The sequence below is a fragment of the Mytilus galloprovincialis genome, chromosome 2, assembly GCF_965363235.1.
Source record: "Mytilus galloprovincialis chromosome 2, xbMytGall1.hap1.1, whole genome shotgun sequence".
NCBI classification, from domain to species: domain Eukaryota; kingdom Metazoa; phylum Mollusca; class Bivalvia; order Mytilida; family Mytilidae; genus Mytilus; species Mytilus galloprovincialis.
In genome coordinates this window covers 108558045-108702223 of record NC_134839.1, presented here as the reverse complement: position 1 = coordinate 108702223, position 144179 = coordinate 108558045, and the positions used below count along the sequence as shown (strand labels likewise).

The 144179-nt window shown below is 31.5% G+C and overlaps 3 protein-coding genes and 4 long non-coding RNA genes across 19 annotated transcripts; 2 read left to right on the top strand and 5 right to left on the bottom strand.

Annotated features, from left to right (window-relative positions):
- Positions 1-7784: 7784 nt before the first annotated feature.
- On the bottom strand, positions 7785-9968 carry LOC143062494 (uncharacterized). The gene is made up of 3 exons (XR_012974789.1): positions 9754-9968; positions 9058-9216; positions 7785-8047 (listed from the first exon to the last, which is right to left on the bottom strand). It is a non-coding gene; the product is annotated as an uncharacterized LOC143062494 (long non-coding RNA).
- Positions 9969-19315: 9347 nt separating this feature from the next.
- LOC143062493 (uncharacterized) lies at positions 19316-21125 on the bottom strand. The gene is made up of 3 exons (XR_012974788.1): positions 20727-21125; positions 20014-20172; positions 19316-19468 (listed from the first exon to the last, which is right to left on the bottom strand). It is a non-coding gene; the product is annotated as an uncharacterized LOC143062493 (long non-coding RNA).
- A 10124-nt stretch (positions 21126-31249) lies between these two features.
- LOC143065333 (uncharacterized) lies at positions 31250-32832 on the bottom strand. The gene is made up of 2 exons (XR_012975446.1): positions 32396-32832; positions 31250-31712 (listed from the first exon to the last, which is right to left on the bottom strand). It is a non-coding gene; the product is annotated as an uncharacterized LOC143065333 (long non-coding RNA).
- A 448-nt stretch (positions 32833-33280) lies between these two features.
- On the bottom strand, positions 33281-36853 carry LOC143065331 (uncharacterized). Its single transcript, XM_076238859.1, has 3 exons — positions 36622-36853; positions 34616-34777; positions 33281-33558 (listed from the first exon to the last, which is right to left on the bottom strand). Exons 1-3 carry the CDS (start codon positions 36803-36805, stop codon positions 33419-33421), a joined length of 486 nt encoding a protein of 161 aa, XP_076094974.1. The 5' UTR covers positions 36806-36853; the 3' UTR covers positions 33281-33418.
- Positions 36854-64881: 28028 nt separating this feature from the next.
- Positions 64882-70292, top strand: LOC143065330 (uncharacterized). 3 transcript variants are annotated; one of them, XR_012975445.1, is made up of 6 exons: positions 64882-65167; positions 65310-65332; positions 65927-65997; positions 68001-68924; positions 69217-69340; positions 69808-70292. It is a non-coding gene; the product is annotated as an uncharacterized LOC143065330 (long non-coding RNA). The 3 variants fall into 3 exon arrangements; XR_012975444.1 differs by lacking the exon at positions 65927-65997 and having other exon boundaries at positions 64884-65167; XR_012975443.1 differs by lacking the exons at positions 65310-65332; positions 65927-65997 and having other exon boundaries at positions 64885-65167.
- A 13055-nt stretch (positions 70293-83347) lies between these two features.
- On the bottom strand, positions 83348-110144 carry LOC143065326 (polyribonucleotide 5'-hydroxyl-kinase Clp1-like). 2 transcript variants are annotated; one of them, XM_076238845.1, is made up of 13 exons: positions 109990-110144; positions 96924-96995; positions 94934-95047; positions 94035-94160; positions 93524-93637; positions 92721-92748; positions 91483-91653; positions 90460-90549; positions 89806-89906; positions 89237-89387; positions 88468-88548; positions 87930-88023; positions 83348-84420 (listed from the first exon to the last, which is right to left on the bottom strand). In XM_076238845.1, the coding sequence occupies exons 1-13, from the start codon at positions 110008-110010 to the stop codon at positions 84306-84308; spliced, it is 1278 nt and encodes a 425-aa protein (XP_076094960.1). In that variant the 5' UTR covers positions 110011-110144; the 3' UTR covers positions 83348-84305. The 2 variants fall into 2 exon arrangements, with proteins under 2 accessions (XP_076094960.1, XP_076094961.1); XM_076238846.1 differs by lacking the exon at positions 83348-84420 and adding an exon at positions 86895-86931.
- A 103-nt stretch (positions 110145-110247) lies between these two features.
- LOC143065329 (dnaJ homolog subfamily B member 6-like) lies at positions 110248-143940 on the top strand. Of its 10 annotated transcripts, none has more exons than XM_076238855.1 (8): positions 110248-110394; positions 123788-123903; positions 126139-126248; positions 130519-130692; positions 131443-131497; positions 133656-133835; positions 139073-139186; positions 141470-143940. In XM_076238855.1, exons 2-8 carry the CDS (start codon positions 123839-123841, stop codon positions 141564-141566), a joined length of 795 nt encoding a protein of 264 aa, XP_076094970.1. In that variant the 5' UTR covers positions 110248-110394; positions 123788-123838; the 3' UTR covers positions 141567-143940. The 10 variants fall into 10 exon arrangements, with proteins under 10 accessions (XP_076094970.1, XP_076094963.1, XP_076094973.1 ...); XM_076238848.1 differs by having other exon boundaries at positions 131404-131497; XM_076238853.1 differs by having other exon boundaries at positions 110292-110491; positions 131404-131497.
- Positions 143941-144179: the final 239 nt, after the last annotated feature.

Genomic DNA, 144179 nt, shown 5'->3' with positions numbered 1-144179 from the left:
CGGCAAGATGTTGTTAGACTGAAAAGCTAGTTGTTGCACTGTCCATTTGGAATAGGTACATATTTGATATTTATTTGAAATATGGTTATAGAATATCTTACTAAGTTTGTTTTAGTAAAAGATTGCTAATCCCAGCAAAAGAGGAATAAGATTAACATAGCAACAACCCAAAAAAACACAAACAATTTTTGCCATTTACATTTTAATTTTTAGGTTAACAGTCAATTCTGATATTTTGTATTTTTGGCTATTTTTGTTCAAACTTTTAAATGATAACAAGTATTATAAAATTTGTAGAGAGCTCATTGACATTTTAATCTGCAACTGATTTGTGAATAGTTCCCTTGCACTTTGTTATCATGAACGTGGTGAAACATAAACAAATGTCGGTTTCATACTAAAGTTATATGTATTAACCCTAGAACACTTTATCAAATTTTATTTTTTTGATTGAATCTTTTTGGTTTCTCATCAAAGAAAATATTTAACATTGTCATTTGCACGAGATCATGACAGGCACTTACAGAATGTGGCGGGGTTAAACTAGTTTGTTGCCGCCAAATCCCCCCTAACCGGGGATAGTTGTGTAACTGTACAAAATAAGAACAAACTATAAAATTCAGTCGAAAAGGGTTAAACTCATAATATTGATACAAAGCAGAAAGATATCTAACAAAATTACAGAGTGGACGAGGTATGGTATTTATATATGCCCACAATAAAAAAAAAAGACGCTATAAATACTGAGATTATTCACAGTTAATGACAGCTAGTTCAAAGTCAAAAGCAACTAATAAAAACAAAATCATGCAACTTACACTATAATATCAATCAGTACATATCCAACATTCACTTGATTTAGTTTGAAGACGTCATTAACAGTCAGAGAAAAACATGACTTGTGCAATGCCAAGATACAGGTGTCGACAGAATGTGCCGCGATATGTATATACAAATAATGTTTTGTTTGATTAAAATTAACTGATTAACAAAATAATTATTAGTTCCAATAAAAACGATGTTAATAGATTTAATTACATATCAAAATAAAAACTTTTTTCAAGTACTAAGTACTAGATTTCCTTTTGGTCACACTACATTCGTTTTCGTTAGAGTCGGCATTCGATGCAACATTGTAAATAAAAACATGTCAAATTGGCAATTTTTTCTCATAATGCCTTCAAACTATCATAAAGGCTAATACCACGTCTTCTTATATCTATAAACCCGTCTATCCTATTTTATGCTATAAATAGATTACTTTGTTAAATACAAATCCCAGACATCAGAATTGCCAACTTGTAATTTTTTTGTGCATGAGTTTTTACTTTTTTTTTAAAAACTTCTTTTATATTTCATCTTGTAATGTGTTCATTCGGTTATGAGTACAATCTCAAATACTAGTTTGTATATATGTTACAGTTAATTTGTATAATCAGTGATTATGTAGAATCCCTGATTTTTCAGGGATTATGTAGAATCACTAAAATCATTAGTGATTATACAGATTCCCTGAAAATTACCAGTGATTTCACATAATCACTGACAATTTTAATTAGTATTCTACAAATTCCCTAATATGATTTCAGTGATTATCAATAATTAAAAGCTCCAAAGATGATGAAACAAATTAACATAGACAAATTATCATTTTTTTCTTATTCCTTGAAAGTTTAAGTAAACATGCAGTTTTCATTCCTGATCTACTATTTGATTCTTAAGTGATGATTTTTTTCCTTTATATTTTATCCAAGTGTTGAACCTCATTATGCTACTAACAAATAAGCTCGGCACAGGTACAGGTGTTGCTTGGGTTGAATAAAACGTATGCTCAAAAGTTAATGCAAATTGCAGAGGAAAAACAACATATATCTCAAACCAATTCCACAAGTGGTTTCAGGAAAGGGAGATCCTTGCCATACAGCAATGGACTCCTGCTCGGATCTTTAATACAAGAAATCAGTTTGAGGTTGCTGATTTCCCTTCATTGGTACCTTCAGATGTTTGTGCTGAAAACTCGATTTCTCTGAGACGTGCCGTAAAATATGATTGGATATGGAGAAGAAGGTTTTTTAAATGTTGATATTGTGGTAAAAACAAATATGAATTTAATAGATATACATGTAAAAAAAACAGGACAAATGTGTAATAGTCGATGCCATCCAAATCTAGTTTGTAAATAAAATGTTTATTTTTAAAATATTGTGCATAAAATTAACATTTATCAAAAAGATTGTACGCGTAAAAATAGTTTTGATGACAATTTCAGTTTAATTCATATCTCAACCTAAAAACAATTGCTAAAACAATACGATACAAAAAATAATCATTATGCCATTTAATCATGTTAATATTTTAATACTAACTTCATCAACCTGCCCTTTCGGCTCGCTTGATATTATTAATACTGATACAGTAAATATCAAAAAGTGCTCGCTTGATATTATTGCTGATAAAGTCAGTATTAAAAACAAAACATCAATTATTCAATATATATTGTGCTTATCATTTAATTATATTGTGCTTATCATTTAATTATGCCATTTAATCATTTTAATATTTTAATACTAACTTCATCAACCCGCCCTTGTATTGTGGGCTCGCTTGATATTATTAATACTGATACAGTAAATATCAAAAAGGGCTCGCTTGATATTATTGCTGATAAAGTCAGTATTAAAAACAAAACATCAATTATTCAATATATATTTTGCTAATCATTTAATTATATTGTGCTTATCATTTAATTATATTGTGTTTATCGTTTCAATATTTTTGTGTCTTTCATATTAATATATTATGTCTAACGTTATACATTACTAAGGGTATTAGTCTGATATGAGCCAGTCCATGAGAAAAGGTACACAAACGAAAATTTTACGAAATTCTAAAAAGTGTGCATAATTATTGGTAGTAGACTTGTGATTTATAAAACACATTTACTTTTCCTCATATCTATAAGCTGTGAGCTACACGCACCTGCAAGTGTCGAGACCCCCCTTTAGTTTTATCAAGATTTTTAATGACTTATTTCATATATTTCAATCATTTTCAAAGTACAGTTTAAATGGCTTGATTTGCCAATTGATAATGTTAACCCCGGTAGCAGTGGGGATAAGTATCTCGCTAGCGATGCAGATATCAACGCAATCAGACCGGGCAACGGTACGAGTCCCGTGCAACGACGGTTGATTTATATAATATTAAATAACTTAACTTAACTTAACTTCGGTTGATTTATATAATATTAAATAACTTAACTTAACTTTCAATTTCTAAAACACAAGAGGTCATAGTTTTTGTATTTTCCCTCATGTTTTAATATTGTCTTACTTTCCTTAAACCGGTAAAACTGAAGAAAATTATTGACTTTTGTCTCTCTAGTGTCGTAAAATTTTAAGTTTCTGGTCGGTATAGCATAAGTCCGGGGAACAAATGATTTTACACTTGCTCAAATACCAAAACATTCAGATATTTCTACGTCTTTTACAAATTCGGGATAGAATTGACAATCTTATGAATGTTTACATTAATGTAATATATATATAGATTTTAAATATATAAATACATACAGGAACAAATTTACTGTCAAATTTTAGAAAGACACCTTATGAGTACTAAACAAACAACCCAATAATTAACAAAAATAAAAAAATTAAAAAGTTGGATAAATGGGAAGACACCGTTATATATTTTAGTATCATTTCAGTTATTCTGTATAATCCCCGACGTTTTTTCTAGTGATTATACATAATCCCTGAAAATTGTAGTGATTATATATAATCCCTAAACTAACCAGCGATTAACCATAATCCCTGAAAATTTTAGGGATTCTACATAATCCCTGATTATACAAATTCACTGTAACATAAACATGCTGTCCCTATATTCTTATTTGGAGAATTTTTATCATAAAACAATGAATTATTATAAAATGATTGTCTGAGCCTAACAGCAGTTTATTTTATCTTGTTTGATACATCATATATACTATAAGTGATTATACCGGTTAAGAGTTCAGAAATCACACAGACAAGTTTGCATACATCATTTTAACTGTTTACATTTCAAGGACTACGATACAAGAATTTTAAAAGAAACTAAACAATCGTTGTAGAAAAAGATTAATTAAAAGTCCAAGCTTTTTCAATAAGTCAGTCAATACATGCAAGGAGAGTGTATACAACCTCCTTGATACTAGTGTATACTATTATTAGTTTTATGTAATACATTTTTAAAAATTAAAGTGTTGCCCAGTTCGAATTAATATAACTGAACATAACATTTCCGAGTAACTTAAATCCATTCCAGTGAATCAGAGATAAAAGTTGTGTAACAGAAAAAAAATGAACATTCGAGAAAAATTTAGCTTGATCTATGATGCTATTTTCTTGAATTATAGCGGGTTGATTTCCCTCTGTATAATCCAAAGCTTTAAATAAGCTCCAATGTATTTGGATCATCTTGATATTAACTGAAGACTGTTATTGTAGTCTTCCGTCGGCTGTGATTTTCACATCAGAATACTTGCAGTTTCTGAATAAAATTTAGAATGGAAATGGGGAATATGCCAAAGAGATAACAACCCGCACAAAGAGTAGACAACAACCCGACCAAATAGTAGACAACAACCCGACCAAATAGTAGACAACAATCCGACCAAAGAGCAGACAATAGTTAGCCGATGGTCACCAATGGGTATTCAATGCAGCCAGAAAATCTCGCACCCGGATGTGATCCTCAACTGCCCCCTAAATAAAATTGTGTACTACTTCAATGAAAATGGACGTAAGTTCCAAAACATATAAATGAACTAAAACTAAAAACCATACAAGACTAACTAAGTCCAGAGGCTCCTAACTTGGGATAGGCGCAAAATGCGTCGAGGTTAAACTGCTTTGTGAGATCTCAAGCTATATGTCTTTACTAGTTGCTACAATAAACACCCATTCAAACAAAGGTCTGTCTCTATGTTGATGTCTTTCAGAAATAGACTTTGATTGATAATAGAACAAACAATCCTTCTATAGTATAAACTATCTGACTTACCGATCTTATCACGACAAACTCTTATTAGAATTTAAACAGTACTTACTTTATCCAATTGTACATAAATAAAACAAAATATTCAGTTCTTAATGAGATCAATTGATATAGGTCTTCAATGGGGTGCACAGAATATAGATTAATGGACCAATACTGCAGAAAAATGAACAAAAAAAAACATTACCAATCCAAACTTTTCTGATTGAGTTCTATTAATATATCCTCCAGAACTAGAAATTAATGAAACAGCAGAGGCTTCCCTACACCTCATTTGTAGACTTATACCTCGAATTTGACATAAGCAGTCATCTCAGTATCAAAATCTATGTTCAACGAGACGATTTGAATTTTGAAATTATCAATTTCCTCCACCTTAGTAGTAATATCCCAACTTCACCTGTATATTCGATACACATTCCAAACCTTTCCAAGAGCTTGAAGATGAAACGCAGAGGGTATGTCAAAGAACGTCTCGTCCTTTTTCTAAAAAAAGTTCGTCGGAACATACCAAGATTTTGTTGGTAAATTTGCCGTATCAACTTTACAAATAATACATGATGGTCTTGAAGTACAGATTTTAAGTACTGACGTTGTTCATCATCTTAATTACGTGTTAAAGTGTTCTTTTATTTGTATTTGTAAATTATTAACTTTTTTGGAATTTTGGTCCTCAATGCTCTTCAACTTTAAACTTGTTTGGGTTTCTAACTATTTTGATCTGAGCGTCACTGATGAGTCTTATGTGGACGAAACGCGCGTCAGGCGTATTAAATTATAAGCCTGGTACCTTTGATAACTATTAAACTTTACTGTTTAGTCCATTTTTGGTAATATCCTTTTGGCGTGGCTGGGAATTATGCATCCCACCAATGTGATGTACTATGGTAATTTTTTTATTCTTGTTATCCAGTTTTGCTTATGTGCCATTTTGTTTCTTTGTTGACATGTTTGTTTGTTTTATAATGATTAAGAATATAACACATTGCTGATTGCTGTAACCCTTTTTAACATTTTTGCCTACTATGTCAGTTTCTTTTTGTTGTTCTCACATTGCTGTCAATATAATGGAATGTTATGCGACTGTCATACAAGCGAGAGGTTTAGCTAGCTAAACCAGGTATACTCTACCATTTTCTATATGAGGAAATGTATGTACCAAGGCAGGAATACGACAGTTGTATTCTATTCGTTTGATATGTTTGAACTCTTCATTTAGGCATTCGATACTCTATTTGAAATTTCCTTTGTTATTTTACTTTTATGCAATGTTTTTGCCGTTACGCTGAATTTTATGTCGTCCCATTCAAATTAAAAATTTATGGTTTTCCATTCCACATAAACGTTGTGATGTAAACATTTCAGTAGGATGACATTGAGCTATTCTGTCCATTGTAGAATGCTTATGTACACTGAAGTCACCAATTCCTCTATCAAATGTTCGTAAATTTACCTCACCATTCATTTGATTCTATAATTATTGGAAGTGTGATGATATTTTTATCATATTTATATTTTTATTAGCATAGCATGCAAGCAACTACTGAATAAACCTGATGGGACGGCTAGATTAATGGTAATAGATTCGCATGTTGGGGATGCATGCATAACAGGAGACACACCCGATCTCTCATCAATATTTTGGAGTTCATGCGATCCCAAAATTTTGGAACCATGATTTATATCTGCTTAACTGACAAATTTATGACATTTTAATATGGGTAAAATACTGTCAGCTCTAATAAAATCTATATGATGATTCATAATAACATAATAGATCATAATAGTACATTAGGATATAGAAACATTGCCATTACTCGACTTCTCCGGTTGCGGAGGAAAAATCATCGCCAAGATGGGGCATCCGTTTAACTGTGCGGGATGTGAGGTAGATAACGCTGTTTAATATTTTAATCGATAAAGCAATAATGAAATAGTCTTTGAATCAGCATGGTTGATAATCAAAAGTCTAAAGAAGATATGAGGCATAATGTCAATGAGACAGTAATTCAAATACACGAATTAACCGAAAGACATAAAAAAAAAAAAAGAAGCCAGTTTGGTTAAATTTTGTCAAAATATAATGAGAAAAATCGCTGATGAATTATTCATTTGCAAGTGAGTAATTCAACCACATGGAATACGGATTCGTGTAACCTCCAATTTAACCCCTTAGCTGGAGCTGGATTACGCATGGATTAAGCGGGTTCATTTATTAAAATAGAATGTCAACATTGAGAGTGAAACAAGGGTAGGGTAAAACCATTTGAATGACTGATTTGATAATAAAAAAAATTAATGTACCGGTAAAAACAACGAATAACATATATTTTAAATTAAGATATAAAATCGAACAATTGACCAAACAAATCCAACTGCACGAGTTCGTTATCTATATCTATATTTATACCGGGTTGTATGACCATTGAAAGTCTTCGGAGGTTATCGCAATGGTTAATTAGATGGCGTCTATACTAAAAAACGCACGAAAAGGTGATACATATTATCGAGCCCATGCGTTGTAAATTATGTAATTCAGTCTTTTTGTAATATGGAAATACGTTTTAGTATGTTATAAATCAAATATTAGAATTCGAGTCAAATCAGTGAATATGAATTTGACACCTGATGTCCCTTAAAAAGAATGAACTGGCATATGCTAATTAAGCTTAAGTAAAAAAAATATTGCTGGGTATTTTAAAGATGTTCATAAAGGCCAATTTAACAAGTAATCAGTGAAATGCATTATTATTATTATTTTATTATCAGTTATAGAGTTCAAAGTTGTACCCAATTACTGCTCATTGGTCCTAATAACACTTTCAGTCTATATATACTGCTTTAATGCAATATCTTGTTATCGATCATCCAATTATTAATAAAACACCGGAAACAATGCCACCAACTGCAGCAATAATACAGAACGCAAACGAAAAATGAAGATTACTGGTCTGTACACCCTTTTGAGTAGCCTACACTATAACTCCAATAAGGGCAAAAGCGCCTACAAAATAAAACAAACCTTTATTTAATATAAAATAGCCTCATAGTAGTTTATCGTGTGTTTTCTATGTTGTGATGTTATGCTATTGTTTCAGAAAAAGGGAGAAGGTTTGGTACCATTAAAACGTTTAATCCCGCTGCAAATGTTTGCACCTGTCCTAAGTCAGGAATCTGATGTACAGTAGTTGTCGTTTGTTTATGTAATTTACACGTGTTTCTCGTTTCTCGTTTTTATATAGATTAGACTGTTGGTTTTCCCGTTTGAATGGTTTTACACTAGTAATTTTGGGTTACTTTATAGCTTGTTCTTCGGTGTGAGCCAAGGCTCCGTGTTGAAGGCCGTACATTGACCTATAATGGTTTACTTTTATTAATTGTTATTTGGATGGAGAGTTGTCTCATTGGCGCTCACACAACATCCTCCTATATCTACTAATTTTACATATATGATGAGATATAAAAAAAATGGTAAGACAGGAAACTTTCTTAATCGCATATATCCTCATGAAAAACAAGATGTCATTACTACAGTTATTATTTATGTATTTTTTATACGAAATTTCCAAAAATAAATAAGTTGTGTTATTGTTATTATTTTCCATTGCATCATGCTTACCGCTATCTTTTGTTTCAAAGTGTTTGTTTACTCCATTAAGAAAGTGAAAATTAGACAGATATTATGTTTTAAATGTATAAACAGTTTTCTTCTTACCATCACTTATATAATTTGTTCTTGGTGACGAGGTGAGAGAAAATAAAATAGCTAATGGGTAAACACCAGTAAGGCAAAAATCATAATTTTAGCAAACTCAGACGTCATTTAGAAATACAACTGCCAAAATTTTGACAGAGAGATAATTGAGTTAATTTGCAGTTACATGTTTGCTGCATATTTAAGCTGACTAAATACAAATTATGAAAGTTACTTTAAGTTTAATCACCATAAACACACCAATCAATAGTATGATAATTATTTTTATTTCTATCAATTAGATTTTTTCTAAATAATACCTGCTACAATACAACAAACTGCTCCTGCCTTCTTCAGAATATCCTTATCCTTCATCACAAATAACTGAATTGCTACAAGGATAACAGCAGCCAACAAGATGATGAATGCTAATGTTTCTAACGCCTGGGTTCCTTTAAAACTGGGACAACCAAATTTTTCTACGATAATTAATATAAATTGGTATTATTAATGTAAAATATTAACTTAGTACAATGAGAAATTCTCACATGACTACAAAACATGTTAAATACACCTTAAAGTATTTCTTGTAGTTTTAAGTGTAAGTTAAAATCTTACTTTCAACTTCTATGCTTGATTTCATATATTAATTTAAACAACCTAATAAATTTATTGTTTTACAGCATATCATGTTGATTAAATGGAGATTTACAGTAATTGTAAAGAAGAAAATACTCATACTAAACAAAAACAAAATAACACACAAGGTCTTCAACATAAGATACAAAACTCAAAAAATAGAAAAGCAATGAAAAAGTGCAAATGTCACTGCGGATATGGAGAATGCAAGACTTGATTTTGGTCAAAGTAATCCATCTGAGTACATTCTTTTTTTTTTGTATTTTGATTCACAGATATTTTAAAAAGTAAATAAACAAAAAAATGAAGCAAGTCAGCAGCTGCAAATTGGTTATTTAAATGCATTCATTAAATTTTATCAACATCAATTTACATACCACATTCAATTTGTGCACATTCCGTTGTTCCGGATGTTATTGGAAGACACATTTGCCATCAACCAAAATGAGAATCTACAGTTCCCATTTTGATATGCATCCAATACGGGGTGGCAAAACTGGTAAGTTGCAACACAAACGAAACAATGGCAAGTATGAAGCCAGCTATAGTAGTAGGTTTAGCATCCCCGAATATCCCCATCTTGATTTCTGTGTTTTCTTTGTCACAATGTAACAATATCAATAAGCAGGCACACATTTATACTGCGTTTGTTGCTACAATAAACAGTCATTTAACACGAAGGAACTTGATAACAGAAGTAAAATCTAGTTTTGGTTGATAATGAAACCACCTTTAAATGTATAAAGTATTTGATTCGACAAATCTTATCATTAGCATACGCCTCTCTATGCAATATACCAAATCAAACCAGCAATACACATTGTTGTTTATAAGGCAAACATGATCCCGTACGATTGTATCGTATGTAGTATTTTATGATGAGAAGGTATGTGGTATGTTATGGCTGTATGTTACAAATACTGTCATACCAATATGTGTAGGAATGATACGGTGGTATTGAATTGGGTATCTTATGTAGGTATAGTACAATACAGATACTACCTAGAACAATGTAGTGGTATGGTATTGGGGGTAGGGACAAATACTGCCATACATGCCAGGTATATATGAATGATACGGTGGTATGGTATGTGGAATATTGTAGTGTTTGGTACACATGCTACTATACATTGGTATGAAAGAATGAAACGGTGCTACGGTATGTTTAATTTTGTAGTGTATGGTACAAACACTGCCATACCAGGTATCTAAGAATGATACTGTGGTATGTTATGTAGAATATTGTAGTGTATGATATAAAAAATGCATTACAAGGTTTATAAGAATGATACGGTGGTATAGTTGCCACCATTTATCTATCCACCAGAACTAGAAATTAAAGAAACACCAGACACGGCTTCCTTTGCCTGACGATTTTAATTTTAAAATTTTCCCCGCATTAGTAGTAATATACCAACTTCGTCTGAATATGGAATATGCACTTCTCAAATCATTAGGTATTCTTGAGCGTCGGCTTCTACTCAAACTTTGTTAAACGTCACCAGTGTCTGAGCAGAATATTGATGAACCAGGGTATGTCAAAGAACAACTCGTTCACTTTCAACATAATTTCATCGGATAAATATTCTATATCAACTTCACCAATGATACACGATGGTTTTGAAGTATAGATAACGTGTTATAGTATTTGTATTTGTAAATTACTAGTAATACTTTTACCGTTTAGTCTATTTTTGGTAATGTTCATTGGACGTGGCTGGGTACTTGTCCATCCCCTCATTGTGTTATTTTCTATGGTAAATTTTTGTATTCTTGTCTTTCGTTTTTGCTTATGTTTTTTATGTACATGCTTTTTTGTTTTTGTTTACATATTTGTATGTTTTTATAGTGATTAAGATTTGAATACAATGTTGACTGCTGTATACCTAATTTTGACATTTTGTTTTAGCCGTATTTTGCACAATTTTTTTGTAATTTTGGGTCCTCAATGCTCTTCAAATTTGTACTTGTTTGGCTTTATAACTATTTTGGTCTGAGTGTCACTGATGAGTCTTATGTATTAAATTAATCCTGTTACCTTTGATAACGTTTTACCAGCTATTATTTCTATTGTTTTGTTCACACATCGTTGTCAATATAATGGAATTTTATGTGAATATGATGCAAGGAAGAAGGTTAGCTAGCTATTAATCCTGATTTAATTCACCATTTTCTTACTCATATGAAGTGGAATTCACACAAGACATACAATAAAAGACAAAAAAGAAAAACATCTTCTTAGATTCGTTCATTTTATATATTGATGACGTCTTTCACACTTCAGTAAGTGTTTGCAAAAATGATTCAGTAGGATATTAAAAACTGCCAAAAAAACCCAACATGTTGGCTAGTATAAACACGATCCATAGATTTTTGGTGAGTTGTGAAAATTTTATTAATGTGGTGCCGTAGGCATATGTATTGGATGTACCGATCCCTTAGAGCTGTTATAAAATATTCAGGAAACACAAATTTTCATTGAATTACATGCAAAAATTGTTTGGATGTTTGCTCAAACATTGTTACAAAGATTGACACAGGACGACAATAGGTAGGCAGTCCGTTTACATTATAACAAGATTTGATTGGTTGATTGATTGAAGTGATCACAGTTTTTTGTTGGTTTTCAGTGACTTTTTATAGGAATGAAAAAGATGAACTTTCATCTTGTTAAAAACAAATGCATCAATTTTTTAATGAAAGCAAAAAATCTGAGTTTGATATATTGACTTACTTTTTCTAATATACGAGTATTACACAACTATTTGTGTCTACCAGATAACTTACGTGTTTTGGTACTAAAACTGATCTCTAAAAAGAAGCTGTTTAAACGAGTTTAATATACTAGAATAACACACGAAGGATTTTCGTTCTTTGTTTCATTTCAGCATGTCTGTTGTTTCGTTGTTTTCCTCTCATAGTTGATGTGTTTTCCTCGGTTTATGTTTGTTACCTGGATTTGTTTTCTCTCAATTGATTTATGACTTTTGTACAGCGGTACACTACTGTTGTCTGTATTCGTCTGGTCGTTTAAGGATTTTTTGTCACATTTGTGCAATTAAGGTACCCCTGAAATCCTAAGACTGATGTGCTTAATTAATTTAGCTCACATTGAAATGCATCTGAATCACAGTTAGAGTACATAAACTTTGCGTGTTGAATTATACTCATCATATATAACAGGAAACTTGTTGTGCTGTGGTCCTTTTTTGTATTCTTGTGTTTCTTTTTGCGTATGTGCTTTGAATATATACCATTTTGCTTTTATGTTTGTTTTTGTAGTGATAGATTTATACAATGTTCACAGCTTTACCCTTATTATGACATTTTTGCCTATAATGTATGTTTGTTTTGTTCACACATTGTTGTCACTATAATGGAATTAAATGAGAATGTCATACAAGTGATAGGTTAAGGTGGTATGGGAGTCTAAAATAAAAATGATAGAATTTGTTCATACTTTGCCAAAACGTAGTATCTATTGATATATGTTGAAAAATATAATAAAAATGATAGGTCACCGTGCATTTTCTCAAGCTACAGGACGTGGCAAAATGACACATTTTGTATGGATTATACAGGGAAAAACACCATTTTGTGATTAGAAACTAAACAAAATGATAGAATTGTTAAATACTTAAGGAAAAGATAGCTTTCAGACAATGCTTTGAGAATATCAAAAGAAAAGATAGGGTCACCGTACGTTTTTTCCGGCGAAAATACAAAATAGGAAAATTTCATGTAGAATCCTTCAGAAAATGCACTGTTTGAGAGTTACCTCCCCTTGAAATGTCAATTTAAAAAAAAACTAAAAACAATCAAAACTAATAAACATTTGCAATTATATTAATATTTGTAAGTTATATTCTTATAAATTGGTTCTTTTAAATGAAAATCACATTAAATATCTGCATTTCTGCATCCCATTTTGCTAACTTGATAGAAAATATGGACCTTTGGTTCTCTGTTTTTTACAATCCAAGATGGAGGAAGACACCCATACCACCTTAAACTAGCTTTAACCCCATGTTTAATCCACCATTTTTTATATTAGAAAATGCCTGTATCAAATAAAGGCAATAGTAGTAAACCGGTGTTCAAAATTCACAGATCGATTACGAGAAAACATAACAAAATATACGTGAGGAATATGACAGTTGTTATTCTTTCCTTTAATGTGTTTGAGCTTTTGTTTTTGCCATTTGATTATGGACTTTCCGTTTTGGATTTTCCTCTATACTTTTATTGAAACAATTTGTTTTTACTTGATAATGCCTTTTCATATGTTGCATAGCCTGGAAAATACCGACATTTTTGCTTCCAACGTTTAGCCTTCTGTCAAACTATAGAACAGCAAGTGATTCAAATTTTAAATATGCTCAATCACAATTCAGATACAGCATGGCCAAGTGATGGCAATTCTACTTACTATAGGGGATGCTATTGCCGCTGCCAAATTGAAGTATATGATAAGAATTTTCTTTGAAGTATGACATCAATGATACAGTAAGCGAGGAACAAATACTTTACTATGCAAATGATGCATTTAGGTCCGACTTTGAAACCGTTATATTTTAAAAGATCATTTTGCGAGTGTCAATGAAGTTTTTAACGACAAACAATAGGACACAAACACAATATAGAAAACAGGCATAGCTTCCACCGAATCATTTGAAACATTTACCTCGAATTTGACACAAGAGGCCTTTTTCAGTACCAAAATCTATGATAAACGAGACAATTTCAATTTTGAAATTATCAATTTCCACCACCTTAGTAGCAATATACTAACTTCACCTGCATATGAGATATACATTTACCAACTCATTCGTTATCCGAGAGATTTCATATGCTACCCCGATTTTATAAAACGTGACCAATGTCTCAGCAGAAATCTGATGAATCATGGTAATGCCAAAAAACGTCTTGACTTGTTTTTTCTAAAAAAAAAGGTTGAACAGAAAATACCAAAACCATCTTGATAAATATTCCGTATCTATTTCACATATAAAACATGATGGTCTTGAAGTATAAATTCTAGGTAATGACGTTAATTATCATCTTTATTACGTTTTAAAGTATTCTTTAATTAGTATTTTTAAATTACTAAACTTCACTGTTTAGTCCATTAATTTTGGTAATATCCACTTGGAGAGCTGGGTACTTATGCATCCCGACAATGTGTTTGTGTGCAGTTTTTGTTGTTTGTTGTATTCTTGTCATTCCTTTTTGATTTTCTTTGTGTACATATTTGTTTGATTAAGCTTTTAATACAATTTTTACTGGTATACCCCTATTTTGTTTTTAAATTCTTACCTATTATTTCTGTGTATTTTGCTTACATATTGTTGTCAATAAAATGGAATTATATGCGACTGCATACAAGTGAGAGGTTTAACTGGCTTTAAAACCAGGTTTAATCAACAGTTTTCTATATGACGAAATGTCTAGACCACGACAGATGTTTTCCATTCGTTTGATGTATTTGGGATCTTGATTTTGTTATTTGATAAGGGATTTTAATTTTTCTTTGAATTAAGTAGATATAGAAAAATGTGGTAATGAGAAAACTCTCCATCCAAATAACAATTCAGGAAAGTAAACCATTATAGGTCAATATACGACCTTAAACACGGAGCCTTGGCTCACACCGAACAACAAGCTATAAAGGACCACAAAACTACTAGACGTGTAAAATCATTCAAACGGGAGAACCAACGGTCTAATCTATATAAAAAACGAGATACGAGAAACACGTATAAATTATATAAACAAGCGACAATTACAGTACATCAGATTCCTGACTTAGGACAGGTGCAAACATTTGCAGCGGGATTAAACGTTTTAATGGTACCAAACCTGCTCTCTTTTTCTGAAACAATATTATAACATCACAACATAGATAAACGCACGATAAAATATCAATTGGAAGGCTTAACTCAATAAAACAAAAACGTAAATTAACACATGTCATGTTTGTTGTTTTTACTTTTGAAGACTTTTTTCAACCGTGACGCTGTATTTTACGTCATTCGCTTGAAATACAAAATTATGGTTTTCCCAAAACATTTGAAAGAGTTGCAGTATATAAGTAGTACAATTGAACATTGTTTCAAATATAAAATTTGTACTCGAAACAGGATATAAATGCTCAACAACCCTTCGAATTCTACCTGTTTCTAAACTTCGAAAAAGTGCATTTTATACTTAAACACGTGCAATGTTCTATATAAATTTCGACAAACTATATTGCTATTTTCATTTAGTTATATAGAACCTTGATCATTTTTGGTCTATATACATCTTACGCCCGCCTTATTCTTTGCGAACATTTGCCCAAAGCTTTCATACTTGTGAGAAGTTGGAGTATTTGACATCATTGTTAGATGTCATTTCCATTGCAATTTTGTGATGTGAATTTTTCAGTATGAGTTTTGTGAAAATGCTATCGTAAATGCCTCTAAACTGTAATCAATACACGTCCTAAATCAAAATGTTCGAAAATCTACTTCGCCGTTATTTTGATTCTATAATTGTTCGAAGAGTTATGAGATTTTTATTAGAATTGCACTCTGTGTTTATCGGAGTGATCGGAGAAAACCACCGACCTTCGATAGTAAAACTGACAATCTTAGTAAATTAAGATTGCAGTCGAGTGCAGCTTCACGAGCGGGGTTCGAACTCACAACTTCAGTGTTGACTGGCTAGTGATTACAGTGGTAACTACTTATAAAAAAGAAGATGTGGTATGATTGCCAATGAGACAACTGTCCACAAGAGATTAAAATGACACAGACATTAACAACTAGACTTAGACCACTCGGTCACCGAGGCCTCTTTAATGAGTACGATGATTCATGATAACATAATGGTTGACTGAAGTATATAAATATGACTGTGTGATTTATGAATTCGCAGCCACGTACGTTCAGAATGTTACGATAAATCGGAATCCTGTAGTGAGAGTTCCACGCCCTTGGTACACTCAAAATCCCTTTATAAAAAGGGGCGAAATATATCAGAGGGACATTCAAACTCATCAATAAAAAAACACCAAAAAACTGGCAACGTCATGGTTAATAAAGAAAAAGGCAAACAGAAAAAAACAATAGTACACAAAACACAACATGAAAAAACAAAAGACTAAGTAACAGAAACCCAACCAAAAACTAGGGGTGATCTCAGGTGCTCCATAAGGATAAGCAGATCCTGCACCACATGTGACAACCGTCGTCTCGCTTATGTTAGAACAAACCCAGTTACAAGTCTAACAATGCGGAATAAATATAGAGCATTGCATTGGTTCACTTTTGTATTAAATACTAATCCATGGTTTGTTCACGTTTTTACACTATCAAGCTGTACAAACTAACCGTGTTAAAGAATTGGTTACTGAGATATCTACTGTACGGAAAAAGACATCCAGAGCTGGCGTCGTTAAGGTTGTATGAGATACAATGTGTATATAAAAACTTGCCAAAATAATGATATAAAAATTACGCACTAACTTGCTGTTGGAAAACAGAGCTATGGATTATAGACAAACTATTAATCCATAAAATCTATCAATGCTAGAAGTTTTCATATCAAAGTTATACCTTCTTAATCAGTGACTCATATTATAGTAAGTCGTTATTTCGTTTGAAATTCATGACAAAAAACATCAACTAACTTGATCTTGATGGTAAGGATTACTTTGTAATTCACAGAGCACTAACTTCATACCAACTACCTTTCACTTGAGAGCAATTTGTTAAAATATTTTACCAGTTGACTAGTTTGCGGGAGAAGAATTTAAACCGCAATTTGGTAAACTGTTTTAACCATTGCGTTTGATAAGCGCAGTAAAAGGAAAATTAATGTCAGCACTCAATGTGAAACAAAGATATAAACAATTTAAATGACTGATTCGATAAAATAAAAATCTTATACCGGTAAAACGATGATTAACATATACTTTTAATATGAAATCAAACAGCCAAGAAAAAAAACAATTGCACGAGCTCGCTATCTATTTCAATTACATTAATGTTTATATAAACGTCGACAGATGTAAGAGGTCACATCGTAGGATTAGAATCTGACAGTCAATTTATAGGTGTCTTCCTCCTATTCCCACATTTTAGAAATTACCATACCTTCTATTCCCACATGCATATACCGGTAGACGTTTTGATGAATGATTTGTTATTATAATAATCAAGGTTAATAAAAAAATCACCTAACATTTACTTGTAATTTTTAAAAGATAAACATATTTCTTACCCTGTTTTAGTATATTAGTTTAAAAGTAATAAAAAAAATGCACTGGTTTTTTTTGTAAAATGTTTTTCTTTTCTTTTTAAAGAATTGCTCTAAAACAAAGAATAATAGTAGTAATTTAAATATAAGTTAACAAATCATTGAATTTGTAAACCTAAAAAAATGTCATCCGAACACATAAATCGATGAAAGATTAGATAATATAAAAACAAACAATGCAAGATTTCCATGTACAACAAACACAAAAAACGATAATGAAATTAACATAGAGGGACGTTCTACCAAAGGGGGCCTTTTCTTGCTCAGGTGGATTTTTGTTAATCTTCAGTACTCAAAGGAATCTGACACATAAGCAGCACCAGATATCATAAACTAGTATGGTAAAGGTAGCTTTTACTCCTGTCCAAGCCTATTTTTCAAACTTTACACATTTCACGCAATGGTTGACAGCGCAGTTTATCCACTGGTATACAGTTTACCTCCATCCAAGATCGAACTAGTATACACAAGGTTCCTGACTTTACTTAAAGATATATGTCACAGACACCAACTACAACTTCAGCCTACCAGTATCTTCCTAGACTATGAAGTCAACGCAAACCACTGTCTTTTTCCACTACACACAATGCATCTTGAGAAAAGTAATAGGAACAGGGATTCAGGTTTCATACAAGAAAGACAACAACATTCATCAACTAGTACGCCTTGTCGCTGTTCGTCCACTTGTAACTACTGCTGATGATGAAGATGTGTGGTGTAATGCCCTATCCGACATAGATCAAATTGATACTAACATCAACTACAAGCCCTTTACAGAATTTGTCACAAAATACATAGGATCATTACACAACACAGGCTCTGGGGACTTCACATCTTCCAAAGGGAGGGCAAAGCAAGCTAATGAAACATTCCTTCACCCACATTCAATTATCTTAAAACTCATAAAACTACTGAAACACGGAGAAGCTACGCCCTGACCATGTTCCAGTATGCAGCTGATTGGACGAGAATAGTCCAAAAAACGAAAGTATGTCGAAATCAACAAGAGATTAGAAGAGCATATGGAAAAATACCTCAACCAGGAAGTAACAACAGTACAATTAGGTTATGCAGCTTCCCACGCTATGCATGTTGAAAAGATTAATAAAGTTTTATAGACTTTAATACAGCAAAGTTTTAATGTGTGTGCTCAATGGGTAGTACTGTTAACTTGTAGTGTTTGTTTCATATGATTATAATGCTGGCTTGACTCTACTGTTTAATTTGTGTTATAAAAAAAATTAAATGATTTACTATATTTGTTTCCATTTCTTTCATATTTATTTAAATTAGAAACACAGAGTTCATACACATAGAAAAATAACACCAAAAACACTGGTCAATTAAAAGATGATTAAACAATGTTTATACAGTAAAATACTTTGTTTTCACAAGTTTCCCCCTACTTCCACATGAAATTTTAACTTTTCTTATCAGATTTGAAAAAAAGTGGGAATAGGAGGAATGAACCGGTGCGCCCCTTCGAACGAACGAATTGTTGTATGCTAATTAAGGTAAAGATGTTATTTCAACACTAATGTTGCAAGTAATCAGTGAATTATTATTTTTTTATTTTAAGTTATAGAGTTCATTGAACTTAATAACACTATCAGTGTATTGATAAATATGACTTCAATGTAATATTTTATCATTATTTAATTACTAATAAAACACCGGCAACAATGCCACAAGCCGAAGAAATAATACAGAACGCAAACGAAAAATGAAGATCACTTGTCTGTATACTACTCTCAGTAGCAAATACTATACCTCCAATAAGGGCGAAAGCACCTACAAAAATAAAACAAACCTTGATTCAATGTAAAAAAGGGCACAAAATATTTAAACATTTTAATTTCACATATATTTTGAGATAGGAAATTGTTTGAAAGGCAGGAATCTCTCTTAATCAAATATACCATATGTCATTACGATCATTATTTTTCACCTATTTTTTATGCTTTTCGTTTCAAATCATATATTTGTTGTGCTAGTGTTGTTATGGTCCGTTTCATCGTGCATAGCGATATCTTTTGTTCCAAACCCTTGCTCCCTGCAAAAAGGGACAATCAGAAAGATTTTTTTTTATCAATTTAAGGTTTGTTTTTGGTATTTAAAGCAGTTCTTTCTAACCTTCACTTATATTATTTGTTCCTAATGACGATTTCAGTGACCAAAAAATAACTGATGGGTAAACACCAGTTAGTCAAAAGATACAGGTTAACTCTTAATAAAAAATATGATAATAACTTGAAGTTGTTCGCCATAAACACATCACTCAATAGCTGTGATAATTAAATTCATTTCTATCAATTATGCTTTTTTTTTTTAAATACCTGCTACAATACAACATACTGCTCCTGTCATCTTCAGGATATCTTCATCTTTCATCACAAATAACTGAACTGCTACAAGGACAACAGCAGCCAACAAGATGATGAACGCCAATGTTTCTAACGCTTGTGTTCCTTTCAAACTGATACAACTAAATTTTCCTACGATAATGAAAATAAATTGGTGTTATTAATTTAAAATCTTAATTTACTGGTATTCAAAGAGAAATTCTCGCATGACTACAAATATCACAAATTCACATTGTGGTAGTGCTCGTAACTTAAATTGTAAGTTAAAATTTTACTTTAACTTATGTGCTTGAATTCAAATTATTTTATAAAATACGACTTAATAAATTTATTGTACCACAGCATATCATATTGATTTAAAGGAGATTTACAGTAATTGTAAAGAAGGAAATAGCCCTACAAAACAAAACCAAGATCTCAAAACAAAAGACACATAAGGTCTTCAACATTTGACAGGTGTCTAAAAAAGATGCAACACTCGGTGAGTAAAAAATAAATGAACAAATATAACAGAAGACATGCAGAATGCAAGTTTTTGATTTTGGTCACAAATAACTCATCTGTTACATCATAATATTCTCTTTGTAGTATAATGATGCACAGATATTGTAAAAAGTTAAAAAAAAAAATTAAAACATGTCAGTCTTTGAAAACTGTTTTTTTTAAAACAACATCAACTTACATACCACATTCAATTTGTTCACATTCCGTTGTTCCAGATCTTGTTGGAAGACACATTTGCCATAAACCAACATGATACTCTGCATCTCCCATTTTACGGTAAATCCAATAAGAGGTCGCAAAACCAATTAATTGCAACACAAACGAAACAATAGCAACTACGAAGCCAACTATAGTAATGGGTTTTGCATCCCATAATATCCCCATCTTGATCTCTGTGATTTCTCTGCCACAATGTCACAAAATTGATAAGTAGATACAAATCTATACTGCGTTTGTTACAACCAAGAACAGTCATGTCATTTAACACGAGGAAACTTGATAATTGAAGTAAAACTTAGTTTTGATTGATAATGAAAACACCTTTCAATGTACAAATGATTTCATTCGACAAATCTTATCAGTAGCATACGCCTATCAAAGCAATATACCAAAGCAAACCACAACTAACACGTACACTCAAATAGACAACGCATCCATCTTAAATCTAAATTAAGTCTATAGTTGGGTTTTTTTTTGTTAAATATTTTCCTGAACCTTTGATTTGATTCTGTTATAGCTATCAAAGATATGGAAATAAACTTTATAACCAAAGAGATATACAATGCTGTTTTTGAGGCAAATATGGTCTCGTACGATTGCATCATATGTAATTTGTTATAATGAGAAGGTGTGTGGTATGTTATGGCTGTATGTCACAAATACTGTGTACCAATATGTGTAGAAATGATCCAATGGTATGGTATAGGGTATCTAATATTGGTATAGTACAGTACAATTAGTGACATACCCTTGTAATCCAGAAATATACCTTGGTATGGTATTGGGGTAGGTACAAAACTGCAATACCTTTGTATGAAATAATGATACGGTGGTATAGTTGTCACTATCAATATCAACTCCAGAACTAGAAAATAAAGAAACAACAGACACGGCTTCATCTGCCTCGTTTGTTTTATCAATACCCCGAATATGACATAGGCGCTTATCTCAGTACAAGAATCAATTTCAAACGAGACAATTTTGAATTTTAAATCATCAATTTTCCCCACCTTAGTAGTGATATATCAATTTCACCTACATATGAGATATACATTTTCCAACTTAATCGGTATTCAAACGCATGTAGCTACTACTCAAACTTTGTTAAACGTCACTAGTATCTGAGCAGAAACACACTTCAAACTGAAAATATAGAGAATTTCCGATAGGTGAAACACTTTTGGCTAGGACTACATCACCTTAAAATCTTCGTTACTGCCCTTCACGCCAATGGCGTAGAAGGGCAATAAGGAGCTAAGGCATCACCTTAAATATAAATAACATCTATTGATGACCAAAAAACAAAAACGTTGGACAGAAAGTCACCTGACAAAAAAAGTCACAATTCAGTTTTGACATTATTTTATCTTAGAGTAAGAAAATCCTTATTAGAAAAGATTTGTTTTAACTATATAGGTAAAGCAACTTTTTAATAAAATTGTATTTAATAAATATCAAAAATGATCAAATACTAAGTTGTTAAGAAAACAAAATCTCAATTAAAGTGGCTTGGTACTTTTTGGAAGATGACTTTGTAGCCAGTGACTTTTTTGTCATATGACTTTCTGTCCGTTTACTTAAAAAAATGTGTTTGTTATATTATGATTATGTTTCTGTATGTGTTACATTTTAATGTTTTGTTTCTATTGTGTCGTTGTTCTCCTCTTATATTTGATGCGTTTCCCTTCAGTTTTAGTTTGTAACTCGGATTTGTTTCTTTCTCAGTCGATTTATGAGTTTCGATAAGCGGTATAGTACTGTTGCCTTTGTTTATGAAAAATAAAACTGTAAAAAGAGAATTGGACAATCTTTTATGTTTATGAAAAAGAATATAACATGACATCTTTGTTTTATATACAAGGAAGTCACTGTGTAGCAACAAAAATATCACATCCGTTTTTGTTTATCTAGAAAGTATGTCGTAAAACTAATGCACACAACAAAAACCTTCAGTTACCAGGAGAATGATTACTAACTGGTTGATATTTATATAAAAACTTATGCAGTTTATAAAAAGAGGAAGGTGATCGTTTCTTCCGGAAACCTGACTACGTAGCTAGTGTGATAGAATTGTTTGTTGGAAATTTGTGATGAAGAAGAAATTATCCGAAACAGCACTCCTTACAGGTTTCAAGTCTTAGATGCATGATTTCTTTGTATTAGTTAGTAGCTTTTAACTAGCTGCCAGTAGCTGCGAGAACACTCAGATCAATACGTAGGTTTTTTTTGTGATACAAGGACCCGGCCACGTCCACTCTGTGATTTTATTAGATGTATTTCTATTTGTATCCATCTGATGCGTAAAGCCTTTGTCAACTCATTTTTATAGTTCGTTCTTATGATGCATTGTTACACCATTGTTCCAGGTTAGAGGAGGGTTGGGATCCCGCTTACATGTTTAACCCGCCACATTCTGTATGTATTTGCCTGTCCTAAGTCAAGATCTTATAATTCAGTGGTTGTCGTTTGTTGATGTGTTACATATTTGGTCTTCGTTCATTTGTATGCCCAATCTATGGGCATTATGTTTTCTGGTCTGTGCGTCCGTCCGTATGTTCGTCCGTCCGTCTGTCCCGATTCAGGTTAAAGTTTTTTGTCGAGGTAGTTTTTGATAAGTTGAAGTCCAATCAACTTAGTAAACATGTTTCCTATGATATGATCTTTCTAATTTTGATGCTTAATTAGAGATTTTATCCCATTTTCACGGTCCATTGAACATTGAAAATGATAGTACGGATGGGCATCCATGTACTTGGGAAACATGCTTGTTTATTACATAAATAAGCCGTAAGTATATATTTATCTCTTTCTACAGCTAAATAAACAAATCAGTCCAATTTATTTTTTCATGGTTTAAAATTCATAAAACGAAAATTCCGCGAATTGATGTTATTGTCTAGGCATGGCAACGAAACATGGAGACGTCACAAGTATGTTTCCGTAAACAAAAAATCAAATGTAAATACTGGGCGTTTTAAAGCTTCTTGTACGCCTCAGAACGAATAAAATTACATTGAAAGAAAACATATAAGTGAAAATTGCGATTAAATAAAAAAATATTGAATTATATAATATTACTTATATTATCAAAATTGGGTAAAACGGAACAGCCAAAACAGTATCGTATGTATAGGGCTTTCACGGTTAACAAAATTACCGAATTTTTCCTATTAGAATCGAAATAATTCATGGCAGCCGTAGATTATGTTTTAAGTGAACACAACTTTCATTGAATGACATGCAAACTGACGTTAGTTCAAACATTGTTACTACGATTGACACAGGAAGACAATAGGTAGGAAGTCTGTTTACATTATAACAAAATTTGATTGGTTGATCGATTGAAGTGATCACAGTGTTTTGTTGGAATTCAGTTCAAGTTAAAGACTTTTATAGGAATGACAAAGATGAATTTTCATCTTGTTAAATACAAATGCATCCATATTTTTTAATGAAAGCAAATAATCTGATTTGATATCTATTGCTACCATTGTTATTAATACACGAGTATTAACTAACTTTTTGTGTCAACCAGACAAAACATTTTAGTACTGAAACTGATCTCGAAGAAGCTGTATAAACGGTTTTATATACTAGAGTAACACACGAATGACAGAATATTATCTATGTTTTAATTTTCTAATGGTCGTACAAGTGTAACCTAACAATTTAACGGGATTCCTAGATATTGGTATTCGCCTAACCTTTAAAATGTTAATTGGTGGGTCTTTTGCAGGCGTTTTTGTATTTCTGTAATAAAATGCAAAATAGAAATATTATCCAGATACAGTTCAACGATTTCTAAATGCAAAAAAATCAAAATAATCCTCTAACTCTTTGTCTGTTACATCGCTGTGTATTACTATTTTCTGCTAGTTTATTAGCCAAATGTTGCATTCCATTTGTTGACGTGGTCAAGCATGTTACAATTTTGAAAGAATTTTTCGTAACCCGGCTGATCCAATGGAAACTTAAGAAAGGTTAACCTGCATACCATAGAATATCGCAGCAGTTTTTGTTTTACCTTAATTGTTGAAGGAATTCCACCCTACAATTTGTATCTATCAGAGAGTCCTATTGTTCTTCCCTATTTCCCCCAATTTTGATCCACTAAGCAGCGTTCATGTTTAGTTAAAGGATTTTTAAAACTCTTGTTTTATATCTTAGACAGTTTGTCGGCATGAAATAATATTTATTTTTCTTGGGCACTTCTTCGATTGGAGAAAAATAGGAAATTACTAGTACACTTTAGGCAACATTTGCTCGTCCATTTCTTAACTTGATAATTAAAAGTAAGAATTGCCTCCCGGTACCTTTTTTGTTTGTTTGTATAAAGTAAATCACTGGTAATATTCAACTTTCTTTACTAGAATTTTATAATCATCCGATAAAACAAAACTATACTTTATACTTTTTTCAATGTTTTAACATATACATTTACATTTAGAATATTTTGCAGATATTGTCATCAAAAAGAAATATAGTTTTAGAGGACGGGAATATGATTACTTATACTTCTTTTTTGTTCGGAAATATTAGTATATAGTTCTCATTCTGGCCTCAGATTTTTTTTGTGGTTGTGCTCTGTAAAGAACAATAGAAAAAAAGTGATATATTAACGGTTCACACGACAGTGAAACAGTGTTAAAATATGACAAAGGCTATAGGGTAAGGGGGAAACTTTGAGATGATCTGCATGAAGGATATGAGGATTTACTCTGCTGAATATATAAACTGTAATGTATGAAAAATTGTATCACAAGCCCAGTAGTCAGCACTTCGGTGTTGACATGAATATTAATTATATATGGTCATTTTTATAGGTTTTCTGTTTACAAGACTTTGAATTTTTCGAAAAACTAAGGATTTTCTTACCCCAGGAGTAGATTACATTAGACGTATTTGGCACAACCTTTTGGAATTTTTGGTCCTCATTGCTCTTCGGCTTTGTATTTGGTTGGCTTTTTTTTTTAACTATTTTGGTCTGGGCGTCGCTGGTGGGTCTTGTGTGGACGGGGCGCGCGTCTAGCGTATAAAATTATAATCCTGGTACTTTTGATAACTATTTACTTTGTAGTCTTCCATCTATTTGTATATGATGGAAACACAATACTTTGATGACTTGGTTCCTGATAAAGTGTTGTCATATCTCTCTTAGTCGAAACTGTCGAAAGTGTCTAAGAAAAAAACATAGCTACAAACAAAGCATATATCCCATTGAACTAGAGATACAGGATACAACAGATACAGTTCAGTCGGCCTCATATCTTGACTTATATCTAGAAATTGACAATGAGGGTCGATTGAAAACAAAACTTTACGACAAAAGAAATGATTTCAGCTTTCCAATTGTGAACTTTTCATTTCTAAGTAGCAACATTACAGAAAAAAATGATATATTAACGGTTCACACGACAGTAAAACAGTGTTAAGATATGACAAAGGCTATAGGGTAAGGGGGGAAACTTTGAGATGATCTGCATGAAGGATATGTGGATTTACTCTGCTGAATATAAACTGTAATGTATGAAACATTGGTTACTTTGTAGTCTTCCATCTATTTGTATATGATAGAAACACAATACTTTGATGACTTGGTTCCTGGTAAATTGTTGTCATATCTTTCTTAGTCGAAACTGTCGAAAGTGTCTAAGAAAAAAAAAACATAGCTACAAACAAAGCATATATCCCATTGAACTAGAGATAAAGGATACAACAGATACAGTTAAGTCGGTCTCATATCTTGACTTATATCTAGAATTCTAACATGACGTCCTTCAAACGCTTTGAGTACACACCCGTGGTAAAATATGAATATAATTCATGGGCTGTTCCCATTGTACCCCCACGTCATATATTTTTTTTTTTATGAATGAGGAAACCCGACGTCATAGAACGATGACATAAGACTATAAGCATTTTACGGAAAAATACACGTTTGTGAAACCGAAAATCATCACAACAAGGAAACGTTAACAAACGATGCTAAAATGTGGTATAAGCCATTTTGTTTTATACATATTAGACAGATAAGTAAATTATCATTTAAATTCATCCAAAACTATTTAAATACATTATTTTAAGTAGTTAAAACATGTCACTAATTCAGTTTGCTCCGTTCTTTTACGTCCATTTAATAGTGCGTTTATTCATGAGAACGGCAAATATTTGCCTCCACCTAGAGCGCTTTGATCCAAAAGAATTGCCGTATTTGTCCTATTAGAATCGAAATAATTCATGGGGGCTTGAATATATCTAAATTTTACCACGGGTTATCCCTTTATGCCGATATTTTACCCCTCGCTAACGCTCAGGGTAAACTATTTGTCATAAAGGGCCAACCCGTGGTAAAATCACGATATATTCAAGCCCCCATGAATTATTTCTTAAATTGACAATGAGGGTTGATTGAAAACAAAACTTTACGACAAAAGAGATGGTTTCAGCTTTCCAATTGTGAACTTTCCATTTCTAAGTAGCAACATTCCAGCAGCACCTGCATACGGTGTATATATCTCCAAATTGATACGATATTCCCGTGCTTGCATTTCCTATTATGATTTTCTTGATAGAGGGTTGTTGCTCACATCTTGAGGAAGCTATTAAATCAAGAGTTCCAAATGGTGAAGTTGAAATCATCTCTTCGTAAATTTTACGGACACCATCACGAGTTGGTTGACCGTTATGGAATAACCGTTTCACAAATGATATCGGATATGTTCCTTATGTCGTAACTACAATCCCCTTCCCTTTCATGAATGTGACCTACCGAATTAAGACTTTTTATCGGATTTTTTATAACATAAGCAACTAGACGGGTGCCACATGTGGAGCAGGATCTGCTTATCCTTCGGGAGCACCTGAGATCACCCCTAGTTTTTGGTTGGGTTCGTTTTGTTTATTCTTTAGTTTTCTGTGTTGGGTCGTGTGTACTATTGTTTATCTGTTTGTCCTTTTCATTTTTAGCCATGGCGTTGTCAGTTTATTTTCGATTTATGAGTTTGACTGTCCCTCTGGTATCTTTCGTTCCTCCTTTAAGTGTCGCAAGAACCATTTTATCAACCGCCTATTAAATTTTTCAGACATTTGGAATGTCACTTTCCAAAACTTTTAAGTTTTTTTTTATTGGTTTGTGATTGATTTCTTGGGTGTGTATGTGCTGTATGTTGTCATTTTTGCAAAAAGAATTATAAAATTGAAGATTTTGTTAACCGTTAAATCAGGTCCAACCCACCATTTTTCTTAAAATGTCCTGAACAAAGTCTGGAATATGGTAGCTGTTAACAAATAGTTCGTTTCTATGTATGTTGGCGTTTGTTTATGTTGCACTTCAGTGTTCCTGTTGTTCTCTTGCTTTCCTCTTATAGGTTGAACTTTGTTAATACAGCTGTCGCTCATACCACGCCTCATTTGAGGAGATATATAATATTCATAGATAATTTGATTTGTTTGACATACTGGTTCACCGACATAATCACATGTTTCATCTCGTAGAGACATAACTTTGGACTGGTAACAGTATAAAAAAAACACATACTATTGCGATGAAAAACGAAGTTCATGGCATATCAATATTGAAAATTTGCCTATGTTTTGACATTTGAATAACATAGTAGCGCATATTTTTCCATTCTATGATATCATTTTTCACGAAACTTCAGAGTAAGTGTTGAACCCCAAACGGAGTTCCTGTCTTTATTTTCAGAAATGCAACCAATTGTTGATGTCATTTCCGCGATTTAAGTTTGAAACTCGGATTTGTTTTTTCCCAACCGATTTATGGCCCTGACACACCTATATAATTCATACACTTTCATCAAACCAATTGCAACGACTTCTTATAACCACAGAAGGGTATGAAAGGCTTTTGCCAACAGGATATAAAATCGAAAATCCTCGATTGCTCTTGTTAATCATCCCATTCAACTAAAGGCTCAACATGTTATGGGGAGGACTTGACTTCCTAGATAATTACAAACTTAACGAGTTATTATTGAAAAAGCTGAAATATCGAATTTCGCAAATTATCACTTGGCAGACGTCAAGGTTCATAATGGATGCATTTGAGGACTACGGGGAATTGAGGGAAAAGGGTTAAGTGCGAACTAGATGAAGCTATATTTGACATTTCTCTGAAAGAAATAAAAGCTATTCGGTCACGTACTCAAAATGTCATGTAAAATCTACGTGCAATGAACATACTAGTTTCTTACCCTTTCAAATAAACTGAGGCTGTGGATACCGTATCCTCTCTTCATGCAAAATATGTTGTAGTTTCTGGAGCCTATCGCAATATTGTTTTTGTATGCAAAAAACATTATGTCTACCTAACACTCTCGAATATACAACAGAACTTGAAATCCAACATATACACCTATATATATCACCGAAGAAGAGATTTTAGAAAATCCCTCATAATTTCCTTTCCTTTGTTATCCACACTAAAAGAACGAGGACAATAGTCTGTCTTAATAAACAGATATAATTAATAGAATCACATAAAGTAAAACAATCACTAACAATCAATGTCCAAATTGGTGTGCTTGTTGGCTTGAAACTCAACAGACAGTCAATTTATAAAATTGATCTTGATTTTGCACTCAAGTAAATGGGAAACAACGCAGTAGTATGTTTTGTTTTTTTTTTTTTTTTTCAGTAGTATGTACTAGCTTTCACAATTTTTAGATCTGTTCTTAGTGTATTTTATGTGGGGATGTATAGTCTAATGTGTTTTTTTTTAGATGATGTTGTATCAGGCATTTCCATCTGAACTTTTATAGTTTGTTATTACCTTGTACTGTAACACCAATGTCCAAGGTTCGGGAGAGGTATGGCGCCAACAAGTTTGTTTAACACTGCACGCTTTGCATATATATGTCCCAAATAAGGAGCCTGTTATTGTCGTTTGTTGGTGTACAGTTTTTTTCATTGATTTGTTCATGTATCATGTTTTTAGTTTTCTTGCGTCCATTGCTTTACATTGATCATGTCGGGCCTTACGATAGTATATAGTGGAAAACTTCTATTTCATTTGGTCTCTGGTGGAGATTTTACTCATTGGCAATTATGTCTGTTGTTCTTGTGTTTAGTACTTTATTCCTGTCACATGGTGTTGAGATTTTTTAAACATTGCCATAAGCGGAAGGTTGGCTAGAAATACAACAAATTCAACTGACCACCTTTTCTTAAACGTTACTGTACCGAGTCAGGAATATGACTACTGTATCATAAAGGCAACAGTAGTATACTGTATCAACTTTTCCATTTCTATGTATGTAAGCGGTTTTTTTTTTGTTGCTTTTCAATTATTTTTGGTTCCGTTGTTTTCCCTTGGTTTTAGTTTGTAACCCAGATTTGTTTTTCTCTCTTTTTATGACTTTTGAATAGCGGGATACTACAGTTGTATTTATATTCCACAGCTTCTGATCATAATACAATTTCAATCTTAGAATTTGCTTCATTTATGATTGTCACGAAAATTCCCCGTAATCAGTATGTAACCTCTTTGAATGTCGTTTCAGACTATATCTTGTGAGTATCTTAATAAAATAAGCCCGTTAGTTTTCTCGTTTGAATTGCTTTACATTGTCAATTTGGTGTCTTTTATATCTGAATATGCGGGATGGACTTTGCTCATTATTGAAGGCCGTACGGTGACCTATAGTTACTAATTTCTGTGTGATTTTGGTCTCTTGTAAAAAGTTGTCTTATTGGCAATCATACCATATCTTCTTTTTTTGTATACTTGAATGGCCTTCAGTTAGACGATCGACTTCATTTTTGGTTTTTTTTCTTGTCGTTGTGTTTCGTGTCTATCTGATAAGTCAAACCTTTTCAAACTTATTCTCCCAGTTTGTTCTTTATGTTAAACCACTGTACAGGGATAGAGAGGGTTGATCGTAGCAATGTGTTTAACCCCGGACCAATGAATAGTGTAGGAAGTAAAATCACAAAAAAATTAAAAGGACAGACACTAATCAAATGGCAAAATCAAAAACTCAAACACATTAAACGAATGGATTACAACCGTCATATTGGAACAGGCATTTTCTTGTGCAGGAAATGGTATATTAAACATGTGCCTGTGCCAAGTTAGTAGCCAGTAAATCAGTGGTTGTTGTTTATTTATCTGTTACATATTTGTTTTTCGTTCATTTTTGGTACATTAGTAAAGCCGTTAGTTTTCTCGTTTGAACTGTTTTCCATTGTCATTTCGGGGCCTCTAATAGCTGACTTTGCAGTATGGGCTTTTCTCATTTCTGAGAGCGGTACTGTGACCTCTAGTTGTTAATTTCTGTGTCATTTTGTTCTCTTGTAGAGAGGTGTCTCATTGGCAAACATACGACATCTTCTTTTTCATATAATAGATAATAATGTCAACATTGTATCAAATCTTAATCACTAAAAAACAAAAACAAATATGTAACACAGAAGCACAAAATGACAGATAGACCAAGCATATTTGCAAAAAATAAAGACAATAATACACAATTTACCATAATACATTAATACAATGATGGGATGTTTAAGTACAGAGCCACGTCATATATATATCAGTGAAACATAAAAAGGCATATAGACTAAGCATATTAGCAAAACTGAATGATAAGGAGACAAAAATATTTTACTATACCACAAAAACGGGATGTAGAAGTACAGAGCCACATCATATGTATCAATTAATCACTAAAAGAAATATAAACAAAACTCGTTAGCAAAAATGTGCAGTTGTTGTTTTTTTCTGTCGTTATTAATTTTGATTGATGTTATACGCTTCAATCAGATCAATTTAGTTGCTCATTGTTTTTGTAATCCGGGGGCCTTCTAATTACACTACGATATACGTTTTTTTCAAGTGACACAGAGCCTGCTGGAAACCGCAGGGTTGATTGGTAGTTTACTTGCAAATTATTAAATTTTAACAACGAAATGATGTTTAAAAAGCAATTCTAAAATGACGTGCTTCTTTAGCTTTGTAAACAACACTGTGATAAAATTCTCGATAAAATATACTTAGCGCAGACTCAGAGATATACATAATAATGGCTGATACAATATACTTCCCACGTAAATCTACATGTATTGGAACCTATTTACAGACCCTCTGCCGATTTTTTTGTTTTAAAAAGGGCAATTAAAAAAAGACAAAATAACTTTTTTTCTTATTCTTATGCATAATAAAAAGAAGTAATGCACAAGAGCTCGGAGAAATCAACAAAATATAAATTAATTAAAATTCCGCGAAAGTCTATTAATCTTTTTGGCGCATTTAAGTCATTTCAAAACATGACGTCATACAAATGAAACCGCTAAAGTTGAAAGTTTTCTGTTGCGTGAACCAAGCTACATATTTATAAAGATATTTGAGCTTTATCTAGCAGGGAGTAAAAAAAGAACAGCCACATACACAGCATACCCACCCTCGCTTCAGTTTTTTAATGACCGTATTTGTCCTATTAGAATCGAAATAATTCATGGAAGCCATATATTGTTGGAAATTTACACATGGCCTGGGCCGTGATATTCGTTAATTTTATCCCTCGCTAACGCTCAGGATAAAATTCGAATATCACGGCCCAGGCCATGTGTAAATTTCCAACAATATATGGCTTCCATGAATTATTTCTTAAACAATAGTATACCGCTGTTCGAAACAAATCCGGGTTACAAAATAAAACTGAGGGAAACGCGTCAATCATAAGAAAACTACAACACAATAGAAACAAAATATTGAAAAGTAACACACACAGAAACGAACTATAATATAACAATGGCCACTTTTCTGATCATTTTAAGAAAACAAAATGGTGGGTTGAACCTGGGTTTGTGGCATGCCAAACCTCCCGCTTTAAAATACATTAAGATCAAGATAAAAAGTTAGTAGTAAATAGGTAAACAAATAACGATTTCTATTTGTTCCGTTTGTTAATAAAGTATTGATTATTTTGTCAGTTTTATGGGCTTTTCCTTTTTGAATATACCTATAATATAAAGATAATGTGGTATGATTGCCAATGAGACAACTTTCCACTGTTCAAATGAGGTGGATGTCAGTGATTATAGTTAACCGTTTGACCTTCAAGGCATGAATAAATATGAAACAGCTCAATTGAGAAACCAAGAGCCTAAATTATACCAAAATAATTTACGAGGAACAAATATATCAATCAAGATACACCCAACATCCAATGGATTGGATGTACAGACGTAATTTACAGTCTGTGAAAAATATTCATATCGACAGAATGTAGTACCGTTATATTACATATTTGTATAATAACAATATTTTTTTATGGTTTCAATCTCCTGATAAAAAAATCAAAAATGTTACAAAAATTGTACAGCAAAACAATCTGTATCTATGGAAAAAATAAGTAAAGGTGTTTTTTTTTTTTATTAATTTGTGGTAACAAAATCCCTGACTTAAGTATTTAGTAGTAATGTTTGGATTTTGCTCATAGATATTGCATAGTGATTTAGTTCGGTATTTCATTAATACTTTTTTTTTTAATAAGATTGACACTTAAATGAACGATTTGTTCCGAAGTCAAAATTCATATTAACAAAATATGCTGATTAGTCCAGTAAATTTCTTGACCTTATCACCAATTTATATGTACTTATATGACCTTAATACAGTATCAAATAGCCAGTATTATCCAATTATTAATAGAACACCGGCAACTATTCCACCAACTGCAGCGATGACACAAAACGCAAACGAAAAATGAAGTGTACTTATTTGTAAACCTTTTTGAGTAGCATATACTATAACTCCAATGATGGCAAAAGCACCTGCAAAAATAAAACAAGCCTTTGTTCAACATAAAAAAGGAATTATGTAAATGTATATATACTTCCTTATCTTTTCATTTTACAAATAGGACAAAGTGTTGAGTCGACAAAATCATTTTTTTTTAATGCAACATTATGAAAGATTTTCATTACTATTCTTCTGTTCCAATGCAATGTTCATCTTTCATTTTTAAATGCGAGGTTCATGGATAAAACCATGACAACATTCTTTTGTGTAACTGTTGTGTTTTACAATTTTTTGGTGTTTACAAGTTATGTAATACATGTATATAGAGAGAGGGAAAGGGAGAGGGTTGAGATCTCCTAAACATGTTAACCCCATCGCATTTTTGCGTCTGTCCCAAGTCAGGAGTCTCTTGCCTTTGTTAGTCTTGTATTATTTTTAATTTTAGTTTCTTGTGTATAATTTGGAGTTTAGTATGACATCCATTATCACTGAACTAGTACATAACGTCACGGTACCTAAAATGCATCTGTTAAGCAAAAATAGCAGCGGAAATCTTACAAGATTTCCTAGAGACTAAACAATTTGTTTTTTTTTTATGATTTGATACTTTGCACGTCTTTCGACATAGGTAAAAATATTTAAATATACACAAAACATGCACAGTATTTATTATAGGATTAAACGCCTTTTTAAAAGAATTTATTGGAGTATAAACTGGACCAATTCACTCACAAGGACTTTTATGATTTGTTTGTGAGTGACTTGGTCCAGAATATACACCTATGAATTCCTTTAAAAAGGCGTTTAATCCTTATAATTCTTTTAAATTGGAGATAGGGAATATATTTTTCACACTCGTTACTTCTATTACACGTAAATTGTATATTTATGTCACTGTATATGCCTGGTGCATGAATATATTTGTTGGTTAACGCAAAAATATGTACTCAATGAAATTTTCTATCTGATAAGAATTAAACTGCAAAAACTCTTTTAAAATTTTTACGGGAACCTGTTTGATATCCAGTAATGGCGGACAAATAGCGATTAGGTGTATAGTTTGAAAAGTATACTTGTTCTTAACAATACCTGCTACAATACAACAAACTGCTCCTGCTTTCTTCAGGATATCTTTATCCTTCATCACAAATAACTGAACTGCTACAAGGACAACAGCAGCCAACAAGATGATAAACGCTAATGTTTCTAACGCCTGGGTTCCTTTCAATGCATTGGGACAACCAAATACTCCTACGTTTATAAATTATAATTAGTATAACTATTATTAATTATTCACTTAGTACAAACATAACTTTATCTGGAGTAGACATATGATAAATTTCCCCTTCTGTATTTCTTGTACGAAAGATTCAACAAATACAATGTTGTTTATTTGACACAAATGTCACCTTTGAATTGTTCCAGTTGGCACCAAAACATAGACTATTTCCCAGTATAATTTTTCCACAGTTATGGTTAAGTGTTAGTAAAAATGTTAGAAATGCGAAACTTGATTTTCATAAAAATTATTATCTCAAAAAAAGATCAAATTCGGACAGATCCGATACGTAAATGTTTATAAATTGGTTATCAAAGGTACCAGGATAACAATTTAGTACGCCAGACGCGTGTTTCGTCTAAGTTAAAGACTCATCAGTGACGCACAGATCAAATTAGTTATAAAGCCAAACCAAAAAAGTAAAAGAGCATTGTGGACCCAAAATTCCAAAAAGGTGTGACAAATACGGCTAAGGTAATCTATGTCTGGAATAAAAAAACCTAAGTTTTTCAAAAAAATTAAAGTTTTGTAACAGGAAATTTATAATATAATATGACAACACCAAAGTGGTAACTACTGGGCTATTAATTTGACACAAACATAATACTTGAATATATCCCGATCACAAACAAATTATTAGTATTATGAGGGTAAATATAAGATATTATGAGTTTTCATTATTAGAATTAAAAATCAAAATATAACTTTGGACAAAACATTTATTTAAAAGATTTTTTTTAATACCATACATGATGCATGAAATTATTTGTAATACAACATTACATACACTTTAAAAGAGGATAAAACGCATATATAAATGACACAAGTACCAAACAAAATGAAAATAGACAAAAAATAAAATAAGTTTCACAAAAATAGACAAGGGTCTAAATCTAAACTAAATGTAAAGCTCGAAATAGACTCGAATCTGAAAAAAATAAAATCACAAAAATACTGAACTTAGAGGAAAATCAATTCGGAAAGTCCACAATCACATGGCAAAATCAAATAATAAAACGCATAAAAAACGAATGGACAAGAACTGTCATATTCCTGACTTGGAACAGGCATTTTCAAATGTAGAAAATGGTGGATTAAACCTGGTTTTATTGCGCTAAACCTCTCACTTTGATGACAGTCTCATCAAATTCCGTTATATTTACATTGATGCTTTAACTAAACAGACACATTAAATAAAATAGTCAAAATATGGGTACATCAGTCATCATCGTATGACAATTCTAAAAGGAACAATTTAACAGAACACAAAAACATCTATCTACAAACACATTTATTGATTTGTGTGTCTGACGTCAGAAAATTGTATACGTCACATAGATTTGTCGTTCAATGTGCATACAAACAATTTTAAAATTTACATAGGCAATGTTAGCATATAGGGTTAAAAATTAAAAGTATGTAAGAATAAATTTCAGAAATAGACCGAGATTGAACACAGTGAAAACATAACATTATACGAATTCGCTTTTGTATCAAATAACCCATCTTTTAGAAATGATAATTAACCTGTTGTCAAGACGAATAAAACATGTGAAACACCTGCATCGTCCGAGATAACCCCCAATATTGGACGGGATTTGTTTTGCTTAGTCTTAAGTTCTATTTTTTTTTGTTTCCCATGTCGTAGTCATTATATTTTCGAGTTTGAGGCCCTTTTGGTATCTTTTGCGTTCTCATTTCTATATAGTGAAATACAAATATTTAAAAAAGTAAAATATAAAACATGTCAACGGTGTGGTTACTAAAGTGCATTTATGAAATTTATTTAATAATTAAACAATTTCAATAAACATACCACAGCCACTAATACATGTCGTCGATTGACATGCTTGCCATAAACCACTATGAACTGCTCCACCTTCTGTTTTGACATATGTCCAAAATGGGGTCGCAAAGCCGATTAATTGGAAAACAGACGAAACAATAGCACTTAGAAAGCCAGCTACAGTTATAGGTTTTGCATCCCCGAATATCCCCATATTAAGCCCTGTGATGTCTTTGCCACAATGTAGATATTTGTTAGTGGACCTTAATTTATACTATATTAGTTGCTTTAATAATCAATCATTCGTTATGCACGGATAATAGGAGAAAATTTAGACTTTGGATGATGATAGAAACACCTATAAATGTACAGAGTATTTGATTCGGCAAATCTTATCAGAAACATACGCCCATCAATACAACATACTAAAGTAAACCACAAATTACAGATAAATAAATTAAAATCATATTTGCATTAATTCAATCAAAGTTGCTATGCATTTTATTGAACGTTTGAGTTTTCTTGTAAGGGTTAATGGAGGTAGGAAAATAAAAGGTTTTTTACTAGCCATCCTGTACAACGAGGTATAGTACGGTTTAATGGTGTATAATGTGTTATGGTGAAATAGTATGGTACAGATAGAACCATACATTGATGTGTAAGAATGTTATAATAGGTTTTGAGTATCTTGTGTTTGAAAAGCTTAAAAAATCCTGGTATTTCAGAAGGATTCAGTGGTGTGTTATGTGGAATTGTATAAATCCAGCCATATTCTTGTACGTAAGATGGATTCTTCATCTTGCCAAGTTTTTGAACTTATTCTCCAAATAAATTGAATCGTGTCAATCTAAAAACTCACATTTAGGTGCGTTTATTCTTTTAAGGTCACTGTTTGTATTTAAAAATAATTGCAGTTTAAATTCCTGGTTGTTAGCTTTTTTGCTGAAGTTATGACAGAAATGCGCACCGGACAAACATACTATATGTTATTTTTATTTAAGAAAATGACATTAAAATGAAAGGTGTTGAGATCCATCATAAACTTGACTCATCTGTCTTTCTCATAAATATTACAATCTCTAAACTATTTTTATACCGCCCGATTTGTTCAAGTCCAGTGATCAACAACATTCAACTTGACCCTTCATGTATAGAACAAAAACAATCAAGTACATTGCTTTTGAAAGGACGATTAGTTAAACTATAAATAGATTTTATCATTCCGCGATGGCCTCTGAATAATATTTATGGCATTTTGTTGATTTGAATACTTGTTATTATGATTTTTATAATACTTCCCTCGCATTGTTTAACTAAGATTTATCTTTCGGGGAAAACGTTACATTTTTTCAAAAGTCGGTATGAAAAGCCCTGCATGTTAATTGTGAGCTTGAAAAAAAAACCATATCAGTATATACAAAATTAAAGAGAATGGTAGGTGAATGTAATGAAAATTGGGATATAGCAGCCAAAAACTCTGTAAACATAGAGCACAGACATAGCACGCAACTGACTTAAAAATTCAGACCAACATACAAATAGTTAATCTAACAAAGACGCCAAAATATGCATAAATACCGAGTCACACCAAAAGACATATCACCAAAATGAACAGAATACCATAAATAATATACAATTATAGCCTTTTTATGAGGTCGATACAAGGATGTATTGACCCGTAAGGATATAGATACTCTGTATTTACCTCACAAATAGGCTATACTTATTATATTATTAATTTTCCGACCATATTTATATCAAAATAGTCATTTGATTTTGTTGGAATTTTATAGATATCATATTGTCTCCTAGACAATAACAACATATTAATTATTATTTCATTTACCTTTTTTACTAATCAAATTAGTTAAAATATACGAATTAATAATATAGAGGAATATCGGGAAAACTGTAAAGCAGATACAAAGATTCACAATTTCAGTACTTTTAAAATACATGTATCTATTTCTGGAGACCATCATGTATTTTTGTGAAGTAGACACTATAATTTTTCATTAGGTCTTGTTTTCGATCTGTGAGTTTGGCTGTACCTCTGGTATCTTTGCCGTTTTGCGTTCATTATCACTGGACTAGTATATATTTGTTTAGGGGCCAGCTGAAGGACTCCTCCGGGTGCGGGAATTTCTCGCTACATTGAAGACCTGTTGGTGACCCTCTGCTGTTGTTTTTTATTTGGTCGGGTTGTTGTCTCTTTGACACATTCCCCATATCCATTCTCAATTTTATTTGACAAGACACTTTAGCTCATTATCTTTTATTCAGACACCGATGACGACCGAAAAAGTATGAATAGCAGCTGCAAGCTCTTCAATATCATATGATTTGAAAATTTTATACTCCATACAATCATGTTAGCATATTGCTGCTAATGTGCAAAAGGTTTCTAATTTCAAAACTTAAATCTTCTCATTTGTCATAGATTCTGACACTAAGATGTACAGTGTAGTCAAATTCGAGGTATATGTATGAAACGAGGAAGCTGTATCTGTGGTTTCATTGATATCTAGTTCTTGAGGTTACATTGATTAGACCCAATCAGAAAAGTTTGGATTGTTTATAGAAAAACTCCATCAATATACTTTTAAGCCTTTTGTTTGACCGTCCATGAATCGAACACCATACCTACGACACTAAAGAGATATAAACCTGAACACATAGATATAAATCATGAACATATACAGTGAGATCATGATTTTGCTTGCAATGTTATATAATAGAGGAACGAAAGATAACAGAGGGACAGTCAAACTCATAAATCGAAAATAAACAGACAACGCCATGGCTAAAAATAAAAAAAGACAAACAGACAAACAACAGTACACACGACACAACATAGAAAACTTCGCCGCAGTTGACAATGTTTTTTTCGGGGTATAAATCTGCTCTATCACGTGCACCCTCTCAGCTATGTGTTATTATATATATTATGGCACTAACATGCATTAATAGTGTGTTAAAGGTTTCAACAGATTTCTTTTTTAAATAACATAAATTCTTCAGTCAATCCTACCATAACTCAGAGGAAGAGGATACAATTACATAACTTTTCTTTAAATCTATATATTGATAACGAATTACTGTACCAATCAACTGATTTTTATTTTCAGAAGAGTCGGTATTGAAAAATTCAAGCAGCTACTTACTTAATTTTCTTTCAATCGGATGAACAGGAACCCAACCCAATTTTCCTATGATGGATGGGCTAGTTATGTATTTATCTACCCAAAGAAAAAAATCCACCTAAATCGCTTTTAATCAAAATAGCTTTTCAATAAGTTGTTTAATTCAGGTGTCTGTAGCTTATCAACGATCAATACTTGGACATCGATTAAAGACAGATTAAGGTAAGCAAGAAAAAGGGAGTCACATACGCTCCAAAAGGATCGAGACCAGGTGTGTCGTATTGGAAAGTATTTCATATACATTATTGATCATGCGAATACGTATTTAGTCAAAATATCATAATTAGGAATCGGACACTATTAGGAAAATTACAGAGTTTGGATGTCTATCTGGCATCTTTCGCATCTCTTTTGTGAATCGGCACTGAGATATGTACTCCTGTTGCTAAATGGGAAGTTAAAAATGGGAAAGTTGATATTATCACGTTTCTCAGTGATTATAGTTTGAAGTCAGCCATCTATGTCTGTATCTCTGAAAATTAATATATGAAGCAGTCCTTCTTCTTTTGACTTATTCCTTATCGCACGTTATATCTGATATTTTAGACCTTATTGAATTGGGGGTATTGTGAGTGAAAGTATATAAACAGCATATCTGTAAGTAAAATTAAAGAACTTTTCTTAGAGGTGTGATTCTTTAATTCAACGAAGACTAAATGCCAATTTTGCCGAGTAAGCCACTGCAGAAATGCTTACGTCAATTCATTTATTGAAGACAAGAGACATGACAGTATACTTATTAATAAAATCAATATTCATATTTTTACAGTTAATTAGGCCAATGTGGTCTGTCTGAAATGAAAATTATTACTCTTACACGTAATTAGACATACTATCGTCAGTTTATCAAAACCATTGCTATTGTACAAGCTTTTGCAGCTCATTTTCAGTGCTTGCAAAAAAACAAAATGATATCTGATAAAAGAAAAAAATGTATTGTCATTAAATGTGAACAAGAGTGGAGAAAGATACTAGAGGAACAGTCAAACTCATAATCGGAAATAAACTGACAACGCCATGACTAAAAATGAAAAAAAAAACAGACAAATAATAGTAAACAAGAAACAACATAGAAAACTAAAGACTGAGCAACATGAACTCGACCAAACACTGGGGGTGATATCGGGTGCTCCGGAAGGGTAAGCAGATCCTGCTGCACCTGTGGCACCAATGCATCATATGAAACTGACAACAAGAACTTCAATTCGAGAATTTCCTTTTCTTTAAAAATACTGAACTCAGAGGAAAACCTAAAAGGAAAGTCCATAATTACATGGCAAAATCAAATGATAAAACACATAAAAAACGAATGGACAAGAACTGTCATAATCCTGACTTGGTACAGGCATTTTCAAATGTAGAAGATGGTGAATTAAACCTGGTTTTAAAGCGCTAAACCTCTCACTTTGATGACAGTCTCATCAAATTCCGTTATATTTACAATGATGCGTGAACTTAACAGACATAATAAATTAAATAGTCAATATATGGGTACAGCAGTCATCATCGTGTAACAATTTTAAAAGGAACAATTTACCAGAACACAAAAACTATCTACAAACACATTCATTGATTTGCGTGTCTGACGTCAGAAAATTGTATACGTCACATATATTTGTCGTTCAAGGTACATAAAAACAACTAAAAATTTCACATGGGCAATGTTAGCATACAGGGTTAAAAAATCAAAAGTATGTAAGAATTAATTTCAGAAATACAAAACACACCAGCAAGAAATGTAAGATAATACAAACACATTGATGGGATGTTTAAGTACCGAGCCACGTTAAAATGGATATCACATAAGACAATCCAATAATAACAGTAATATTAATAATAGAACAAAGACAAATGAAAGAACAATATAACACGTTGTTAAGATAATTAACAACATCAGTACGAAGAATCTATACATCGAGACCATCATGTATTATTTTTAAAGTTGATACTGAATATTGATCAACAAAGTCTTGGTACCTTCCGATGAATTTTTTTAGAAAAAGGACGAGACGTTCTTTGACATACCCCTGGTTCATCAACTTTCTACTGACACTGATGACGTTTTACAAAGTCTGAGTAGGAGCTGCAAGCTCTTGAATATCAAATAAATTGGGAAATATATATCGCATATGCAGGTGAAGTTGGTATATTGCTACTAAGGTGGGGGAAATTTATAATTTCAAAATTAAAATCGTCTCGTTTGTCATAGATTCTGGTACTGGGATGACTGTGTAAAGGATATAATCAAATAGTATAATCCATATAAGTTTGAAATGATATTCTGATTGACCGTAAGTTTCATAATGTTGTAGATATCAATTACAGTTATTTTCAATTAGGTATTGGCAATTCACTTGGAAACTCAACATATACTCTCACGACACTTACCAAAGAGGAAGTGCTGGATAATCATAGGTCTGTGCTATGTTCCTTTGGGATTTCAACCAAAGATGAAGAACTTGATTTTCCATCACTGTATTGGATACCTAAACTACATAAGTGTCCTTACAAACAACAGTATATTGCTGGGTCTACCAAGTGCTCATTGAAACCTCTTTCTAAATTATTAACATATAATTTATCAGCAATCAAAGCCAAGCTTCAAAGTTATTGTGAAACTGCATATTCTAGAGGTAGCATGAATCAGATGTGGATACTAAAAAAATACAAATATCTTTAAGAGTACATACAATCTATCTCTCTTTCGTCTTGCAATAGTATTAAAACATTTGACTTTTCTACACTTTACACAAGTATTCCACATTTCATACTAAAAGACAAATTGTAAGAGATGACTTTGCTTTGTTTCATAAAAAAGAATAATCAACGTAGAAACAAGTATCTTGTTTTAGGGAGGGATTAATCTTACTTTGTAAAGGATCATTCTGATTCAAACAAAAAAATCTTTGAATCTAACACTATCAAGATGCTTGATTTCTTGATTGACAACAGATTTGTTACTTTCGGAGGACGTGTTTTTCAACAGAATGTCGGCATTTCAATGGGAACCAATTATGACCCCTCTTGCCGACTTGTTTCTTTATTATAATGAGGCTGACTTCCTACAGGAATTTCTTAGGAAGAAAGATAAGAAGTCAGCAATATCCTTTAACTTTACTTTACGCTTAGTAGATGATGTTCTCTCACTAAATAACTCAAAATTTGGTGACTATGTTGAACGCATCTATCCACTCGAACTAGAGACTAAGGATACCACAGATACAGTTAAGTCGGCCTCATATCTCGAATCACATCTAGAAATTGACAAAGAGGATCGGTAAAAAACAAATCTTAACGACAAAACGACAAAAGAGTTGATTTCAGCTTCCCAATTGTGAACTTTCCATTTCTAAGTAGCAACATTCCAGCAGCACCTGCATACGGGTTGTATATCTCCCAATTGATACGATATTCCCGTGCCCGTATTTCCTCTCATGATTATCTTGATAGAGGGTTACTGCTCACAAGGAAGCTATTAAACCAAGAGTTCAAAATGGTAAAATTGAAATCATTCCTTCGTAAATTTAACGGACACCATCACACGTTTTTGACCGTTATGGAATTACCGTTTCACAGATGATATCGGATATGTTCCTTACGTCGTAACTACAATCCCCTTCCTTTCATGAATGTGATCTACCTAATGAAGACTATTTACTAGACTTGTTATAACATGAGCAACACGGCGGGTGCCACATGTGGAGCAGGATCTGCTTATCCTTCCGGAGCACCTGAGATCACCCCCAGTTTTTGGTGGGGTTTGTGTTGCTTATTTTTTTAGTTTTATATGTTGTGTCATATGTACTATTGTTTGTTTGTTTGTCTTTTTTCATTTTTAGCCATGACGTTGTCAGTTTATTTTCGATTAATGAGTTTGACTGTCCCTCTGGTATCTTTCGTCCCTCTTCCATTCATTTGATGTGTGTGAGCCTTTGCTTTTGCCATTTTTGACTTTCCATTTTGAATTTTCCTTGGAACTAAATATTTGTGTTAATCTATTTTTGAATATCTTTCGACTATATTGTTATTTGCTGACTATATCATTACCTGTGAAATACAAAATAACTGTAAAAAATATATTACAACTATGGAATACAGTTATTGCTTAATTTGTCGCTGAAAATCTTTTTTCCTGATATGATTTATTAATTTGTTCTTGGACATACAGAATTCTACATTTTGGCCTTTTTTATATAAGAATTTTAAGTTAACTGTTGTTTTAGTTTCTTATTTTTGTAAATAATATTATTTTGATGTGGTGAAGGTTTTGCTCTTTTCCTTCACGTCTTGTTAATAATTTAATCGTTATGAGTACTTTTCTTTATCATATATAGTGCATCTATTACATAATAAACCTTTGGTTAACATTATATCATCTCCAAAATGTGTCCAAGATTCGATGAAAGATTTGAGATATTTTTGAAGGACACATTTTAGGATTGACGCCCTTGAACTTTGAACTTGGAAATCGTTTATCATTATCAGCATAACACAACATCTACAAATTATCACATACTGATGACAATCTGTACAATGCGTGTTTCATCTTGAATGTTAACACATTTATCCGCCATATCCCTAATCAGCATTCAAATTGTATTTGAATTGTGAAAGATTTTTCTAAGTCATTTCAAAGTTATTCGGAAAATAAAAATTGTAAAGAAGTCATTTTTCGTTTCCTTTCTCAATTTTATTTTTCGTCACTGATATTAGACATTTGCCACGATAGAATTGAAAAAAGATTGAGCGATCAAAAAATAAAAATGAAGGCTTGCTATGAAAACCTGAATGAATAGGACTTCTGAATTTAAAAGAAAAATTCACATCATATTTAACACTTTTCATTTAGAAATTTAAATTAGAAATTCAAATATAAACAGCTATGTATTAGCTAGCATTGTATTTGCGAGAATGACTATTATAAAAAAAAATGGTTAGCATTTGGAAATGTTGATATGCGGGCTTTGTAACTATATAAATTTGAAGAATTTTTAACTGGATTTCACGAGCAAATAGTATTCAGCAAAATATTATTCCCCAATTCATTCACATATGCAACTTGAATTATAAAGTCATCAATCCATGCACACATTGGATTCATAGATAAGCAATCTAAATAGTACAATACTATGTAATCTAAGAACTGAAAAGGTATTGAAAAACAACTTTAATCCGAGTATGATTAGAACTTACCCAACTCCCTCGAATGTAGCATACAAATTAATGTAAGAATAAAAGTAGATTTTCGAGTCTTTATTCCAAGAGAAAACATATTAAGCAACAACAACAAAGGACATTGCAATATCATTAAAAGGCTCTACAATTAAATAGATTTTTGCAATTTCATCCGATAATAAATTTATATTTTGCTAGGCATCAAACTCCTGATTATTTTAAAACATTTCAATATAGCAAATCCGCAACTTGTGACCCTATGTACATCCAAAATTTCATGAAAAAACCTCTTGCAATGAGTATTCTAAGACATTTCAAATGTATATATATAATAAAACAAGGAGCAACACGTTGCAATACCTAGTAACACCTATCTCCTTCAAAGTATTGATTCTTAAAGTTCAGGTGAGCAATTGACATAATATGTTGGCATTCAAATTGAATATCATTTTCATGAATTTGTGTTGTCAATAATTTAAAAAAGAAAATACTGGCATAATCTTTGTAAGATTTTATACATTAGAAACTATATCTGTTTCATTGAATCATTATTCAGATTATTGATTTATTCTATTTCTTTTTATTATTCTCTCATATAAACATTCTTTTCTTTTTTTAATGGTATTTCTAGCGCATATTTTTGCCAGCTTTACCCGAAATATTTTGTAATCCTTTTGTTAATTGAAATGTATCCTCAGATAAGCCATAATATAAAATCAAAGTCTGCATCGTGTTAGGGGGCACATAATTTGACAAGGGTTGTTACCGAGCGAAACAACGCATAAACTGAAAAATGATATGTAACACAATGTAAAGGAAAACATTTAAGTAACAACATAACTTTAAAACTACAATCTCCTTCCCTTTCATAAATGTGACCTACCGAATACGACTATTTACCGGATTTGTTATCTCATAAGCAACACGACGGGTGCCACATGTGGAGCAGGATCTGCTTACCCTTCCGGAGCAACTGAGATCACCCCTAGTAGAGGCTAGTTTTTGGTGGGTTCGTGTTGTTTATTCTTTAGTTTTCTATATTGTGTCATGTGTACTATTATTTGTCTGTTTGTCATTTTCATTTTTAGCCATGGCGTCGTCAGTTTATTTTTGATTTATCAGTTTGACTGTCCCTCTGGTATCGTTCGTCCCTCTTTTAAACTAAGGTAGTTTGATAAGTTGAATTTTTATGGGTTTTTTTTAAATAATGATAGACACAAGTCACAGTTCACAAGTAGACTAGTGAAACATAAGACGAATATTCCATGTATCTGATTGGTTCAGTTACTGGGACTGTTTTTTTTAAATGGCAATAGCTTCAGATCATTAATAGTTATCAAAGGTAACATGATTATATTTTAATACGCCGGACGCACGTTTTGTCTACATAAGACTCATCACGGAAATGATGAAATAAGTACAAAGTTGAAGAACATTGAGGACCAAAAAATCCAAAAAGTTGTGCCAAATATGACTAAGGTAATCTATTCCTGGGATAAGAAAACCATTTGTTTTTCGAAAAAGTTATAGTTTTGAGAACAGGAAATTTATAAAAATGACCATATAATTGATCTTCATGTCAACACCAAAGTGCTGACTACTGCTAATAGTTATCAAAGGTACCATGATTATAATTTAACTAGAACACACCCGCGAAATCGCGGGCATATACAGCTTGTGAACTGTTGTAGGATGATTTTTTGTAAAAGATATTATGTATGGAGAATTTCATAAAAGGTATCAAAAGCCCTCTCCCTTTTTCCAAAGTCCGATATTTGTTTCCTTTCTGTTAAATTCAATTATTTTCGTGTGTCTGGCCTCAGACCACAATTATTCTTCTCCTTTGCTACAATGCTTCTTTTGGTAAAAGTAAAATCAAATTAAAAATTTGCACCGTTTCAAACATGAAATAAATGTAACTGCTTATATATAGACCATTATTAGTCTAATAAAATATGCTTCTAGGACAATCCATCAGTGCTTTTTCTTTTGAGAGCCTTATCAACATGCCAATGGTAGGATATGAATCATGTATAAATGACTAAGACCGACTAAGGCTAATTTGAGGGGTGGTCAGAGGGGTCCTGATCCCGAAATCCCGAGATGCAGAATTTCAAGAAATTCATATCCCGAAATCCCGAAATCGAAAAATATATCCCCGGATCCCGTAAGGATCAATCCCCAAATCCCGGGCTTAAAAACACCCGATCCCGAAACCCCGAAATAGGTCCTGCCTCCATCTACATTCTACCTTACTTTCATTTTTGCCAAATCACTATTTTCCCTTTCAACAATAAATTTGTATGCCCCATTTATGGCCATTATGTTTTCTAGTCTGTGCATCCGTGCGGTCGTTTGTTCGTTCGTTCGTTCGTTCGTTCGTTCGTTCGTTCGTTCGTTCGTTCGTCCGTCCGTCCGTCCGTCCGTCTGTCCCGCTTCAGGTTAAAGTTTTTGATTGAGGTAGTTTAAGATGAAGTTGAGCATGTTTTACTTATTTTAATATATATGCAAGTGGTATGACCCCTTAAATAGTAAACATTTCAAAGAAAACAGTAGACAGAATCAGGGATTTTCTATACTAACATAGAAAGTCCCTGACAGAATACAGAGAGTCTCTATATATTAAAGTAGTATAATCGTAGTTTACATGTAGATAAACGCGAAAAATAAGTTGTCCTTTACAAAGAGGTATAATAGTTATGGTTCTTGCGATCTAAACACCATGATAATGAGAACGCTCTGATTGGCTTATTTATTATTCATTTTTGTTATCTATCATACGATTGATTGTATTTGTGAATGTTTTAAACCGGAAGTCTTATCTATGACTAAAAGTCAGTCCGATGACGGAATCATATCCGGACTCCTTTTTTGTCGTTTTTCTCCCAAAATAACTCAATCTGAATAATCATAAGAATGGATGACAAATGCGACTATGCATGTTACCTATAGGACACAGAGGCATGAGGATTGATTTATTGTGGAAGGAAGAGAAGCGACACACAAAATGAGGTCTTCTCGTTTAATAGTATAGATACGCCAGACGTGCGTTTTGTCTACATAAGACCCATTATCAAAAGAAGGTGATTTATGACGATGACTATGACTGCGTCTACTTCGTAATTTTTCATAAAGAAGGTGATTTATAATAATAACTTTAACTGCGTCTACTTCTGAAGTACTCATAAAATTCACCAAGCTACAGAAAAGACTAGAGATAATACCTAAATGCCGTCAATTTCATCATTGCGACCATATATATCGCAGTTCCCTGAATCAAGCAGTCTTCATTTTGTCTACAAGTGGTGCAAGATGAGAGTTGTTAATGCTGTGGTATATTTTTCCAAAGATACGATCCTGCTTAGAAAGAATTGAATGATTAGACTGATAAGAATACAAGTAAGCAATGCCATACAATGAGAATTGTTGATGAGTGGATGGGTTGGTGTGTATCATTCTTTTTTTTTTTATTATTTACCTGTATATATTTTGAGAAACCATTTTTCAAAAGTGAATATTTTCTAAGGGTTGTTAAATATTTCACGGTGGTGTCTTGTCATGGCTTTGTTTGGACTTGTTTCTTTTCTTTTTGGCCTTGAATGTTTGTCCTTAATATTTTATTAACTATGTATTTGCATTAAGGTATCGCAGATCAAATTTATTCGTTCATAGTGTGTAAGTTTACGTTTTTTTTAATGATTTAAGCCTTCCAATTGATATTTTATCGTATGTTTTTCTATGTTGTGATGTTATACTACTGTTTCAGAAAAGGGAGAATGTTTGGTACCATTAAAACGTTTAATCCCGCTGCAAATGTTTGCACTTGTCCTAAGTCAGGAATCTGATGTACAGTAGTGGTTGTTTTGATGTAATCTATACGTGTTTCTCGTTTCTCGATTTTTTGTATAGATTGGACCGTTGGTTTCTCGTTTGAATGGTTTTACACTAGTAATTTTGGGGCCTTTTATAGCTCGTTGTTCGGTGTGAGCCAAGGCTCCGTGTTTAAGGCCGTACATTGACCTATAATGGTTTACTTTTATAAATTGTTATTTGGATGGAGAGTTGTCCAATTTGGCACTCATACCACATCTTCCTATATCTATTTATGAGATAGTTCATAAGGTTGTAGTTGGTAGGTATCAATTTTGAGAAATCAAAGAAAGTTTATGCAGACCTTTCAACCATTACGCAAACGATTATTTTGCAAACCTGAATCATCTGGCGTTTAGTCCATTTCAATCATGAGATAAAATGTTAGCGTTTAACATTTGTAGACGTGTATTAAATATATTTTGTTGTTTCTCTTAAACTACTAATTTTTTTTGTAATTTTTTTTTATTTTATCTGAAAAAAAAAACCCCAGGCATTGTGATTCATAAATACATACATAATTCATGACCCATTGGTGACCTTCGGCTGTTGTCTGCTCTATGGTCGGGATGTTGTCGCTTTGCCACATTCCTAATTTCCTTTCTCAATTTCATAATATTAAATTTGTCAATTACACTCTAAAATTAAAAAGTTAGATATGCTAATTGTATATTATATATATATATATGATAATTATCTATTCGATCATACTGATCATGTATCACTCTGGATTAAAATGCCTGAATATGTTGATAAAGTAAATGATGGCATCAGCCTTCTCTTATAGCCACATGCATCACTGGCTATAAAATGATAATTAACATAAGAGGTACTAGGAGATGCCACTAGAAATCATTAACAGATAAGGGTCAGACATGACATGTTGGACAGAATCACAAAATAAATGACAACATAAGTCAAGGGGAGATAGTTCAAATACAATCAATCAAAAACAAGTATATCAATATATACCGTATATAACAATATCAATAAACATCATAGATATCACTTTTATGATGCACACAAATCACTGTCCAGTTTTGATGTACATAAAAATGTTATTAATTCTACATGAATTATTATAAAGCCTTCAGTGAGTACAAAATAGAATGATCTCTCCTCACATGAGAACTAATTTTTTAATCAAGTCCCATATACTATCAAATTTTGCTTTAGGGGATCTGTAAAGGGGGGTAGATATTTTTTCTATTTGGTAGGAAATTTTAATCATAGCTATCGCACCTGTAAGAGTCGGTAATGAATTCAATAACTAACTTGATACGTGTATCTTCGTTACGAATGTATGAGATTTAAAGATTTTTTTTTCACAGTAACTGTGTAGTCCGTCTTTGAGAGCTGGTAAACTTGATGTTCAAAGTTTTAAAAGAGGTTTCCTTGATCACATGATAGACCTAGCAATATAATAATGTTTGTAAACATTAATGTAATGAAGGTTTAAAGAAAGGTATAGGACGATACAAGTTTTCATCAGTGGTTAAATCTATGTTGTTGTGGGCTTCATCTGTGAGAACAACATTATAGTTGTCATGGAGATGTGACAGGTGCTTAACAACATATGAGTGTGTATATGAGTGATTATAAGTAGATGTAGCATGTGTATTTATATATCAATTTAGGTGTTTCGGTATTCAAGAGCTGGCAGCTCCTACTCAGACTCGCAAAACGTCACCAGTGTTTGGGGCAGAAAATTGATGTTCCAGGGGTATGTCAAAGAACGTCTTGTCCTTTTTCTAAAAAATCAAAAAAAATCATCGGAAGGTACCAAGACCTTGTTGATGAGCATTCCGTTTCAACATCAGAAATAGTACATGATTGTCTTAAAGTATAGATTCTGCGCACTGACGGTGTTTATCGTCTTTATACATTTTTATACAGTATACTTTTAGTTCACGCATCATTGTAAATATAACGGAATTTGATGACACTGTCGTTTTAGCGCTATGAAACCAGGTTTAATCCACCATTTTCTACATTTGAAAATGCCTGTACCAAGTCAGGAATATGACAGTTGTTGTCCATTCGTTTTTTATGTGTTTTGTCATTTGATTTTTGGCATGATTAGGGACTTTCCGATTTGATTTTCCTCTGAGTTCAGTATTTTTGTGATTTTACTTTTTATTTGTCGGTATCAATATCACTTATACTGTTAAGTCTGGTTTTTTTTTGTGATATCCATTGACGTGACTGTGTACTTTTGCATCCTGTCATACTTTGAACGACACAATTATTTATATCTACCTGTGGGGCGTCAAACGCACAATTCTACGTCAGAGTAAATCTAACCATGTGCGTGTCAGGGTAAGGATTCGGTCCCAGTACTTAAAATCTTTCAATCCTTTATCTTAGGATTTTACAGAGATAAAATAAAATCGTTTAATAAAATAGCAAAATAAGGTTCCCCATGGCCATGTTATTACGGTGGATCTCAAGATCGTCCAGAACAGAGAGATTTAAAACTTTTTGAAAAAGGACCAAAATATAGTCCTCCATCTAAGATAGATTGGAAACTGTGTCAGGTCACCAAAGATGCTCTTTCCTCGTTTTGTAAAAATTAGTGTAAACGGGAAAATTCTGATAAAAAATCTCTTGATTCTGATTTGTTGTAGATAATAGAATATTACATTTTTAAAATAATTTAAAAATAAATAATAGTGTACATAATACGCTTATTTACAGAATAAGAAATAAATTCAACATGTTTCAAAGCGGTATATGTTTGTACCGGCCGACAAAGCAGTCAGCAATGTGTTGATGGTAAGTCCTAAATACTACACAGACGTTCTTTTAAATTCATCAACATTCAAGTCCATGCGCTCCAAAGAGAGTCATATAGCAAACAAACATAGCATAACCACATCACAGCTAAAGGCTTCTTCTGAACATTTGACGGTCCCTATTATGTATTGGTTACCTAAACTACAAAAAAAACTTATTGCGCCCCTTTAATATCAGACTTGTTTTTGTACAGTTATAAATCACAGTTTATGATCAAACTTAATTGATAAATTCAACAACACTAACCGTTATCTTGATAATTTTTTTTTCGTTAAATAATCAAGAATTTACCTAAAGAAACTTACTTTAAATCAATCAAATTTAAACGGTAATAAATGCCTTTCCTAAATTTAGATATTTTGGTTTTACACGGGAAACTCCACACTAAAATTTACGACAAAAGATACGATTTGTCGTCTCCTATGGTTAATTTTCCCCTTTTGGATGGTGATGTTCCTTTGGTATATAACTTACGGTGTTTATATTCCAAAACTCGTTCGCTATGCCCGTGTCTGTTTTTTTTATTTTAACGAACGTAATCTATGTATTACGGATAAATTATTAAGCCAGGGGTTTCGTTGCCACAGATTACTTAAAACCTTTACTAAATTCTTCCATATATATAAAGATTTGGTTTTGAATTTGCGTTGCCTCTGTAGATAACATATTTCAAATAGAATAGCACATTCTCATTTTTACGGACATGTTGTTTAGCTTGCCCAGAAATTTAGAAACGATCCTGGTAAAGTTATTGATCCTTGAAATATACTTATTCTAAAAGTGCTCCACGAAACCTTTTTCTAAATTATTAATATCTATTTTATCAGCAATCAAAGCCGGGCTTCAAAGTTATTGTGAAACTGCCGATTCTAGCGGTGGCGTGAATCAGATGTGGATACTAAAATATTTCAAAGATCTTTTAGAGTACATATAATCTAACTCTCTCTTTGTTTCATAAAAATGAATGGCCAACGTAGATACAAGTATCTTGTCTTAGAGAGGGACAAATTCTTCTTTGTAAAGGATCACTCTGATTCAAACAAAAAATTCTCTGAATCTGACATTATCAAGATGCTTGATTTCTTGATTGACAACATATTTGTTACGTTCGGAGGACGTGTTTTTCAACAGACTGTCGGCATTCCAATGGGAACCAATTGTGCCCCTCTTCTTGCCGACTTGTTTCTTTATTATTATAAGGCTGACTTCATACAGGAACTTCTTAGGAAAAAAATAAGAAGTCAGCAATATCCTTTAACTTTACTTTCCGCTATTTAGATAGTTGATGTTCTCTCACTAAATAATTCAAAATTTGGTGACTATGTTGAACGCATCTATCCAATCAAACTAGAGATAGACAGATACAGTTAAGTCGGCCTCAAATCTCGACTTAAATCTAGAAATTGACAATGAGGGTCGGTTGAAAACAAAACTTTACGACAAAAGAGATGATTTCAGCTTTCCAATTGTGAACTTTTCATTTCTGTGTAGCAACATTCCAGCCGCACCTGCATACGGGGTATAAATCTCCCAATTGGAACGATATTCCCATGCTTGTATTTCCTATCATGATTTTCATGATTTTCTTGATAGAGGGTTGCTACTCACAAGTAAGCTATTGAACCAAGAGTTCAAAATGGTGAAGTTGAAATCATTCCTTCATAAATTTTACGGACACCATCACGAGTTTGTTGACCGTTATAGAATAACCGTTTCACAGATGATATCAGATATGTTTCTTACGTCGAAACTATAATCCCCTTTCCTTACATGAATGTGACCTACCGAACTAGACTATTTACCGGATTTGTTATAACATGAGCACAACACGATGGGTGCCACATGTAGAGAAGGATCTGCTTACCCTTCCGGAGAACCTGAGATCAGTCAAACTTATAAATCAAAAATAAACTGACAACGCCTGGTTAAAAATGAAAGAAGACAAACAGACAAACAATAGAACACATGACAACATAGAAAACTAAAGAACAAGCAACACAAACCCCTCCATAAACTAGGTGTGATCTCAGGTGCTCCAGAAGGGTAAGCAAATCCTGCTCGACATGTAGCACTCGTCGTGTTGCTTATGTTATAACAAATCCGGTAAATAGTCAAATTCGGTAAGTCACAAGATGATAACACAATGTTGAATGCTGTACCCTTATTGTGGACATTTGTATCTACTGTATCTGTTTGTTATGTTCACACATCGTTGTTAATATAATGGAATTAGATGCGATTGTCATGCTAGGAATCAGAGCTTTGCATGACGAAGATGTGTTCCTTGATTTAAAATAACTCGGCTGATGATACCATCGAAGACTATCAATCTGCCAGTAGAGACATTGACTTAGTGGTACTAATATCATAAACGATACCAATTTTGTTGCACGAGATGCGCATTTTGGCAATCAATGTCTCGTCAGTGATGCTCGATGCCATTTTGTATCAACGACTTCAAAGACATTAAAACCTCATTTGGAAGGAGTATCTACGTCTATAACTTTAAATGAAGCAATTTGCGTGGCATAATACACGATTGACTCCATCTGTTTGTGTGTTTTTAACTGACGAATGAAAACTCGAAGAAGTTCGATGGGGTTGTACAGTTACTTTTTTTTATTTTCACATACGGTGTAATTGGAAATGTTCAGGTTACCAGTAATAACGTGGCAAGCCGAATTATATAGGAACATTCCTAAGGTGCTCTTAGGAGGTATAGACATGAAGTCGTCAATATTGTGTAGTGTGCGAGGCTTATTGTTATTGTCATTAATGTAATGATCAGAATGTAACGTGATTTTAACACAACACAATTATGATATCTAAATAACATATCTTTCATTTGTCTTAATGAACATGAAACATTCCTGTGTATTATGCTTGATACAGTAGATTTTGATTTTGCTTGACATTAGATGATTATGGAGATATTAATCATGTCAGGTGTTAAGGGGACGCTTGAAATCGACACAACCCGTGTCATTGTTTAATTGAAGGCAATTGATAAACGTTATATATTAAAGAAGAAAGAACTTTGCGTCTCAATTGTTGTGAATGATGTGCAAATTCTCACGTGCAAATTCTCTGCTACGTCACATCTGTGATTCTGCTTTGTATCAATCCAATGAGTCGAAATATGTCATTTCTAACTGATTTTTATTGTTTGTTCATATGTTGTTATATTACACCAATAACCCCAGGTGAAGAGGAGGGTTTACCGCCGACAAACATGTTTAACCCCGGCTGGCTCTTTTTTTGTCAGAAGCTTTAATTGAGTAATTGTCGTTTATTGCTGGTTCTCATGATTGTTTTTTGTTTTGTTTATAAATAAGGAGATGTGGTATGATTACCAATGAAATGTAAACTCCGAGGAAAAATCAAAACGGAAAGTCCCTAATCAAATGGCAAAATCAAATGATAAAACACATCATACGAATGGACAACAACTGTCATATTCCTGACTTGGTACAGGCATTTTCAAATGTAGAAAATGGTTGATTGGATTTGGTTTTATAGCGCTAAACCTCTCACTTGCATGACAGTCGCATCATATAGTCAAAATATGGTTACAGCAGTCATCCCTGTGTTACAATCTAAAAAAACATTTACAAAAAAGCACAAAAAGCATCTATCAAATTAAAAAACACATTCATTGTTTTGCGGGTTTGGATTCAGAAAATGTTAACGTCACATAGAAAGAAATTTTGTCGTTTAATATATATTCAAAACAATTATTATTTAACATGGAGAATGGTTGTGTGCAATGTTAAAAATCAAAAGTTATATGTTAAAATTAATTTCAGAAACAGACCGAGATATCAAATATTTCAGAAGTTCTTTAGAATTTTAAAGAATCCATATATGGTTAATACCCCTACGCGTGTAAAATAATTTTTACTCTTCATCAACATCCATGTGAAGTTAATGTAACCAATTATAGGCAAACGAACGGCCTTCAACTATGAGAAAAATCCTTACTGTATAGTCGGGTGTAAGAAGTCCCAACATAAGGTATGAAACAATTCAATTAAAAAAAAATAAACAGCCTAACTTATAACAAAACAATTTACAAAAAACAGATATGACACACATGAACCAAACGACAACTACTGAACTGCAGGCTCCTTACTGGCACAAAACAATATTTAGCGGGGTAAAACATGTTTGAAGATCCCAACCGTCCTTTCCCTGATGTTTTTTTGTTTTTGTTATGCCGTTACACAACTGTCCCCGGTTAGGGAAGGTTTTCTCATGGTTAAATGCCTTATGGTTGCCTTCACGAACTTCATTCGAACTTTATAGTTTCATCATTTGCAATCACGCCACATGTTTTTTTTATATTCTGTTTTAAAATTAACTGTATCACACTCAGAGAATTGTCTACTGATCTGATAATATCCTTCAGCCTTTATTTTTTTATTGTTAATTGTCAAAATCCGAATAATATTTACGGCAATTGTTAAGACGGTTAACGGATGCAGTAGAATGTGTCTATGTGCCTGTAGTTTATATCCTTATATTATGACAGTTATAATTTTCAGCCTGTGAGAGATGTCTCATTGACAATCATACCACATCTTCATTTTTTTATAATTAGTAAGCGTCTTCTGTTAGGTATACAATACCTTCCATACGATATCACCCTAAGTAAAAATGTCGCATTATATAAATTTTACTCTGAAAAATAACAAAAATATCAAACTCCGAAGAAATTCAAAACAAAATGTCCCTTACCCAGTAGCAAAATCAAAAGCTTTGAAAATGTTTCCTTATTCACACCATAATGTCAAATCAAAGTTTGAAATGTATATGCATCTTTTCGGGGGTCCAAGAGGGGACAAAGTCTTTACCGAGAAAAACGACACGCGCATTGAAATAATAATATGTAACAAGGTATAAACAGAAAATTAAAGTGACAATACCCGTTTTAAATAAACTTATGCAATACAAAATGGTTAATAGTTCTGAATAAAGGCAACAGTAGTATACCGCTGTTCAAAAGACATAAATCGATTGTGGGAAAACCAAATCATAGCAAAAAACAAAAACCGAAGGAAACACAACAACTATAAGAGAAAAACAACGAAACAACAAAAACACTAAAGTGCAACAAAAACAAACGCCAATGCATCATACATAGAAACGACCTATTAGATAACAATTGCAATATTCCTGACTTATTACAAGACATTTTAAGAAAAAAAATGTTGGGTTGAACCTAGTTTGATTGCTCCTTTTATTATTTACTTGTATCTTTCGTCTTATTGCTCAAAGAAAGCCCAAATGCTTTGAAAAGTTTAATTCCATATTGTCATGCATAAGGTTACACGAAACGGATCTTGTCAAAGGTAATGTGTGATATATATGCTGCATAACAGTCTAAATGGCAGACTGGTCATAATGATATTTGTAAATATTTTGGAGAGATAATTTCAGTCTTATCCTTCGTAAATAAATTAAGTATCACCATTTTTTAAGAAGACGATAATAAGACTACTGAGTTAGATATAAGACGGAGTTTACATGTGTCTGGTGAGTCCAGGGACTGGGCGTATTGTAGCGATCAAACAGAGAAGAACAGAACACTAAGTGTATGTAGTGATACTATACATTACCATCAGATATCCGTGTAAAAGAACCTATAAAATTAATTTTGACAAAAAAAAAAAAAAATTTACAGTCAAAAGATACCATCATACGTGAACAAAAATTTCGCATACTGCATTTGTTATCGACTCTTTTCTGACCCTGACATTGTGTCAAATTTGTCGTAAATCATCTATGCTGAGTGGTAAAACACCAAATTACAAAAGTGTCAGAAAAACATATCAGTGTAATTACAATGCACAAATAATCTGCTATATTCACCCTTCACTATTAAAATATTATCAAAGGTACCAGGATTATAATTTAATATGCCAGACGCGCGTTTCGTCTCCATAAGACTCATCAGTGACGCTCAAGTAAAAATAGTTTTGATGCCAAAGAAGTACAAGGTTGAAAGCATTGCGGACCCAAAATTCGAAAAAGTTGTGCTAAATACGGCTTAGGTAATCTGTTCCTGGGATAAGAAAATCCTTATTTTTTTAAAAATTCAAGTTTTGTCAACAGGAAATGACCATATAATTGATATTCATAACCTCTAACACTTACTACCATATTTTAACATTAAAGCATTCAAATATTCTTTATCGCACTTTATAGTTTATACCAACTGTCCTATATAGTATAACCTTTCTATAAAGGTATAGTCACTTATAATGATAAACACTTGTTGTGATACTGACTGGCCATTGTTTAACAGTTAATTGGTTTCCTGTGTGTGTTTTATCTGAACTTGAATGAAACAATAAGTGTTTATGAAGTTGGGGTAATAATTAATTGTGTCCTTCTTTTTAGAATATGACTACAAACATATATGTAGAAAACTTCCCGTTCTCTGTAATCCCTATCTATAGCAACAAGTTGGTGCTTTGTAAAATATCAATTCCATATAACATCTCTGTTCTACAGTTCATTTAGGGAAATAAGTTTTATCTTATGTTACCATTTCAATCATGTTGTGTTAGTTACTCTATAAAATAATATTTTTGTATAGGACTAAAGACTGCAAAATTATAGTTTGCTTACATTGAAAAATTATTGTAAATTTACTTCCCTTATGAATTTTAATCTTTTAAATACTTGTATCTTGATATTGGTTGTAGTTTTCATTAGAGCCTTTATTAGCATAACCTTGATCTTTTAAATCTTTGAAGTATTATGTATTGCAAGTGTACGGAAGCCGGTTATTGTCAGGGTGAAGTTTTATTTTTAAGTCGTTTTAACGACTTAGCTAAAAGGTAAAATCACAAAAATACTGAACTTAGAGGAAAATGTGTGCTGTGTCATGTGTACTATTGTTTGTCTGTTTGTCGTTTTCATTTTTAGCCATGGCGTTGTCAGTTTATTTTCGATTTATGAGTTTGACTGTCCCTCTGGTATCTTCCGTCCCTCTTTTGTCTCATTGGCAATCATACCACATCTTCTTTTGTATAGTTAACTTGTTTTAACAACCATTCTATAAAGGGATATCCACTATGATGATAAAAACTTGTGGACTGGACATTGTTTAACATATAATTGGTTTCCTGTGTGTTATATCTGAACGTGAATGTAAGAACAACTGTTTATGAGGGTTGGTTGACATTTCTTAGTAATAAAATGTGTCCTTGTTTTTAGGAATGGTCAATACGTTTTATTATATGTTACCATTCTAAACATGCTATGTAAGCTGCTATATAAAACAATATTAAATCAATGTAAAAAATAAAATCGTTTTACGACTAATACGACTAAAAGCTACTCGGTAAACCTCTCTCTTCCCCAGTTACCCAGTCTCATACAAAAACAATTTCATATCTTTCTTACATGAAAAAAATATTTGTAAATTGACTTCCCTTATGAAATTTAATCTTTCAAATAACTTTTTAACTGGTATAATTTTTATAAAAGATTATGAATAGCACCTACATTATCTATTTCTTGGTCTTTTAAATATGAAGTATTATGGATTGCAATTCACTCATCGTAGATACCTGGATTTTAAAAAAAATATCGCGCCAGACGCACCTTTCGTCTACAAAAGACTCATCAGTGACGCTCGAATATAAAAAGTTTAAAGGGCCAGATTAAGTACGAAGTTGAAGAGCATTGACCAAAAATTCATAAAAGTGAGGTTGGAAAGCCTTAGTACTTCATTGTATAATTAATTAAATAACTAAGTGTTATATTATAGTTCGTTTCTGTGTGTGTTACGTTTTAGTTGTGTGTTTCTGTTGTGTCAAAGTTCTCCTCTTATATTTGATGTGTTTCCCTCAGTTTTAGTTTGTAACCCGCATTTGTTTTGTTTTTTCAATCGATTTAGGAATTTCAAACATCGGTTTACTACTGTTGCCTTTATTTACTACTTCAAAAATGAAAGTGCTTCTTGTATAGTGACTTTGTATTCAGTATCAAACAGTGCAATATCTTTCACTTTATAGACGCCAAATGTTTTACATGTCTTCAAACATTAATTGGCCGGATACGAAAATATAAGTATCACCTTTCTTAAATTTAATCAGGCAATTGATCACGTAGAACTTAAAATAAATTCATATTCCGATTTTCGCAAAATGTTGTTTACCGTATCTTCACTTACGAAAGTATAGTAAAATTGCATGGTACAACTCATATGATACCTTGCATAAAATTGAGAATGGAAATGCTATGTGTGTTTCAAATTATAGTTTTTGCTTGAGTGCACAATAAATCCATCCAACTGAATGTTAATAAACAGAAATTTAGTTAATTTCTAGCGATTAAGGTTATATAAGATACACCTTTTTCAGTCAACGTAGAGTACTTATTTTAGTGGCAGTAACTGGATACCACAAATGTATAATTATTAATACGGATTTAAAAGTTAAAGGGTACTAGCTGTCAAATTCATGAATACTAAATTCTCATATTTGATTTATAACAGTGTAAAACATTTATTCAAATTTGAAAAAGTGTAAACTTATAAATTTGTAGGACATGGACCCAAAAATATGTAACTTCGATTCGTGTGTATTTTAATCTAGATGGCATCTAATTAATTATAGAGTTGACATCCGAAAACCTCTGATGGTCATTAAGCGATGTAAAAATAAAAACAGATATAAGTAGAGAGAGAGAGAGAGAGAGAGAGAGGGACATTTTTCAAGGTCTGTATAATTTCGTATTATAAAATCATTATAGATAGAAATTTATGTCAATCATTGTTTTTACCTTATAAGAATGATGTTTTGTGGATCGAATCAGTCAATCAAATGATTTAACTTTGTTTCACTTTCACTGTTGACATTCTTTTTAAATAGCTAAACACGCACGATTCGTGCGTTATCCATCTCTAGCTAAGGGGTTAAATTGAATACGGCTTCAATGAGGTCGAATTATTAACTTACATATCAACTTGTTTACCTGTCCACTCATTGGCATGGCAAAATGTTATGATAATTAATTTCATTAGCGTATGAATAGATATGAATTTACGAGAACGACATATCCGAATAATCCAGTTGAGCCATTAATTATTTCTTGAATTAAGAATATGAATGAACTTATCCTAGAGTGGGAAAACAGGTCTTGAAATCTTCAAAATTTATAAAAAATGCAAACAAAGGTTTTATTATTAAGCGGTCTTTGCATCTTTTGTCGCTCGTCTGTCCCTTCGACGAAACTTTGACAAAGTAAGGGTATATTTCTTCTGTGGTCCGGTTACGATGATCTCAACATGTTTTCATTGCCGGTTGACAATTATAATTAGCCAATACATTTTTGATATATTGTCCGAAAATGCTTTTGAACCTAACGTCATATGACTTTGCAAATTTAACCATACGTTCTATCAATAATATAGTATACACAATTTGATATAGTATACACACTTTGATATAGTTTACACAATTTGATATAGTATACACAATTTGATATAGGATACACAATAAAACTATAGTATACACAATAAAACTGTGACTATAAGCTAAAGAAGTGTTGCGAATCATAGATACCTCAAAGATTTGTTCACACTGAAAGTAAATTAGAGGAATTTTTGTTATCTGTTGAGAGGCATTCTGATCATATAATGTACGGAGTGTCTATTCGTCCGGCTAGCCGGACAAATAGTTAAAAATCTCTATTCGTCCGGCCATCCGTCTGCGGATGCGCAAATCTTCAATATCAATATGTGACGCGGAAAGTGTCCTGGATGAGGTGTCGGATAACACACGCGGTGTCGGATAACACACGCGCGTATGCAATGGACGTCAGTTTTGAGAATTGGAGATCGTGATTTATATTTAAAGATGTCATAGAGAAAACCAGAGAGAATGTTATTGCTTTAAACAAATGTCTATAGGAGTGATTCCAGAAAAATAACGTATACATGTTAACTGTGAGGAATAAGCCTGAAATTAAAGTGAAATTGATGATTTACCCCCATTTACCTTATGGAGGCAAAACGCATTCGTAAAAAATACTATATCAAACTTACTTAGATGCATTATTTTCAAGTTATACTACAACGGAGATCTATGAACATACTGATATGCCTGGACTGGGAATAAGACACCAGGGTTGGGGTATCCCCCCTTTTGTCTGTTGTATCTAATATACATGTTTTTCTAAAATAAATCTTATCGAAAACACAATCCTACTTTTGGGGACAGGTTACACGTACCTTTCCTTTTCTCTAATGTCCTATGAATTAAAAATCGAAGAACAATTTAAATAAAAAATCGTGCGTAATCATATGAGGACCTTATTTAAACCAAACTTCACAGAAACAATAAATTCAGGATCTTTTGGAATCGTAGATGAAGCCAACAATGATTGGTCCGACTATTTACCTTACAGGAAGTTCATAGGCAGAACAACAAAAGAGACAATCACCCCGCCCCCACCTACAATACCCAAATTCCTTTAGAATATTAGAATAAAAAAATCTGAATCAAATGTAATAGATTATATTTTTTATTAGAATGAGTTCTGTATAAAAAGATGTTAGTCAATATATTTTAAAACAACTCGTGCTTTATTTCAAAACTTCAAAACACGATGTTATATCTTCATCATTATATTTTTGGCCGGATAAATAGCGAAAACCCGTAAAAATGCTATTTGTCCGGCTTGCCGCTGCCTATAATGTAACCAGGTAACGCAATTCTTCAAAAATTGAAACATACACTTTTATAAGCGGATTTTTTTGTATGTACTTGCCTTCATTATAAACGCTCGTAGTTAAGATTTGAAGGACAAGAAATACCGAAACATGATTGATCCCTATTTTTGACATTTTTACTTATTATGTATCTGTTAGGTTCAGGCAATACAATGGAATTTGATTCGACTGATTTGATTACAAGTGAGAGGTTAGGCTAGCAATAAAACCAGGTTCAATCCACATAAGAAAATGCCTGTGCGAAGTCGCAGGAATATGACAGTTGCTATCCATTCGTTTGATGTGTTTGAGCTTTTGATTTTGCTTTTTGATTCTGGACTTTCCGTTTTGAATTTTCAACAGAGTTTAGTATTTTGTGTGATTTTACCTTTATGCGAAGTGCTGTATGACAAAATCCGGACCTGAAAATAATAACCGATGTGATTTGCACGGATGCAATTAATAACGTTTTGTCTTTCTAATTTTTTTCTCTGATGTTGTTGAAATCATTGTTTTGTAGAAATCTCCTTATTTATAGTTGGACAATGCAAGAAATGTATGTTACACATCATGCAGTTACCGAGTCAAACATCCCATAACTTTTTTTACAAAGAAAAATCGAAAATTACTAACAACGTTTTAATACTTTATCAACTCATAAAACTGGAAAAAGTGGCTTTGCATGTCAACAAAAATGTCAAAGTGGTCGAAGGAAAAGATACAAATGATGGTGCTTTTCATACAATGTATAAGCTCCCCATATTGTTAAAACACTCAATTCATGTTGCCTTCTGAATATCCATAATCCACCGGAGCACATGTTCACACGTTCGATTGTTATGTCGGAGTTCATGCTGATTTTTTTCCTGAAGTTTGTTTGTTTAATGCTGTATTTAATTATTTGATTTTTTTTTAATTCTGTGTTTGTCTTAACTTTAACTATGGTCTCTGGCATGGATATTACAATTTTAAGCTACTGCACCTTACTGCTGTACCTGCTGTACCCATATTTTAACTATTTCATTTATTATGTCTGTTTAGTTCACGCATCATTGTAAATATAACGAAATTTGATGAGACTGTCATCAAAGTGAAAGGTTGAGCGCTTTAAAACCAAGTTTAATCCACCATTTTCTACATTTGAAAATGCCTGCACCAAGTCAGGAATATGACAGTTCTTGTTCATTCGTTTTTGTTGTGTTTTGTCATTTGATTTTGCTATGTGATTATGGACTTTCCGACTGGATTTTCCTCTGAGTTCAGTATTTTTGTGATTTTACTTTTTACTCGCCGACAATTGACAAAATGTTTGGTTTTTTTTTCTACATGTTGAATATTATATTGGAAGGGGACATAAATATGGTGAAAAAGCGTATTCATATAGTTATATTAACACTCCTTTACTTTATTCCTATCGGTTTCACTCTTCATGGAAAATATTCATTATAAACAGCCATAGTGCAACATAATTATATAAACGTTGTCATTGGTAACGTTACAAATATTCTTTGCAACCAAGAAAGTAACGGTAAACATAACGCATTCCTTATATGGACGTTAGAATATCTAAATATTTCCATCATTTAGAAGAAAAAACACAAATGTCAGTTTAAAATTTATGAGTATAGCATTGTTTATTTGCTTTTTTTTTTTAATAATTTCTCAATCACATTGTTAGAATAGAAATACTTTATATTTAATTGTATTCCTGTTAGCACCTGTTTACAAATCAGTTGGCGAATTTCCCGTCAGTAATGATCTTACTTTTTTCGAAGAGACATTCCTCTTTGCCAAATGTAATCTTCTCCACAACCATTAAATTTTCATAGAGTAATTTGTGGATTCATAGTTTATTGTAGCTATAAATTGTAATTTTCGCATCGAATTTTGTTAATTCATTTGTATACAATGTTCTTCTTTTGCAAATCGAAAAGAATTTATTGTCAAAAATAGTTTGAAAAATGAAAATATTAGAAAAAATCCTTTCCGCAACGGTTAAAATGTTCAATGTATGGCCTATTTTGTGCGAATATATCTTTTATATATGTGGTTATAAAATTGAAAATTATGAGCTTGTTTTCAAGTAAGACAATAAAGCATGTCTCAATATTTACAACCGATTTTTGAGTTCACATTTAATTAGTAAAATATCACCGGACTAAATATGACAGCTTCTCCATCAACGATGCAAAAACATGTTCTACATCGAGGGTCTCCACATATCTAGTGTTTCAAAAATTCCTTAGTAAGATATCTACGTATATACATTTAAAATGATGAAGGTACCAGATGTTGATACACAATATGATAAGATGTTTGACAACAAAATCTTAAATGTTGCAACTAAAAGAGGGGCGAAAAATACCAGAGGCACATCGACAATAAACTGATCAATTGAAATTGAAAAAAGTGGAGGCACCCTGGTTGACGGACTCCCATATGACCGAAACAAAAGTTAATTGTACAGTTCCGTTTCCACATTTGACCTTTAAAGTCTGGTGATCGATTACAACAAAAAAGTAGAAGTAACTCTTGAATCTTTAAAAGAGGATTTTGCTTTATATTTCTAACGCACGTTCGATCGATGTTTGTCATGTGACTGCAGTATTGGATTTCATTCAGTTGATACATACTCAAAACATGTAGTGATGTAGGAACAAATAAGTGTTTAAATAATCCACCATGTTAAAACAGTTCATTGATTGGGACGATGTGTGAATCATACACTAGATAATAATAGTTTAAATTATATATTTAGACTGGATTTTCCTACGTGAAGTTTCTTGTTATTACATATGATCAGATAGTAAGTAATGTTTTCATCTCCTTAGTTTGTACATCATTTTTTGTTTAAAACACAGGTGTGTGATAAGGTATATATATAAAACAAACAATACGTTTAAAGTCGGATGATCTCTAAATGTCATTTTTATGTCGTTTATTTTTAGATTACAAGACACACACTTATCACGTAAGTATTATCTTACTCTCTGCTTATTTTATATGTAGTATAATCTACTATTTCAGAGAAAACGAAAATTGTTGATAAAATATAACAAAAGTCGAAGGATAAAACGTCATTGAAACAAATCAATTCTATATCTTATTTATCGAACTCTGCTTGTATATAATGAATGCCTGAGGAGAAGTAGACGTACGGGTTTTCAGAACTTTCCCGTAGCCGTTAATCCTATGTTTCTTTGTGAAAGGGGCATTACCCACGAGATATTAAAAAAAATAAAATAAAATATGTCAATCTTTAATGGAATGAGATAATGAAATGATAATTCGTTTTAAGTAGCCAGTTTGGTTCAAGTTTGTCAAAATAAGGTAAGAAACTTCGATGATGAATTGTTCACTTCCAAGTGAATAATTAGGAAACGGATTAATATAAGCTAACAACTAGTTTCTGGATCCTATTAATTATTCACTTGTATTATTATGTAAATGCCTATTTGTGTACATTACTTTACCTGAAGTTAATTAATAAAATGTGTTAACACTAAGTGAATAATTTTGACATCTTTGAATCCATATTTATGTGACCTTCAATTTAACCCCTTAGCTGGAGATAGGTTACGCATGCACCGTTCGTGTTTAGCCATCAAAAGGAAAATAATCGAAAGAGAAACAAAGGTAAACCATTTTGTTGACTAATTCGAACCACAAAAAAACACATTCTCATGCAGGTAAAAACGAAGTTTAAATTATTTATTCAACCTATAAAATAAAATCAAACAGAACTGGAAAATCCAATTACACGTGACGGAATTAATTCATATTTATGTAAATGTTTATATAGGGTAATGTGACCGTCTGCAGTCTTTAAAGGTCATCTCGGTGGTTGATTAGATGGCGAATAGAGTAAAGTGCACACGGAGTGCTGATATATATTATCGAGTCTATGCATTTTTAATTGTTTATTTCAGATTTATTGTAATTTGGATAAACGTTTTAGTTTTTTATAAATTAAAAATGAGACTTTGAGTCAAATCGGTAAACACGAATTTGACAACACATCTCCTTTTAAACGACCACTTGAATTCTTCGAAATACAATGTTTTTTCTACAACGTGTCATAAGTCAGTATTTGGTCTACAATTAATCTTTCAGTACTAGTTCATTTACTACTTTCAAAATACTTTTGTAATAAAATATATAAAAATAGTGGAATTAACTATTTTTGGAGTGTAAATTATTCTTTGAATGTTTAATATAGATTACGTGATTTTGATGTTCCTAAGTTTTGACTTTTCAACTCTCTTTACAATACACATTCATACAATCTTATCAAACAAAAGTTTAGCTATTTAATTTAATGTTCGTTTGGTACTTCTGAATGCAAATATATTTGCTGCAACTCATTTTAAGTCATTTTCTCTCATGAGAAAGAATAATACTCTAGGTATACTTACTGGCTGTGTACTAAGATGATTGAAACTGTTTATTTTCTACTTGATAATATTAATGTAGATTTCACAGTTAATGACCAAAATCATATTTTCAAACTAAGCAAAATTGTATGTGAATCGAAATCAGAGAGAAATTTAATCTTCATTTTTCTCTGTTTATGATACAACATCTCTTGAAGACATGCAGGAAACAAAATGTGTTTGTATTATCAGAAATAAATTCTTGAAGGTTGGCAATCGGTTAAAAAACATTTTTGTTAAATACATTTATAAGAATTTATGATTTAAACAAGTGTGTATAGTATGACATAATCAGACCCTCAGAGTATTCAAACATAAAGCTGTGATGATGTGCGCTAAGCAAGGTTAACAATCTCTTCTGCACCCAATGTTTCCATCCAGACATTATTCAAATGTTTTAAGTATAAATAATTTTATTTACTTAGCTCACTGACTTTCTTTCTTCTATTTTGTTTCAGGCCTATCTCTATTCCTCCTACTATTCCGCCAATCCCTAAACAAAGCTTACTTCCATAAGCAACACGACGTGGCTCGATATGTTAACCTCCCGTCATTATATTATTGTGCTGTGGTCATGTTCTGTATTCTGGTCATTCATTTTTGCTTATATGCTTTGTCTAAAGATTTTCTATATGCCATTTGATTATTCTTTGTTGACTTAGTTGTTTATTTAGAAGTGATAAAGATACTTACAAAATGCTGACTGCTCTTCGGTTATTGACCCCTTTTTATACATTGATAGAACAAGAAAAAGTTAATTTAAAAAATACGATAGTTGGATATATCAGGGCGACATGACTAAAATAACAATCCATAGAGACTGAATACAAAAGCTGAGCATAACGAGTCCTATGAAAATAGGGATGAAAGCAGATGTTCAATACGAAGAATTCGTTCTTGCTGCACCAGTTTAGCCCGCCGTTTTTCTTAAATTTTGTTTTGGTAACAAGAATCAAAAACATATTTTAACATTTAAATTTTTTTTATTCTTTTTAACACTTCAATTCGGTTAATATCGTTCGTCATTCCCTTCTGCGTTATCGAAATAAAATCAAACGAGCATTGAGATAAAACCGACTATAAATATAGAACTTATTTGCAAAACATCAAGTTGCAAATAATTCATGCATCTTCATGCCAATCATAAAGCTGATAATATTGAAAGAATTTTTGACACGAGATTAAAAGAAAATGTTCTCATTGCAGGTTATTTAAAGGAAGTTGAAACTGACTATGGAGCTTGGTGGTATAGACTTGAATATCAGCACAAGTATCATGGAAAACAGCAGTAATATAACGAATGGAACAACTAGAGTGGATTATTATGGTGTAAAAATTACCGCTGTGTTTAGTGTGTGGTTAATACTGATTATTATATTTGCCGTCATAGGAAATATGATGGTCATGTTAGCGATCATACGGGATAAAGACGTGCAGCGGAAGGATAACGGCACCAACTTATTTCTTTTCAATCTTGCATTATCTGATGTGATGACAGCAATATGTGTTGCTCCTGTTTCGCTTTATACTCTTATTCACGAGGGATGGCATTTTGGAACTTTATTTTGTAACTTGAATCTTATTCTTAACGTGATATTTTTGTTTACTTCTATTCATAGTTTGATGTATATGAGTATTCATAAATATTTATCTGTAAAACGATTATCAGAATGTGATAAAAGACCTGTCAACCGAAGTGTTTGTTATGGTATGATTGCAGGATCATGGATATGGGGAGTGTTTTTTGCCCTCCTCACAACATTTGTTTTAACTGAAGCTGAATATAAAGTTAAAACAACACAATGTGGTCCGAAATATCCGATTTTTGAAACTAAATCTGTAGTCCTGTCTTTGGGCAATTTATTATTAAACATAGTGCTTCCATTTATAGTTATGCTCGTTATGTACTTGAAGATATTCTATATAATAAGAGGTACTGCAGACTTTAGACGTCAGTCTTCCCGCCGTGATTCTAGCTTAAAAAGGACGGATGGTGAGAAAGCTGCAATAAATACCCTTATTATTGTCTTAGCGTGTTTCATAATATGTTGGCTTCCATACTTGTTCTACACCAACTATGTATTCTTCACTCCGGATAGGGATTCTATTCCAGCCTTTCTAAATCCATTGGTAAGTTAAATCAAAATAACTTTTTCTATTCTATTTCACGGTAGATGTTGATAGAAGTATTATCAGGGTGTCAATTAAGGACAACACTTTATCTAGAATATAATCATTCATAGAAATGTGTCGTAAGTAAGTAAGTAAGTTCGTATTCCACAGAGAAACGTTAAAAAAAATAATAAATATTACAGATAGATAAGTCATGAATAAAGGAAATGTTGTGTATTCAATTCCCTTTGATTGGTTAGTAACAAGTTTAACGATTTTTATATTCTTTCATTTTCATTTCTTGTTTCAGGCTTATTATTTTGGATTTACAAACAGCGCCTGCAATCCCGTTATTTATGCATTTCGGTTTCCTGATTTTAAAAGAGGCTACTTAGAAATTCTGCAAAAGTTTTCCTGCTCTAGTCGGAGTAGAGGTAAGTTTTACAGCCAAGATTAGATTCAACGATAAAAATTATTTTCTTTATAAAGTAAACTATAGAAACAGAAGGATTTGTAACAGATAACAATAAGAAATAGGACAATCTACTTATATAATATAAATTACAAAAATACCAACTAATGTATGGAAAAAATAATCCACAGTTTCTATACTTTTCCACAAAAGTATACTTAACTCAGTAAGTCATGATATAAATGTTTTGTGACAAGAGCTACTTGCCTTTAAATTGTTTTAAAATGTATAATGTCAGGTGGTGTTGACCTATTTAATGTAATATATACATTAAGTACACACAATGAACGAAGTATTTGGTGTTTTAGTTTATAACAATGATACTCTTATCTGATGACAGATCTAAATTAAACTGTATCTTGTTCTATAGAGATATTTAAATACCATTATTTATATAGTAGTAATTAATCTGTTTCTCTTAATTTTTAGCATTTGAATGCGTACAGAAGACAGATGCCAATCTCAAAGAGAGAATTGACCTAATAGAAAATAACGCAGACAAAACAAATATATAAAAGGATAATATACAATAATGGAGACCTTAGGGAATTATGTCATTGATTAGTGTGATCCTTGATAAAGTGAAATACTTTGTTGTAGTTGTGTAACAATAATATTCTACTACATTGGTTATATTTGCCTCCTAGATGGTATCTCGGGATATAGATTCTATACAGGAGGAGTCTTTAGTTGTGTTTTACGCTTTTACGCTTTGATACATAAAAATTCCCATACGGAAAGGCGTTCTTTATTTGTTCGATACTTTGTAAAGGAAAAAGGAAAAAAACCCACCAAACTCCAAGGAAAACTAAAAATGAAAAGTCCTTTTTCAAACGGCAAAATTAGCTAGCTAAACCTCTCACTGTAAATTCCATTATATTGAAAACAATGTGTGTATAAAACAAACTGACCTATTTGGTACAATTGTCAAAAATTGAGATCAGCAGTCAACATTGTGATATAATCTTAATTACTATAAATGCAAATAACCTTTTTCAACAAAGAAAAACAAAAAGGTATAAAGACATCCTATAGACAAAGTTTATAAGTAAAAATGAAAGAAAAAGATGCAAAAATGATCTTAGCACAATATCACAATGTCCGGATGTATTAATACTGAGCCATCACGCCAAAAGTATATTATTAAAGGTGGACAACACAGTAAAGGATAATAATGTACAAAGTCAATAAAAAGAATACTATAATATGTAATTGAGACGATTAACAACGTCAGTACCTAGAATCTATACTTAAAGAACATCATATGTATTATTTGTGAAGTTGATAAAAAATATTTTTCAACAAGGTCTTGGTATTTTCCGACGATGTTTTTAGAAAAAGGACGACTAGTTCTTTGACATTACCCTAGTTCATCAAGTTTTTGCTGGTGAAGTTTTCTAAATTCTGAGCAGCAGATGTTTGATCTTGAATACCGATTGAGTTGGGAGATGTGAATGCACCATTTCAATAACTTCGAAATTCCACAACCCTCATCCCGATGAACTCACTTTGCAGACATTGCCTTTAACGTTTATTGTAAAATATATCTGAGATTAGCTCGCTCGGCTAATCCTGAAGATTCACTGTAAGATACTTTGTGATTAAAAAAATTAAAGTCACAAAACTACAAATCAAATCATATCAAATACTTTTATTGGTGTAAATTTCAATACAGGATTGATATTAGCTAACATTTACAAAATGCAAATACAAAAATAAAAAAAAAAATCAAATATACAGAGACATATTTTCTCAATGATAAGAGTCACATATTTTTATATCTGTATTGCGTGAAGGTGTTATTCATACTATATTATAAGTTCAAGCTAATACAATAAGCTTTAATAATACAACAGTTCTTAACAACATTATGTTTGCTTTAAATAAATGTTCGAATCATACTTATCACTTATTCCAGCTACACATACAGTACTAATGTCAGTATCATTACTTTTTAAAATGAAACTAAATTTATCTTGTTCAGGCATATTAACAAAAGATGGAACTATATCACTTAAATTACAAAAGAGTATATTTCTGTGTCCTCAATGCTCTTTACATTTGTACTTCTTTGGCTTTTAACTATTTTGATACGAGCGTCACTGATGAGTCTTATGTAGACGAAACGCGCGTCTGGCGTATTAAATTATGATCCTGGTACCTTTAATAACTATCTATTAGATTCTAACGCTTCAAATGTCATGGTGGTGATGAAATTCATCTTCAATTCCATCCTTGCAAGGTAGACAAATTCTCTGTTCTAAAGGTGTTCCAGTATATCTACCGACTTCTATTAGTAATTTGCTATTAATAAATACTGAACTCCGATGAAAATTCAAAACGGAAAGTCCTTTAAAATCAAAAGATACAACACATCAAAGGAATGGATAACAACTGTCATATTCCGGACTTGGGACATGCATTTTCTTATGTAGAAAATGTTGGATTGAACCTGGTATTATAGCTAGCTAAACCACTCACTTGTATGATAGTCGAATCAAATTCTATTGTATGACAACAATGCGTTAACAAAACAAATGACATATCAGGTAAAAAGGTCAAAATTAGGGGTACAGCAGTCAACATTGTGTTATAGTTTTAATCACTAAAAAACAAATATGTAACAAAGAAGCACAAAATGGCATGAGTTATTACGCCGATGTGCAATAATTACCAGTTGACATTAATAAACAAAAAAGCATATTTAACAAAAAACGAATTCCAAGGTAAATTCAAAAAGGAGAAGTGCATAAAGCCTTACAAAACCAAACACTTGACTATATCTACAAATGGAACAATTGGAAAACAACTGTCATATTTCTGAATAAAATATGGTTTAAGCCTGGTTTTATATCTTGCTTATAGATATAGGAAGATGTGGTGTGAATGCCAATGAGACAACTCTCCATCCAAATAACAAATTTATAAAAGTAAACCATTTTAGGTCAATGTACGGCCTTCAACACGAAGATTTGGCTCACACCGAACAAAAAGCTATAAAGGGCTCCAAAATTACTAGTGTAAAACCATTCAAACGGGAAAACCAACGGTCTAATAAACGGTATAACCCATATAAAATTGAGAATGGAAATGGGGAATATGTCAAAGAGACAACAACCCGACCATAGAGCAGATAATAGCCGAAGGCCACCAATGGGTCTTCAATGCAGCGAGAAGCTTCCGCACCCGGAGGCGTCCTTCAGCTGGCCCCTAAACAAATATGTATACTAGTTCAGGGATAATGGACGTCATACTAAACTCACGATTCGACCACAGAAGGAAGTTATATGATAACACTTGGCTACCGACGATGGGGTTTTTGCTCATTGTTGGATTTCGCATGATGAACTATAGATGTTTATATCTGTGGTCTTTGATGGATAAATGTCTAAATGACAATCAGACCACATCTTCTAATTCTTTCTATTTTTTGTCATATTTCACGGATATGATAACATTTGTTAGTTGAAAACATCAAGTACGTAATCACGGCCTGCTACCGTAAATTATTAACCTATATATCTATAAACCTGTTAGCATGTGAAAGTAATATTCAGGACTATAATTCACGTAGTAAGCCAAACGCGCGTTTCGTCTACATAACACTCATCAGTGACGCTCATATCAAAATATTAATAAAGCCAAACAAGTACAAAGTTAAAGTGCATTGAGGTACGGGGCGCCGAATAGGACTCTTGTGGTTTTGTACTCGAAATTCAATTTTGTACGGACAAAAATGAGATTTGTTCAACAAAACTGAGTTCAGTTTAACAAAATTTGTTGCATACTACAAATTTAAATTTTGTCATACAAAACTGTCTTTCAGTGGACAAAAGTTAGTTTTGTCATGACAAAATTTATTTTTGTAACACAGACTTTACTTTTGTTACCTAATTTGAAAATTGGGCGACAAAAGTCAATTTTGTATGCAAATTAGTTTAGTTTGTATTCTTTGAACTAATTTGCATACAAAACTGAGATTTTGTCACAAAATTAAATTTTGTGTTTATTTTTGTGTAGACAAAATTGAGTTTTGTCAAACAGAAGTGAAAATTTAGCACAAAGGTCAATTTTGTGTCACAAAAGTCATTCTTGTCACAAAAGTCACACAAGTCAATTTTGTCTACACAAAAATAAACACAAAATTCGTTTTAGTCATGACAAAATTGACTTTTGTGTTGATTTAATTAATTTTTTTGACACAAATTGAATTTTGTCATTACAAAGTTCAATTTTGTGTAGACAAAATTGAGTTTTGTTAAACAGAAGTGAAAATTTAACACCAAAGTCAATTTTGTGTCACTAAAGTCAATTTTGTATGCAAATAAGTTTATACTTGCATACCTATTTGACAAAATTGAATTTCGTCATGAAAAAATTAATTTTGTCATGAAAAAATTAATTTTGTCTTGACAAAAATGAATTTTGTCATCACAAAATTGAAGTCCTCGTAAAACAAGTCTGTATCACATAGTTTTGTAAGAAAAATTATTTTGTCATGACAGAATTGAATTTTGTACAAAACCACAAGAGTCCAATTCGGCGCCCCGTATGAGGATCCAAAATTCCAAAACGTTGTGCCAAATACGGCTAAGGTAATCTATGTCTGGGATAAGAAAATTCTTAGTTTTTTGAAAAATTCAAAGTTTTGTTAACAGGAAATTTATAAAAATGACCACATTATTGATATTACATAATACATACTTAAACAAATGCATAACATATCAGAAATATCAATTTCAAAAGCTTTCAATTAAGATTATCAAACAGATTTGTTTAATGTAACAAATGCACATGTTATATCAAATAATTATAGAATATTATGTTATGCAACAGTGCAATTAGACTGAATCGTATGAAGCAATGTGGTAAAACACGTATAAGATAAGATATATCTACTACCGAATAAAAATACTTTGAAAATTACCCTAGTTATTCAATCCAAACGTTTTGCAATAAACATTTCCCGACCATTCGCGAAAGATAAAAAAAACCGTCATTATAATCTTTTTTAATCAGCTTGCACATCATTTTTAACTTCGAGAAATTTAGTGTTCACGGCTAGAACGGTAATCTTCAAAATAGTTATTCTACTTATTATTAAATTATGGAAATTCAGATATAGGGTAAGGGAGTTTTTACGGTGATAGACTGCAAATAAGTCATGCGAGTGGGCAATATATTTTGTTTCGCCAGGTCTACATCTAGTAATTAAAGTATCATTCATGAATTATTAATTAAATTCCTCAATTACATGTGAATTATATGCTGCCGATTTTAAGCTCACACATAAGAAAAACAAAAATCGTTAATTAAATGCAGACAATATTCAATGTAAATAGGTCATGAAACTAAGACAAGTCATAACAATGCAATGCTTTATAAACGTATAACGAATTCCTGGAAGTCATGTAACGTATTCCTGGAAGTTAAAATCAACATGACTCACCGACAAAAAGTTTATTGGAGAGACCAATTAAAAATCATACGTAATAATGAGGTGTAGCACTTGGAAACATTTCCTTTGTGTAAAATTCTGTTAATGAAGTAAATAGAAAATGAGTTTATTTACAACCACTGCTAGTTGAGTTTTTATAATATAAATCAACTGTTTACACAACTTTGAATTTTTGAAATAAGGCTTTTCTATCTCAGGAGCAGATAACCTTAAATCTGTATTTGGCAAAACCTTTAAGAATGTTTAGTCCTCAATGCTCTTCAACTTGGTACTTTTTTGACATTTTTAAGTTTTTCAGATTCATTGATGAGTCTTTTATAAACGAAATACGCGTCTGGCGCAAATACAAAATTTTAAAATAAGTATCTATGACACTGCATTACTTCTTTTCCTGTGTTTGATAGTCATAATAAGATTATTCGTCGCATATCAAGTACCCAACCAATAGATATCGATATGGGAGATGAAATGCTGATCTTTTTTCAAAAATACTGGTTTTTCTAACATTCAACTCCTATGATAAAATAACAACAGATAGAAACACTTCAATATCTATACGTTTGTTAATACCATTTGGTTATACATGTATAATTATTATGCTGTTTCAATTCAATTTTTCATGTAAATAAAATACATTAAATCAGGTTTCTGAGTTGTAACACTGTTTGAGAAAAACCAGATTTATTATCAAAATGCACGCCATTTATGTTAGGATGGCACATTACGTAACCTACGTTACAACCTAACATCAATATTAACAGTTGCTTAGTTTTTATTTCCATGAAAACATTTATCAATCAAACTTGTGAAAACAAAACATTTTTGACATGTATTGTTTGAACGAGGCTTTACAGAAGGAATTGTTCATCATTGCTGTAAATATGCATGTTAACGTTTGCATGCATATATGCAATATTACGTACCGGTATATCATATTATAAATGACATACTATGACGACAAACCATGATCTTCCCGTAGTCTTCTCTTCTTTTGCAAGACGTTTTCTATCATCGAGAGTCATGTTACTCTGGTCAGTTAGAATGGTTCATCAATTGGTATGTTGTTTATATGATAATTTGCTCTATCTGACCGTGATATCTGCTGCTTAATATAAACCTATAGAAAGACCGGGTGTTGAAATATAGGCGAAAGATACTAAATGTTTATTTAAACTCATAAATCGAAAAAAAAAACCATGGCAGAAAAGGAAAATGCCTAAAAAAAACAAAAAAAAAACAAAAATAAATAAAACACAACACAGACAACTATAGACATATCTACAAGAACCCTACGAATACTGGGTTTAATATCAGATGCTTCGGAAAGGTGAGCAGATATTGCATCACAGTGTCTTATTACTCATGTAAGTAAAAAGCCGGTCATAAGTCAAAATCGATAGGTCATAAATCAGAGAAAAGAGGAGGCCGGGATTTTGGTTACGACGATTGGAAAAAAGTAAAAACACAAAAATACTGAACTCCGAGGAAAATTCAAAAAAGAAAATCAAAAATCAAAAGGCAAAATCAAAAGTCCAAGCACATCAAACGAATGGATAACAACTGTCATATTCCTGACTTGGTACAGGCATTTTCTAATGTAGAAAATGGTGGATTGAACCTGGTTTTATAGCTAGCTAAACCTCTCACTTGTATGACAGTCGCATCAAATTCCATTACATTGTCAACGATGCATGAACAAAACAAACATACTCAAAGAGTAAAAATGTCAAAAATAGGGGTACAACAGTCAATATTGTGCTATCATCTTAATATCACTACATAAACAACAATTGTAACAAAGTAGCACAAAAAGGCATACGTCAAATTCAACATTCTCATTTTGCTTTTCCTATACGGCTGAATTTATCTATTAAAGTCTACCCATAAATGAAAGAAGGTTTTCATTACTGGTGTAAAATTGTGCGTTTGAAATTCGCACAGGTAGACATAAAAATAATTTTGTCGTATGACGGCATACATAAATGCAGACTCACGTAAAGTAGATATAACAAAAAACAGACTTACAGTAAAAATAATAAATAAAATAATGGTGTGGTTCAAAGTATGACGGGATACATAAGTACAGTTTCACGTCAAATACGGCTGAATTTATCTATGTAAAGTCTACCCATAAATGATAGAAGGTTTTCATTACTGGTGTAAAATTGCGCGTTTGAAATTCGTACAGGTAGACATAAAAATAATTTTGTCGTATGACGGCATACATAAATGCAGACTCACGTAAAGTAGATATAACAAAAACCAGATTTAACAGTAAAAGTAATAATAATAACTAAAACAATGGTGTGGTTCAAAGTATGACGGGATACATAAGTACAGTTTCACGTAACCCGAATAATTCAGTCGTTATATTCCGCTTACTACATTAACCTCGCAAGTAGGAGAGATCGATTACGGGGAGGGACTGAATTATTCGGGTTAAGTTTCACGTCAAATGTATATCATAAAAAACAGACTAAACAGAAAAAGTAGTCTTATTGAATAAAATAGTTTTGTCATTCATAGTATGTCAAGATCCTTAAGTAAAAGTAATATCAATAAATGAAATAATTTTGCCGTTCAAAGTATGTGGTTTTACATAACCACAGAGTCACTTCAAATGAATATCTAAAAAAGACATATAAAAGAATACTATAATACGTAATTAAGATGATAACAAACGTCAGTACGCAAAATCTATACTTCAAGACCATCTTGTATTATTTGTGAAGTTGATACGGAATATTTATCAACAAGTTCTGGGTATCTTCCGATGAACTTTTTTAGAAAAAGGACGAGACGTTCTTTGACATATCCCTGGTTCATCAATTTTCTGCTCAGACACTGGTGACGTTTACAAAGTCTGAATAGGAGCTTATAAAAAAATTAGAACTCTTCGTTTAAAGCCTTCTTGTGAGCAGCAATCATATATCAAGGAAATCATGATAGAAAATGATATATTCCACATGCAGGTCCTGCTAGAATGTTACTACATAGAAATGGAAAGTTCAAAATTTGGAAGCTGAAATAATATCTTTTGTCGTAAAGTTTTGTTATCGTATTAATTACTTGTGTTGCAAAAAATTAAAACAACATTGTGTTCGTCTAAAATGCTTTTCTGAATCATTTGATTTGTATTATTAACCTTTGTAAAAATATTTCAGTTTCCATCTTTATGTTTTTACATGTTCTTCTATTTCAAAATCACTGTCAGGTTTAGCAGATGCACAAATTGGGCTCTTGATAGGGGAAAAATATCTATTTTATGTTGAAATACTAGTATATCAAATACTACTGATTACGTAGCGGAAGATTAGAAAAACACTACAAGGGTCAATAATGTTAAAAGGGAAAAAACAAGAACTTAAAGACATTAGAGCGAAAAAATAAGAGGGAGTATACTTAGATCCAAGCTAATATGGATCTCAGAAGGTGAAAATCCTAGTTAATATTTTTGTAATTTGTAATCTGGAAACTTTACGAATAAAATTATCCCTAAAGTAGAAAAAGATGATAGATAAATGATTAATAATCAAAAAGATATTCTCAAAGAGGTAAAAAAAAATATCAAGAGTTGTACTAAAAGAAATATTGTTACAGATAAGATTAATAATTTTGATACTGTTTTTGATAAATGCAATGTTACAAAATCAACAAATGAGGAGTCAGATAATCTAGAAGTCCAATCTGTCTACATGAGGCATCAAATGTTTTAAAAGCAATGAAAAATGATAAAAGTCCAGGATCGTCAGGTTTCACAGCTGATTTTTTCAATTGTCCATCTGTTGTAAGATCCATGAATTATGGTTTTGAAAAAGGTCAATTATCTGTTACACAGAGACAAGGTATAGCAACACGACGGGTGCCACATGTGGAGCAGAATCTACTCATCCTTCCGGACCACCTGAGATCACCTCCAGTTTTGGGTGGGGTCCGTGTTGCTAAGTCTTTAGTTTTCTATGTTGTGTCTTCTGTACTATTATTTGTCTATTTGTCTTTTTATTTTTAGCCATGGCATTGTCAGTTTATTTTCTATCTATGAGTTTGACTGTCCCTCTGGTATCATTCATCCCTCTTTTACATGTCTAGCTAAAGGAGACAAACCACGACAATTTCTTAAAAACTGGAGGCCAATCACTCTTCTAAATACTTCTTGCAAAATTGCATCAGGGGTTATTGCTAATCGATTTAAACAAATATTTGGAAATTTCATTGATCCTGGTCAAACTGGTTTTGTTCTAGGTCGATTTATAGGAGAAAAAACAAGATTGTTATATGACTTGATGCAAATTGCAGAGGAAAAATCCTACCAGGACTTCTCCTATTTGTCGACTTCGGAAAAGCTTACAATTAATCATCATGGGATTTTCTACAAGTATTAAAAATTTTCAGTTTTGGACAATCTATTCGAAATTGGGTGGCAATTTTCTACTCTAATATTGATTCAGCTATGAACCAAGGGGATAATTTGTCAGATTGTTTTATCATTGAACGGGGTTGTAGACAAGGTGATAGGCTTTCTCCTTATTTTGTGTATATCGGTGCAACACGGTTTTCTCCTTTTTTTGTTTATATTGTGTTAAACAATAAGAAAATAAGAGGCTTAAAATCTGTTAGTATTGAAAATAAATTGTCTCAATTTGCTGATGATTCTGCTAATTTTTTATATGGATCTGAAGAATCTATAATGAAAAGCATGACAAACCTTAATTATTTATCTCAAGTTTAAAAATTAACTACAGTAAAACCCAGATTGTATGGATTGGCAGTATGAAATACAGTCAGAATGAACTTTGTACTGGCTTAAACTTTTCATGGGGTGAACATAGTTTTTCGTACCTTGGAATAGACTTTGATGTAGGTGTATAAAAGGTGATACGATTAAATTATGATAAAAAAAATATTGGAGATTGAATCTCTTTTAAAGCAATAGAGCAAGAGAAACTTAACACCAATCTGGGGTATAACAGTGGTTTAAATATTGGCAGTACCCAGGCTTATCCACTGGTTTTCATCATTGCAAAATCCGAACACCAGATTTATTCAAAAACTTCATCACTTGTTTTTAAGTTTTATTTTGCAAAAACAAGTCGGTAAAGTTAAGAGAGAAACATTAGTGAAAGATTATTTTGAAGGGGGTCTAAAAATGATTAGTTTGAAACCTTTCATAAAATCACTGAAATCTACTTTGGTTAGAAGGTTGATCAATAATAAAAAAAAATGCAGGAAATTCTTGCTTTCAATGGGATTGATTTTGATTTACTAGAAAATATAGGTGTCAAAAATATAGAAAAAAATATGAATGTATGCACAAATCTATTTTGGAAAGATGTTTTGAGTGCCTAGAGAGAAAGTGTTGCTCTAAATATTGAATAAACATATGAAAATTTTTTAATATGCCTTTATGGTTTAATGAGAAAAAATTAAATTTTTCCCCCTGACCAAATTCCAGGAGGTGTATCACATACGTACAGACTTTCTGAAATATTATGGCTTAATAAATTTTGTTAAACAGTAATCACAAATTTTGTTAAAATGCTGCATCTCCAATAAAGAATTGTTACCCAAGCATTCCTTAATAATATGAAGTTTTTATTCAAAAATAAAAAAGGCTCTAAAGATATGTACTTCATATTGAGAAAAAAAATCTTACTCAACCAACAAATAAAAAGAAAATTATGGGAAAGTTTGGTGTCACCAATGATGAAATGGAACTCATTTATACACTTCAATTTAAAATTACTACAAATAGAAGAGCATAGTGGTTCCAATACAGAATAAACCACTTAGTTTTGACTACTGATTATTTCCTGTAAAAGATCTAACTTGTACAAAGCCCTCTTTGAACGTTTTGCAATAAACAACCAGAAACCATTATACACTTATTGTGAGAATGTGAAGAAGTACAAATCTTGTTAGAAAATTTTGATACATGGACTTCATCTACAGCACACATAACAGTTAACTATAATTGTAAGACTTTTGTATTTGGTATTTTTGAAGCATGAAACTGTATTGTACAAAATAAGGTATTGCTCTGTATTAAATATTATATTCATTCAAGTCGATATTTGAAAATAGTTCCATCACTTCAGGCACTCAAATAAAAGTTGAATAATCTGTATTGTACTGAAAAAACTGTAGCTATTTGTAAACAAAGACAAGAACAGATTGAGAGAGAATGGAATAGCTGGCACTTTCTGTGTTTATACTGTGAACAATCACACACATACACGAGACTTTTGTTTTTAATTTACTAATGAAACCTATAAATCTGGCTCTTTACTTTCCATCTGTCATAAATCAAATACTATATAATTACAGTGATATATAACCGTGGATGACCAATTCTTCTTTTTTCCCCTAAAAAATTGGTTTTAGGTTTTGTTCTTTTTTTTACAATTTTATTTTTTTTAATTCCCTTTTCCAATTTTTTTTTTTTCTTCTTCAAAATTTTACTATAGAAATAAAACAAAAACATAGACTAATTAGTTTGCGGCAGAAATTTCAAACTGTCCTTAAGAATTATTCATTGTAATAATTGTTAAAATTAACTTAATTATAATTATCTGACAATGTATCATCTGCATTGTATAAAGAATAATTTATATACCTTTGTATAGTATCATGATTATGCATTATAAAAGTGACCTGAGAAAAATATGAGGCAATATTTGTCATGAACTAAAGCTCGTACAATATTATTACCACAGAGGAAAAACAAACTTTGGATTGTAAGATTTGATTTATTGATTTTTAATGTTTTTCGGACACTTGTCAAAACAAGAAAATCAAAGAAGCCAGGTCATTTAATTTCACATTAAGATATATTGATGATAATCTTTCCATTAACAATCAAAACTTTTATTGTACAGTTCCATTAATATATCCCCCTGAACTAGAAATTAAAGAAACATCAGACTTGCCTTCCTCTGTCTCATTTTTGAACTTATACCTAGAATTTGACATACATCTGTCTTCTAAGTTCAAGAATCTATTACAAACCAGACGATTTTAATTTTGAAATTATCAATGTCCCAAACCATAGTAGCAATATAACAACGTCACCTGCATATGGTCTATACCTTTTCCAACTTATTCGGTATTCAAGAGTATGCAGCAACTACTCAGACTTTGTAAAACGTCACCAGTGTCTGAGCAAAGGGTTGATGAACCACGGGTATGTCTAAGAACGTCTCGTCCTTTTTCTAAAAATAATCATTGGAAGGTACCAAAACCTTAATGATAAATATTTTGTATCAACTGTACCAATAATACATGATGGTCTTGAAGTATAGAATCTAGGTATTGACATTGTTTAACATATTTATAACGTGTTATACATGCTATAGTATTGTTTTATTTGTCTTTGTGAATATTACTTTTACTGTTTAGTCTCTTTTTTATGGAATTCATTTGAAGTGGCCATGTACTTATACACCTAGTCATTGTGTTATTGTTCTACAACTTTTGTATTCTTGTCTTTCATTTTTGCTGATATGCTTTGCCTATTTGCCATTTGTTGTTTCTTTGTTACAATGATGTGGCTCTGTTCTTGTGTTCTGGTTGCTTAATCTTTAGTTTTCTATGTTGTGTCTTTTTTTTTCTATTATTTGTCGGTTTGTCTTTTTCATTTTTAGCAATGGCATTTTCAATTTATTTTTGATCTATGAGTTTGACTGTCCCTCTGGTATCGTTTGCCCCTCTTTTATACATTCCATCATTGTTCTATGACAATTTTTGTATTCTTCTCCTTCATTTTTGTAAATATGCTTGGAGTATATATCTTTTTGTGTTTCTTTGTTACATATGACGTGGTTCTGTACTTATACTTCCCATCATTGTTTTATTGTGCCATGGTAAATGTTTGTTTATATATTTGTTTGTTTTTATAGTGAAAATATAACACACAATGTTGACTGTTGTACCCATATTTTTTTACATTTATACTTATTATGTCTGTTTGTTTTGTTCACACATCATTGTCAATATAATAGAAATTTAATGCAACTTTTATACATGAGAGGTTTAGCTAGCTATAAAATCAGGTTTAATCATCCATTTTCTACATAAGATGCCTGTACCAAGTCAGGATTATGACAGTTGTTATCCATTCCTTTGATGTGTTTGAGCTTTTGATTTTGTCATTTAATAAGTGACTTTTTATTTTGAATTTTGCTCGGAGTCCAGTATTTTTGTGATTATACTTTTTGTGTGCCTCTTTGTTGGATTAAATAAAGTCAAAGGTTCAGGTGCCCCTTCTGTGACACGTAAATACCAATATATCTGTTTAATGGATAATAATCTCATTGGCAATCCTATGAGGTGGTTTACCTCTTATTTGATGTTTATCTTTAAAAATCAGCTGAAAAGGATCAACTCAGATCAGCACTAGATAGCAACAAACCAACTAACAATATTACTAAAAACACAAATAACACCAACATATTGTTCAAAGCCCAAGAAAAAACATAAAAATAGTATCATAAAAGGCAATGATAATAAGGCTAATTGTCTTGATATAGTTTTTTTTTTTTTATTTTGATAAAATTTCAATACTGGAAAACAATCTTGCTTTCTGTCTACCAGTATGAAAATAAAACATTACATCATCTTGCTGCCATTTGTTATTTACTTTACAATAAAATATAGTAAAAAAAAACTTATAACTCTGCACTAATTTACCAACTTGTCCAAGTCATAACCAATATAAACTTTGAAATAAGTATCATAAAAATCTGACCTTGAAATGAGGATATGAGAGCCCTTGCAACAAAATTTGCCAATACATTTATATTTCAAAGGGACATAACTCCAGTAAAAATAGTAGGATTGAGAGGATACAATACAATTTTCCAAAAAATAATTATAGCCAAGAGCATAACTCCCTTAAAAGTATTTTATCAGCATTGAATTTTGTAATACTCAAAGTTATCAACATTTGACATGAATTACATCAAAATTCATTAAAAAGCAATTGATCACACTTACAAACTGATGCATGTAAGAATGCCCAGTATTTCTACATAAATGTATGCCTACAATAAAAAATAAATTAAGGATTTTTTAGACCTCAAACTAACTTTGCATAGGTAGTAGGATTGAGGTTTGAATTAAACCCTCTTTCCGTGTACAACTTATCCCAGAATAGCCATAATCATGAAAATGTCTTATTTACTCAGATACCACTCAGACCCATTCATACATCTAACAACTTTGTTGCCACTTATGTACATCAGACAAATATATGATATTACACAATAATAATACATTTATACAAAATGAATAGTTGACAATTATGAAAATATTAAAACAACTAACAATAACATTATTAATTTAGTGCCACTCTTAGCTCTTTTATCCAGTTCTAATTTTCTGGGCTCAGAAATAGGTGGTAATTGTTAGAACAGAGTAATATCAGATATTCCTGTCCATAAACATTTATGCATGTCTTTATTATAAATTGATATTACATATCTATATCCATAAACTGCATGTCCATGAGAAGTAATATAGATGACGGAAGTTTCTCTGGTGATGGGGATAACACTGTTGCTGTTAGTTTATCTGGATCTATACCTGATCTGTTAACAAAAATAAAATCATAATTATAACATGTTTCTGATTTGTTAACAAAATAAACTCATAAATATATCATATTTCTGATCTGTTAACAAAATAAACTCATAGTTATATCATGTTTCTGATCTGTTAACAAAATAAACTCATAATTATATCATGTTTCTGATCTGTTAACAAAATAAACTCATAATTATATCATATTTCTGATCTGTTAACAAAATAAACTCATAGTTATAACATATTTCTGATCTGTTAACAAAATAAACTCATAATTATATCATGTTTCTGATCTGTTAACAAAATAAACTTATAGTTATATCATATTTCTGATCTGTTAACAAAATAAACTCATAGTTATATCATGTTTCTGATCTGTTAACAAAATTAAAACATAATTGTATCATGTTTCTGTTCTGTTTACAAACAAAAACAACAGTTATATCATGTTTCTGATATGTTAACAAAATAAACTCGTAGTAATATCATCTGTTAACAAAATAAACACATAATTATATCATATTTCTGATCTGTTCAAAATTATATCATATTTCTGATCTGTTAACAAAATAAACTCATAGTAATATCATGTTTTTGATCTGTTAACAAAATAAACTCATAGTTAACAAAATAAACTCATAATTATATCATATTTCTGATTTGTTTACAAAATAAACTCATAGTTATAACATGTTTCTGAACTGTTAACAAATTAAACACATAATTATATCATATTTCTGATCTGTTAACAAAATAAACTCATAGTAATATCATGTTTTTGATCTGTTAACAAAATAAACTCATAGTTATATCATGTTTCTGATCTGTTAACAAAATAAACTCATAGTTATATCATGTTTCTGATCTGTTAACAAAATAAACTCATAATTATATCATATTTCTGATTTGTTTACAAAATAAACTCATAGTTATAACATGTTTCTGAACTGTTAACAAATTAAACACATAATTATATCATATTTCTGATCTGTTAACAAAATAAACTCATAATTATATCATGTTTCTGATCTGTTAACAAAATAAACTCATAATTATATCATGTTTCTGATCTGTTAACAAAATAAACTAATAGTTATATCATGTTTCTGATCTGTTAACAAAATAAACACATAATTATATCATGTTTCTGATCTGTTTACAAAATAAACTCATAGTTATATCATGTTTCTGATCTGTTAACAAAATAAACTCATAGTTATATCATATTTCTGATCTGTTTACAAAATAAACTCATAATTATATCATATTTCTGATCTGTTAACAAAATAAACTCATAGTTATATCATGTTTCTGATCTGTTAACAAAATAAACTCATAGTTATATCATATTTCTGATCTGTTTACAAAATAAACTCATAATTATATCATATTTCTGATCTGTTAACAAAATAAACTCATAATTATATTAAGTTTCTGATTTGTTAACAAAATAAACTCATAGAACAAAATAAAATCATAGTTATATCATATTTCTGATCTGTTAACAAAATAAACTCATATTTATATCATATTTCTGATCTGTTAACAAAATAAACACATAATTATATCTGTTTCTGATCTGTTTACAAAATAAACTCATAGTTATATCATGTTTCTGATCTGTTAACAAAATAAACTCATAGTTATATCATATTTCTGATCTGTTTACAAAATAAACTCATACTTATATCATATTTTTGATCTGTTAACAAAATAAACTCATAGTTATATCATGTTTCTGATCTGTTAACAAAATAAACTCATAGTTATATGATATTTCTGATCTGTTTACAAAATAAACTCATAATTATATCATATTTCTGATCTGTTAACAAAATAAACTCATAGTTATATCATGTTTCTGATCTGTTAACAAAATAAACTCATAGTTATATCATATTTCTGATCTGTTTACAAAATAAACTCATAATTATATCATATTTCTGATCTGTTAACAAAATAAACTCATAATTATATTATGTTTCTGATTTGTTAACAAAACAAACTCATAGAACAAAATAAAATCATAGTTATATCATATTTCTGATCTGTTAACAAAATAAACTCATATTTATATCATATTTCTGATCTGTTAACAAAATAAACACATAATTATATCATGTTTCTGATCTGTTTACAAAATAAACTCATAGTTATATCATGTTTCTGATCTGTTAACAAAATAAACTCATAGTTATATCATATTTCTGATCTGTTTACAAAATAAACTCATAATTATATCATATTTCTGATCTGTTAACAAAATAAACTCATAGTTATATCATGTTTCTGATCTGTTAACAAAATAAACTCATAGTTATATGATATTTCTGATCTGTTTACAAAATAAACTCATAATTATATCATATTTCTGATCTGTTAACAAAATAAACTCATAATTATATCATGTTTCTGATCTGTTTACAAAATAAACTCATAATTATATCATGTTTCTGATCTGTTAAAAAAATAAACTCATAGTTATATCATGTTTCTAAATTATATCTATACCTGATCTGTTAAAAATCAACTCATTGTAATCACTTGTTTCTAAGTGATAACATTTTTATAAACACAAAACTTTTGCAGTTTACATATTTCTTTATTTTTACATATATCCAAAAGGTTACATTTGAATATAAGTTAAAATGATGTTGATCAGTGAGGGGTAAAACAAAACATCACACAATTTAGCATTTTCACTTAATGATTTCTTGATAGAGGGTTGCTGCTCACAAGGAAGCGATGAAACCAAGAGTTCCAAATGGTGAAGTTGAAATTATCCCTTCGTAAATTTTATGACGCCATCACGAGTTGGTTGACCGTTATGGAATAACCGTTTCACAAATGATATGGGATATGTTCCTTACAGCGTAACTACAATCCCCTTCCCTTTCATGAATGTGATCTACCGAATTAGAATATTTACCAGATTTGTTATTACATGAGCAACATGACAGGTGCCACACATAGAGCAGGATCTGCTTACCCTCCGGAGCACCTGAGATCAATCACCCCTAGTTTTTGGTGGGGTTAGTGTTGCTTATTCTTTAGTTTTCTATGTTGTGTCATGTGCACTATTGTTTGTCTGTTTGTTTTTTTTCATTTTTAGCCATGGCGTTGTCAGTTTATTTTTATATTTATGAGTTTGACTGTCCCTCTGGTATCTTTCGTCCTTCTTTTAAACAAGGCAAACAATTAACAAAGTTATAGCATTGTCACATGTATTTTGATACCAAATTTCAGGGTCTTCTGATTATTAGTTTCTTGCTCACCTAGTATGCCCAGTGGCCCTGATTTTGAAAAAAAAAGTAGAAAATGAGGAAAAGAGTATAGATCTAAAATGTTTGAAAATACACAAGAACATGGCCATACACATCACACCCTAATTACCCTGTAGCTACTTGGCTGTATGTACTTACATGACAAAATGGCCATAAACACCAGTCTAATACTGTGTAGTAACATAGCTACATGGTTATGGACATCACATCCTTAACACTGTAATACTTACATAACTACATGGCCGTAGACATTACATTCTAACACTGCATCTTCTATTGATTTAGCAGTACTGACACTAAATACATGGTGTAAAATATTAGTTCCTGAAAATTAATAAAAAAGCTTTAGCTACAAATCTGATAATACATTGTTTAACACATAGATAAGACTGGCACAGCATGCAGCTACAATGTTGGTAAAATGAAAGAGCTTCATATCATTTGCAACAACTCACTTAATTCATGTGCAATGTAACTTTGAACCCAATTTACATGAACCTATATATGTGAAACAATTTCTTACCCATTGATAAATCATAACATAGTAACAAAAAGGAACAAGTACCTGATCTGTATACACAATACTGATAAAATCATAGACTCTTACAAAACACTTCTTAAATGACAGACAAATTTTTTTTATCAATTAATTAAAAGCAAACTTGTTTGGTCTCTGGTGAATAATTGTCTCGTTTGCAGTCATACCACATCTTTTTCATTTTATACTGATGAGGTTCACTAAGAATGAGATATTATAAGAATATTTACCAGGTTGTAAAGGCACTAGTTTTGTTTTATTATCTTCTTTCTTCATTCCAAGAGGTAACATGGAGTCTGGCAAGGCAGGGGCTAAAATATTGTCACAAAACATTTAAACTGCTCTTTTAAAATAATTATACATTCACTGTTTGAAGTTAAAATAATTATACATTCACTGTTTGAAGTTAAAATAATTATACATTCACTGTTTGAAGGAATGGAATATTAACTCCCTAAAGAACAAAAAATAAGAAATCTACTATTTTTTTCTTTTAATTAAGAAAAATATACCAGGTATTCTTAGAATTTATAAGACATCTTTGTTGACTAAAGATTTAAACCACTATTGTATTTATGATTTCTATGTGTTTTAATACATTTGTATATTGTTCAATAGAACCTTTACAATTTCCATTGCGCATTTTATGAATAATTAAAATTGAAATAATACTTTCTTTGTCCATGGCACAAGTTTATAACAAAAATACTCCTGTAGAAATAATACTTTCTTTGTCCATGGCACAAGTTTTCAACTAAAATACTCCTGTAGAAATTAAAGCTTAATCTGATTTTTTTTGTACCTGCAGTTATACCATTGATTGAAAGACTGGTGTTCTCATAGAGATATTAAGTAAAAACGTCTGACCAGTTGTAAAGTTTGTATTAATGAAAAAAATTACAAATTGGTCAGACTTTAGAAGGAAATAATAAAATTCAATTAGCAGTAATTGTATGGAATGGTAAAAGTATTTTATCTTGCAGAAAAACTAAATATTACCTCCTATTTTATATAATTTAATATCATTATAGCTGACTTCTGTTGGATGAGGGAAGAATGAATCGTCTCCATTTTTCTTTGGACCATAAAAATATTCCCGTACTCTTTGATCTCTGAAATCACTTCTTTGGTGTTGATTTCTTTCCACAACCTGTAGAACGTGTTTAAATAATGATGATATTTAACACAAAACCATGTGTTCAAATTCTTCAACTATTAGCAAAGTTAACTATTTTAAAAAATGCCTCATTATATTAAATCACACATTTTTTTTGTAATGTCAATGACATCTCTACTTCACTATCTATATTCTGTTTATTTTGCTTCACACTTTTCACATTTTTATGCAAACGATTTAAACTATAAATTTAATATTTATACTGTTTGTCCTATAAAATTTACATTGCATTCTGTAATATTCTTGTGAAAAAGAAAGAAAATGCTGCAAACTTTCTTCTTAAATATTCAACTAGTACAAAACTGAACATAAAAAAACTATTTGAATTTGGTATTAGATTATTCCACATAATAGAATATTTACAACATTTTTATATTTCTTAGTAACTTACACCACCAGATTTGGGTAATAGAATAACATTAACAAAGTCTGGCATATCTCTTTTGAGTTCACTGTATAATCTCTCTTGACCCAACACCAGAATGACATCCACTGGAAAGAGAACAATTACCAAATTAGATGACTTGTTAAAAAAATGTCTTTAAAAGAAATAGATGTGTGTTGTTAATACTGAGGAAAGTTAGAAAAATGTCATCTTCTACTTTATACATGTACCACATTGTTATAAAACAAAACAAAACTAACCGTAGGGTCTAAATTTTCACCAATTTCAGCTTATTATTTTAAATTTTAGTTTAAGGGATCACAACAATATCAACTAATATAGATCTTTCTCTCATTACATGTGATCAAATACCGAAGTCTTTGGTTCAGACCCAGAATAGGATTATTGAGTATAAACACTTAACTCTTTTTCTACTTAGTTTGGTTTATTTTTTGTAAAGTTTCTACTGATTCAACAATATGCTAAAGTTATTCTGATAAGCTTGTTGTCTTCAAATAATGCAAACATGTGTTTAAGCTATTTAGGTGTATTTAACTACATTCAAATTATCTGACATTGTATCTAACTCGTTTATTGTGTAAACACCTACCTATAAATGATCCAGCGATGTGTTTATATAATTTATGTGTTTTTACCTACCTTCGAATGATCCAGCGATGTGTTTCAAAGAATCATATCCTGCTCCTTTTATCCAACCTCCAGTGTTAATTATACAACCACTAACATTACCTAAACAAAATAACCTTCTGTTTAATTCTGTCAGTAATGTGTAAAAATAATTATCAATATATGTCATATTTTGTTATCTTACATAGTGTATAGTCACAATTTAACAATATAATTTAAATTAAAGTAATTTATAACTAAAGAGGCTTTTCATAATTATTAACCAAAGTGTTTCTGTGTGTGTTACATTTTAATGTTGTGTTTCTGTTGTGTCGTTGTTCTCCTCTTATATTTGATGCATTCCATCTGTTTTAGTTTGTAACCCAGACATGTTTTTTTTCTTTATCAATTTATGAGTTTCAAACAGCGGTATACTACTGTTGCCTTTATTTAGCACATTTGACTAACAATTGCTTTCAATTAGCAATTTTGTGAATCTAAAATAAAACATTTTATTGTATTTAGCAAAGGCAAATTGTAAAAATGAGTTTAGAGTTATCTACCTTTGTTCATGAATGTACATTTGTAGTCTTATATGTTTGTAACAGATTCATAAACCATGCATTTGATAAAATAAGTTATGGCAATTCAAATACACATTGTATTGTAACTTAAATATCTTAGCATAGTATATTATACAGCATCAATAAATTGCATGACATTGGCTGATAGGATATAAAGAATGATCTTCCATGAGGTACAAAATGGTATAAATATAAATCTTCCATGAGGTACGAAATGGTATAAATATAAATCTTCCATCAGAAACAAAATGGTATAAATATAAATCTTCCATGAGGTACAAAATGGTATAAATATAAATCTTCCATGAGGTACGAAATGGTATAAATATAAATCTTCCATGAGAAACAAAATGGTATAAATATAAATCTTCCATAAGGTACAAAATGGTATAAATATAAATCTTCCATGAGGTACGAAATAAAATTCCTTATAAATGCACACAATAATTTCTGACTTTACAGAATCACTTACACTTTTTAGATTTTTCTGTTTTTTTATTAACACATTCAGCCATTCTTGATACCAGCATTTTAAACAATGGATAATTGGATGATGGACTTGTGTGACCATAATGGAAAACTAATGGAGCATTCAGACTGTAACCTTCTTCTATCTCTGCAGGTCTTTCTACCACTGCTGCACCTGTAATTACAGAATTTTTTTTTAGAATTGATACAATCCAAAACACAGATAAAAAGGATTGACATTTACACCCCAAAAAAGCCTACATGTAGTTCTTATGTTGTACTGTTACAAAGCCTACATGTAGTTCTTATGTTGTACTGTTACAAAGCCTACATGTAGTTCTTATGTTGTACTGTTACAAAGCCTACATGTAGTTCTTATGTTGTACTGTTACACCACTGTCACTGCCTTCAAGCGAGTTTAACCCTGCCACATTCTATATTTCAGCGTGTGCACTCTTGGTTTGTTTTAGTTTGACACAAACATGTTTAGTCTGTTTATATGTCAATAAAGATTATTATTTGTTGCTGTGTAACATGTTTGCTTTTTGATCATTATTTTGTGCATACATTATGCCGTTAGTTTTCTCGTTTGTATTGTTTTACTATTGTCATTTTTGGGGACTTTTATAGCTGACTATGCAGTATGGTTTGTGGCCAGTAATCAGTCAGAAAAACTAAACTGATGATTGATAAAAACAAATAAACATAGATTCTACCACTGCATTGATTTTAGATACAATATTTCTTCTCACAACACTGCTTTTTTACACAATTACATTATCTCAATATCTTTTATGCAATGATGTTCTAAATAACCCTAATGTTAAATTTATAAAATAATAACAATTAGCTTGCTGAGCATTATATATAATAACCTAAACTTAAATGTTAGGAGTAGAGACATAATATATCACATGAAATATGTGAACACATAAAATTGAGAAAGGAAATGGGGAATGTGTCAAAGCGACAACAACCCGACCATAGAGCAGACAACAGCCGAAGGCCACCAATGGGTCTTCAATGTAGCGAGAATTCCCGCACCCATAAGTGTCCTTCAGCTGGCCCCTAAAAATATGTATACTAGTACAGTGATAATGGACGTCATACTAAACTCCGAATTATACACAAGAAACACAATCTGTTTCTAAAATAAACTTTAGGCAATGCAATATGTCTTTCTCTTGTATAACAAACAAATCATTTTTTTTTGTGTAATCTGTTTTATTGTCATTGACATACCTATAGTTCCTGGAATGGATACTTCTCCCTACAAAACAAACACATCAAAGAAATATTTAATATGTGACAAAATGATCCTTTATAAATATCTGTATGGAATATCATTTCTTTCTTTATTGAATGCACTTTCATGTCAATCAATGGTTTCAACTATAACTTGACCAATGTAACTGTATTAAGTTTGAAAATGTCAAGCAAATGCACTATTAATACAGTCAATAAATACAGATGTTCTTAAAGTTTTGTTATTATTTAAAGAATGCCTCATTTCTATGATAAACTTTTAAACAGATACACTAATTAGTCAGAATTTAAAGAGCAAAAGAAAAAGGAAAGTGGTGACTTAAATTAGTTAAAACATTGAAGAGGAGATCAAATCCTTGCTTAGATAAAAACTTTCCAAATTTTCTATCAAAACTTTTTAAAATTTATATAATTTCTACCAGGAGTTATATTATTTTAGTGTTCTATATAAATATGTTATAGTTGATTTCATGCAATTAAATATGTTCTATCAAATAAGCCTTTTTGTTAGTTGTAGGTGGCTTTGAACTAGCTGTCAGTAACTGTGAGTCTGTTCTCAGCTGACTTTAGGTATGGGCTTTTCAACCGTTGTTGAAGACTATACAGTGACATATAGTTGTTAATTTCTGTGTTATTTGGTCTCTTGTGGAGAGTTGTCCCATTGGCAATCATACCACATCTTCTTTTTTATAATTAAATAGTGATGAAATAATTGTGAGCATGATAACCTAGTTCTTTCCAAACAGTGGCTTAAGCTAAAAATTTATGATAATGCCTACCTGTCCAACATCTAAATCAACATAAACAGATGCCCTATCAAGTCGTGCTGCATAATTCAACAACAGGCGACATAAAGTACTTTTCCCAACATCAGTAGGTCCTACAACCATTACCTACAAATCAACCAAATCATTGATTAAATTAAAATATGATGTGACCTGATTGGTGATGATTTTGCATGGTCTATTTTTTTTAACAATCATCAGAGAAAAAAATTATCATTAAAAATTGAAGTAGGACATGCCATCACTTTTAAACCACCTGAGTTATATTTGTTCCCTGTTTATAATTTCTGTGTTTTTTTTTTTTTTTTTTATATTTTGCATATTATTTTGTCATGTGCGTGCCTTCTTTTGATGTTTTTCTCAATGTTTGTTATCATATACTTTTTGGTTATATGAAATTACAATTCAAAATATAAATTATAAAAATTTCAATGGAGAATACTGAAAGTTATATTTTTTTTATCTCTATTCTAGCTTGGGTTTTTATATGATATAAAATACCTACTCTTGGTCCTCTTGATCTTTCTTCATCTGCTTTCTGTCTCATTTGTTCAAGCGCTGCATGGACATTGACATAAACTGTCATAGGTGTGCCATCAGCAATGTACGCCACTTCTGTTCTACCTTCTAAATACACAGCTGTTAAGGTCAAATTATGTTTTATACCAGTTTGAGATTTTAGTTGGGATTCTTTGAAGATTTTCTAAGTAAGCTAATCTATGCTCAGAACATTTTATCTAGAATTCGTACTTAGGGTTAATTTTTCCAGGTTCACTTCAGAGGAGGGCAAATACCAGAATAAGTAAAATGTGAAAAAACAGGTACAAAATTTTAACAAAATTTCCATCTGGATACTATCTTATGATCATAAAGAAGCTTCTGTCAATGTTTGGTAGAAATCCAGGATAGTTTAAGAAAGTTATTAAAATTTTAAAAAATTTAACCACAGAGTGAATGTAATGTTTCCTGGCAGAAAAACTAAGTCCATTTATAAGTCAAATTCGGAAAACCAGATTTTTTTTTTTTTTTAAATTAACTTCTGAATATTATCTTATGATCATAAACAAGCATCTGTCTATGTTTGGTAGAAATCCACAATAGTTTAAGAAAATTATTAAAATTTGAAACGACAACAACATGTAGGATTGTTGTCTTGTTTTTTTGATAAAAGTGGAAGGCTCAACAAAAATAACTCTGTATAGGTCTGAATATTGTCTACCTTTCATGGTTCTGTTTACATAGTTTCAAAAAGTTTTGGTATGATATTTTTTTACAAATTCTGCCTACATGTCATTGCTGAATGTTGGTTTACTTTCTTTACAAATTATGTTCTGGTATTATATTTTTTTACATATATATAATACACAAGTATATATTTCATGTATAGTTTTACACAAAGGATATTTTAACAACACACCCATGCCATGTATAAACAGCTACTTTGGAACAAGATTCAAATAAATATTTCTTTCCTTTTGTCAGCTCTGTACCGAATATTTCTGCCATTCCATCAAGAAGCTAGAAAATAAAAGTGCAATCAACATTAACTACTGTATCTAATTACATTCAGATTAACTCCTGTATTAATGGAAGTTTTGCATTGAAGACTCAACCTCTCTGATGTTGTTATAACAATGTAAATTTATCACTAAAGCTCTCTGCTGTTGTTATAACAATGTAAATTTATCACTAAAGCTCTCTGCTGTTGTTATAACAATGTAAATTTATCACTAAAGCTCTCTGATGTTGTTATAACAATATTCTGAAGTCTTTAGTTTGATGTGTTTGCTGTCAGAATACATTTACCATTAAGTCTATCCACTCTTACTATAAATTTACCTCTAAAGCTCTAAAGCCTATTACTATGTTCTACCCAGGACATATTTACCTCTAGTGCTCTAAAGCCTATCACTATGTACTACCCAGGACACATTTACCTCTAGAGCTCTAATGCCTATCACTATGTTCCAACCAGGACACATTTACCTCTAGAGCTCTAAAGCCTATTACTATGTTCCAACCAGGACACATTTACCTCTAGAGCTCTAAAGCCTATTACTATGTTCTACCCAGGACATATTTACCTCTAGTGCTCTAAAGCCTACCACTATGTTCTACCCAGGACACATTTACCTCTAGAGCTCTAAAGCCTATCACTATGTTCTACCCAGGACACATTTACCTCTAGAGCTCTAAAGCCTATCAGTATGTTCCAACCAGGACACATTTACCTCTAGAGCTCTAAAGCCTATTACTATGTTCCAACCAGGACACATTTACCTCTAGAGCTCTAAAGCCTATCACTATGTTCCACCCAGGACACATTTACCTCTAGAGCTCTAAAGCCTATCACTATGTTCTACCCAGGACACATTTACCTCTAGAGCTCTAAAGCCTATTACTATGTTCTACCCAGGACACATTTACCTCTAGAGCTCTAAAGCCTATTACTATGTTCTACCCAGGACACATTTACCTCTAGAGCTCTAAAGCCTATTACTATGTTCTACCCAGGACACATTTTCCTTTAGAGCTCTAAAGCCTATTACATTGTACTATGTTTTACCCAGGACACATTTACCTCTAGAGCTCTAAAGCCTATCACTATGTTCTACCCAGGACACATTTACCTCTAGAGCTCTAAAGCCTATCACTATGTTCTACCCAGGACACATTTACCTCTAGAGCTCTAAAGCCTATCACTATGTTCCAACCAGGACACATTTACCTCTAGAGCTCTAAAGCCTATTACTATGTTCCAACCAGGACACATTTACCTCTAGAGCTCTAAAGCCTATCACTATATTCCACCCAGGACACATTTACCTCTAGAGCTCTAAAGCCTATCACTATGTTCTACCCAGGACACATTTACCTCTAGAGCTCTAAAGCCTATTACTATGTTCTACCCAGGACACATTTACCTCTAGAGCTCTAAAGCCTATTACTATGTTCTACCCAGGACACATTTACCTCTAGAGCTCTAAAGCCTATTACTATGTTCTACCCAGGACACATTTTCCAATTTCATTAATTTACAACATCAGTCCTGAATCAAGTAACTTGGTATAATTAAAACGTGCATTTTGAAGTAAAAAAAAACATTACATTAATAGCTATTGCTTTTCCAAAGAATTTTTATTCTCTGTGTTATAAGTGAGCCATAAATGTACATCTAAAGCCTATGGGATTTTGTTGCAATGAATCACCTATAAACTTTTGTTTGTTGTATGCAATAAAAATACTTTAAACTGAAGCTAAACTGTTGTTATTTCAGTATGTCAATCTTTCAAGTTTTTTTTTTTTCTTTCAATATTTATTTCCCTAAATCTTCATATACATATAGAGCTAAATATTGTAGTTATTGCAGGATATTTTATAACTGTTAAAATACCTCTAAAGTAGCTGTAGCTCTGGCTTCTACTTCAAATCTTAGCTCCTGATCTTTCTCTAGCCTATATTCCTCCTGTAATAAATCAAATTGTAATCAATACTGTAACAAAATGGGGGTCCCTTGGAAATGGAACTTGATCAAACTTGTTTTCCCTAAAATTGTGTGATGATGTTGTTTACACCTTACCGTAAATTGACTGTTTTTGGGATACGATTGCTTTCAAGCAATCTGTAGACTTATACCAGTGGCTCAGGGCAATGTTTTATTGTTTTATTCTAAACATTAAGGAACATCTCAGATTCTTATGATTGTCTTGCTTTAAAAGGTAAAACCAAACAAAGGGATTAAACTTTAACAACTTTAATATAATGTTCTTTTCATAATCTTCATGTTTGATATTTCTTTTGCATACCTGCCAACTTTTCAAAATGCCCATGGGGGTTTTACGTGAAAGATGGGCCTTCAAATATATTCTAATGTGGTTTTTTGGTTTCTTTGTGCTTTAACAAGCTCATAGCCATTGTTAAATTAATTGTTTTCTTTAAAATAGTGGACAAAATTGCTCTTACAAAATTTCCACTTGGGAGCCTCCATGGGTGAAATCCCCCACAAATAGTGACAGTTGGCGGGTATGCTTTTGACTTATATGCATGTTTTTAACAACACGGAAAATCAGAATTAAACAGTATTTATATTTAGTGTTTTTATAAATTTCGAAACACGTCAGAGGGAATTCCCCAGTTTTGATAAACATGCGAGAGTTCTCTGAATTCCGATCAATCTATTTCTGTCATATAAGAACTGAAATGGAGTTTTTCTTATATGTCACCGCTATGAAACTGATATTTGATATTGTACTTCCATAAAGAAATAGAGAACCATCCAGGTTGTTTAATTAACATTTAATATACGTTCTTGCTCCAGGGTTTGTTTAGGTAATTATGCGCATGCGTATAGTTTTCTTGACTTTAAGGGATATTAGATTGAATGGTTGCTCTGGATTCCCCACTCAATTGATTGATTTAAAACTCATGGGATCGTTTCTATATTTGTCTGATACTGAGGGTTATTGTTGTTTCATAATTTTAAAATCATATGCATCATTTAAATTAAAATAAATGTAGTCCACATCGCAACACCTCTTACAGCGAAATGGAGTCATCCATATTATCGTTTTGAGTTGTCTCCCTCCCGGAAGTAAATTCCTTAAATTCTGAAAACAAAACATGTCGGGAAAAATTAACTCGTTTTGTAGATAAACGTCGTGTTATATTAAATACGATCGCAGTTTTAACTGAGGAATAAGTACAGAAAGGAGTCATGACCACTGACCCAAAGGAAATTAAATATTGTTAAAAGAGTTAGGAATGGGGTTCCTAGAATTATCGTAGGAAAATAGGTGATAAGATCTGAAGTGAAATACCTTCTCTCACTCGTGAGTCTTTGCTGTGACCTCTGTGGAAAGTAAACTTGGAATTTATAGTTCAAAAATAAAACACAATGAATACATTGTTCGTAAACTTGTATACGGGATTGGCTATTTTGTAACTTTAGATTACGTAAATTACATTTTACATGTGCAGTTGAATTAGTTTTGAAAATAATATTATCCAGCTACATGTGTCAATGAAAACAATGGCAATCGTATCCCTCAGAGCAATCTGCTCTTTGATTATTATATATTTCTTGCATAACTATGTTTGTTAACTTTTTATTATTCTTATCCATGTTTTAACAATCGGAACACCTGTGAATTGTTTACTTCAAATAACGTACAACACAATGATGTCATAACCTTTTTTTGTTATGACGTCAGCTTTGGATTTGGTAATTTTGGTGAATGGTAAGCCAAAACGGTAAATGGTAAGCCGAAATGGTAAATGGTAAGCCGAAATGGTAAATGGTAAACCAAATCGGTAGATTGGTTCACCTAAGTATAAATACGGTAGAGAATTCGAAAACAGATAAGACTTCAGTACTACTTTACCCTGGGCAAGTAATACACGCTGCTAATTCCAAGCAATTTAAATATACATGTACCGAAACCATTTACAAGACTAAGTAGTAACCAGACTACTTCCGTATAATGTGGGCTTGTTAATTCCTTAACCAGTTGCATTTAGAGAATAACTTCTCGAGAGAAACGTTATCTTTTGACATTGAATTTGATTTACCATTTGCCGATAACCAAACTAAACTTTCGAGGTATTTATATTTCCGCTATCCATTTTCTTTATGATATTCTAATAAAGTAAGGTATTTATTTTATTTATTAGACTAGAATACTGTTAAGTTATATACTATTTGTATGAATTGTAGATATTTAACGCATCTTAAAGTTAATACAAGTTGATTTTTATTTAACGAGTCTGTTATTCTTACAAAAACCTAAACAGAACCAACCTTAGATCTACCGGAATACCACAAAGTACCATGATACCAGAGTACCACGCTACCAAAGAAGGGTCGCCAGTTATAACTTTAGTTCATATATACTTATACATTGTTATAAAACACATTCTTATAGCAACACACTAAGGGTTACACATTTATAGTTTAACATCAAAGCCTGACCGCTCAGTTTTTCGTTACAATACAATGATTGACCTTAAAAACAATGACTGACCTTAATCAAAGAGCTGAAGAGCTCTGAGGGAAAAGACGGCCATTGTTTCAATTTTTAGGGGGGTATCTTTTGATAGTCTACATACAAAGAATGAGCAAAAGAACAGCTAGAACATATAGAAAGGCTGACAATAATGAAACTAATTGTTGTTTATTGTTATTTCATTTCCTTAGTCAAGAATTCATCATAGAGACAATTTGGACCAATGAGATCTGCACCTTCTAAATCAAAACATTTAATTAAAGTTGGGAGTTAATTATCTAAAATTCAATTGAATTTAACAACTACTACAATATATTTTAGAATTTTAATTATGTCCAACTGAACGGCAGGCTAAGACCATTCTCAATTTTTTGTGACAGTATTCTCAAGAAAGTGAGGACTGAAAAATCTATTCAGTTTTAATTTTCCATTGATAAAGTTCCCAGTTACAACTCTTATCACAGGGATACATGTACTTATAAAATCAAATATGATTGATATAAGCTGTGTGAAGTTTGTTTCCAGATCCCACATTTTGATATATCTGTAAAATTCATAAATAAATAGCTTTAAACTACAAAAAGCAATATTTAAAAAAAAAATGAAGAAAAAAAATGACCACTACAATAATTATGTTGGTACGCAAAATTATTTTTTAATTGATGACTACTTATCATATATATACTTAATGTGACATTTTTAGTGTTCAGATACATTAACTTTCATTTTAGTGGGTAATTACTCATCAATTGAGGTGCTCCTTAATTGGAGAAAGATTCTAAAAACATAACTTTACAGAAAGAATGAAAACTGCAGTTGCTCTCCCCAATCTCAATAGGTATAAACTACAAAAAGCAACATTTTATTTTTAAAATTTTTTTTTTAACCATTTCAATAATTATGTTGGTACAAAATTTTTTTTTATATAGAAGACTATTTATCATATACTAAATGTCACATTTTAAGTGTTCAGAAACATTTACTTTGATTTTAGTGTATAATTACTCATCAATTGAGGTGCTCCTGAATTGGAGGAAGATTCTAAAAGAAGAACTTTACAGAAACAATGAAAACTGCCGTTTCTCTCCCCAATCTCATGTATCCCCATTGACATTGTTTACCGCGAAAGTTGACCTACAAATTATCAGATTATAGCCTCAGATTAAAGCATTGCATGTTGGTGTGTGAATCATCTACACTACAGCAAACATCATTAGGTTTACTTTTAACAAAATACGGATTTTAAATTTGTATACAAATACTGTGAATGATTTTTATAATGAATAAAGGATATCCCTGTGTAGTGTGGCATTCCAACAATGACGTCACTAGGTTAGATATATTTAGAATATTTCGTAATACTGATTTTTCCGGACTGTAAAAGAAACGTATATAGTGTAAGGGAAAGCTTAATATACGATAATTTAACGAGAAACAGAAGGGAAATGTTTAAAAAATGCTTTTAAAGTCAATCTGTTCTCCTTGTCATCAATTTCAGTATGACATTTTGAGGGGGTTTCCAAACTATCAAAACAAAATGATTGACGTGAGGGAATGATACTCTGGCCAACCCCATTAGGGAATTGACGGCTTGAAGCCGTCTTTCCCCAAAAACTATGATTGACCTTAAAAACGTAACAATAAAAAAAGTTAAAAGATAAATGAATTAGAAAACAACGAGATCAAAATATATCTTTGGTTTGTACATGTCTCATCAGTCAGGAGTACAGTACTACTTGTAAAAGTAATCTTTGTTAACTTGAAGAAGTAAATAATAATATACTTATAAACTAAAGTAAATTTTGTTTTGTTCATTTTTTCTTATAATGTTTGAATAATCTCCCGTAATCATTACTTGTATAAGTTGGTTTTTTTTACAATCCCAAATTATCTCAAATTTGAGATGTAAAAACATGCCTTTTACAATTTTGATCAGGTTAGCTCAAATTTTTTTATTGGAGTTTGATGTTTCTTGTGATTAATTCCTCAGAGAAACTAATTGCGCCAAGATCTTCAGTAATTGTGCAAGGCCTTAATAGAGGGACGAAAGATACCAAAGGGACAGTCAAACTCATAAATTGAAAATAAACTAACAACGTCATGGCTAAAAATGAAAAAGACAAACAGACAAACAATAGTGCACATGACACAACATAGAAAACTAAGGAATAAGCAACACGAACCCCACCAAAAACTAGGGGGGGGGATATCAGGTGCTCTGGAAGGGTAAGCAGATCCTGCTCCAAATGTGGCACCAGTTGTGTTGCTTATGTGATAACAAATCCAGTAAATAGTCTAATTCGTGAAAGGGAACTGGATTGTAGTTACAACGTAAGGAACATATCCGATATTATTTGTGAAACCGTTATTCCATAACGGTCAACCAACTCGTGATGGCGTCTGTAAAATTAACAAAGGGATGATTTCAACTTCACCATTTGGAACTCTTGGTTTAAAAGCTTCCTTGTGAGCAGCAACTCTTTATCAAGAAAATCATGATAGGAAATGCAAGCACGGGAATATCATATCAATTGGGAGGTCTATACCCTGTATGCAAAAACGCTGCTTTTTGGGCTTTTTAACTGTATATAGAGGAGACTGTATGGCATGTATGTGTCAGTGTGAATATATATACTCAAAATGAGTCCTACACTTAATCAGAAGAAACAATTCAACTAATTTATACCCATAATATAACATATGTCGATCATTTAAGTAATTCAATTAATTTGTTTTACATTAAAACAGCTTCTCATACGTATACAGACTCGTTCTGTTTGTCAGGTAACAATAATATCAAAAATTCTAGACTACAGAAAATTTAAGGTGATACCTAACACTTTAACTAAAATTAATTTGGCTTTTTTAATTTTCTTCAAATTTTGACAAAGTATTCACTTTGACCCTTTGACAAAAATATAAAAATTTCAAAAAATTTGAACCAACCGTTTTATCAGAAAAAATACACTAGTTATATAGCAGTTTGACAAACACTTATTTTGATCATTGAGAAGCTTAATATTCCCTTATGAAACAATGTCATTAAAATGTTCTGCTGATTTTACAGAGTTATCTCCCTGTAGTGTTAGGTACCACCTTAAAGGGAAATTCCGTGATTTTTTACTTATCATCTAATTATGTTCATCTTAACATAAAAAACACATTTGCAAAGTTTTAAATTTATATTCCTTCTAAAAACGGAGAAAATAAAGTATTTGTAACTTTTTTGGTTGACCTTCCTGAGTGGGTTGTGACGTTTTAGCCCGATGTGTTGAATTCTGGGAAAAAATAAAATCTGTTTAACTCTTATAGCTTATCGACAATTTACGTAATTAAAAGCGCACAGCTGACGAATGGTCGTAGTTATTAACCACAATATAAGAATGAACGAAAATGAATATGCGTATATCGTTTTGTATTGATTGAATTAAAACTTCCTATATAAAATTATCTCTAGTAAATATTTTCGAATACATTTCATTAATTATTGTTAAGATTTTTTTATAAAATATTTATTGAACATTTTTACTGATATCATGGATATTGAACTGTGAAAATATTTCCGTTCTATTTACCGATATTTTTTTGATAATCATTTCAATGCAACTAATGTGTGAGCAGAGTGTGTTTATTATTTTGTAAAGGTCACTGTATATTTCTCGGCTTGAGATCAATTCGTTTACCTTGTAGCAATTTAGCCGCAGGTGTGAATTCAAGCGTCCACAGGTATGAATGTTGTTATTTGGAAAGGATAAACAGAAAGGATCAGAAAGAGTATGCCGTATTTAATACACTAAGATTTAATACACTAAGATTTAATACACGATGAGAATAAAGATACAATAATTAAATTGTGTAAATTAATTGAAAATAAAATTCAGATTCGTAATTCCGAAAGTGTATGAAAATAAAATGAAAACATTTTTGATTACTTTCTTAGCAGCAATTAGCGTATATATGAAGTAAAAAATAGTACTTTTAATCTTTAATAAAAACTAAATGTAATATTTCCCAATTTGATAAGGATATATACTATTGCACAACTGTTTGGTATACTTTACCGGAACTTCTTAACTTGTATTCGAATCTGGCTGTGTTTAAATGCCAACAATCGTCATACTATCGCAATTTTAAAGTTTTTAATTGAAAAAAAAAAATACAACATACATGTACAACATGCATGATTTTTTTAAGTTTCTTTTAAACATTTCATTCTTACAAATGTACATAATTGAATCCATTGGACAATCATTTACACGAATTATTTGTGAAAAGAATACCAATTATGGTTTATTTCATTAATGGATATACTTACAATATAATAAATCTAAGCTAATACATTATTTTGTTTATTTTGTTGAGGATTTTGTAACATTTTTTTTTTAAATTCTATGATAATATTTGTGCAATGTTGAACATGATAGCCGTCATTAATCCAAATAAGTAATACAGTAGTTGTAATAAAACTTATATTTTAGTCATGCATGACTGATATTGACGAATTCAGAATAGTTTGTCCCTACATCGTCTTTCTTGAAACAATCTTTACTAGTATACATGTAAGTTTCCTGGCGTATAAGCGCCATAGAGGATGAGCTCCAGAGAAAGCAGACTAGTAGCATTTTGTTAGTTTGTTTGTTGGGAAAGGACAGGACATGCAACCACATGTACAGAAAATTCGTAAGGGTTCCACGGAAACCAGTGTCTCGCCTACTTTTGCTGTTAATCGCAGACTCAACAAAAATGAGGAAAAACATCAATAAAAATTTCCCTCTCGACACTGTCTTTAGTTTGAAAGAAGCTTCCAAGTTTGGTAAAAAATCCAGGATAGTTTATGAATCTAATAAATGTTTTATAAACTTTAACTGCAGACTGTATGTAATGTTAACTGGAAGAAAAACTAAATCCATTTATAAGTAAAATACGGAAAAAGTGATTTTTTTTTTTACAAAATTTACTTCTGAATAATATCTTATAATCAGAAACAAGCTTTTGTCAAAGTTTGGTAGAAATCCAGGATAGTTTAAGAACATTATAAAGATTTTAAAAACTTAAACCACAGAGTGAATGTTTTATTTCTGGCAAAAAAACTAAGTCCATTTATAAGTAAAATACGGAAAAGTGGAAATTTATTTTTACAAAATTTTCTTCTTGATACTATCTTATGATCATAAACAAGCTTCTGTTCAAGTTTGGTACAAATCAAGGATAGTTTATGAAAGTTATTAAAATTTTAAAAACTTTAACCACAGAGTGAATGTAATGTTTCCTCACAGAAAAACTAAGTCCACTTATAAGTAAAATACGGATAAGCGGAAATTTATTTTTACAAAATTTTCTTCTTGATACTATCTTATGATCATAAACAAGCTTCTGTCCAAGTTTGGTACAAATCAAGGATAGTTTATGAAAGTTATTAAAATTTTAAAAACTTTAACCACAGAGTGAATGTAATGTTTCCTCGCAGAAAAACTAAGTCCATTTATAAGTAAAATACGGAAAAAATGGAATTTTATTTTTACAAAATTTACTTCTGGATACTTTCTTATGATCATAAACAAGCTGCTGTCCAAGTTTGGTAGAAATTCAGTATAGTTTAAGAAAGTTATTAAAATTTCAAAAACTTTAACCACAGAGTGAATATTTGTGGACGCCGCCGCCGCCGCCGCCGCCGACGACGCCGACGGAATGTAGGATCGCTTAGTCTCGCTTTTTCGACTAAAGTCGAAGGCTCGACAATAAACGAAAGAATCACCATACAAGCATTTATAGTCAACACAATCAGAAAGAGTTCCCATCTTCGAACGGGGAATATGAAGTTTTCCAAGAATGAACAAGTAACATGTCTGACTCTGAACAGTTTATAGTAAATGGACTATCGACATCGATCGCTTGTTCTTGATATTCATATACGTATACGTTTATGATAGTGATGAGTTCTTGCTTCTGACGAAAACTAAATTCCTGCATGGTTATATCTTGCCATACCTTTATATTGGTTTGGTAGGTGATCACTCAAAATCGTTATTTAAAAATCCTGTTTGTGAGATGTACATTCACTTCAATACCAAAACTTCGGCTATATATAAAGTGTATAACACGGAAAAGCTCTGAAGGTACATTACTCCCATTTTGTTTGGATGTGAACCATTGATGTTTACAGCAATATGAAAGAATAAGATGATGATGGTAGAAAGAACTATGGGCGACATGTGGCAAATATTACATGCATATCGGACCATGAGTTGTCAATCTATATGAAAAGATTTCCAATACAACCATATTTGAGAAGGAATGTTTACATGCTATACTCTCGTACTAGTATTACAGGGTTCTTGTGTCGTTTACCTTAGACACACATCTTTTAAACGATGTTTAAAAAAAAAGACAGATCCAATTTAATGTCATCTTTCCTTTTTTTTAATATGACTATAAGTCTTTTTTCTGGCAATAATATCCCATAAAGTGGAGAGGCAGATTATTATTTTTTCTGTTATTGAATACCTAGAAAGAAAATAAATCCCGAAATTAATTTAAAACTTTGATACTCAATAGTTTTCTAGCAAAATATTCACATTCCTTGGGGATATAAGTGTATGTCTAGTGGCATATATATATCATGCATGTCGGAACAGGAAATTTGGCACATAGTACTTTCAGAACCATGTTCACATGATTATACATTATACCCAACAATTGTGATGATGACGAATTCCTTCCTTTGTTCAAGAACAATCTTATTGAAATATAAATCTGTAATTTTACTATGTCTATAACTTCGATGAACTAAAGCAAGTTAAATATCGACCTGCATTTAATTCAAATTGGTTCTCTTTTTTTTCTCCTTTTGTATACAATAGTCCATCGACATCCCATGATAACTATACTGTTGGCATACGTGGACTCATCTATATTTACAAAACTTTTATCCCAAATTAATGTTTCTTTCTTATGTTCAATGTAAAAATGTATATAATTTAAATTGCAACTATCTATAGTTTTTAAGTTCCGTAACTTTCTATCTAGGCGTATAAACGAATGGCCAGCAAGTGCGTACATTTTTGTTCAATCAATATTTCTTGTATGTTTCAAACTGCCCCTCACTTTTGACAACGAGTACTTACATTTTCCCAAATTTACCCTTAGAAAAAATGTGTAAACAGATTTTTTATTTTATCAAATCTTTTTTTTTTTTGTTGTAATTATCTAGATTTTTATAAATAATATTCTTTACACCTGAAATGTTATTTATAAACAAGGTTATAAGTTTTAGTAATGACTAGTATATCACTATCGGACACGCAAGACAGAGATGTATATTACACACCTGGTAGTTCAAAATGGAAAGTTTCAAATTATCAGCCGTGTACACTGATCAATACCCTCAGAAGTGAAACGATGCATGAACTTACAAGCCCGACAGGAAATCGCTTGAATACCTTGACGTGTCACCTCGCAATACCTTTGGGAGTAATACCTTTAGCCATGCTGATGATCAGCAGGCCTGGGGTAATGGTAATTTGTAATTGTAATGCATTGTAATATTACATTTTTTGGATGTAATGCAAAGTAATTTGTAATGCACATTTTCTGCATTACAATTACATGTAATGTAATGATTACTTTAGTTAAAAATTGATGTAATGCCTCCATTACAGTACATTACTTTTCATTACAAATTGGTAAAATAGATAAAATTGAAGAATATTGTATAATAAAAATAAAATATTAACAACAAGAGGCTGTCACAACGACAGCAAACCGGATTTATTAACATTTATTTGTGTCCTGGCAATATCACAAGAACCATTACTGATGAATGGTGAAAGTGAAAATCGTCAATATCAAATTTGACCTCCATTTTGTCATCAGTATCAACATATTAAAATTTGAAAAGCTTAGATTGAATGGTTCATGAGTAAATGCAACAACCTGAATGGAAACGCCATTTTACGATCTTTCAAGAACCATAACTCCTGAACGGTACAAGTCAAAATCTTCATTATTGAACTTGACCTCTATTTTGTCATCAGTAACAACATATTAAAATTTCAAAAGCTTTGGTTGAATGGTTCATGAGAAAATGCACGGACACGACGGGAAAAACCATTTTTCAATCTTTCAAGAACCACAACTCCTGAACGGTAAAAGTCAAAATCGTCATTATTGAACTTGACCTCCATTTTGTCATCAGTAACAGCATATTAAAATTTCAGAAGCTTTGGTAGAACAGTTCATGCATAAATGCACGGACACGACTGGAAACTCCATTTTTCAATCTTTCAAGAACCATAACTCCTGAACGGTAAAAGTCAAATTCGTCATTATTGAACTTGACCTCCATTCTTTCATTAGTAACAACATATTAAAATTTGGGAAGCTTTGGTAGAACAGTTCATGCGTAAATGCACGGACAACTCCATTTTTCAATCTTTCAAGAACCATAACTCCTGAACGGTAAAAGTCAAAATCGCCATTATTGAACTTGACCTTCGTATAGTTGTCAGGAATAACATATTAAAATTTTAAAAGCTTTGGTTGAACGGTTCATGAGTTAATGCACGGACAACATTTGATTGCCGCCCACCCGCCCGCCCGGCCGCCCGCCGTACATCCCCAAATCAATAACCGACATTTTTGTCACAAAAATCCGGTTAAAAACAAAAGAAAGTATGGAATAAAATTTTTGTCACAGTTAATTACTGTATTAAATAAATTACATCAATCTTTAAAACACACATTAAGGTAAGAAATATAAAATGGTTAAAAATATCAAGTCTTTGATCTTGGTTTCTGATATTTGTTTAATATGATATGGGAATATTTTGGTGTTTGGTGGTCTATGAAAAATCTTATAAAAAAAATTATCAAACAAAACTATATAGATCAATGAAAAAAAAATGAAGATGAAAATTTCATAATTCTATACACACCTTACATGTATTTCAATGAAATATTGAATATATCAAACAACATTTTTAAACCAAACTGTGGTTTGGGTCCTGTCTGTGTTGTTATTTCACCTAATTTAATATCACAATGTTTTTATTGCAATCAAATCTTCTCAACTTATGTTTGTCATCACAGAACCCTTAGGCATTTCACAAGATAATCCTTTAATGACACATTTATTATATCCCTTTAAAATCCTTAATGATGTCTTAATGATTAAGTGATCAATGTTAGAAACAAAATTATATGATAATTTATTTATTTTTTACCACCACTCAAGAAACTTGAAAGTGACTTTTTCAGTTTCATGCCTCCTACTACTCAATCAAAGGGAATAGACACAGGTACGGTGCAGTACATGATGTTGACATCTACTTGTCTGAGCCATGTGAAGAAATTTCAATCAATGCACTGGAATAATGGAAGTCAAATTCAGTGTGCCTTTCTTCTTTGGCTAATACAGCTATCAAGTATTTAGCCATTTTCCACACATAAGCTCCTGTAGAAAGGCTTTTAAGTATTGCCGGAAAGGTGTACAGAACTGATCGCTGTTCTCTTAATGGCATCACATTTAAACCACTTATGATGATAAAGTGCACATATTAATTAACCAGTATTTGAAGTCTATGTACCTAACACTGTATACATATGTACATATACCTTTGTTTTTGAAATGCTTTTTGTTTTTATATTGAAAAAGTAATGTGTAATGTAATGCATTACACAGGCAAAGTAATTGTAATGTAATGCATTACATGTGAGAAAAAATGTAATTGTAATTGTAATTGTAATGGAAGAATCACAAAGTAATTGTAATGTAATGCATTACATTGCTATGTAATGGCCCCAGGCCTGATGATCAGATAAGGGAAGGTCCGAATTTATTTAAATAAGTCTATTACATAAAAGAATCATGAAGAAATTAGATTTTCGAAAACAATTTTCAGGAAACACTTATTTATGATCATTTATGACTTTGAACTTTGACTTTTTCACTAATTCCTATATAAACAGTTTTAAAACGACAGACCATGGTTATTTAAAAAATAATAACATTTTCCGTATCAAGTTAGTTAGTCGGATAAAACAACCGTACAATATCATTGACAAGATATCGACACGCAATAACGACTACATTAGGTTACTGTGGTTTTGGTCCTTTGTGGTTTATAGACATATCGTGGTGTCTAGATCAGAGGAGATGTCAAAATGGCGACACGCAGAGAAATGGTACTCTAAATTTAAAATCGATGGTGATCTCTTATCTAGCAGAATAAAACTTTAATATCTATAAATTTGAGCATTTTTATACAGAATGGACATAATATCAATTTTTGATTTTTTTGCGGAGTTTCCCATTAACGAACAGAGAAAAAATGTTCCTGTTGAGACTGTTCTAACTAATTTGTTAAGTTTTCCTGTACAAATCCTTGTTCAACGGATTCAATAAAAAATTTGTGATCTTAAGCCATAAAACGTTAAAACAAATATGTGTATATTAAATACCTCTTTCTTTTCTTCGGACATGTTTTATTCCTGTGCCGATGAGCACCAATACTTCTGCTAAAATATGTTTTCAACAAAATTTGTTTCTCATGGGGGCTGCCATTTTAAAAATTACTCTTTAAACATTTGATTTTTTTTATGTTCAGCTTTTCTGATTAAAGTTCTTTGTATTTGAATTATACTTAATTTTAAATAAAATTAAATTGGTACATAATTTCTATCATTAATTATCAATGTTTAACCTTTCAATTCATATATACTCTCTAAATATAGTCAAAATCATTCATGCGTTTTACACGGGATACACTTTACAGAGACGGATAAGCTTCTTGTTTGGAAATAATATTGGCCTACTTTCTGTTCTATTCTTTTCTATTCTGTTCCAAAGGAACCAAACAAAGATTGGTAAGTTGATTAGGATTGAGTAGAATTAACTAGAGAAAAGGCAAGCATGAATATTTATCGCAAGCTATGAACGAAAAAAAAAAATCAAATAGAATAGGTAATTTTAGTTTCTCATCTTTTTAATAAAAATGTTAGCATAAATATAATTGTGTTTTTTGAACATAATTTCAGAAATTATAAATGATTATAGACAGACTAAAGAATTTTATTTGTATATAGCAAGGATTTGTGTATATAGTGGCTATAGTACTTTTACCTGTTGAACATGTTGAATATTGAAATATTGTACATGTACAATGTATTGTTTATGATGTACATGTATATGAGATGAAATTATAGTTACCTCAAGCTGGTACCATTATAAACCAGTCTGTACCGTTAGCCACTAGTCCGATGCCCCAGACTTGTAAATAAAGATTCGGACCACTGAAAATTTTAAAAATTTTATATAGTTTAATAGGGACAAGTTTGGATATTTAGTGTCCGGATTAGTAGATGAAAAAGTTTTTGGTGCAGATTGTAAACTCATACCAATGTCAACTCATACCACTAAAAAAAAACTTGTACCAATGCATGTAACATAAAATATTGTCCCCCATGAAATATTGTACGTCGACAAAATTTCTTATGAAATATTGTCCACTGACAGTATTTCATTGTGAAATTCTGTCGTCCATGAAATTTTGTCACCTCCTTTTGGACAAATTTCACTATGAAATTCAGTTGATGACAATACTTCACTATGAAATACTGGCTTTAAAATTATTTTTTAATCTATTTATTACACAATTAGAAGTAGTACATAAGCATGCAGCATGTACATTAATTTGTAGATTTATAACTGAAACGGTTTTGTATAGTAAGGATCGTATGTTATTACTAATAGTGAGTTTCAAATTTGCATAGATACATTACAAATGGTTAATTATAGATTAAAGAATTGTCTAACGTAGGTTTCATTGCATTACAATATACTGTACAAATATAAGTAATGTACCGTAATATTAATTTGTGCTAATTTGTTATTATAAGTCAAACAAAATATCAATATCTAACATGAATATATGTTAATAACCCCCCCCCCCCCCCCCCCGCCCTTAATGAGACAAAATTCCATGACAATCTGTCGATGAAATATTGTCTTAAAACTCACAAAATATAACCAAAATATAACCTCCCTTTAACAGGGCAAAATTCCATAGTATTCATCTGTGAAATATTGTCTCAATTCACACAAAATGTAACCTCCCTTTAACAAGACAAAATTCCATAGTATTCATCTGTGAAATATGGTCTATATACAGACAAAATTTCACTATGAAAATTTGTCCTTCTTTGGACATTTTTCCATAGACGATGACAATATTTCATGATGCATAGTTATGAAATATTGTCTTGTGGGACAATATTTCATAGGACAATATTTTGCTTAGATACTTGTACCACTGCTAACTTGTACCACGGTAAATTCATACCATTGTAAACTTGTACCAACTTATTGAAATGCATTGAAATGGTGTTTAATGATGAATATATATACTTTAATTTCACTCAATACCTCTTAAGTCTGTAAAATGTATATAATTTGAAATTACAATGACCCATTTGTAGCTTATTTTCCTTGTCTATAACTAAAAGGCTATTTGCCAATTCCCGTAATTGACCCTGTTATTACAGATCGCTTTTTTAGTTGTCTCCCTTATGAGGGACATTAATTTGTATTTACAATGGAGAGCTAGCAGAAAAAGCAAATTTACCTGATTGTAATGTGAGTTGAGTAATCGCTAAGGTTTTCAAATGTTAATTACATTAATTTGTTGTTAAGCTAAATACTTTTGACATCAGAAATTGTTTTTTTATGAAAAATTTGTTGAACTGCCGATACATCACTTTCAATTCATCATGCTTTGCATTGGCAAAAGTCAATTTTGTCCGGTATAGAACCAGTTTAAGATTGTCAAAGGGAAGTAATTTGTTTAAAAAGTGTATACTAACAGAATCAAAGCGGTAATTGGCAAATGGACTATTGGATAGAGAAAACCTTGGCAGATTGGCTTTGTTGTCTCCCTTGAACAGACTCTTTTTTTAAACTTTTACTGACAACTATTTAATTTAATTTTTAATTATTCCAAATCATTAACACTGAATAGATTAGAGTATTTTTCTATTGTTTCTAAAAGGATTTTTTTAAGGGTTTAAAACTGTTTATGACCAACAGTTTGGAGAGTCAAAGGTCCTGGATATTCCAGTACCAAATGTTCATTTGAATCCCTGATTTCTGTTCAAAGGGAAATAACTCATTTCATAAAAATATTTAAAAGATAAAGGACATCTTTGGATTTTTCCCTTTTCTTTAGTAAATTAGGAAAAATGTATCACCCTGACCTTTAATTTATGCTTCAACTATAAACCATGAAGTTCAACTTCTCATTCTGATATCATTTCTTAAATTTCCTATTTAATTAAGCTACTGAATTTGATCAGCAAACTGGAAGATGACTTGCTTAGTTCGGGTCAAACTTATCAATGTTGTTTCAGTTAAAAGACTTCGGTGATATGTTCAGTCAAAGTTATTAATATAAAAAAAAAGATGTGGTATGATTGCCAATGAGACAACTGTCCACAAGAGACCAAAATGACATTAACAACTATAGGTCACCGTACGGCCTTCAACAATGAGCAAAGCCCATACCGCATAGTCAGCTATAAAAGGCCCCGATAAGACAATGTAAAAAAATTATTATTAAGACCTGTTCAACATATTTTAGGTCACAAAGCTACAATATAATGCAATTTTAATAGGATCTGAGCAAAGTGATACAGACAGTGGGAGGACAAATAATAATCTCTATGTCTGTCTCTGACATTAAACTTCACTGGAAGATTGCACATGTATATGTTGAAGTTGTGGATCGGTTATTATGGAATTGTTCAAGGAGTTTTTTTCTCATTTTCCAGACATAGGTCTGTTAGGAACTTTTTTTGTTTAAATCTAGTCACAAATATTGCAAAAATTGTTAAGTGGAAAAGTAATTAAAAGTAAAACAGAACGAAAGGTACATGTATTTGTTCTGATATGGTTTAACAAATTTGTTCTGATATGGTTTAACAAAAATAGGTACACAAATTTAATAATATCTTAGCATTGTTTTTATTCTGATTCTTTATACTATGTACCCCAATTAATGTAACCACCAACCAATCAAAATCTGTCGAATACATTTGTACCTATTGTAAGAGAACAATATAGTTGAAGTTCTGGTCCCAGTGAGTATACCAACACTTCCTTGTGTTCATATACATAATGCCATGATAAAATCAAAAGGAATTTCAAATTAAAGATGTTATTTTTTTTAACACATTTAAGTTATGAATAGAAAATTCCAGGCAACTTGCCTATCTTTGAAAATGGAATTTTATTTTTAGATGATAATGACAACTATCTGTTTTTGTTATTCCTCTACCTGTATGAAAGGTATGTGATGTAACAGAAACAGACATCTAAAAACAGCATCAGGAAAACAACATAACTATCAATAAAACAAATTTATGATCCTATCAATCTTATAACTAGATAAATGCAATTTTGTGAAATAGAAACTATGCAGGTTAATCTGTTACCATGGTAACCTCCCCCACCTTTACCTCTGTGCCTGTAGCAAGTTTGTGATGTGAGTCAGAGCTTGCTAAATTAGGAGTTTGTTTTTCTGTCTTTAACCTCAGTACAGGTGATATTTTTAAAACAAAATGTAAGTATTTTTTTAATTATATTTTTTTTAATATGAAACATAAATTTAAAAGATTAAGGGATCACTTCATGTTTGTTTTTGTTTCAAAACAAATTGGATTATCATCTCTCAAATGTAAATTTTTTCATTATTTATTGTTTTGATTTAATAATAAGGATACCTTTTAATAATTGACTACAAATTGTATTATGTGTTTTTTTCCAATCACCTTTGGATGTTCTTTGGTTATCCTAATCATACAACCTATGTTTTGTGTGTACATAATATAGCTTTAGGAAACCGTGTGGTGAGATAACAATATCCTTCTGTGTGTGTTATCATGTTTATCTTAGTGTAAAGGTTTTGGAAGAAAAACCCCAAAACTAATGACACAATTATATTGGTCTGAACAATACAATACTTTGAATATATATGTTAATGTGTTGACATCTTTAGTTTAGCATGTTTAATGTACAATCAAATGCAAATTACTGTTCAGTTGGGTTTAATATGTTTGCACTGTCACCAATTCACTAGCAGTATGTTACTTATTGATATAGACAAAAACAAACAATAACTGTTGAGGACAATACATGTATGACTTAAAGTTAATCTTTCACTTTCTTTAAATAGTACTAGTCCAGATTTCAAAAATAGTTCCTGCATAGAATTAAAAAGATTGGGTATCCAGTGAGACAACTACAGTTGATTCAATATTATTTGTGGGACACCAATTTTCATGGATTTTTATGCCCCATTTATGGGCATTAAGTTTTTCATTTTATAATTTGTTTGTTTGTCAGTTCGTTTGTCTGTCCCCCTTCAGGTTAAAATTTTTGGTCAAGGTAGGTTTTGATGAAGTTGAAGTTCAATCAACTTGAAATTTAATACACATGTTCCCTATGATATAATCTTTCTATACGTTTTTTGCTTACATGTTCTTTAAGGACTATGCATTAAAGACCAAATGAAAATCATAGGCCATCATATATAGCCTTAAAAAAAATAGTAAGATCTTCACTATAAAGTTGTTATGTTTTGACCCATCTGTTTGTCAGTCTTTCCCATCAGTCATTTTGTTATCTTTATCTGATACTTTATATGGGATTGCAACTGTGTAAATTTATAATGCAAGGAAGATCCCTATTGATTTCAGGTTATAACATAGGTGGTCAAGGTTATACTTACTATAAACAGCTGATATAAAAAAAAAATGCAAGGAAGTTATTTGCTAAATCAGAGATCCACATTGATTTGAAGTTATTAGGCAGTCTGAATTCATGTTCAAATTTACTAAGTATTGGTTTTTGCTGTACAATTTTACTGTCTGATCTGAAATCATATTAGAGAAGAATCATACCTAAAGTAAACAGGTCACTTTATAAAACTCCTTTCCTTGACATGGTTTAGATGCGAGATAGTGCTTGCTTGACAATATAGTTTTTTTTTTATTTGATTCATGAATAATTGCAAGATTTATATTAAGAAAAATGATGAGATATCTTGGTTATTTACATACATTGACATTTGTAGTAGAACATGTAGTGTTAAAACTGAATGAAAGTAGTAAAAAAGTGTTCAACTTGCAAATATTTCATATTTTTCGAAAATTAAAAATATTTTTTTACTTCAGTGATCATGCTTAAGCTTGAACTTTTCTATTTGAGGTGTAAATTTTATTGTACAATTGATGTTGTATGGATGACACCTGTAGATACATATAATTAACATTTACATTTCCTGCACTGTGCATTATTGAAGTGAATCTGTTTTCAATGGTGACAATCCTCTACACTCAAAGGTTTTACAATAAGTTCAAGGTGTAGGATATAGCTATGCTTTTCATATTCAATCAGTGATTAATCATAAAATGTTTATCACAATTTGACAAGAATTTTAACTAATCACAAGCAACATGAACTTGGACCACTGAAATACATAAGGTACAATATATCTATTATTAATTTACATGTATTTGTAAGACAAGAGATATTGATAATCATAATATGAAGCCTATTGAGACCGTTTTACTAGTTAGGACATTTTGGTTTTGAAAAATTAAAAATAGTGGTATTTTTTTTATTTCGCATAGTATGATTTACTTTTGAGTTATTCTCTAGAAAGTTACTCAATAATAATTGTCTTGAGTCCTGAAACAAATATATTAACAGCTACAATCATTTTGACAATGTAGATAATATTATCTGACAACAAATAAATGCAGGATGGAAACAGTCAACTTGCAGTAAACAAAGTCTAACCATAGTACATCATGGCATTATTGCTTAAGTTTCTAAAGTCAAAATTAAAAAAAAAAATGCTTTTTGTATGAGTTTCCCTATAATTTCATAGTTATATAAATCGAAAACATTAAAGTAAAAGTCTAATGAATATATATGTAGAAACAGTAAATAAATAAAATATAAATATAAGAATTGCTGTCAGTTTGCCTAATAGTAAATGTCAGCATTGTATAACATACTTCATCTCATCTCAATTGTTGTAAAGTCCAATCTAAGTGTTTATAGGATTAATGCACAGTACATCCATTTGACTTCTAAATGTAAGTAGTCAGTTTTATATTACTGTCATGACTGTCAAATGTATGTTTAGTTATATAGTTACTTGGTCTGTTGAAACTTGAAAGAAGGCAAAAATCCTTAGTGATTTAAGTTGGTCCGTTCAAAATGTTATATATGTCTATGAAGATACTTAATGGGTCGACAAAAGCCTCATCTAGAATGCTAGTTCTAAAATTAAACAATACAGTTCCATGTTTCATTGATGCTATATTTATATAGTAGATATCTAAATTCACATATATACGACAAATTATCCATTTATTTTTAGTTTTTAATGGTTTTTAGGGCATACATTTACATCTATATTGAATGTAATTTGTGGTTTAGTTTTTTTGTTGGTTTTTAAAAAAGAGTATGTCATCATCTTCTTAATAAAAAGGATTTATTTTATATTTGTTTTAAAGCAATCTATTATATAAACCACAGACAATGGTGTAAACTATGTAGATAGTATTTTGTAGTATAGTTGATCTATTAGAAAAATAACGTCTTTTTAAATACGCAGTATTAATGTATGTTAATAATAAGGTGTGAAAAGAAGATGTATATATGAAGATGGGATAATTAATTACAGTGACGTAACACATTTGAAGGTGTTTATTTCCTGGCAAGATTCACTTTATTCGGACACGTTTTCTTATTGTCATGATTAAATATAGGGGAACACTGTGCCAAGTTTTAGTCGACGAGATTTAATTTTAAGTACAACTTTATATGAGGCCATACAAAATTTAATAAGACACAATAATGTAGTGAGGCTAAATTTTTGGGGACAATTTTATCCAATTTATTGAAAAATTCTATAAAAACAGAAGGAGACATATACCCCCTCTAACTCCACCATTGGCACTTTAATTTTTTTTTTTTTTTATCATAGATGATCTTTGACTTTTTGTTTCTTCACATATAAGAAGAGTTCAGTAGCTGGGGATACATCATATTATGATAAGGGTAAACATGTTTAGATGTTGTGAATGTTATGAATAACCTTGAAAGTAGTATATCCACAAAACATTAACCGTTTATTGTCCTGAATATGCTGGGCATTGAAAGCTTCCATTACACCATCTTAAGCCATTGAGCAAATGTCCATGTAATAATTAAAAGAAGAGGTGGGAATATGTCAATAAGACATCAACACAAACACACAAGTAACCAGCAATATTGAGAGGTCAATAAGACAGCAACACAAAGACACAAGTAACCAGCAATATTGAGATGTCGATATGTAGCCTTCAACAATGGACAAACAACAGACAAGTGTCTGTATAATGTATATAAGAAAGGCTTTTATTGGTGTATCATTTTGACATGATATTAAACACCTACATCTGATAAAAAGTGACTAGTCAATGTTATGATCAAAATAAAGACATTTTATTGGCCTAATAGACATATTTAAATTTGATTTGTCCTTGCTTGTCAACACCATTAAACATACAGTAACATACTCCCCCAACTATCTGATGTAATCTTCATCAGTGTGTATTCTATCAAGCAAGGTGACACAGTTACAGGTAAGAATTTGTTTGATCTAATTGCTTACCCAGGTAGATAAAAACATCAAAGAGAATCGATATACATGGGTAATTAACCTTAATTATTATGGCCTGTATATCTGATTTAATTATATTTGTATGATACCTTTACTTTCATGTCAACCTTCCCATGAAATGACAGATCGGGTATTAAAAGAGCATTCTTCAGTAAAAATCTTTTATAACTTCCATCAATCTCAAACCTCACAAAAATAGTGTTTATTTAATGTACTGTAAAGTATGCCTTTAAAAAAAATACTTTCTAGATGTACATTGATAAATCTATATTAGTAGTAAGTTGCATTGAATAATCGGAATTTATAAAAAATAACTTGAATTTGCCAAATAGACATTTAAAAAATGTGAATTTTAAATAGATGGATTAAATTGATTCTATTATAATTGTTAAAATTTCCAGCTTCTAAGAATTTCATTTATTCAGAAAAAAGTTAATATAATGACATGAAAGATTTCTTGTATAAAAAGATCAATTCTGATATTGTATGATTACATTTGAGTAGGATACTGGCATTAATTGAGATGTTTAATGAAACTGACAACATCACTTGAGGGGGTACCATGAACAGATCAAAATGTAGGAAATAGTTGTAACATAGATGTAATTACATCTATGGTTGTAAGAAAGGCATCTCTCTCTTGGAACTGACTTTACTGTAGCCAAGTATTAACATTAATGTTTGATTTTTCTTTGATTATCTCTTCAACAAAAGATTTTAGTTAGAACCAGCTGTGGACATAATTGCTCATAAAGTTAAAACATTTCGATTTTCTTAACATCTGTCTAAAGATTTGTAATTGAAGATTATTCATAACCCCAGCTTCCTGAATCACCCAATAAGCTTTTAACCTAAGCTGAAAGGATTATAAAGTTGTTGAATATTGGAAACAAAGTAACATATATATATAATTATGTTATAGAATGTTAATTCTCCAATGAAGTATATTGAAACTTGTGTGTAAATGTTTTCTACTGTAACAAGCCACTCTAAGGTAATGCCCCCGATTGGTTTTTCCTGTACTAGGCCCCTCTGAGGTAATGCTCCTGATTAATGTTTAGAGAATTTTGATTGATTTTAGACATTAAAAGAAAAGTTAATAAGATTAATCATATATCTATACATTGTATATAGTTTTTAAAGATGATTAGTTTCATCAGTGAATCATAAGAGCAAATATTTGATTAGTTCCCTCTTGTATTATGATACTACCTATTATGGGATGGATTCATGTTACTACGGTACCAATATATGACTTCATTTTGAATTGGGGATCTGGAAACAAATGGTGTAGAATGTATATAGCTATCCAGACAGGCTCTTCCCTCCTGTGAAAACAACTATCAGCACACAAAGATCTTTTAATAAGTCAATATGACCAAAAAATCTCAATCCACCTTTAAGTTTAATGAGTTTCAACTTTTACCATTTTTTTCTTTTTATGGCCCTGTTAAAGCAGAGGCCCTTTATAGCAGAGGGGGCATTTAGTTTTACAATTGCATGTCCATACCTCCATACATCCAAAAAAAAGGTATCTGTTCTCTAACTTTAGTTTTCTCAACCAAATGTTATAAAACTTGTAAACAATGCTTATTACCACAAAACACAGATCAAGTTTGAATGTTAGTGGTGTCACTTTTACTATTCTAGAGTTGTGCCCCTTTACAACTTGAAAAATTGCTGAATTTTATGTTTCTGTCCTATAACTTAAGTTTGACTCATCCAAATGTTAAAACACTTATACACAATACCTATTACATCAAAACACATATCAAGTTTGATTTTGAACTTGTATGAAAAACCAAGGAGTCAGAACAAAATTCTGACAAAATTCCCAAACCTGATTTATTGTCAGATCATTTGATTTTGTATATCATATGAATTCGTACTCTGCATGCTTATTCAATGGAAATTGTGCCCTCACATTGCATTCTTAATAGTATGAAAACCCATGAGACGAGGATAAGTACAGCCATAATTTGCAAAGTGTAAACTATAGAAATAATTGTCAAGATTATATCAACAAATCAGTGAAAGGACTGAAATTGTCAATTGACTCCATAAAGGTCTTATTTCCATTGAATAAGAAGCTTTGTTAATTATTGCATTTTGGTTAATTTCTTGAAAAATATTGTTGATAAATTGTCCAATATCTGCTACATGTATTTTTACTTCTCCAGTTCTTACATAAACAGTAGTAATAATAGACCATTTCGTGTTTATAAACCCATAGAGATGACATGTTTGTCCTATAGAGTGTTGTATGTCACTTCTTCCTTCAATCCCTGTCTTCTTGTTTATCAGATGTTTGGCACTAATTCATTGTTATATGGAATGATGGATGTGTCATAAATTATTTAAACATAAGAGATGCAGAGTGAGAAAGGTTATGTGTAGTTATTTGTTTTCCTCTAAATGTTTGTGTAAATTAACAACTTATTCAAGGAGCTCTTTTCTTGAGGTCCAGTTGTCAAGTTTCAGAATTTAGCACTTGACCATGATTAGCTTACTATAAGTTGCTTAATCATCACCTTGACCTTGGTAAGCTTCTTAGTTACTGAATCTGTCCCCTGACTTAAATGAGCTTATGTTGGTGAATCTGTCCCCTGACTTAAATGAGCTTATGTTGCCAAATCTTCTCCTTGTCTTAGTTGGTGAATCTGTCCCCTGACTAAAATGAGCTTATGTTGCCAAATCTTCTCCTTGTCTTAGTTGGTGAATCTGTCCCCTGACTTAAATGAGCTTATGTTTGCCAAATCTTCTCCTTGTCTTAGTTGGTGAATCTGTCCGCTGACTTAAATGAGCTTATGTTTCCAAATCTTCTCCTTTTCTTAGTTGGTGAATCTGTCCGCTGACTTAAATGAGCTTATGTTGCCAAATCTTCTCCTTGTCTTAGTTGGTGATTCTGTCCCCTGACTTAAATGAGCTTATGTTGCCAAATCTTCTCCTTGTCTTAGTTGGTGAATCTGTCCCCTGACTTAAATGAGCTTATGTTGCCAAATCTTCTCCTTGTCTTAGTTGGTGATTCTGTCCCCTGACTTAAATGAGCTTATGTTGCCAAATCTTCTCCTTGTCTTAGTTGGTGAATCTGTCCCCTGACTTAAATGAGCTTATGTTGCCAAATCTTCTCCTTGTCTTAGTTGGTGAATCTGTCCCCTGACTTAAATGAGCTTATGTTGCCAAATCTTCTCCTTGTCTTAGTTGGTGAATCTGTCCCCTGACTTAAATGAGCTTATGTTGCCAAATCTTCTCCTTGTCTTAGTTGGTGAATCTGTCCGCTGACTTAAATGAGCTTATGTTGCCAAATCTTCTCCTTGTCTTAGTTGGTGAATCTGTCCCCTGACTTAAATGAGCTTATGTTGCCAAATCTTCTCCTTGATCATGATTAGCTTTCAAGTTTCTGAATCTGACCTTTGACCAATATTAGGTTTTACACTGGCATTACAGTAACATTGAATAGATTACAATAGAGTTACTAGACCTTATTTTACAAATTTTCCAGCTGCATCCCAGACCCCAACCCCAGCATTTTTCTCATGACAGTTCTGTATTTCTTGCCTTACAATAATACATAACAGGTTAAGATCTGTTCCTGAAGAATGTAAGAGATAATTTTATTATTATGATTTAAAGGTAATAGTGTTTGTATGCCTCATATATTCAGATATAATAAACTTCTTTAACCTGGGACTATTATACTAACAGTCCCAGCTTGAGTTAATTTCCACATTCATTGTGTAGGTTCTATAAATAGCTAAAAATTTCTATGTAAAGACCTATAAAAATTCTGTGAATTTGGTTTCAGTTTGTGTTAAATGTGCATTATTACACTTGACCAGGAAGGACATTTGATTTCGATTTGTTCGCTCTGTTTACAACTTTCATTTCCTGCTAGTAAGTTACAGTATTTATTGTAGGATTTTATTGTATTTTGATTCATGATGTTTTTGTAGTGTTATGAATAATATTTTATTATAAAACAGTTTAAGTATGTCGCAATTCATTGATTATTTCTGTGTCATATATAGTGAAATGTAAAGGATGGTTTTGGAAGCTTAAATTAGTAGTTTGAAGTTGGAATTCATTTTAGTAGTTTATTTGAAAGTAGAGTTACCCATATTTTTACAGATTGACAGGTTAGTTGGGATATTTGATATAACTGTAACAGGTGTTGACTTGATGTGTCCTAAATCTGTGTCATTTACATTTACCAAGATATTTAACTTTCAATGGATCTAAAAAATTAAAAGATATTGTAGTTATTGAAGTATGTGATATGTACATGTACCAGTAGACAGCTTTTACCTTAAGAATTTATATCAACACAACTGTATGCCTGGTCAAATATGTTTACAGATAAACTTTTAGAAAATAGCAGGAGAGTTAAGAAATTATATTATTCATGGTGTGCTGTTCTCTTCCTTTTTTCTGTGAGTAAAAAAAAGGTAATGTCTGTGTAATTTATCCACAACTTGGGAGCTTGATCTATGGTCTATACACCACCTGTCTCTTGTTAAAGACACTTACTGACTTAGAGCTTTTAGAAATGCAGACTGTATGCATACATGTCTCTTATTGAGGACTGTAAGAGAGGAGTTCAGTGTGTCTTGAGATCTTTAAAGCACATATAATATGGTTTCATTAGACAAAAGTATTTATACTGTATGTCAGTATGATAAGATTTGATTCAACAACATGCTATTGTTCTCTTGGAGATAGTTTTTTCATTGGCAATTTATAATCTTTTTTTATTTTATACTGTTCATAATTGCTATAAATATTCACAAGGTTTTTATAAATCAGTGCATGTTAACTCTGATATTGCCACTGTACTGTAAATATTCCTTGGCAATATCACAAACAGTGCAGAAAAGCATGATTTATAATTATATCCAGTCATCAATGGTAAAACTCATCATCACACTTTCCCTATGTCAGATTACAAGGGGTAACTTTTTTATTATCAGACATACTGGTGGAATTTGGACATTTAGTGTTGTGGAAAACAATCAGGTCAAATAGACATTTATAAATATACCCATATAACTGATTTACTACAAACGGATGCATTTTATTAACAAATTCTATATGAGATAGATATAGGACTATACAAAAGTATAATAGATACTAGTCACATCAACAGAAACAAGTACAAAATGTATACTTAAACTGGGGATTCATACCAGTTGTTTAGATTTGTTGAATATTGTTTTTCATGGATTTCATTGATCACATGTTAATAACCAAAAGTATATTTTCAAGTATTCAGAATTTAGAATTATCAAGCACTCAGAAAAACAATTGATTTGTTAAAAAAAAGGAAGATTAATAAAGGGTAGTACATGCTTCTTTGAAGCAGCATTTTTTTATATTTAAACTTTTTTTTTTGTACTATACTTGATTTTTGTTGTTGTAGGCTAAAATAAAGTTTTATATTGTAATGTGCACTTTGTGAGACCTTTTGATGGAAAGAACAATATATGTGAGAATTAGTTGATTATAAAGAAAGTTATTATTTCTATTTGCAGGCTTTGACCTACCCTATAACCCCCCTTTGTAAATAGTGTACAGATATCAAAATGGTGGATTACTACAAAGTGTTAGGAATTTCTAAAAATTCTTCAGAAACTGATGTTAAAAAGGCGTAAGTATTCTTAGTTACCACCTACAATACACGATTATTATAGTGTTCTATTGTTGTAAATAACAGCTAATTAGTAAATAGAGTTAATTAGTGCTTTTTATGTAAACATGTCTGTTAATTATTACTTATTTATTGTTGGATGTTTAAAGCCAATGTTAGTATGCAAGAGAGTGCCATGTAGCCAAGAGTTAACTGTGGTTATAAATGCATAAACAGTAGCAAAGCTGTATGACTAATACTGATTTTGCAACATTAGTTGGGAAAAGTAATTATTGACTTAAAAGAGCATTCATATCATTAAAATATTGGATGGCCTGCTCATCTTCTTAGTTTGATCCCAGGCAGAGTAAAACCAGATACTTGAAAAATGGTTTATTTTTTTTTCTCTACTAAGTACATGGTGCAGAGATTGGGCAGGATACCATGTTTAACTCTTCTTGTCAACTTCACTGTATTAACTAGCAAGTTATAGTAAATACCATCTCAACTCAGTTTGTCTTGTACATAGAATTATGCAGATTCATATTACATTAACAAATTCTCATCATAGTATTCCTGTCATATTTGCCACTGGACAGTGGACATCAAACATCAATGAATTTGCAGAAATTTGCTTGAGATTTGGTATTTAAATGTTTAACAACAATATTAATAGAATTTGTTTTGCCCCCATGACGTCACTTTTACCGTTCTAGAGTAATGCCCATTTACAAATGGAAAAATTTCTAAGTTTTTTGTTTCTGTTCTCTAACTTAAGTTTGCCTTAACCAAATGTTATGAAACTTATTCACAATGCTTATTCCTACAATAATCAGATCAAATTTGAATTTTGGTGCTGTCACTTTTACCATTCTATATTTTTTTCATTTAGCTAGTTGGTTTATAGGTATTCAAAGGACTCCTCTTCAATCTTTTCTTTGAAATTTGACTGGATGGAAAACACTGACAATCAACTAGAATAATGATAATAAAACTCTTTTATTTCTAGAGGTTAAGGTCAATGAAGCCTCTGAATGAAACAATAAACAAAAACAATCAAAGAACGATACCTAACCTAGAGTTACATTCATGTGCATGTATGCAGAAAATTATAATGGCCTGAAACCAATCAAATAAGATTGTACTGACCAAGATGTATACATCAATGTCACCTCAAAGCTTGTAATTATGATTGTTGCTGTGAGGTGATGTGACAAGTAATGATGAGCAGACAAATAGTATTACATAACTTTTGGCTGATTTCCTGTGTTTGTACCACATTGTTGTGTACAGTTTTACAGGAATCTAAATTATTGGTAGATTTGTTGCTGAAAGAAGCAAACTTTTCTCCCGAAAACTCTTTTTGGTCACAATGTTGGTATCTTTAAATTCTTAGGGTAAAGTGTACCCAGTTCGTTTTGTAATATAAACTGAATATTTCCCTTGCTGGTGACTTTGGGAATGACAATGAACTGAAATAATGTATATGTATTGCCCTTGATTTGATATAAATTAATAATAACGATGGATTCTAATATATATACATATTTCTCCTTGGGTAGCTTTGATAAACATGTATAAGGGTACAGGCAATCTTGAAATGAAGCAGTGGATTTAATCCGGCATCTCACATGGTTGACTTACGTTCAAGCTCCTAATAACTAGGCTGTATTCAGTTGTCCCCAAACAGAGTGTGACATGACTGAATATTCATACAACCACCTTAGTTTAACGTCTGTGGAAATGCAGTTTTAATTAGAAAAAAATCCTGACTAACTGCAGCACGACCATTATAAGTAGCATTTCTATCCATGAGGTGTAGTAATGTAAGAATATTTCATAAATAATACATAGATGATTGTGTTAGCTAAAGTTTATAAAAGCATATGTCAGTTATAAACAGAAGTTTCCGTAGCCCATGAAAATGCTTTACACATTTTAGAATTTATCTCTCATGTAAAGATCGTTGTATATGTACATATATGTATTTATTTTCACACAAGTTATTTTTCTCTATTGAAAGTATGGTCTGTGAAATGAGGTTAACAATGTTCAAATATGTTTTAGACATTTTCAGGTTGTCTCAAGTTCAGAAAAAATGAAGACGTCAAGGTCAAAAGGAACCATCTTGACTGAGAAATACAATTTTAAAAAGACTGTATCTGAAATGAATTAATTACATATATTGACTCAGACAACAAAATAAGCATGTTGGATACATCATAAAATAATTACATAGACATTTGGTTTTTACAGATATAGAAAACTGGCACTTAAATGGCACCCTGACAAAAACCCCGACAAAAAAGAGGAGGCAGAAAAAAAATTCAAAGAAATATCTGAAGCTTATGAAGTACTATCTGACAGTAAGTTCTTATATAACAAAAAAATGTTAAGTGTTTATTGTTTACCAGCTGACGTCTAAATAAGTATCTGGGTACACTATTAAAACAGATTAATATTCTTGCAGTTAAGAGGTCAAAGTCAAAAAGTCATATGGTCAAAGTGTGAAATAACAATTGCATATATATATATATATATACACATGGAAAAAAGTATTGCAACACCAAATTGAAATTCAAATTAAAAAAACACACTTTATTTTTTTGTGATATAATTTGTTGAAATAGAACTAGTTAAACATTATTTAAATATCACCTGAGTTTAATCAATAAATATCGACTCAATAAGTTCTTATCTGCACATGCAGATACTGTACTCGTAAACACTAAAACAGATGTTTTTTATTTGTCATTGTTTTCAACACTTTAAATAACCAAGTTTATAAAGTTATGTGATTGACACCTTGTAAGTGGTCATCAACAACTCATAACTGCAGGAAGATGGCAGATAATCAGCATGAGAGAAGCAGGTATGTCGCTGTGACAATTACACATATTCTTGGTCATCACCATTCCACTATAAGTCATTTTGAGAATAAAAATTAGGTAACAAACGATGTTAAAGACCTTCCGAGATCAAGTAGACCCCTATAACATCTGCTAGGGGAAATCAAGCTTAATGAAAGTTAGTCAGAAGGAACCCCATTGCAAACAATACAATCCTAAAAAGTGAGTGATGACCATACAGGAGCCTTTAAACAAGAACTGTTCTAGGTTGGCTCATCGCTACTGGTTATCGTGCGATAAGACCATTTCGAGGACCTTTGCCTACGAACAGACACACAGTTGCCCATATCGAATATAGTGCACAGCTCGCCAAAGTTGGAAATTAGCATTGTGGAGGAAGGTCCATTGTTCCAATGGAATTCGGTTTATCTTCCTTGGCCTGATCGTATCCTGAATTTGAACCATATCGAGCATATATGGGACACTATTGGGCGTAAAGTGCAAAAAAGGACACCCAAGTTCAAACACTTCATGAAATAAACAATACCCTTCGTCAGGAATGGTTTCTGCTACCTTAGCAACAAATTAGTCTACTTATGGCAGGAATCAGAAGACGTTAAGATGCGGTTATCTGTTTGAATAGAGGCTGCGCACAAAGTACTAATTCTTTGGCGTATAACGATCAACCATGAAGTGAACACTCATCTAAAGATTAATTTTGAAATGTCTGACATTGTAAAGTTCGACTTCAGTAAAAGTTGTAGAATGCATTTTTTTGTACAAAAAACACTCCATTTTGTTATAAAAATTTTGGTTAGGTATAACATTTCTTTTTCATACATTTTTTGTTCGTTTTAATGCCTATGTTATCATTAACTATGTTTCAGTTTTATTTTACAAATATTTTATCATATTCCATCCAAAATAAGAGGCTGATTTTTCAAGTTTTAAAAAATCAAGGTGTTGCAATACTTTTTATACGACCGCAAAAATTGAAAATCAATCACGTTGGCGTCGTTGTTGTCGTCGTCGTCTTCAGAAAACTTTTAGTTTTCGCACTATAACTTTAGTAAAAGTGAATAGAAATCTATGACATTTTAACACAAGGTTTATGACCACAAAAGGAAGGTTGGGATTGATTTTGGGAGTTTTGGTCCCAACATTTTAGGAATTAGGGGCCAAAAAAGGGCCCAAATAAGCATTATTCTTGGTTTTCGCACAATAACTTTAGTATAAGTAAATAGAAATCAATGAAATTTAAACACAAGGTTTATGACCACAAAAGGAAGGTTGGGATTGATTTTGGGAGTTTTGGTCCCAACAGTTTAGGAATAAGGGACCCAAAGGGTCCAAAATTGAACTTTGGTTGATTTCATCAAAAATTGAATAATTGGGTTTCTTTGATATACCGAATCTAACTGTGTATGTAGATTCTTAATTTTTGGTCCCGTTTTCAAATTGGTCTACATTAAAGTCCAAAGGGCCCAAATAAGCATTTTCTTGGTTTTCGCACTATAACTTTAGTATAAGTAAATAGAAGTCTATGAAATTTTGACACAAGGTTTATGACCACAAAAGGAAGGTTGGGATTTATTTTGGGAGTTTTGATTCAAACAGTTGAGGAATTAGGGGCCAAAAAAGGGCCCAAATAAGCATTATTCTTGGTTTTCGCACAATAACTTTAGTATAAGTAAATAGAAATCAATGAAATTTAAACACAAGGTTTATGACCACAAAAGGAAGGTTGAGATTGATTTTGGGAGTATTGGTTCCAACAGTATAGGAATTAGGGGCCAAAAAAGGGCCCAAATAAGCATTATTCTTGGTTTTCGCACAATAACTTTAGTATAAGTAAATAGAAATCAATGAAATTTAAACACAAGGTTTATGACCACAAAAGGAAGGTCGTAATTGGTTTTGGGAGTTGAGGTCCCAACAGTTAAGGAATTAGGGGCCAAAAAGGGGCCCAAATAAGCATTATTCTTGGTTTTCGCACCATAACTTTAGTATAAGTTAATAGAAATCTATGAAATTTAAACACAAGGTTTATGACCATAAAAGGAAGGTTGGGTTTGATTTTGGGAGTTTTGGTCCCAACAGTTTAGGAAAAAGGGGCCCAAAGGGTCCAAAATTGAACTTTGTTTGATTTCATCAAAAATTGAATAATAGGGGTTCTTTGATATGCCGAATCTAACTGTGTATGTAGATTCTTAATTTTTGGTCCCGTTTTCAAATTGGTCTACATTAAAGTCCAAAGGGTCCAAAATTAAACTAAGTTTGATTTTAACAAAAATTGAATTCTTTGGCTTCTTTGATATACATGCTGAATCTAAACATATACTTAGATTTTTGATTATGGGCCCAGTTTTCAAGTTGGTTCAAATCAGGATCCAAAATTATTATATTAAGTATTGTGCAATAGCAAGAAATTTTCAGTTGCACAGTATTCAGCAATAGCAAGAAATCTTCAATTGCACAGTATTGTGCAATAGCAAGAAATTTTCAATTGCACAGTATTGTGCAATAGCAAGAAATCTTTAATTGCACAGTATTGTGCAATAGCAAATATTTTCAATTGCACAGTATTGCACAATAGCAAGAAATATCTAATAGCACAATATTGTGCAATAGCAAGAAATTTTCAATTGGAGTTATCTTTCTTTGTCCAGAATAGTAGTTGAATCAACTTAAATCATTGTTTTATACAATATACAATGTATATTCACTTTTACTACCAACTGATAAATTAAAACAATCTTTACCAGTCAGTGATAACAAGCACTTTATTTTACATTTTAATATTTTATGATGTATTAAAATGAGTAGTTATTGTTGCAAACTCCATTAGAAATTTGAATTGAGATCAGTTTTGGGAAAAGGGAAAGGGGGAAGTGAAATAAGAATGGGGTGGGGTGGGGGGGGGGGGGTTAAATTTTTCTCATTTCAGATTTCATAGATAAAAAGAAAATTTTTTCAAACATTTTTTTGAGAGGATTAATATTCAACAGCATAGTGAATTGCTCAAAGGCAAAAAAAATATTTTAAGTTCATTAGACCACATTCATTCTGTGTCAGAAACCTATGCAGTGTCAACTATTTAATCACAATCCAAATTTAGAGCTGAATCCAGCTTGAATGTTGTGTCCATACTTGCCCCAACCGTTCAGGGTTCAACCTCTGCGGTCTTATAAAGCTGCGCCCTGCGGAGCATCTGGTTTCCATGTGTATATATAGGTGAAATATAAATGACTAGTCAATTGCAAATATCTGATGACATATCTGCTTCAAAACCTTTCATTGATCTTCTATGTATCTCTTTACCTTTCTGGTATTTCATTATTTATTACTTAGGCAAACTCAGTAGTTCAATATACTCGTTACTGTAAGAGCTATCTTGTGACAATAACTAAGGCTGTTTTATCATTGAAATTAAATGAATGCACTGTTTCATTAACAGTGGTTTGTAAGACATTAAAAAGCTTTTATCATTGCATTAGAATGATAAGTAACACCTGTCAGTCTTTGGAATGTTTATATGATGTAATTCATCAGATAATTATACTAATCTATATCTATACACAAAATTCCAGATGGGCCATATCAGAAAGCAATTGGAGTTATTTCCCTTTGTACAGAAAACAGTTATTATATTTTGAATGTATATAGAATTCTAGTAATTAATAGGTTTATTTTAATCATGTAGCTGCTTATAAGAGGTAGATATTGTGTTTAGTCTGAATGTTCCTGAAAATATAGTACAGACTTATTTGATGATTATATATTTCAGAAAAGAAGCGGGAACTTTACGACAAATATGGAAAGGAAGGATTAATAAATGGTGGTTCTGATTACGATTTCCAAGACAATTATGATCATTTCCGTGGTTTCCATTTCCACAATCCAAGAGACGTATTTAAAGAATTTTTTGGTGGAAGAGATCCCTTTGAAGATTTTTTCGGAGGTATTTACAGAACAGGAAATTTTAATCAATAGGAAATAGTACTAATACATAATATGTAAATAAATCCTCATAAAAAAATACTACTTCTAGGGTTGTTTTTTTTTTTAAGTACCGGTACAAATATTCATGTGGTCAATTTTGAAGAAATAGAAAACACCATGAAACAAATTCGCTGATACAAGAGTCCTACTTTAAAATCATTGAAAAAAATATATCTAGTAAAGGTAAACATCATTGAGACAGCCACTTATAACAGGACATTTTTCATTCCTAAATCAATGAACAAGATACATTCAGGGACTTTCTTGAAACAGATTCAAGAACTATACTTTTTTTTAGGGCAAGATGTTTTGCAAAATAACAGTTGTATATTACATGTTAGGGGAATGTGTTTTGCAAATTAACTACAATATCTGAATTTTGAAGGAAATATGTGTTGCCATATAACAGCAACCCAACTTGTTCACAAAGAAAGAAAAACAGTGCAAACATGTTTAAGTACTAATTTTGTTGATTTGGAGAAGTTTGTGTTTGATGCTATCATATTTATGTAAAGGACAGTAACAATAATATATGAGCCTACATGACCAACTAAGAAGATGGCGTTGACCAGCAAGGCAGAATTATCACAGATGACAAAAACACATGTATTAACTTGTGTACAGATCCTGTATAAACAAGCACTTAATCAGAAAGTTTTTGTGATTTTAGGTGAAAACAGTGGTTCCTTCTTCACAAATTCTTTTCCAGGATTTCCGTCAATGGGCGGAGGTTTATTTAGTAATGCTTTTGGAGGGGAAACAGGGTAAGTAGGGGACATAATCCAAAATTTGGCTGCTTATTTTCCCCAATTTTTAGTTTGGTTTTTAGTTACATTATACCTTAGTTATAGTTAAAAATTGAAATAATTTTGATAGTATATACACACACACACTTACTTTAATCTGTTAAATGATATTTATTTTTCTGATTTAAAGAACTTTAGAGGCAAAATCCACAAATTTATCACCAAAGGGGAGATAACTCTGTTGATTTATTTGATTTTCTATAAGTACTATCAAAATTATTTTGCTCTTAATGAGTACTGTAGTTTTAGTTATAATTTTATCACTTAAATTTAATATTGTGCAAATTTAAAAGCATGGTTGGATGTTATTACTTATATATTCTATTGATCAATGAATATTCTCTAATGAAAATATGTAAAATTGAATATTATGAACAGGAGTGAAATGCTGAAATACTTTATACTTTTTTATTGTACAAGGGATAATAGTTCAATATTTTTGTAGTATTTTTTTCAGTCATTGTCATATAGTATATGCAGATGATACATGTTAGTTTAAAATTGGTATACTTTGAAGGGGATAAAAATCATACTTTCATAATTTTTTTAAAAAAGCATTAGATTTCTTTGATGGAACATATATTGTCTGGAGAATAGTGATTGAATGTGTTTTACTTTAACTATTGTATGTTTTGATTTTTTAATCAGCTTTGCACATATTACACTTATTTATTCAAAACATGTTAGGAAATTACCAGATGGAACAGAAAATTTGGCAAAGATTATAAATGATATACATTTTGAATCAGCATAAGTTGTTGAAAATAAAAAAAAAAATATCTGAAGGAAAAAGACTGACTTTGTTAAATGTATTACATATGTCTATGTCGACAGTTTATTTTTCAACATGTTATGGATACATGTATATGAGAATTATTTGGAATTTTGTGTTTCAATAAGTTATTTATGACTTTAAACACGCATATATATGCATATACATATAACCTCAATTTCAATTCCTTTTACCATTTTCACTTATAAACATAAATTTTATAAATAAAGAGATATGGAAGGATTGCCAAAGAAACAATATTCTTTGAACAATGGACAAAGATATGAACTTGTCATTTGATATCACACTCTGTATAGACCCTAGACCTGTATTGGCATTCAGGGTTACTGCCCTCTGTCATGTATGAGGAATTCAGGTGTACTTTTGGAACTAAAATTAGAGTTGCAATATAATATTCTCTTATAGATACCAATGTTTTGTGAAAAATATCTCTAACAAAATTGTTCAGGATTCAGCCTTCCTAAATATCATTTCTCATCTGTAAGGTATATACATGTGTGTTAGTTCTGTGCATGCATTTTTATCGTTCATGGTGTTTGTTTCTTTCAATTGGAGTTTTTCTCATAAGTGAAATTTAATACAAACCTGGGCAATACTTTTATCATTTTTATGCCCCACCTACGATAGTAGAGGGGCATTATGTTTTCTGGTCTGTGGCTCCGTTCGTCCGTCCGTCCGTCCGTCCGTCCGTCCGTCCGTCCAGTTTAAAGTTTTTGGTCAAGGTAGTTTTTGATGAAGCTGAAGTCCAATCAACTTGAAACTTAGTACACTTGTTGCTTATGAGATGATCTTTCTAATTTTTAAGCCAAATTAGACTTTTGACCCCAATTTCACGGTCCACTGAACATAGAAAATGAAAGTGGGAGTTTCAGGTTAAAGTTTTTGGTCAAGGTAGTTTTTGATGAAGCTGAAGTCCAATCAACTTGAAACTTAGTACACTTGTTGCTTATGATATGATCTTTCTAATTTTAATGCCAAATTAGATAATTACCCAATTTCACGGTCCATGGAACATGGAAAAGGATAGTGCGAGTGGGGCATCCGTGTACTTTGGACACATTCTTGTTTCTTCATATAAAGTTTTTATTAAAATAGAAACTTTGCATAGACAATTAAATTGCATTTAAGAAACTGACTTTATAGGAATTAAATTTCTAACTGGAACTTTAAGTTACCCAATGTTGCCTGTTTTAATTTTGCCATTGATTGTTTTGATACTTTTTGCATGTGATACTCTTATTATGAATGTTAGCCTGCATGGCTTGGTTTTTTTGGGGGTCCTAATTTTCCAACATCACCACCAACCTCCAGTGCTGTTTTCAGTCGAAGAAGAAGTAGTAGGAGTAGGCGGGGTGAAGCTCAACAGTCAAGACGACCCAGGATTGGTGCATTTCATTCATTTGGTCACCCAGCAGAACATGTCGGGATGCTGGGATTTCCTGTACACTTTGGACTTTCATCATCTATATTTGACCATCATCCTTCTATTGGGATGTCACCTGGGTAATACATTTCTGCCAGCTCTATAAAGCATGCATTACCTGGGTCTCTAGTAATCCATTATGTATATACATATTTATATATAGTGTGTATTGCATGGGAAGTATATAGAAGTGTTTCCCAAAATGTATAATTAACGTTATTAGTCAGTTTTATCATTATCTATATAAAAAAAACATGATAAATGTGTTTCAATCAAAGCATTCACAGAAATACTGTAAATTCAGAAATAATTGAGTTCATTTATAAATGTCCAATCAAAATTCAATATTAATTTTGATTTTGTGATTTCAGGAAAATTTTGATACATATATATATATATATATATGTCTCATTGTTCTTTTAATTGTGATACTCACCCAATCACATTTATATTTACATCAATATAAACCTCTAAATAGTTTCTGAATATACAGTATATGTATATACAGTACTTGAACTTCATTGAAAAAAGATTTTAAATTAAAAAAAAATCTGATTATCTGAGAGCTTTTACCATCACTTATTACCTTTCATTTTTTTTTCTCAAATTTAAACTTACACAAAGTTGCCAAAGAATGAATTGTATGTTTAATCTTAACTTGAACCATATGGAGTTCCCCTATGGCTATTTTTACTGTAAGTACTACATGAATACTGATCTAACTTAATTATAAAACAGGGCATTTAATGTCTTAGAGACACCAACATTGTTATTGATACTTTATATTGAAATATAAAACAATGCATTAGTTAGTTTTTTGTTCCAGAGCTGCAAGAAAATATTCAGCTTGTCATCCAATACATAAAGTAGTACTTGTAGGGGGACACATTTAAGTATTGATTTTGCAACAATAAACATAGGACCTACACATTTCCATTTGTCAAATGAAGACTCACGTTATATTAAATATATTCAATGAGAGACTCATATGCTCTACTGAAAAATTTAAATACCATCCAAGGTTTTTGATGGCCAGGGTGGCCAAGTGGTATGAGTAATACCATCCACGTTTTTTGATGGCCAAGGTGGCCAAGTGGTCTGAGTAGTCAAACAACTGTATCACTAGCCTGTTAACTAATGGGTATGTGAGTTCAAATCATGCATGCGGCAGGTGCACTCAATACCAATTTTTGGAATTTTCCTACCAAAGGTTTGGTTCTCACTGGGCATGCCAACAACTTCTAATAATAACTGACCACCACAAATAGCACAATAGTGCTGAAAGTGACCTTAAACACCAGCCAATCAATCAATCAATGTCTTGTTTTTTATTTGCCTAAGCTGTTAGTTGATTTATTCTAAAATCTATAAGTGAAATTCCTTAAAATTATTTTCCAAGTTTTTATAACAATGCAAACAGATTGAATATATTCTGAGATTTGAAAGAGTTTTCAACAAATTATTTTCCAAGATTTTTTTTTTTAATGATTTGAGAATAACTGATATGGTTTGCAGCATAATTTTAATAACATCAAACCCTTTTTGACAAACATAAAACAAAAACCTCTTTTAAAACCACAAACTTTCTAAATAAATGATGGCAAGTTTTGCTTGGTCATATAGTTGCAGAATTTTAAGAATATTTCCCTTTCAATTTAACTACAGGAATCCACTTTATTTTACACAAAAGTATTTTTAAATTAGCTGTAATACATACCATGATTCATAACAACAATATAATGAAAAATGGTACAAATGATGACTTATTAAATAGATATATAATAAAATTACTAATTAATATTAATTATCCTTGAAAGAAATATATATTAATCTATAACACTCTAACACAGAAGTAAGTGTATAATATCTAGATTGTTCTTTATATATATGGTTAAGAAGAAAAACATCTTTAAATTTTACAATTGAGAAGATTCCCTGTCACGTTTTGCAGTGAGAAAAAATTATCTTGATCAGTTATGTCATTAGTTAAGTGTGGTTCGATTATTCATACTAAAAATTTGGAAAAAAGGAAGTCATAAAAACTCCCTCATTGCTGAAAAATTGTATTTCTTTGATAAATATAAGTAGTTTTTTGCAGTTACGGTAAGATACAATCTGCAGTCTAAGGTTTTTAGACATCAGTAACTGTCAAACCTTTGTTATATTTTATTTTACAAATAGAATGAAACTATTTTATAGCAAAATTGAAATATGATATCGTTCTAGGGTTAAAACTACATCTATGGTTAATATAAAAAGTGTGACTGCTTTTGAGACAACTAGCCACTAGAGTTCAAATGACATTGTATTAAGCAATTCAAGGTCACTGTACAGCCTTTAATAACGAAAAAAAACTAAAACCATATACCGGTACAAGCATTTATAATAGGCCTGATGAGCAAAAGCTGAAGCAATTCAAACAAGAAAACTAAGGGCCTTTAAATAAATTAGTTTAGGAGGGAAAAAACCCCAAATATGACAGACACAAACCAATGACAACCACTAACCTACAGGCTCCTGGCTTGGGACAGGCACAAACCAATGACAACCACTAACCTACAGGCTCCTGGCTTGGGACAGGCACAAACCAATGACAACCACTAACCTACAGGCTCCTGGCTTGGGACAGGCACAAACCAATGACAACCACTAACCTACAGGCTCCTGGCTTGGGACAGGCACAAACCAATGACAACCACTAACCTACAGGCTCCTGGCTTGGGACAGGCACAAACCAATGACAACCACTAACCTACAGGCTCCTGGCTTGGAACAGACACAAACCAATGACAACCACTAACCTACAGGCTCCTGGCTTGGGACAGGCACAAACCGATGACAACCACTAACCTACAGGCTCCTGGCTTGGGACAGGCACAAACCAATGACAACCACTAACCTACAGGCTCCTGGCTTGGGACAGTCACAAACCAATGACAACCACTAACCTACAGGCTCCTGGCTTGGGACAGGCACAAACCGATGACAACCACTAACCTACAGCTCCTGGCTTGGGACAGGCACAAACCAATGACAACCACTAACCTACAGGCTCCTGGCTTGGGACAGGCACAAACCAATGACAACCACTAACCTACAGGCTCCTGGCTTGGGACAGGCACAAACCAATGACAACCACTAACCTACAGGCTCCTGGCTTGGGACAGACACAAACCAATGACAACCACTAACCTACAGGCTCCTGGCTTGGGACAGGCACATTCAGAACCTGTTTCTGAGGGATCAAACAAAGATATACAAACAATAGACAGAAATTGATGATATAAGAGTACTAATAGATACTGAAGCTTTTTCAATGTCAAAAGCAAATAATTTTAAGTCTTGCAAGGACATTGTAATAATTAGATATAGGAAGATGTGGTGTGAGTGCCAACTCTCCATCCAAATAACAATTTATAAAAGTAAACCATTATAGGTCGACGTACGGCCTTCAACACGGAGCTTTGGCTCACACCGAACAACAAGCTATAAAGGGCCCCAAAATTAATAGTGTAAAACCATTCAAAGGGAAAACCAACGGTCTAATCTATATAAAAAAACGAGAACTACTGTACATCAGATTCCTGACTTAGGACAGGTGCAAACATTTGCAGCGGGATTAAATGTTTAAATGGTACCAAACCTTCTCCATTTTTCTGAAACAATAGCATAACATCACAACATAGAAAAATTTACCTATTTCCTATTTCAAAATTACATTTTTAGCTCACCTGACCTGAAAGGTCAAGTGAGCTTTTCTCATCACTTGGCGTCCGTTGTCCGTCGTCCTGCGTCCGTCGTCTGTAAACTTTTACAAAAATCTTCTCCTCTGAAACTACTGGGCCAAATTTAACCAAACTTGGCCACAATCATCTTTGGGGTATCTAGTTTAAAAAATGTGTCCTGTGACCCGGCCATCCGACCAAGATGGCCGCCACGGCTAAAAATAGAACATAGGGGTAAAATGCAGTTTTTGGCTTACAACTCAAAAACCAAAGCATTTAGAGCAAATCTGACGGGGTTAAACTGTTATCAGGTCAAGATCTATCTGCCCTGAAATTGTCAGATGGATCGAACAGCTGGTTGTTGGGTTGCTGCCCCTGAATTGGTAATTTTAAGGAAATTTTGCAGTTCTTGGTTATTATCTTGAATACTATTATAGATAGAGATAAATTGTAAACAGCAATAATGTTCAGCAAAGTAAGATCTACAAATAAGTCATCATGACCAAAATTGTCAGAGAATTCCTTAAGGAGTTATTGTCCTTTATAGTCAATATTGATCAACTTTTCGCCATTTTTGTAACTTGTACTTTGTACAAAAATCTTCTTTTCTAAAACTATGGGCCAAATTTAACCAAACTTGGCCACAATCATTACTAGGGTATCTATTTTAAAAAAGTGTCTAATGACCCTGCCTACCAACCAAGATGGCCGACATCAGTAAATACAGTAACAGGTGAGCGACACAGGCTCTTGAGAGCCTCTAGTTTTAATTCATCTGTAAAACTTCCAAAATTTGCTCACAGTTCTAAAAAAAAGATTTTTATGTCCCACCTACGATAGTAGAGGGGCAATATGTTTTCTGGTCTGTGTGTCAGTTTGTTCATTCGTCCGTCTGTCCCGCTTCAGGTTAAAGTTTTTGGTGAAGGTAGTTTTTGATGAAGTTTAAGTCCAATCAACTTGAAACTTAGTACACATGTTCCCTATGATATGATCTTTCTAATTTTAATGCCAAATTAGAGATTTTACCCCAATTTCGGGTCCACTGAACATAGAAAATGATAGTGCAAGTGGGGCAACCGTGTACTGGGGACACATTCTTGTTAATCAAGTGTTCATATGGGATTTTTGTTGAAATGGATAATGTAGTTTAAGATATAGTTTTTAAGATTAAAAACAATTAGTGTTATATGCTAATTAGAAAATGGTAATTACTACATTTAAGACATTAAATTTCAAACTAAGATGTATTTTTGTTTTTAAAACATACAAGAAATTAAATATTGCATGAATACGTTTAAAATACTATCGGTGATCAGGTAAGGTCAAGCTATACTGATGTTTATGTTGTAATAGTTGTCAAACAATAATGACATTCAAATGTTTACTGTAGAGGACAATTTCTTATGGTCAATTTGTTGTTTTAAAATGCAGGAGACAGTTTCAAAAAAAAACTTAGGACTAAGATTGATTGTAAGTCATGAACAATTCAGTATGCTTACAATTAATCTCAACTAAAGTTTTTTTTTATAAAAATAGCTTGAACATTGCATAAAGAATAAGATGATTGTAAAATATGTGCCATTTATTTCCAGAATGTCATCGTTTACAAGTACATCATTTGGTGGACCCTCAAATGCAGGAGGAAACTTCCGCTCAACTTCTACGTCAACGAAAATTGTCAATGGCAAAAGAATTGTAACAAAAAAGTAAGAATATACCACTTATTTACAGAAAACTAATGTTTGATCTTGTTCTTATTTTATCACCAGTATACAAAAGAACAGATAGATCTTCTAAATATGACAGTAGAATTTACTGCTTGTTTTCATCATGGATACATGCTAAGAAGTTCATCATGTGGCAAATATAATGTTAAACAGGGCAATAATCTGATCAATATATCAGAGGTACAGGACATATATACAAAAACAACCAATGTTTAATTGCTTTAATGTCCAAATAAATGATGTAAAACAAAAATGATTAGAATGAATATTTTATTGATGAAACTTGAGGTGTATAATTTTATGAGTTAATTATCAGTGTTGTTCGGTCACGAGTTGAATATTTTTCGATATTTGAATTCTTTGATTAGTTATTCTTTTTATTACATTGGCAAATGGCTCTTTTTTTCTGAAATTAATGTAGAAAATGTAAGGAACTATATGTTTTTTCTACGCATGTTTTGATCCGACGTTATCGACGTCTTGACAACGCCTATTGTTGTATGACGTCAGAGAGTGAAATAACCACGTTTATTTCACATGTAAAATTATCGGTTTTTATTTGACTGGGAAATCAATGTAATTCATTGCAACCAATGTAATAATAGTAGATATCAGTCTATAGACATCCAATGGATTACAGACTCTATACGGCAATAAACTAAAATCAATTATAGTAGATATCAATCAATAGACATCCAATGGATTACAGGCTCAATACGGCAATAAACTAAAATCAATTATAGTAGATATCAATCTATAGACATCCAATGGATTACAGGCTCTATACGGCAATAAACTAAAATCAATTAAAGTAGATATCAATCGATAGACATCCAATGGATTACAGGCTCTATAAGGCAATAAACTAAAATCAATTATAGTAGATATCAATCGATAGACATCCAATGGATTACTGGCTATATACGGCAATAAACTAAAATCAATTATAGTAGATATCAATCTATAGACATCCAATAGATTACATGCTCAATACAGCAATAAACTAAAATCAATTATAGTAGATATCAATCGATAGACATCCAATGGATTACTTGATTTTTGTTTGGAACAGGAACATAAAGAATTGTATAATTCCATTGTATTATTTCAGAGTTTGGCTAACAGAAGTATTGTATAATTCCATTGTATTATTTCAGAGTTTGGCTAATAGAAAAATAGTATAATTCCATTGTTTTATTTCAAAGTTTGGCCAACAGAAGGATTGTATAATTCCATTGTAGTATTTCAAAGTTTGACTAACAGAAGGATTGTATAATTCCATTGTATTATTTCAGAGTTTGGCTAACAGAAGGATTGTATAATTCCATTGTATTATTTCAGAGTTTGAGTAAAAGGATTGTATTATTCCATTGTATTATTTCAGAGTTTGGCTAACAGAAGGATTGTATAATTCCATTGTATTATTTCAGAGTTTGGCTAACAGAAGGATTGTATAATTCCATTGTATTATTTCAGAGTTTGGCTAACAGAAGGATTGTATAATTCCATTGTATTATTTCAGAGTTTGATTAAAAGGATTATAATTCCATTGTATTATTTCAGAGTTTGATTAAAAGGATTGTATAATTCCATTGTATTATTTCAGAGTTTGAGTAAAAGGATTGTATAATTCTGTTGTATTATGTCAGAGTTTGATTAAAAGGATTGTATAATTCAGTTGTATTATTTCAGAGTTTGATTAAAAGGATTGTATAATTCCGTTGTATTATTTCAGAGTTTGATTAAAAGGATTGTATAATTCCATTGTATTATTTCAGAGTTTAGCTAACAAAAGGATTGTATAATTCCATTGTATTATTTCAGAGTTTGATTAAAAGGATTGTATAATTCCATTGTATTATTTCAGAGTTTGGCTAACAGAAGGATTGTATAATTCCGTTGTATTATTTCAGAGTTTGATTAAAAGGATTGTATAATTCCGTTGTATTATTTCAGAGTTTGGCTAACAAAAGGATTGTATAATTCCATTGTATTATTTCAGAGTTTAGCTAACAAAAGGATTGTATAATTCCATTGTATTATTTCAGAGTTTGATTAAAAGGATTGTATAATTCCATTGTATTATTTCAGAGTTTGATTAAAAGGATTGTATAATTCCGTTGTATTATTTCAGAGTTTGATTAAAAGGATTGTATAATTCCGTTGTATTATTTCAGAGTTTGGCTAACAAAAGGATTGTATAATTCCATTGTATTATTTCAGAGTTTGAAATGATTGTATAATTCCATTGTATTATTTCAGAGTTGTAGAGAATGGTAAAGAAACAGTAACAGTAGAAGAAGACGGTGTGGTTAAATCACATCTTGTGGATGGCAAGTCTCCGGCAATATGTAAATAATGGGACCACTCTTATTCAAAGCGATTCTGTGTTAACTTGTATATAACTCATGTATTTTAAAACACATCATTGACTAAGATTCATTTTTTATGTTGATGGCTCAGAATCTTCACACTTGGAATAATTGGATTCTATAACGTTTCTGTAGCATGCTGAGTAAATTAACTACATTTCACAGAAATCGACTATGGTATAAAAAGTAGTTTTTATTGGCCAATTAACAAGTTATTTCACAAGTGAGATCATTCCATTAGAAGGAAAGTTAATTATGGTTACAGAATTTTCACATGCCTAAGATTTTAAAAAGAAGGAAACCCACAAAAAATAATGGTCAAGTAACAACTGTTTAACATAAGTTTTATGTAAGAATACAGAAATAATGAAGAGCAAATCAGCTATATAATAAGTGGAAGGTATTGTAATCCACTGAGGATATAGGATAGATTTTGATGTAATTTTACTGAGTCAGACAAGAATGATAAATCTAACAGTTAGTTTGTTCTGTAGATTGTAACATATCAGGAAGGTTACATTAGAAAATTAACTAAAAACAAAAGCAGCATGCCTTGACTAAAGAACCTAATTTTTTTAGATTATTTTTATAGAATCATGTGTTTGTTGGTAATTCACATGAACAAAGTTTCTTTTTTTTTTATTATAGAAATTTAATCTTACAAAAAAAGATTCGCTAAATACAAAACTCAGGGAATGTGTCAAAATATTTGGAAATATTTGTATAGAAATTACTTCGTGGGACTTTTCTATTGAAACATTACTTCATTTTCTAGGAAAGTCACAAATACACGTAAAAGTGGCAAATAAATTTGTTTGTAGACTTTTATGAGTGAAAATTTAAAAAAAAACAATTCTTTGAGCTGATCTCAATTTCATTTGCTGAAGTAATGTTTTAAAGGTCTAGTCCTCAGCAAGGATTAGTCTGTAATCAGATTAGATTTTAAAAGACACATAAATATGTGTTAGTAAAAGAACCATGGAAATAAAAAGTCTGTTTTTGCTTAGAAAATTGTTATTGATTAAACAATGGGCCATCAATAATTCTTTATGTTTATTATATCTCTATTTACCATTTTATAATTTAACTGAACTTTCTTGAAAGTACAGTAAATAAAAATGTCACTCTGTTGTCCAATAAAAATCTGCATAATCATACATAGATTAGATGACAACACTTGCTACATGTATAAAGCAAGGTCAAACATAAACAAATGTTCTAAGTCATTGCAGAATATGTAGAGTGAGAGAGTGGTGTTTAGTTTTATAAATGTCTTGTCTAAAAACAATATTGAAGAATGATATTTTGACAATTTGTTAGAACTTATCATGCATGGACAACTGTGTATTGTTGTAGATTGTTAGTTAACCTGTGGATGTCCTTTGTTCTCTTTGTGATATTGGCTTGGTTGCTGTCTCATTGAACTTTTCCCTAAATCTCATTTTATTCAGATGTAAAATAATATTTTTCATTAAAAATTGCTGGAAATATAATACACTATGACAGGCATTCGTGTATATTCTTACCCGAATCATTTCTAATGGGTATTAGAGAACATGAATAGTTCATGTAGAAATATAGTAAATATACTGTAAGCTTTTTATTGAATACATTTTTGTTTAGTTGTTCCCCCTTACTAAGATGATTCAATTAATGTTTATCCTGTCTTTTCATTTATCCCATATTTAAGTCTTGCATTATATATGTATGATGCTAAGTTTGTTAAATTGCTTTATGTCTGAAGAAGACTTGGTTTTGTTTTGTATTGAAACCTTTGTTACTTATTAATTTATTTGTATGAATACATCCAAGCATTTTTTGTTTATCAAAGCACCTACCATTTTAAAAGTTTTATTTAGTCTTAAAATTAAAATTATGATTCTTGGCATTTTGTCAGATTCAGCACTAGAAAACAGGAGTAAAATCAGTTTTTCAGTGAATAGTTCCCCCTTTGAACAAGAGACATCTGAATACACTTTTAAAAACCATCATGTGAGCTATGGTGAGAAGTGTGCTATGGTGAGAAGTGAGCTATGGTGAGAAGTGTGCTTTGTTTTATTATTACTTCTCCTCCCATAGAGAAGCAAGAAACAAACCAAAGTTCAGTCTATAAACTAGCATTTTATTTATGTAAGAAAATTTGGTGAATTTGAGTATTCCAGATGGTTCAAACTAATTTTTGCATTGTGTATGAATGAGAGAAAAAAAGATATTTTTGTAAATGTTATTTGTATGAAGATGTTGTTTGTTTGTATGTATATTTTGGATCATTATATGTTTGCCGCTAATGCTGGCATTATTCTTATATCTTATTGCTGGAGTTTCTATGGAAACTTCATGTAATAAAAATTTTCTCAGAAATCTTTTCATATTGTTTTTTGACAGAATCTACAATGCATAGTATTACATTTAAAAACGGAAAGGAATACCAAATACCCCCAAAAAAAGCACACACACACTAGGTAAAAGAGACCGTGAGGGAATCACTGATTTATACAGAATATTTTATATACATGTAGTGCTGTTTTTCATCTAACTTCTTTTTTGATTCAACTTTCATACAATAAAACATTATTATACCCCACACAACGAAGTTGGGG

Coding starts and splice junctions, on each gene's coding strand:
- LOC143065326 (XM_076238845.1), bottom strand. CDS start 110,010: ATGTCCGAAGAAAAGAAAGAG. Junction 88,549..89,236: donor TAAATTATATAAAATAGGAG/GTAATATTTAGT, acceptor ACAATATTTTAG/CCCCTGCCTTGCCAGACTCC. Junction 88,024..88,467: donor ACTAGTGCCTTTACAACCTG/GTAAATATTCTT, acceptor ATTAATTTTCAG/GAACTAATATTTTACACCAT.
- LOC143065331 (XM_076238859.1), bottom strand. CDS start 36,805: ATGGGGATATTCGGGGATGCAAAACCTATAACTGTAGCTGGCTTTCTA. Junction 34,778..36,621: donor GACATGTATTAGTGGCTGTG/GTATGTTTATTG, acceptor TTATAAACGTAG/GAGTATTTGGTTGTCCCAAT. Junction 33,559..34,615: donor AGTTTGTTGTATTGTAGCAG/GTATTGTTAAGA, acceptor TTATTTTTGCAG/GTGCTTTTGCCATCATTGGA.
- LOC143065329 (XM_076238848.1), top strand. CDS start 123,839: ATGGTGGATTACTACAAAGTGTTAGGAATTTCTAAAAATTCTTCAGAA. Junction 133,836..139,072: donor TCTATTGGGATGTCACCTGG/GTAATACATTTC, acceptor ATTTATTTCCAG/AATGTCATCGTTTACAAGTA. Junction 139,187..141,469: donor AAAAGAATTGTAACAAAAAA/GTAAGAATATAC, acceptor GTATTATTTCAG/AGTTGTAGAGAATGGTAAAG.